The 144,179-nt window shown below is 37.4% G+C and overlaps 2 protein-coding genes, 1 long non-coding RNA gene and 1 pseudogene across 3 annotated transcripts; 2 read left to right on the plus strand and 2 right to left on the minus strand.

The window, feature by feature from the left end:
- Positions 1-430: 430 nt before the first annotated feature.
- DUSP19 (dual specificity phosphatase 19) lies at positions 431-19,402 on the plus strand. Its single transcript, XM_053597767.1, has 4 exons — positions 431-839; positions 5,626-5,672; positions 13,452-13,604; positions 18,932-19,402. The coding sequence occupies exons 1-4, from the start codon at positions 614-616 to the stop codon at positions 19,142-19,144; spliced, it is 639 nt and encodes a 212-aa protein (XP_053453742.1). The 5' UTR covers positions 431-613; the 3' UTR covers positions 19,145-19,402.
- LOC128590445 (uncharacterized) lies at positions 18,961-39,114 on the minus strand. Its single transcript, XR_008381277.1, has 3 exons — positions 39,083-39,114; positions 32,107-32,212; positions 18,961-19,093 (listed from the first exon to the last, which is right to left on the minus strand). It is a non-coding gene; the product is annotated as an uncharacterized LOC128590445 (long non-coding RNA).
- A 69-nt stretch (positions 39,115-39,183) lies between these two features.
- Positions 39,184-75,229, plus strand: NUP35 (nucleoporin 35). The gene is made up of 9 exons (XM_053597768.1): positions 39,184-39,319; positions 42,541-42,711; positions 45,412-45,539; positions 48,279-48,339; positions 68,778-68,919; positions 70,889-70,958; positions 72,271-72,399; positions 73,455-73,619; positions 74,565-75,229. Exons 1-9 carry the CDS (start codon positions 39,280-39,282, stop codon positions 74,640-74,642), a joined length of 984 nt encoding a protein of 327 aa, XP_053453743.1. The 5' UTR covers positions 39,184-39,279; the 3' UTR covers positions 74,643-75,229.
- An 11,398-nt stretch (positions 75,230-86,627) lies between these two features.
- LOC128589736 (PRELI domain-containing protein 1, mitochondrial-like) lies at positions 86,628-87,389 on the minus strand (annotated as a pseudogene).
- Between the last annotated feature and the right edge of the window lie 56,790 nt (positions 87,390-144,179).

Here is a 144,179-nt window from a genome sequence, read left to right on the forward strand (position 1 = left end):
AATACCTTTTAACGTCTGCTGTATCCTCCACCCTGGGACTAGCCCATAAGCAGGCGGGAGGGAAAGGCTCTGCACCGTGGCGAGGTTTGCCCTGTGACTCGCCCGGCCTCGCTAAAGCAGGAGCCAAACGCAGCAGCAGCTACCCTTCGTCATCACCCCCATAAGTGACACCAATTGAACAGATCCAGAAAAATCACTTCTATTAAATAGGCAGTAAATACCAGTTCTCCCTAATTTGGTTGTATATTTTGCTAATCTGCATGTATAATAAAACTACATTTAAACAACAATAAGAAAGCCCTCCGGCCGACCCGCGGAGCGTACAGGGAAAACACAAGGATTTGGCCAACAGGAAGAAGAAACAACATCCAATCAGCGCCCGGTTCTCAACGACCAATCACACCTCTCCTTGCATTGCAGCGCTGGGAAAAACCAAGCTGTAGCTGTGGGTTTTCTGTCGTTTGGGTGGCTGCTCCGGTCCGCGCCTGTTGTCACCTGGAGAGACGAGCACTCCCGAGGTTGTGTTTGTTACCTGAGCAATAAGGGACGAGTAGTTAGTCCCTCTCTGTTTTTGCTGGATTTGCTTGTATTTGTTCCAGCTGCTGCTCATGTAATGCACTCCCTTAACCAGGAAATTAAAGCATTCTCCCGGAATAATCTCAGGAAGCAATGCACAAGGGTGACAACGCTAAGTGGAAAAAAAATTATAGAAACATGGAAAGATGCCAGAATTCATGTGGTGGAAGAAGTAGGATCGAGCAGTGGGGGTGGTTGTGGTTATGTGCAGGATCTTAGCTTGGACCTGCAAGTTGGCGTTATTAAGCCATGGTTGCTCCTGGGTGAGTATATCGACTTGCCACTAAGTCTGTTAAGTCCTTTTATCCACATTGCTGTCTTATTTTCCACCCTTATGTAACAGTCTTTATTATCAGCTATCCTGCCAAAACAGTTAAAGTGTTTCCTGTTTGGAATATGGAACGTCCGTTAACCAGCTATGGACCTTTCTGCCCCACATATACCCATATATTCTAGTGGCACTTGGCAGCTGGTATTTGAATTTTACCACGTAGTAAAGCTTTCTTCCTGTTTTTCTAACTTCTTTGAAGGATAACATATTGACATTGTGTTTTTCTGGATTATAAAAGATACAGATTTTTTTAAAACAAATTACAAAGAATGTTTTTATCAGGATAAAAGAGACAAGGGTTACACTTACAGAAAACTTAATACTTGAAATAGTCGTAGGCTTGTTTGTCTACTCAGTTGTTACAAACTATATGGAATACCTGCCTCTGTGGTCACATCTGTTCATGGTTTCTGTTTTTGGAGCTTTTAGAAGGGATTTCATTTTATAGCTATTAATCTGATGGTTTTAGGATTTTATTTTATTTTATTATGCAAATACGGAGTCCCTATACCAGCCTAGTCCACAAACAGCAAATGAAACAAAGTTATAAAGTACGGATTTGTTAATTTTGAAAGAATATGGTATTGTGTTCTTAAAAAACTACTCAACAATGTTTTTAGGTAAGTCTGAATTATTTTTCATTTATGAATAGAGAAATTAAGACTTGGAAAGATTAAATGACTTGTCAATATTTATGCAGCCAAGGAACACATTACCAGATAGAACTGAGAGTCAGAAATAGCTAGATACCATGTGAAGTACACGCAGAATCTCATTCCTTTGATAAACCCTGAGAAGCAGGGATCATCAGCTGCATTTTATAAATGGGAGCTGGGATTTAAGGTTGATTATGTAATTTGCATATGGTAACATACCTAGTAAATAACAGAGCTGAGTATTAAGCACAAGTCTGATTCCTGCTCTCCATCATTTTACTAGACTGCTTCATGTAGACCAAATTTTCAACTTTGCTGTGCCTCTAATTTAGCAGATAGCTAGTACAAGTCATTTATCCTCTTTGGTCTTTCAAAACGCTATCTGTAAAGCTCAAGTAACAGTATCTATCTCAGGATTGTCCTGAAGTTGTTGAAAAAGGTTTCTGATACAAATCAATTACTGTATACATAAAAGTTATTATTGTATTATGTATTTTATGAATTATTATATAGGCTATCTTTAAATTCACCAAATAAATATCTCCAAGTGGTTTCTGCCGCCCAGTGAAAAATTATACCATATTCTTGTCAAATTAACAATGACAAATTAAGTGAGTCATTTAGCTAATCTGGAAAGTTTACTTAGGTCTTGCCTACCATTTCTAGAAAAGAAAATGCGTTTAGGTATATTTTTCAGTTACTTGGCTTCCATTATAGTAATACTGGCTTAAAATAATTATGGTAGAACTTTAATCATTTACCAATTCAGAGTTTTCATGTCATTTTTTAATGTGGTTTTATCCAAAGTGTTCTCAGATTAGGGTTGGAATCCTCCCTAGGATCCTGGCAGAGGTCCTGAGAGGGACTTCTGAAACTAGTCCTAATAAGGTCTCTCTCTGGACCATGAAATGGGAGGAGGACTTGAGGTCAAAAGTTCAAGACCAGCCTGGGCAACATAGCAAGACCCTATCTCTATGAAAAATACAAAAATTAGCCAGACATGATGGCAAGTACCTGTAGTCCAAGCTATTTAGGAGGCTGAGTTAGAAAGCTCACTTGAGACCAACCTGGGTGACAAAGCAAGACCCTGTCTCTAAAAACACAAATAAAACCCGAAAGTTTAACACAGACTGCCACATAAACCATCCATTTAAAATTAGAGAAAAGCTGATGGTTATATCTAAACTTCAAAGAGAATTAACTTGAACTGAATACTACTAAGTATTAGGTGAAAAACACAAGCTGATTACCTGAAGTCCATTTGTTCTGACTTAAATTGTTCCTTGAACAACCAACACTCATTTAATTTTCTTATTGTTGGAAAAGGCAGAGCATACACACTGCTTTTCTTTTTTCTTTTTCTTTAAATTTTGAGACAGAGTCTCACTCTGTTGTCTGGGCTAAAGTGCAGTGGCCTTATCATAGTTCACCGTAACCTCACACTCCTAAGCTCAAGCAACCCTCCTACTTCAGCCTTTTCAGTAGCTGGGACTACAGGCATGTGCTGCCATGCAGAGCTAATTTAAAAAAATTTTTTTGTAGGGATGGGGTCTTGCTGTTGCCCAGGCTGGTCTCAAACTCTTGGCCTCAAGCAAACCTGCTGCTTTCCTAAGATTATGGGTGTGAGCTATGGGTTCGGCCTACAAGTTGCATTTTTCTGTCTCAAGAATACTAAATTACAGCAATATAGACGTATTCTGGAACTCACTTTCAAAATAGGGCAGCTAACTCTGAAATATAATTGACTTGTGTTTGGGGGATGTGTGTGTGTATAAAGGAAATGATCAAAACATCCTGTGTTGATAAATACTTATAATACTGACAGTATTGGGTAAAAGAAGGGACAGAATTTCATTTAGGTCATGCTTTAATCTTTGGTATTTTAAGAAATAGATTAAAGTTATTATTTAAAAGATGGCACACATATTAAAATTTCAGTTAACCTGTGAGAACCTGTTTTTCTCTAAAGATGGTGAGAGCTACCTACAGTAGAAAACTGAGACTTAAAAAAAAATTATGAAGTATTTAGAATGTATAGAAAATTACAGAAAATAATATAACAATTAAGTATCCACTATCCAGCTTTAACAAATGTTAATATTTTGATAGGCTAACTTTGAAGTAGAATAAAGTTGAATGTGGGCTCAGTAAGGAGCCTGTCAACTTAGTATTATCAAGACGATACTGGCCAACACCATGCTTGCTGTCCTTACAACTACCTGAAAACACGTAATTACAGTTGGCTGATTTTTCCCAGATAGGTTAAGGTAAAAAAATACCATTTATGAAATGGAACCAAATTCAGGAGAGTAAAATGCCTGAAATCCTTCAGTATAAATGCCCTGTTTTTTTAATTGTGAAACTAGCTTTACTTGAACTAGTTATTCTCCCATACAAACTTGCTGATTAACTAGAGCCAGTTTCTAGGTGCGAGAGATCTAGGAAGCTGACTATGACAGGAAGGGACTGTAGAAGGGCACAACAGCATTTGCTCTAACCTTTTGGGTGTTCCCAAATCAGCTAGCACTAAGTCATCTTGTGGGTATCCCTTTTTTAAGTTACAAAAGAAAGAGATGTTTATTATTAAAAAAAATGCAAATGAGCATAAAGGAGAAAAAATTACCTGCAACCCCACTCTTAACATTTTGTTCCATATATTTCCTGTCCATTTTAAGCATATAGATATTTTTTGTTCTTATAAAAATAAATGACGGTGTTTTGTAACCTGTTTTCATCTAATATATTGAGAACATGTTTTCATGCCATAGATACTCTTTTTCTTTCTTTCTCTCCCTTTTTTTTTTCTTTTTTGACAGAATCTCACTTTGTCCCCCTGGGTTGAGTGCTGTGATATCATAGCACACAGCAACCTCAAACTCTTGGGTTCAAGCGATCCTCTTGCCTCAGCCTCCTGAGTAGCGGGCACCATAGACACTTGCCACAAGGCCCTGTAGTTTTTCTTTTCTTTTTTTTTTTTTAGTAGAGACAGGGTATTGCTCTTGCTCAGGCTGGTCTTGAACTCCTGAGCTCAGGCAGTCCACCAGCCTCAGCCTCCCAGAGTGTAAGGATTATAGGTGTGGGCCACTGCACCCAGCCCATAGATATTCTTAAACATTTCTTATTTTTAATTGTGCTGATGATTGTATATATTTAACTATATGACGTATGGTCCTTTAACCCAACTTCTATTATTAAGCTTTTTGTTGTTTTTGTTTGAGTGGTGTTTTTTTTTTTTTTTCTTTTTGTTTGAGATAGAGCCTCAAGCTGTCACCCTGGGTAGAGTGCTGTAGCATCACAGCTCACAGCAACATCCAACTCCTGGGCTTAAGTGATTCTCCTGCCTCCGCCTCCAAAATAGCTGGGACTATAGGTGCCCACCACAACACCTGGCTATTTTTTGATTGCAGCCTTCATTGTTGTTTGGCAGGCCCGGGCTGGATTGGAACCCGCCAGCTCAGGTGTATGTGGCTGGCACCTTAGCCACTCGAGCCACAGGTGCTGAGCCTGGTGTTTTTCTTTTATTATAAACAATCCTATGATGAACCTCTTTATGGCAAATCTTTGCAACATCTATAACTGTTAGGACAAATTCTTTTTTTTTTTTTTTTTTTTTTGTAGAGACAGAGTCTCACGGTACCGCCCTCGGGTAGAGTGCCGTGGCGTCCCACAGCTCACAGCAACCTCTAACTCTTGGGCTTACGCGATTCTCTTGACTCAGCCTCCCCAGCAGCTGGGACTACAGGTGCCCGCCACAACACCCGGCTATTTTTCTGTTGCAGTTTGGCCAGGGCTGGGTCCGAACCCGCCACTCTCGGCATATGGGGCCGGCGCCCTACTCACTGAGCCACAGGCGCCGCCCCAGGACAAATTCTTAGAAGTGGGATTTCAGAGTCTAAGAGTAAATATAATATGAATATTTTTTGAAGAATTTTACTGAATTATCCTTCAGAAAGTTGAACTGAGGTCCTCCTAAGTTGTTTTTTAACAAATGTTGCATACATTTATATAAAAAGTCAGGATGATTATATTTATGATCCATGTGATATAATTTACTTCTTATAGGGTCACAAGATGCTGCTCATGATCTGGATACACTGAAAAAACATAAGGTAAAAAAATGCTTTATGTCTGATACTTCATATAGGAAGCATTTTGTTACATTTATTTAGGAAAAACTGTATTGATCCATCTTTGGTACATTTCAGAGTTTTTATTTTTTATTTTTTTTGAGATAGAGTCTCACTATGTCACTCTCCCTATAGAGTGCTATGGCATCACAGCTCATAGCAACCTCAAACTCTTGAGCTTAAGAGATTCTGTTGCCTCAGCCTCTCAAGTAGCTGGGATTACAGGCGCCTGCCACAACACCCAGCTATTTTTCTGTTGCAGTTGCAGTTGTTTAGTGGCCCAGGCCAGGTTCGAACGTGCCACCCTCACTATGTGGATAGCGCTGTAACCACTGTGTTATGGGTGCCAAGCCACATTTCAGAGTTTAAATGGTAATGTTTGGGCTATCAAATTAATAAAGTTGCAAAAATGATTGCACCTAATTCATATTTGTGGATCTATAATCCATCTTTCCAATTTTATTTTCTTCTCAATCTCCTTCATGTACCCTCATGAACCTGACCTTGGAGGCATATCTTTCTTGCTTCTGCTTATACAATTTGTCTGTGTGGGACAGACTTGTCCTGCTTGTCAAAGACCTACTCATTTCTTTAGCTCCAACTCATGTACCACCTCTTGTCTGATGCTGTTTCTTCCCACCCTCCTCCATACAACTGATACGGTTTGTTATTTTGATATTTACTCAAAACAATTTTTAGGCATCTACCATTTTGTCAAGCATTGTTTCAGGTCATGGAATTGCTATGGTTGGAATAGAGCAAGAGATTCTTGTTCACTTGAAGCTTATGATCTGAGGGACAGAGAAAAGAGAGAAAAAAAGCAACTACAGCACAGTGTATTGTGTGCTTTGAAGGGAAAGTGCAGGGTGTTATAGGAGGGCACAAGAGATGATGCCCTTACTCCATGTTTGTTTTGTTTTGTTCTGTTTGGGGATAGGAGGATCAGGTCAAGGAATGCTTCCTGGAGGCAGTGATATTAAAGTTTGGGTCTGAAGGAGATGGGGAGGGAGCAGATAGAAGAGTGTTCAGATTGAAAAAAAAAAGTATGTGTGAAGGCTCAAAAGTAAGAAAAAGGCTGCTGCTTTCAAGGACAGAAAAGAAGTTCTGTAACCCCGGAGTAGAGAGTATAAAAAAGAAGATAGTACCAAGAGAAAGCCCAGAGAGGTCAGCATGAGCCAGATCACAAAAGGCCAAAGGCCGTGTAAGCCAAGGAAGTTGTTTGGACTCACTCTAAAAGTGACAAGCCCTTGAGAGAGGTTTGCCTAGGTAAATAATAGGATCAAATTTGCATTTAAATTGGAAGGTTGCTCCAGTTAGAGATGGAACTGTTCCTAACTGAAAGCTATTGCAGTAATCTTAAAAAGTGGGATGGATGTGTTTATCAGTTCAATGTAAGCATTTCACATTGTATATCAAATCTGTACACTGAACCCCATAAATGCATCCATGTACACAGTTATGATTTAATAAAAAAAAAATTTAAAACCTTAAAAAATGATGATGGTGGCTTAGTTGGGGATGCAGTAGGGAGACAGAAAAGTGGATGATGGATTTGAGGGTTTTTTGTAGAGGGTAGAATTATTACGATTTAGAGATTGATTACTTATGAGGCAGGAAGGAAAGAGGCTGAGGAGGAGGAGTAATCAAAGCTGATACCTAGTTTTCTATGGTAACCAGGTAGGGTTTGTGTTATTACATGAGATAGGGAACCAAATAGAAGGAACAGTTTTTGGAGGAAAAACAACTTTCTTTTTTTTTTGAGACAGAGCCTCAAGCTGTCGCCCTGGGTAGAGTGCTGTGGCATCACAGCTCACAGCAACCTCCAACTCCTGGGCTCACGTGATTCTCCTGCCTCTGCCTTCCAAGTGGCTGGGACTGTAGGTGCCGCCACAACACCTGGCTGTATTTTGGTTGCAGTCATCATTGTTGTTTGGCAGGCCGGGCTGGATTTGAACCCGCCAGCTCAGGTGTATGTTCAAACAGCATCTTAGCCGCTTGAGCCACAGGTGCTAAGCCAATGAGCTCACTTTGGAACTTTTTTAACTTTAGGTGCCATGGATCATCGCAACAAAGTTGTTTAGTAGTGTGATATGTGGGGTCCGAAGTTCAGAAAAGAGAGAAAAATACAGATTTAGTAATCTTCAGCTTCTGAGCAGTGATTGAAATCATTGGAGTAGATAAAATCACCTGGGGAAAGGTAGAAGGTAAGTAGGGAAGAGGGCCTAAAACAGAACTGTATACCAAACTCTAAAGAACGGTCAAAGGAAGGAGAATCTGCAGTGGGAGAGGAGATCATAAGGTCAAAACATGTGTCATGGAAACCATGGCGGGAAGAGTGGTTTAAGGAGGAGAAAGTCAGGAGTATTGGATGCTGTGAAAGTTTCTGTACAGTTAGGACTAAATTATGCCTGTTGGACTTTGTGACAAATAGATTGTTAGTGCTCTTGCTGGGAACAGAAGCCAAAGCCAATGTGAAGGCCAAAGCCATATTTCAGAACATTGAGAATGCAGGGGCAGTGGAGAAGTGATGGCAGCCAAAGAAAAGAGAAAAGATGGATATGATCTATAGATGATATTGAGGTCAGGGGAGGAAGATGGGAGAGTTTTGAGCATGTTTTAAGGTTGATTGTAGAGAAAAGAATTGAGGATAAACAAAAGAATTATGGACCAAACACAGAACTAGAATGAGCCTTATGAATAGAAAAGGAAGTTGTTGACAATGGACAATAAGCTCAATAGGTAATAAGTGATGACAAGAGGGGGCTAATAGATTAAAAGAAAGTAGAACAGTGGAATTGATGTTTCTTGTGAGGTCTAGTGTGAATAACTGAATGGAAGAAAGAGCTGTTAAGATAAGACTGGTATGCCTAAATTGGTTGAATCAGAGCTAGAGAAGCTCTAGCACTGGCCTCAAAGGAGGATGATTGAAGTAATGATGAGAGTTGCTGGATATAAGGTGGGTAGGGGCTGTGGTGTGCGTCACACTTTATGGGGGCAAGACATGATTGCAAGAGGGACTTTACCTAACAATTGCAATCAGTGTAACCTGGCTTATTGTACCCTCAATGAATCCCCAACAATAAAAAAAAAAAGAAAGAAATTGATGTCAGCCAGGATTATGGTAGGACTTGGGGTAGGATTCAGCAGGTTGAGAGGTACCCAAGGGAGAGGGGGGTGGAAGATGGAAGGATCAGTTTGTAAGAACTCCAGTGAGCAAGGATTTTTACTGCAGGGTGGAAAAGGTGTGATTTTACAGACGCAAGGAATAGCCAGAAAGACTGCAGCCCTGACTGTCACCCACAGAACAGATGGGGTATGTGAGAATGAAGAGTCTTTACTTGAAGGAGTGTGGTAGTATAGCATTGTATACTTACTCCTTTGTCTTTTCAGAAAATATTAAGCACCTACTTTATGCCGATCGTCTAAGTATAGAAAATAGGGAAATAAATAAGCAATAAAGTCCCTGCTGTTCAAATATGATACTTTCAGAGGAGAATATATTCTCTATCTAAACTAAAGCATTAAAACAAGGCAGTGAGAGGAGTGGCAGGGGCGAGGGTGTATCACGAGTTAGACGAGGCCTCTCTGAGGGGGATATTTCCACTGGGGCCTGTAGATGGGGAAAGAGCACTGCAGGCTAAGAGAATAGCAAATTTGTGGAGGCCCAGGGCCTGGAGGGGGCAAGTTCAGCTTTCCATTCCTCCTTTTGGCCTCACACCGCTTTGTTCTTCTCCTAGCTCTTAACCTTTTCTGTCTTATTACCATCAGTGAACATGTTTTCCCCTCCTGTATTTTTTTTTTAGCAAGCTTTTAGAGGTTAAAGTCTTTGTCCTATTTATCTTTGTCATGTACAGCTCTGAGAAAAAAATTTGATTGACTTGAGGATAAAAAATTTTATGTGGTAAACACAATCATTTTTTGTAAGAAAATAACTGTACTAACCAATTCACTAACTAGTTTGATATTTTTACTTGCTAAATTACTGACTTGTGTTTAAACTGGACTCTCCTTCATTTGTTATAATAATTACTGTCTGACGACAAGAAATAATGGCCTAGAATTGCATAAGGATATTAGAATCACTGTATTTCCTAACAGGAACCCACTTACATCTATATTTTAACGAAAGTAAAATAAGTTTCAAAGTCCTTACTTACACAAAATTAATATTGCTCAGGATAAAAATGACAAATGGAACTCAGGAGAATTTGCAGTGGCAAGTGTTTTCAATTAGGTCTCCTCTTTTATGATACATAAGTTCAAATTGAGCTTCCTGGTGATATGAAATGAGTAGCTGTTTAAAATATCCTGCTATCTCCATACACACAGACCCTGTTAATAATGCCTGGAGGAAGCAAAGCTAAACTAAACTACCGATAGGGGGTTCCTAGAAAAATTGAAGATGCTGCAAAACAAAATCATTGATTTAAATACATGGCACATTTCAAAATGATACCCTTGAATTTAAATAAAATAACATGACCAGGAGAAATTTGTTTGTGAAAGACCATTTTAGAAATTGCTATTGAAATTTAATTTTAATGTTTAGAGTTGGTAATAATGGTTTCTTTACAAATAAATGTTCCTTAAGTGCCTGGTGTGTGGCTAATAAAGTGCTATGGAGACTAGAAAACTTAAGTGTAACATATTAAATGTTCCAAGTTATTTTTTGTAGCATTGTTCTTTATAGCAAATTGTTGAAAACAACCCACCTATTCATCAACAGAGAACGGCTAAATAAGCAGTGGTACACCCACACCATAGAATACCGTACAGAATACAAACACAAAGAAGGGTCTCCATATATTGATATGAAGAGATCTCCAGGACATATTTTAATCGAGAAAAAACCCCAAGAATGCTGCCTTTGTGTAAGAAAGTCAATAAATAGAATATTTGCATGAAGAAATTTTCTTCTTTTTTTTTTTTTTGGCCGGGGCTGGGTTTGAACCCACCACCTCCGGCATATGGGACCGATGCCCTACTCCTTGAGCCACAGGTGCCGCCCAAGCATGAAGAAATTTTCAAAGATTATGTAAGAAACCCACAAAGGTGGTTATTATTAGGGTGGGAGATAGTAGACAGAGAGCAAGACTTTTTAATGTTTTCTTTTTATAATGTTTTGATTTTTGAACCAATTAATAAAATTTATTATAATAATGCCTAAATATGAGAATTAAGTGAGATAATCTGTATGCTTGGCACATACCGAGTACTCAATAAAGAGGTTATTCTCACTATCCCTATTATGAAGGGCACCCCATACAAGGGCAATCATTGTTAGGAGCTCCATAACTAAGTTTTAGAAGTATAATTGTAAGAAAGGTTTTCTTTTTTCTTTTCTTTTTCTTTTTGAGACAGTCTCATTTTGTTGCCCTCCATAGAGTGCTGTGGCGTCATAGCTCTTGGCCTCAAGCGATTCTCTTGGCACACCCTCCTGAGTATCTGGGACTACAGGTGCCCTCCACAGTGCCCATCTATTGTTAGAAACAGGGTCTTGTTCTAACTCAGGCTAGTCTTAACTCGTGAGCTCAGGCTATTCACCCACCTTGGCCTCCCAGAGTGCTAGGATTACAGGCATGAGCCACTGTGCCTGGCCTCAGAAGGGTTTTTAGGCTGGGTCCTCCATCACCACCAGTTTTGTTTTTTGTTGTTGTTGTTGTTTGTTTGTTTGTTTTGCAGTTTTTGGCCAGGGCTGGGTTTGAACCTGCCACCTCCAGTATATGGGGCCAGCACCCTACTCCATTGAGCCACAGGCACTGCCCTATCACCACCACCTTTGACTTAGTACAGTCCTTGTCAATCAGGACCATTCAGTCAATACACATCTAAATTGCATTTCCAAACAGTTAAACCACCTAGACCTTGGGTAGTTTAATAATCCACAGTATTTGTAAAGCACTCTTATCTTTCAACATGTTTCCCCAAGACTCTCATTTGAACTTCTCCATAATCCTGTGATACATAGGGAAATATATAAGGCTATTAATAATACACATAAATTCTATAGTATAAGCTTTCATTTCTGATCTTTTTGGAACCTAGAATATACCTAGAATATAAAGACAAAGCAAACATATCAATATTACAGAACATTGGAAGATACTATGTAATTAAGAGCAGAATCTTAACAATCTTAGCTAGGAGAGCACTAGGTTGAGAGAGTGATGGGGTGTCAGATTAGACTTCATTGGAGAAAGCAGAAGGACGTTTGAGACTTTATCATTTGAAAATATTCTCCCTTCTTTCTAGTTGCTCCTATCTCCTCTCTTTTTAAGAGTCTTTTCCAAGTAGACATGTGAGGTTTTTTGGTCATTTTTCTTAATACAAAGTAGGAAGGCTCATAAATGGCTCATGGCTCTGTCCTTATGAAGTCTGGGTCCAGGAGTGTCTCAGTCAATATGCATTTGGTTCTGAGCCCAAGAAACCAATTTGAGCAACCAGTGCCAGGAACAAGAATGTGTATAAAGACACAGAGGATGTCTGGATCCAAAGGCAGGGACTGGCTGTGTCTCACCTGACACTGGAGCCAGAGAGTAGAAGGTCATCTGAGATAGCCTGGCTTCCTCTAGCAGCACCACAGCCCTCATCTCTCTTGGTAGCAGGAATTGTTCAGATTCCCTGAACACATGATAGGAAATGGCCATTATAAAGCTCTCAAGTTTATAGATTACTCTGTCTTTTAAACCTATTTTTTAAAGTTTCTAAAGGTAACCCGATTGACATAGTTTAAGTCAAGTGTCCACCCTGATTTAGCCAATGGTGTGTGGGAGGAAGAATGGAAGGCGAGCCATACTTGTGAGGGTGGTGGGGTCAAGGGAGGCAGGGCTGGGCGGATACTCTAGAAATGTGTGAAATGCATGGAAATACTGAAGTTAGGCAAAATTGAAGACTCATAGCAAGAAAAGAGAATAAGTACAGTAAGAAGCATTGGCATGACAGTGCTTTTTCTGATCTAGTTGGCCTTTGGATTCTCTACATGGCTCGCTTCTACATGCTTGGTGAACTCCAGGAAAGGGGCTCCCATGCACAGATGGAGTAGGAGGCTGCTTCAGTGTACTGTCTGAAGGAAAATTTTGCAGCCATCCCCCCTCTTGCCTTTCTTCTAGGCCAATTCGTCAGAATCTCTGGATGTGAGGCCCTGTGGCATTGCTAGTTCTTGAAAGTTCACCAGGTGAGCTTTTAAACTTGAGAACCATTTTGTTAGTAAAGTGTATAAAGGAAAATAGGGAAATAACTGAAAAGGAAGTTGTGGGCTGCTAATAATACTCCTATTGAAGTTTTTCTTGGGGTTTTTTTTTTGCAGTTTTTGGCCAGGGCTGGGTTTGAACCCGCCACCTCCGGCATGTGGGGCTGGCGCCCTACTCCGTTGAGCCATAGGCGCCACCAAAGTTTTTTATACTATATGGACAGTCTCTGATTTATTCAGCGAAGATTTTAAACACTTTCTGCTAAGCTTACTGCTCACTTCCACGTGTTCTCTACACTCGTGAAGTTTCTAGTACAGTGAGGGAGACAAATAGTCTCTAAGTGGTGTGAACTATAACATGGCAAGGGCTATGAGAATATATTGAAAGAGCTCTTCTGGTGAGGGGTGTGGCAGTCAGAGAACACTTCCTGAAGAAAGTATTCACGTGAGTCATATTTAAATTTTTATTATTCTTGGTACAGATAACAATATCTCAGTCTCTTCTTAGATAGCTGCTTCAATCATGGGACTTATCAAAAAATTAAAAATATCATGTTCTTTTTCTCTTTAAGGTGACTCATATTCTCAATGTTGCATATGGAGTAGAAAATGCTTTCCTAAGTGACTTTACATATAAGAGCGTTTCTATATTGGATCTTCCTGAAACAAATATCTTGTCTTATTTTCCAGAATGTTTTGAATTTATTGAACAAGCAAAAATGAAGGTAGGTTCTTTTTTAGTGTCTGTGTTTTATTATTTTATTTTATTTTCCCCATTTTTTAATTTGTAGTATTCATAAGGTATAAGTACAATTTTGCTATATCAATGTATTGCACTGTCGTAGACTTAGGGGAGTTAAAAAGTATTTTTTTAATTTATAGGCACATAGTAATTGTATGGTAAGTTTTCTTTTGATCCACAGTTCTTTAAAAGCAGAAATTTGAGAGCATGGATCTATTAATCAATCTTAACCTTTTTTGTAATGAATCTCTAAAACAACAGTATGAAATGTCTCCTTTAACAACATTTCATTAATTCCTACAGTTATTCAGTTTTCTAATTTCTCTTTTCTCAATGAGATATTAACTTTTAACATTAATTCAACTTCTCATCTTTGTAGGCCTTATGTAAAAAATTTAGGAGATAAAATTATCCACTTGCTAAATTTTCCTATGTAAATATGTAGTTAGATTTCCTCAGAGGGTTTAGAAACAACCGTCTAAGGGTTAGTCCTCTGACCTATTTGCAGGGTAATCAGAACTATAGCACACAAACTACTCTAGACTTATTAGTATATTTATGATTAATTTATATTCATTTTAACGACTGAGATAATGAGTGTAAATCTATGTATTTTCAGCAATAAAATTTTAAGGCATTCTAAGGACTAAGCATGAACTGCTTTACCAAGGTTGCATGAAACTGCTGATCTGAAGCTATCTATTGGTTTTCTGACTTTAGAAGACTAACAGACATAATATTATTATATTATTATATATATAGTGCTTCAATCTTGGTACTATATCCAAGTCTCCATTTTGACAGGAAGGGCATCTGGCTTGTCTATTATTGATAATTATACCTTGAAATGACATAATTTTTAGTCATTAAATATTCTTAAGATATTTATGTAACATCAATAGAAGGTAAAGTAGAAGCATTTACAGAGAGAAGTAACGCTCCTGGAATACCTAACAATGACATTAGGATTAGAATCAAGTTTAATTGAATTCTGGTCTAGTGATATACCTTCTACCATCTCTCTTCTTTCCCATCCCTTTTTCATTTATTAATATTTACCGAGTGCTTTAATATACCTAGCACTATTCTAAGCGCCTTCCTGTTAGGCTGCCTGGAAAATATAAAACTATTCAACTCTATTCATCAACTCTATTTAATAACAGATATACTTATTTACCACATGATGACATTTTGGTCAATGATGGACCACATACACAATGGTGGGCCCATAAGACTATAATACTGTATTTTTACTGTATCCTTTCTATATTTAGGTATACAAATAATACTGTTGCCTACAGTATTTAGTACAGTAACTAAGAGCAGTAGGCTGTGCCATCCATACAGCTTAGGTGTGTAGTAAGCTTTACTATCAGGGTTTGTGTAGTACACTCTATGATGTTCACACAACAGTGAAATTGCCTGACAACGGATTTCTCAGAACATATCTTCATCGTAAAGAGAAGCATGACTGTGTTTGGATGTAAGCAAAGGAAGAGGTTTCTAATTCATAGTCTAATATTGACCATTCTGTTCTCTTGTGAAAATTTTATAGGCTGTAGATTGTAACATTTTAGTATCATAATAGTATCATAAATAAGAATGGTATGTTTCCATATTGGCTGCTTCTCTAAGGAGATGTATAGTGTGCCTTTGAGGCTAAAATATAGATATCATCCATAAGCCTATTAAAATTAGAAGATATGTACATACAGTGAGTAAAAATTGGAGAGGGTACTAGTATCTAGAAAGAAAACCAAGAGAGTATTCTAATAAGGTTTGTATTAAAAAAAAAAAATGAAACCTTGCTTTAATTTGGGCCAGTAGTTAATTAGAAAGAATCTTAGCTTGGGTTTCCTAAAAACAGAGCCTGAGACAAGGATTAGGAGCTGATATTTAATTTGAGAGCTACAGTCTCTAGATAAAGTGAGAGGGAAGGTAAGTGATTTAAGGCAGGATAAGAGGCAGTGCAAGATGATGTATTTACCCTGCTGAGCTCATCTCACAATTAACTGACAGGGAAATAGCTGCATGCTCAGAATGTACAGCTGTTCTATCACCTAGCACATCTCTGGACAAGCAGTACAAAGAAACTGTACCTCATTACAGACCTTAGGAGGGAGGAGAGAGAGATTTGTCTGCCTAGCTATCTGTCAGCACCTGTTTCCCATTGGTCAGAGTTTGCTACACAGATGTAAGTAACCCCACAATTCCTGGTTACAATATTGTCTTCTGTACAGAGATGTAAGTAACCCCGTAATTCCTGGTTACAATATTTTCTTCTGGGCTTACCAAATCCAATGCCCTGTGGTGTAACTTTACATCCAAATTCAGAAGAAGCAAGAGAATCCAGAGCTCAGGGTATGCCTGGCTATGCACATGGACACCACGAGGGAAGAGCCTAGGCCTTAGGGCAGCAGCCGGCCATAGAATGGCCAGGTGAGGTGGAGTGGACTGAGATTACCTGAGATGGTGGCACCATGAGAATCTGAGGAGTTGCATAAGATGTTTCTGACAAGATGTACTAGAATTCCACAATATGTTCCACCTTCTCAAGTCTTACATTTTATATTGGGATCCTAACCTCAGACAATATTTCCTTGTCTTAAAAACTATTCGATAGACTGGTAGATACATATTTAGTTTTAACAATAGAATTCTTTAATTTTCTTCACTGATTTTTTTTTTTTTTAGAAGAGATTGCTTCATGACTTTATTCTTAGAAATATTGCTGCCCTCAAGGAGCTTGCAGTCTGGTTGAAAAATGTATTCAGAATAGCATAAAAAAATAAAATTCTATAAAATGGAAATATATAGCATAATTACTATCTGCTTGTAGCCTATTATCCACTCAGAGCAAAATGGTGATTTGAATTTTTGAGAAAATACTTTCCTCTTAGAAATGTAGAACAAATTAATTTATTCACTTAGCAAACGTACTAGGAATACTTAAAATGTGCCAAAATTTACACAAAGATTGCTAATACATTTCTCTTGCCTTCATCTCACTTGGAGATGAACAGTCTTCTTAGAACAGAAGTCAGAGTTAGCTGACCAAAGAAGAGCAAAGGTGTCCCAGGCAGGAGACACCAGCAAGTAAAAAGGAAAAAAGAAAATTGCTTAATATATTTATAATTTTTTTTTTTTTTTTTTTGTGGTTTTTGGCCGGGGCTGGGTTTGAACCCGCCACCGCCAGCATATGGGGCCGGGACCCTACTCCTTTGAGCCACAGGCATCACCCTGCTTAATATATTATTTGTCACTATTTTGAGTTCTGGAAAAGGGATATAAAGCCAGTAATTTTTCTGGAAATACTTTCAAGGATAATGATAATATGATACCTAAAGAATAATAAAAAAGGTATATTAATTCAAAAGCTGTAGAAAAGTGGCTGTTCTTTTTTTGAGACAGAGCCTTAAGCTGTTGCCCTGGGTAGAGTGCTGTGGCATCACAGCTCACAGCAACCTCCAACTCCTGGGCTTAAGCGATTCTCTTGCCTCAGCCTCTCGAGTAGCTGCTACTATAGACACCTGCCACAATGCCCAGTTTTTTTTTGGTTGTAGTTGTCATTGTTGTTTGGCAGGCCCAGGTTGGATTTGAATCCACCAGCTCTGGTGTATGTGGCTGGCACCTTAGCTGCTTGAGCTATAGGCGCCGAGCCAAAAAGTGGCTGTTCTATAAGCAAAGTGATAAGAAGAAAATATTATTTGTATTTTAAAACAATAGCTAATGCTGGATGCACATTATAAGACTGAAAATAAAATTGGTTTCATTTTCATGTATGGCTGATAAAATAAAGATGACTAGTATATAATTAGGAAGTAGTTTAAAAGGACATTGAAGGGCATCTGTTGCTTATTATGCTAATGATTGCAAACTTTTTTCAAATATCTAATGAATTTATTTTGAGTTAAATGAATTTTCACCAGTGACTATAATTTTTAAGAATCTTAAGTTTCATAAAAAGAAGCTATTGCTACAAAGTAAGAGGTTACTGACATATATAGTGAATATTTGTGTTTTGTTTTTCTTAAGCAGAAGCAGTTTGGAAATAAATCATAAATATCTATAAGAGAGCAACTAAAATGTCTTTTTTGATATAATTTTCAAAATATTAACTGATTTTGTTGTTAATCATTTGCCTCTCTTGAAAAAGAGACTTGCAAATTTGTTACAACACATTGAGGAAAGTAATTTTGCAACAGGTATATGAATCTGAGACAAATGTCTTGCAAAAGCAAAATAATCCAATGAGTCGTAATATTAATATTGTTAATGTTGCCCTTAAGAAGAGGATTTCTGGTAGTATCTTTATTTTCCTTCCCCCATTCCCACCTTTTGTGTGTGTGTTGTACCAAATGAAGAATTAGGGAACGAAGTAACTAAAATGTCTCATTGTGTAGGATGTGCTCACAGTTCCTTACATTTTGTTAAGATCAGCGGTTCTCAACCTGTGGGTCGTGACCCACAGGAACTGTATTAAAGGGCCATGGCATTAGAGAAGGTTGAGAATCACTGGTTTAGATCATTAATTTTTTAAAAGCCTAAGAGGCCACACAATATCAATGCTGTACATCAGCTCTATCACGTTCATTATTGATGTATTACCTCCATCAGCATTGGTGTTGCACTGTGTCCCTTTTCACTTGGAAGGTATCATTTGCAAGTTACCTGAAACGATTTTTTCATTTATTGACCTCATCCTGGTATCTGATTACCTTTTCCACTTTACCTTGTTATGAGCTATTAAGATTTGTGTCATCATTTTCCTACCTCAGAAGTATTTTTAAATTACTTCCTTACAAAATAAAATATGTCCAAAGGTAGACGTTTCCTTGCTGATGATTTTACATATAGATTTCTGAGCCAGTGACACTAGTTTCTTTACCTGCAATGCCTCTAGCTTTCTGTTTAGTGTATGATTATGGTTTTATTTATGTTTCCATGTATATTACCTGTGATTTTTCTTTTATTTATACGTATCTGGCTACTAAGTTACTAGGCTTTTTCATGTGTACTTTACTGGATTACTTAGTCTAATATGACATACTGTTTTAGAATTCCAAACATATCATCAAAACATTTCAATCCTGGGGAGTGGGGGTGGGGAACAAAGATGTAGGTTAATTGATTTGTTTAATAGATTGATTTCTCATTCATGGCTTGTGATGAATTGTATGTTAATAACCACACAATTGAATCAAATTGCAAAACTGAATATTTATAATTATAAGTAGTATAAAAATGTGCACTTTATTTAATAACATTTCTCAAATTAATAATGAAGTTTTTTGTTTGATTTTATTGCAGGATGGCGTGGTTCTTGTTCATTGTAATGCAGGAGTTTCCAGGGCTGCTGCAGTTGTAATAGGCTTCGTAATGAATTCTGAAGAAACTTCATTTACCAATGCTTTTTCTTTGGTGAAAAATGCAAGGCCTTCCATATGTCCAAATTCTGGCTTCATGGAGCAGCTTCGTACATATCAAGAGGGCAAGGAAAGCAATAAGTGTGACAAAATGTAGGAATTAGGAAAAGACAACAGTTCATGAGTTGCGTTGTAGCAGATGGTGGACAACTAATTTCTGAATTGGCCTCTGGAGCTACTGTCTTTTCCTTTTTTGGAGAATAGACTAACAAAAACTTTCTTTTCTCATCTATTTTTCAAGTATAGACAGAAGTCAGTTTGATCTTCCTGAGCTAGTTTACCAAAACATTTTAAAATTATTTTCTTTCTGTTTATAAGGTGTGATTAAATGCATCTTTTAATTGTTAAGGGAAAATAACAACGTATTACTAGTCATTGATTTTTATAGAAGAAAATGGTTCACATTTAAAATCTATTATTAGAGCATGGAAAGAAGGAATACATTTAACAGTTTTTTAGTATTTTTCGACTCCAGCAATTGTTTTCATGAAGGAAAATCCTGAAATGCTACTTAATTGACTGTTTCAGAGGGAGGCAAATTTCTTTGTAAACAAAGAGTCTTTTTTTTTTGCAGTTTTTGGCCGGGTCTGGGTTTGAACCCGACACCTCCAGCATATGGGACCAGCACCCTACTCCTTTGAGCCACAGGTGCCACCCAGGAATCTTTTTAAGATTAAAAATGAATACCTGATATCTAAAAGAAGTAACCAGAATCTGAAAGTTCATACAATATTTATATAATGGTTACAGTAGTCACACAATTTTTATATTCTCTTGTAAAAACATACATACACCTTCTAATTTTTAAATATAACTCTATTACCTGTATTTCTCTTTTTAAATTTTATAAATGTATGCATGGACATTCTCTTACATTATTATAAGATTTTGGCTCTTAGATTAGGTGGTACATTCTCTTATATTTTGTTTTTATCTTGGGTGCCTAGCATTCTATTTTTGTGTCCTATGTCATAAGTTTTTGAGCTCCTTGGATATATGGGAAAATGTTTTATGATGAAAAATCATTTTTAAGATGTGATTTGTTCAGTGATCTGTTTTCTGGTTCAGTATTCTATTAGAGAACATATTTTTAAGGGAAGAAGAGTTATGGTTTTGTAAGAAATTTTAACTATATTAGGAGACCTAAATTATTCACAATTTTATCTTTGAACAGAGGCTTCAAATAGGTCTTTTTTTTCTTTCCCCACATTAAAAAAAATATTTATTTAATTTAATTTTATTATTAAATCATAACTGTGTACATTAATGCGATCATGGGGCACCATACACTGGTTTTATAGACCATTTGACATATTTTCATCACACTGGTTAACATAGCCTTCCTGGCATTTTCTTAGTTACTGTGTTAAGACATTTATATTCTACATTTACTATTTTCCCCCTTTTTTCTTTAATGTCTCCATATTGGCTAGAATGATTTCTGTACATTATAACTTTGCTTAAAAATTTTTAATTTTTTTTCCCGCAGAATAAAGTATAGTTTATTTCATTGCTTTCCAGGTAGTATTTTGTGATTTATAAAATATTGCCAGGTGGATTTTTAAAAAGTCCTGAGCTCTTCTTAAATATGCATTATAAAGAGCAGCATAAGTTGGAAAGTGCACACTGAGCACATCTGTGCATTTGAGAAGGGCGGCTTTTTTATGCTGACATGAATAGATAGATGTGATAAATGCAAGTTATGTTTTGAGATTGCTTATAGATGACAAGATGTCATCACATGTAATACTATCAACTCTGCTTCTGTTAAGAAGCTGCCTCAATATAATCAACCTGCAAGTGAGCTGTTGAAGATAACCAAGGCAGACAGAACCCTCTTGAGACTAAGACTAATGTATAATGTTATCTCTATGGTCAGTATTGCTCCAGGTTTGCTGGGTGAACCTTCTTCATTCACATGAAAGCATTTATTTAAACATGTTTTGTTTTGCTGAGTGCTGTTTAGTTTTCAGCCATTAAATATCACATGAAGCCCTGATAGAACCTGTTCATCTTTATGTCTATAGTTTGCATGCTTGTATGATGTATTAGAGTGCTTAGAGCATCACTTTTGTTTTAAATCTTAAATGATAGCAGTTTGCTGTAAATCAATTTATATAATTTTGGTGTTTCAAATTAGGAGTACTGGGCCAGGCGGGGTGGCTCACACCTGTTAATCCTAGCACTCTGGGAGGCTGTGGCAGGTGTATTGCCTGAGCTCATGAGTTTGAGACCAGCCTGAGCCAGAGCGAGACTCGTCTCTTAAATATAGCCAGGCATTGTGGCAGGTGCCTGTATAGTCTCAGCTGTTTGGGAGGCTGAGACAAGAGAATTGCTTGAGCTCTATATACCAAAGCATAGGTCTGTTCTGAAGGAGAAGAAAAATATTTCAAGGACTTTTTGCCTCCATTTTTTTTCCAGCATTATGTGAGAATCTTTATTTTGACAAGTGCAGTATAAAAAATATGTCCTGAAAAGTAAAAAAAGCAAGTAAAAATAAATGTTTACAAGTTATTGTAGAAATAATACAAAAGAGGATTAAAATTCTCAATGAGGAAAAACCAAAATGTGTCCAGTTGTATATAGGCTCTTCCCTTGCAAGAAACAGGGATAAAGCTGAAGACCCAGTTTGGTTTTGCTCTGAAAAATGTACAAAATAACTTAGTAAAAGCAGTTGAGGTCAAACCTTGTGAGCTCACTCACTACCTGTACCTGCCTACTTTTGAGCTGAGGAAAGTTGACCACAGTGCAAGGCAGAGCTGATGGTAGGACAGCCAGGAGTTCTCCACCCAGTGTCCATCATCCTACATTAACCTTCAAGTAAAAGCTGAAGAAAAACAAGCCCTTAGTGAGGTTGGAGCTCTGCAGTTGGCTGCCAGATTTCCTCCATGGTAGTGCTCAAAATTGTTTACTTCTTGGCTAGTAGAGCTGCCTTTAGTAAATGCCTGCTGCCTCCCAGCCTTCATGGGTTGGGTCTGATGGCAGCCAACAGTCTTAAAAGCAACTCCAGGTCTGTATGATGTTGTTGGGTTTTTTGTTGTTGTTTGAGACAGTCCCACCCTATGCCCTGAGAGGAGTGCAGTGGTGTCATAGCTCACTGCATCCTCAGACTTGGGCTGTGAACATCCTGCTGCTTCAGCCTCCCCAAGCTACTGGGACTACAGGTGCTCTCCTCAGTGCCTGGCTGGGTTTTTCGATTTTTTAATGAGTCAGGGTCTCACTCTCAGACAAGTTTCAAACTCCTGAGCTCAAGCAATCCTCCTGCCTCCCAAAGTACTTGGATTACAGGGATGAGTCACTTTGCTTAGCCCCAAATATTCTTAACTGTAGCAAGTATAAATCAGAATATCATCTTCTGATATTATCAGAATATAATCAGAATATCATCTTCTGATACTATCATCTACCTGGTGAGTTAATGAATTAATACCTTTATAAGCAAAACCATAACACATTTAAAAACAAACATGTAGCACAATGATTTGTTTTTGCCAGGTATCTAAATAGCTGATTTTTCTGCCCAAATAATCCTGAATATATTTTATCATCTTGTAGTTATTTAAGAATTTAAAACAGAAGTTTTTCAAGTTTTATATTCTTCTAATATTTACAATGACATTTACAATCAATAAATTTATGGTTTGTTTTCATTGGTGTACAATTTTTAAAAAATAACTTAGACTTGGCTTGGTGCCTGTAGCTTAGTGGTTAGGGTGCCGGCCATATACACTGGGGCTGGTGGGTCTGAACATGGCCCAGGCCTGCTAAATAACAATAACAACTACAGCAAAAAAATAGTCGGGCGTTGTGGCCGATGCCTGTAATCCCAGCTACTTGGGAGGCTGAGGCAAGAGAATCGCTTAAGCCCAAGAGTTTGAATTTGCTGTGAGCTGTGATGCCACGGCACTCTACGGAGGGTGACATAGTAAGACTCTGTCTCAAAAAAAAAAGTAAACTTTTCTATTTCAAGTAAAGCTTAGAGTTACTTTATGTACATATTTATAATGTATCCTTTATTGGATCTAAGTATTGATAATCAAAAATGATAAGTTTAATATCTTACCCTGTTAGTATCTTTATTTCTTTGAGGCTATTTATTTTAAAAGCTGTAACACTTATTTGCTGTCAAGTTCTATGTTAAAAAATACGTTGGCAAGACACAAAATTTATTTTATTTTAGTTTACTTTTTTTTTTGAAAGAGAGGTGAACCACCTGCCTCGGCCTCCCAGAGTGCTAGGATTAATAGGCGTGAGCCACCACCTGGCTCTAATTTAGTTTTCAGACAGTCTCACTTTGTCTCCCTCAATAGAGTGCTGTGTGGAAGCATAGCTCACAGCAACCTCAGACTCTGGCGCTCAAGAGATTATCTTGCCTCAGCCTCCCAAGTAGCTGGGACTACAGGCAATAGCCACAATGTGGCTATTTTTGCTCAGGCTGGTCTCAAACTCCTGAGCTCAAGCAATCTACTTACCTCGAAAGTTATATATTTTAGAGTGTAAATTAGTTTAGCTCTATGAAGATTACTTTAAGAAATGAAAAGCTAACGTAAGATCTTATAATTGGTATAACCGTAGATAAATTTGCAATGAATATTCATTAGAAAGTCTTAGTACTTTAAGTTAAACAAAGATGCTGAATTACTGTCAGATTAAACTATCAAACATTCTAAATGTGACTGCACTGAGATTGGTTGGACATAGTCTGGCACCCTCGTACCCCACACTCATGCTTGCATGTTACGTCTTTGACTTCATTGCTGAATGATGTCTTCCTCACTTCAGGCACATTGGTCTTTTTGCTATTCCTTGAAAACATATCAAATGAAGACCTCCCTTCATACCCCTGTTCCCTCTGCCTGGAATACTGTCCCCTTAGAGATACCAGGTCTCTGTTCAAGTAAAGCCTTTCTTGTCCTTTCCCTAATACTTCTACCTTCTTTTGCTGTTTCTTCTTTTCTTTTTTTGCTGCATAGCCTAATTTTCACCAACATTTTATTTTATTAATAATTTATTTCTTAATGGAAAGACCATAGAATCGCCAATATTCTACACACTTTATTTTGCTTATTGTTTTTCCCATCACAACATAGGCTCTCTATGATTTTTATTATGTTGTTTAGCTACAGCAGACATGATGTATACCATAGCAGGGATTCAAAAATTGCTTGTTGAAGGGAGCAAGAAAGGAAGGAAAAAAATACATGTCTGCTGTTATGAAAGCCTGGTAATGCCTAGTGCAGGTTAGAGTTCAAGTTCTGGCAGATGACTTACAATGTACACCTATAGCCATGTTCTGACAGTGCAAGGTGACAGTGTGAAACGATAAGTCTAAAGCAGGACCAGCAGAGGACCCTAAGCAGCAAATATGAATGTCTTTTTTTTTTTAAGTCAAGGCTTCTAACAAAATTATTTAAAAATTTAAAAGCTGAAGTCAGACACGTGGCTCATGCCTGTAAGCACAACACTTTGGGAGACTCAGGTGGGAGGATCGCTTGAACCCAGGGGTTCAAAATTAGCCTGGGTAGGGCAGTGCCTATGGCTCAGCAAGTACGGTGCCAGCCCCATATACTGAGGGTAGCGGGTTCAAACCTGGCCCCCACCAAATTGCAACAAAAAAATAGCTGGGCGTTGTGGCAGGTGCCTGTAGTCCCAGCTGCTGGGGAGGCTGAGGCAAAAGAATAGCTCTAAGTCCAAGAGCTGGAGGTTGCTGTGAGCTGTGGTGCCACAGCACTCTACCAAGAGCGACAAAGTGAGACTCTGTCTCTAAAAAAAAACAAAAACAAAAAAGTAGCCTGGGCAATATAGTTAGACTCCTGTCTCTTAAAAATAGAAGAAGAAGAAGAAGGGAAAAAAGTTGATCAAATAACCAGCAAGCGTGTCCAGTTTAATAGTATTTTGCTTTCACTCAAAATATAAAAAAAAAATGGCTTATATGCCAATTATCAATTTACTGTCTCTCAGCTCTAAATCTGCTCCTTATTCCCTACTCTGCAAAAGGAGAGATGAGCCCTTTAAATATATGTATATTTAACAACTAGTATGATATCCCTTTGTCAGTAAAAGATGCTGTGTTGAAAAGACCTGACGGGGGGGCGGCGCCTGTGGCTCAGTGAGTAGGGCGCCGGCCCCATATACCGAGGGTGGCGGGTTCAAACCCAGCCCCGGCTTAACTGCAACCAAAAAATAGCCGGGCGTTGTGGTGGGCGCCTGTAGTCCCGGCTACTCGGGAGGCTGAGGCAAGAGAATCGCTTAAGCCCAGGAGTTGGAGGTTGCTGTGAGCTGTGCGAGGCCACGGCACTCTACTGAGGGCCATAAAGTGAGACTCTGTCTCTACAAAAAAAAAAAAAAAAAAAAAAGAAAAGACCTGACGGGAGGAGGAGCTTTTCTCCCTGGCTTTGGTGTTCCTGCAGTACTTCCTGATGACTTCCTCAAGGTCAGGCTCCTAGAAGGCTCACAGCTTCATTGCTTGGTCTATCGCACAGGTTGGTACCAGCAACAACCACAAGCCAGTAGCTTTTCCAGATAACAGTCTGATAACAGTCTGGGGTGGTTTTGTAGCAGAGTGCCTCTGGGAAGACAGCTCTCTGTCAACAACTTCATCTGGTGTTCACTGTTCACTAGGTGGCTAAGCTGTGTGATCAAAGTCAAAAGGCAAAATGAATGTTACCCAGTGATGAGACCAATGTATAATTGGAGTCACTGAGAATCGACAATAACCATGCCAGACTGAAGTGGTACAGTGTTCATGTACAGCAAGATGAGAGAAAGAATGGATCCATTCTAAGCCAACACAGACCATGAAGCTGCACACATCTTACTTCCTGCTGTAGTAGGACTCTGACCCTTTTCCCAGAGATGTGAAAAACAGAAATCTGAGAGTGTGCCTGAGGGCCACTGATACATGTGCTTAAGCAGAACAAAGAAATAGATGTAATGTTTAAAACAGAGAAAGACAATCTCATTGAAGGCAATAAGGGGTAAATGAAACAGCTCAAATCAATATTCTAAGCTCTACTTCGAGAACCTAGGATAAGAAAAGCAAAATAAACCCAACTCAAACAGAAGAAGAGCAGAAATCAATGAAATTAAAAACACAAAACAGTGAAAATCCATAAAACAAAAAGCTGCCTTTTGAAAAGACCAGTAAAATTAAACAACCTCTTGTGAGATTAATAAAGAAAAAGAAGACACAGATTAACAATATCAGGAATAAAACAGGGGATATTAAACTGCAGACCTCAAAAGGATAGTAAGGAGATATTAGAAACAACTATATACAAAGTTGACAATTTAGACAAAAGGGACCTCTTTCTTTAAAAAACTATCACAACTAATCTACTATGAATAAATAATTTGAACAGCTCTAGAACTATTAAGTTTAATTAAGTGACTTAAAAGTTCCTTAAAAAGAAATCTCCAGGCTCATATTTTCCTAGAAACTTTACTGGAGAATTCTACCTAATTTTTAAAAGGCATAAGGACCAATTCTAAACAATATCTTCCAGAAAACAGAAGAGAGAACACGTCTCACTTTATTTTATAAGGCTGGTATTAGCCTGATACCCAAAACAAAGATAATGTAAAAGAGAATGCAGCCAATATTATTCCTGAATATAAAGGTAAAAGATTTTACCAAAATATTAGCAAAAAGAATTCAGCTATATATAAAAAGAAGTACATATCATAACCAAGTGAAGTTTATTTCAGGGGTGTAAGGCTGACTCAACATTTGAAAATCAATGTAATCAATCATGTTATCAGGCAAAAGAAGAAAAATCATGATTGTGATAATACCATAAAAAGCATTTGACAAGCTCCCATACCTATTTAACACCTTCTCAGACAAACAAGAACAGAGGGGAAACTTTGTAAACCTGATAACAAGCATTTACAAATAACCCTACAGCTAACATTATACTTTATGTTGAAAGACTGAATGCTTTCCTCCTAAGATCAGAAACAGATCTGCAATGTATAGCCAGTGAAATAAATCAAGGAAGAAATAAAAGGCATACAAATCAAAGAGGAAGAAATGAGTTCCTTTTGCAGACTGCCTCATTGTTTACATAGAAAATCCCAAGGAATCTACCAAAAACTAAATCAAATTGTATTTTACATATGCACCAGCAATAAGCATACAGTCACTAAAACTAAAAATACAATACTATTATGCCATTTACAATCCATCAAAAAAGATGAAGAAATATGTAGGTGAAATTTAAGAAAACATAATACAGGATTTATATGCCAAAAATTATGGAATGCTAATGAAAGAAATCAAAGGAGATCTAAATAAATGGAGAGACTTGTGTATTTAAAAGACAAAATATACTAACGGTCTCTCTCAGTTCTCCTCAAATTGATGTACATATTTAATCCAATTCCTCTCAAAATCTTAGTGAGATTTTTATTGTCATAGACAAGGTTATTCTGTGGCTCAGTGAGTAGGGCACCGGCCCCATATACCAGGGTGGCGGGTTCAAACCCAGCCCCGGCTAAACTGCAACCAAAAAATAGCTGGGCGTTGTGGCGGGCGCCTGTAGTCCCAGCTGCTCGGGAGGCTGAGGCAGGAGAATCGCTGAAGCCCAAGAGCTAGAGGTTGCTGTGAGTCCTGTGAAATCACGGCACTCTACTGAAGGCGGTAAAGTGAGACTCTGTCTCTACAAAAACTAACTAACTAACTAACTAAATAAATAAATAAATAAATAAGAAAAAAAAAAGAAATAGACCCATACAAGTATGCTCAATTGATTTTTGACAAAGGTAGAAAAGCAATTCAACTGAGGAAAGATGGCCGGAGAAACTGGACATCTGGACTTTCACGGGCAACAACAACAACAAAAGAATTTCTATGTAGTATCCAATCTTCAACAGAAACTAACTCCCGAATGGAGCACAGACTTATATATAAAACTATAAACCTTTTAGGAAAAAAGAAACAAGAAAATCTTTGGGATCTAAGGCCAGGCAAAAAATTCTTAGACTTGCCACCAAATTCATTGTCTATGAAAGCAAAAATTTATAAATTTCACTTCATAAAAATGGAATATTTTTCACTATAAAAAAACCTTATTAAGAGGATGAAAAGACAAGCCAGAGAGTGGAAGAAAATATTTATGAACCATATATCTGAAAAATGATTAGCATCTACAATATATTAAAAACCCTCAAAAGTCAACAGTAATAAAAATGCAGCTGATTAGAAAATGGATAAAAACCATGAAGAGGCATTTTACTGAAGAGGACATACAGATTAAAATAAGCACATGCCTAAATGCAGAACACAAATGCCTACATACAGTAACTAAGAAAATGCCATGAAGGCTACGTTGAACAGTTTGATGAGAATATTTCAGATTGTATATGAAACCAGCACATTGTACCCCTTGATTGCACTAATGTACACAGTTATGATTTCACAATAAAAATAAATAATAAAAAAAAAAAGAAAAGAAGCACATGATCAAATGCTCAACATTATAGCTACTGGGGGAGTGCAAATTAAAACCACAAGGAGATATGAGCCCTACCAGAATAGCTAAAAGAAAGACAGTAACACCACCAAATGTTGGCAAGGATGTAGAGGAAGTCAATCACTCACATGTTGCTGGTGGGAATGTAAAATGGTACAGTCTGGAAAAGACTTTGGCAGTTTCTTTAAAAATTAGAACTAAACATGTAGTTAACATATGACCCAGCAACTACACATATGAGCATTTTCCCCAGACAAATGATGTTTAGTAATATAAAAAATTGCACATGAATATTCATAGACACTTTATTTGTAACACCCCATCCTGAAGACACCCAGATGTTCTTTAACAGGAGAATGGTTGATGAAACTGATACATCACACCACAGAACACTACTCGGCAATAAAAAGAACTACTGACTCCATGCATCAAGCTAGGTGAACTTACAGAGAATTTTGCTGAAAAAAGACAATTCCCTAAATGACACATATTGTATGATTTCACTGATACAACATTCTTTTTTTTTTTTTTTTTTAGTAGTTTTTGGCCAGGGTTGGGTGTGAACCCGCCACCTCTGGCATATGGGGCCGGTACCCTACCCCTTTGAGCCACAGGCACCACCCCACAACATTCTTAAAATGACAAAATTGTAGAAATGGAGGACAGATTACAGGTTGGCAGGGATTAAGGCAGTGGCGGCAGTAGAAGGAAGTGGATATGATTACAAAAAGGCAACATGAGAGGTTATGGAAATGTAAAGTCCTTTATCTTGATGTATATTAGATGTATATTAATGTTCAATATCCCAATTGTAACATTGTACTGTAGTTTTGCAAGATGTTAGTACTGGGAGAAATTAGGTAAAGAGCACATGAGATCTTTCTGCATTATTAATTATTATTATTAGAGACAGAGTCTCACTTTGTCGCCCTTGGTAGAGTGCCGTGGCATTATAGCACACAGCAACCTCCATCTCTTCGGCTCAAGCTATTCTCTTGCCTCAGCCTCCTGAGTAGCTGGGACTACAGGCGCCGGCCACAATGCCCGGCTATTTTTAGAGACCAGGTCTTGCTCTGGTTCAGGCTGGTTTCCAACCTGTGACCTCAGGCAATCCACTCACCTCAGCCTCTCAAATGCTGGGATTACAGGCGTGAGCCACGGTGCCTGTCTCTGCATTATTATTATTTTTTTTTACAACTGCTTGTGAATCTATAAGTATAAATACTTCAAAATAAAAAAATTAAAAAAAGCCTAAACAGAAAACCAAGTACCTGACTTCTGGGAACTTACAATCCAGCTGAGGGGGAAAATATGTATTATTTTTAAAAGTACAGAAGTATGTAACTCAGTCTGTAACCTTGTCTAGTTATGAGGGAAAGCTTTCTTGACTTCTGAGTGACATTTGCAATTAGTTCTGAGAGATAGGTAGGAGCTGACTTAGTGATGGGAGTGGGTTGTTAAAAATCTTCCAGAACTGAAGGAATAACACATATAAAAACCCAGGCTGGGCAGGAGCTTGACACATCAAAGTAATGGAAAGAAGGGCTGGCTGGCTGCAGCAGTGAACCAGAGAGGCTGAGATGGTGTCAGATGAAGTTGGCCTGCTAGGCCAAATCAATCAAGCAGTGGTGTGTGGGCAGCTTTGGGATTTTGCTCTCCAGGAACAGTGGAAGAAATTGAAAAGTTTTAAGCAGCAGAGAAACTTTCTCAGGATATTATTTTTGAAAGTTCCCTCAAGCTGCAGCCTGAGGGAGTGAAAACTTGACCAACAAGGAAACAAGGTCCAGGTATTAGATGATGAAGCTGGGGTTTGGTTAAAACAGTAAAAAATGGAAACAAGTGAATGCATTTGAATGGTATTTAGGAAGCAGAATTCACAGGACTTAGTATTGAGCGGTGTTGGAAAAAAGAGGTTTTTAAGGCCATTCCAAGGTTTCATGCTCTAGTAACTGGATAGCTTGCAGTGCCATTCTCTTAGATAAATATTCATGTTTTCTAGGAAAGCCCACAAGTTTGGTTTTTTAATTTTATTCTGAAGTGCCTTTGAGATATTCAAGTCAAGTGGGTATGTCAAATTGATAAATGAATACCACAGAGAATGATCTGGGCTGCCGACTGGAATTCAGAGTCATTGTAGGCAATGGGGCATGGATAACATCATATAAAGTAATACCTGAATATAAGATAAAAAGTTGTAGAAAAACAACCTTGAATGAGTTGGTAGAGGACAATGAATCAACAAAAAGATTAAGTTATATAATCATAGAGAGGTAGGAGGGAAACCATTATAGTATAGAGTCAAAGAAACTATGCAGAGCTTCAAAGAGTGTTCAACAGACCTTATATTGAAAAGTTACATAAAATGAGGACTGAAAATGTCTTACATTTAGCCTCATGGAGGTCAATGGTGACCTTGGAAAGACATTATTTGGTAAATTAATGAGGTAAGAAGTCCAATTAATTTACTAAAGGCTATATAACATGCAGGATGACAGATAAGACCATTAGGCTAAAATTTAGTTATTGAGTACACATTATATAAAATACATATGCATCACTGGGTGAATAAGTGAATATGTTATATATGAATTAGATACAATTATTCCCACTACATTTTAGATTAAAAAAAAAAACACAAGTCCTAGATACGTTAATGCCACATAAGTATTAAGTATTTAAAGTCAAGATTTGTACCCATCCTCAACACAATTCTACTTCTCTAAACAAAGATATTATCAAGCAAGGAATGATTCATTTGTCAATTTTTCACTCTCATTTTTCACATAAGCTGAGGCAGAATGTACAACTTTTGAACATCCTAGAATTTAGGCTTATTGATATTTTAAAAATATTAAGAAATATGTCATGCAGGTTCAGAGACTGAAGATATTACACTTTAAACCAGTAAAAAAGAACCAAATGTAAATCAAGAAGACACTGAATCAGGAAAGCCTGGGATTCACCTGGGCCGACACCCAACCAAACCAAGCCCTGTTGTGCTCACTGGTGCAAAGAGAAGATCAGAGCAGTTTAAGTGGTCTAAGAACCCTTCAGACATTCATTAAAGAGACAAAGGATATTGCTGAGTTTGTGTGTTTCATGCTCTGGGTATTTTTTTTTTTTTTTTTCCCTTCTCTGGGTTTAAGAGATTTTTTTGAAATAGCGAGGAAGTGACCATTCTACCATATGCCTTCGCTGGCTTCTCGTGCAATAATATGTTGTTCTGAGTGTGCAAACAAGAGCTGGCAACTGAATGATGACTAATAGTGCATATTTGCCAGCTTAGAAATAGAAAGGAATTCAACAATATACTGATTACTTTCCTTCCTACCTTTTCTCTTTTTAAAAAAAGTTTGATTTGACTCTGGTTACAGTGCCATAAACCTTATTACATATGTATATCAGAATGTAAAAAAAATAGACAAAAATTTAAAAATATTTTTCGCAAAAAAAAGAAAAAGAAATATGTCAAACATACAAAAAATTATAGAGAATAGCATATTATCATCATTTACTAACTCACAGCTTTCCTTGTTTAATGTGTACCCCAGCTGTCAGCCCTCCTCCTCTCATGTGCCCTTCCTACCTGAGAAGATTATTCCAAAGCAAATCCCAGATAAAGTTCTTTCTGAGATTAATTTCAAAGTTGTCCATTTTGTCTGGTATAAAACTTCCTCTTTCAAATATCAAACCTGATAGTTCAAACGGAAGAAATAATATTACACGTTTTAAAGTTACTTTTTCACTTCCAACATGTGAAAAGAATTATTATTATTGTTATTGAGACAGTCTCAAGCTGTTGCCCTGGGTAGAGGGCCATGGCATTACAGCTCACAGCAACCTCCAACTCTTGGGCTTAAGCGATTCTCTTGCCTCAGCTTCCCGAGTAGGTGGTACTATAAGCGCCTGCTATGACACCCAGCTATTTTTGTTGTTCTTGTTGCAGTAGTCCTTGTTTTAGCTGGCCTGGGCTGGCATTGAACCTGCAGCCTCAGTGTATGTGGCCGGTGCCCTTACCCACTGAGCTACAGGCACTGCCTAAAAAGAATTATTTTTAAATTTATTTAAAGACAACAGGTAAATCAGATAAATTGGCGTTTCTTTTCATGTTTGGCTGCCTTCTTTCTGCCATTTGTTTACTGTAATAAAATGATTAGAAAAACTTCATAAATATCTACATGTAATGGTTTATTCATTTATTTATTTTTGAGACAGAGATTCACTTTGTTGCCCCTGGTACAGTGCCATGGCATCATAGCTTATAGCAAGTGATTCTCTTGCCTCAGCCTCCGCAGTAACTGGGATTACAGGCCTCTGCCACAATGCCCATGTATTTTCATAAGGCGGGGGTCTGGCTCTAGCTTAGGCTGGCCTCAAATTCATGAGCTCAGGCGATCTGCCCACTTTGGCCTCCCAGAGTGCTGGGATTACAGGTGTGAGCGACCGTGCCTGGCCTGTAATAGTTTATTTTTAAATTTATGAAGACATACTTTGATCATTATTATTTAAGAGGATAATGCAAATAACAACTAATGGGTTTGTATATCTGAAGATGATACATCTTTTGGAGCTCACTTGTCTCTGGTCCTACAAAATCATGGTTCCTCTGTGTGCTTTATGTGATGTCACAGTCTAAGTGAACGACAGTCCCTGCTACAGCAGCAGCTGAAGGCTGAGATGATGGGAACATAAGTGATAAGGTGCTCTCTCCCCTTGCTCTCTCTCTGAATACTACAAACGCCATCTTTTCTCTAAAATCTTACTAAAGGTGGATATCTTTTTTCTTTGCTTCAATTTAAAAAAGTTCTTTGTTTTTATTCTATAGAATGGATAGAGTGGGCTTTTAAAAGCAACAGTTGATTTTATATATTTACATAAAGATTGTATATTAATAAACATTTATAAATAGGTTGATGAATATTCAATATATATGCTAGATATACAAGCAATTTGGCTGTGAATATATCCACATTATTGAACAAAAAAGAATTCTGAAATAATTTGAGATCATTTTTAAGTTGAGCTCTCTTGTAGTCCAAGGTCCTCCATCCAAGTATTTCAAGATAACCTGGAGCTATGATAGCCAGAAGACCGTTTAGAGGCAAGAACCCTGAGTTCGTGGGGCAAGTACTCTTCCTAATTTTTTTTTTTTTGAGACAGTCTCACTTTGTCCCCATTGGTAGAGTACCGTGGCATCACAGCTCACAGCAACCTTAAACTCTTAGGCTCCAGTGATGCTCTTGCCCCAGCCTCCCAAACAGCTAGGACTACAGGCGCCTACAACAAAGCCCAGCTACTTTTACAGGTGAGGTCTTGCTCTGGCTCAGGCTGGTCTTGAACTTGTGAGCTCAGACAATCCACCTGCTTTGGCCTTCCAGGGTGCTAGAATTACAGGCATGAGCCACTGCAGCCTACTCTTTCTGATTTTTGTTTTTCTAACCAGAGTAGTTCTGTTGTGTTTCTTAAGAATATGCAGTATACTTTGTTTAGAGAAAGGCTTCCCCACCTAAGTTTGAAAATCAATGCTCTATAAAAAATAGCACTTTGATGAAATACTATGCCCTGGGAGGAGACATTCAGGGAATCATGAATTCAGAACAGAAATAGGGAAGAGGTTACACTTTAGATGACCTTTTATTCGATATGTTCAGAACAGAAAGTAGGAAAACCAATATTGCAATTAGATAATTATTTATAACATCTTAACGTCTTATAATATTAAGATAATGCATTCATGTACAGAGGAATTCAGTCAACATACAATATTTCTGAAGACTGTAGTTGAACAAGAAATATAAAAAAGTAGAATGGTATAAGTGTTTCTCATTCAAGATAATCTCAATTTTGAAAATCTTACTTTCTAAAGAATGGGATGATTACTACTATAAATGAGTCTTCATTTTACGGTAATAAGCACTTCTAGTGGAATTTATGTGCAAAGTTATGATTTTAAAATCTGCAAATATGCAAAATTGCATCAAATAAGTTATGTTAATTACCCTTCGTGTTTCTTTTAGAGCTTGTCATTAATTTATTCATTCACTTTTTTTCAACGTATATTAATTGAAAGTGATGTAAGTATAAGAAAGAAAAAGTTTATGGTCTCTGCCCTCAAGAAAATCCATCTAGTGGAGCTGAAAAGAAACCTTACACTACAAGTATATTATTGTGAATGAGTTGCTGAGATAATACACTGGGTATTTTGAAATGGAATGATGATTCAGGACTGCGTGGCTGGAACAGGCTTCATTGTGGGAGCTCGAGCTGCTACTTGAAGGAAGACCAGGACTGTAAATGGAGGTGGGAAGGGAAGTAATGCTATGGAGGGGTATTGCTGGGAGCAAAGAATACAATGTAAAGACCTATTCAGGAGACAATGAAAGTTTGCAAAGCAGAATAATGAAAGACTTGATAGAAGCAAAAGATTAGGGTGAGAAGGGAAAGGGATTTTAATTTTGAAGCCCACGTTCTCAGGTACTCAAAGATGAAAATAGGGTGGCAATGTATATTGTTTTTAGGGGTGCCTATTGAAATCTCTAAAAGAGATGCTTGTATCCTCCCACCTTGACAGATTCTGATTTTTCCGCTCCCTTGTGCCCAGGTGAAAATTTATATAGTATAATGAGGAATGTTACCATCTGGCGTGTGCTGCACTCCTGAGCCTTATGAAAGCTGAAGAAAAGGAGGCTAAAGGAAAGGGGGCTACTGCAGAAAGATAGGAAGGCAGTGAAGGTGTTTGGACGGTTGGATGATGTGTACCGAGAAGAAAGTCTGGGCTACGGTGTGTTAGGGTTGTGAGAGCAAGGGAAGGCAAGCAGATGTGAAGAGTTGAGTGCAATTGTCTACAAATTGAGAAGGCAAAGGGAATATCTGAATGTTTGATGGCAGAGAAGGTGGATGCCAAAACAGCCACAGGCACGGTCCCAAAGTAGATATTTTTCTATTTTACAAAAAATAAAATCTAGAAATGAAATACAAATCTGAGCTATACAGGTTTTGGTGGGAAAGGTGGCTCTGAATTCAGGTCTGACTCCAAATTCTGCTCTCTTAACACACCATGATTTTAATTTTGGATTTCTAAGCAACCAGCAGAAAAAGGAACAACTGGAATAAGGCTGACTTTGGGGGTAAGATAAGCTTGTTTTTGACGTTTGTTGTACTGGTAGGTTGTCATGTAGCATGCTTCTGAAAAAGTGGCATTTCACTTTAGAGAGAGGTTGAGCACACAGTGCTGACATCTATTTACATAGATGTAACAACTGATAAGGATTCCAAGGGAGACAATTAAGAGTTGAAAAAGAAAAGAGAACAAAGGCTTGACCAACAATATTTTCAGGTTAGAAAAAATGGGATGGAATCAGTTATTGAGTGGCCAAGGAAGGAATCGAAAGTTATGAGGAGAAATAGGAAGTGTAGTATCACCAAAAAATAAGGAAAACACTTGCACTTTGTAAGAGATTGTCAAAGCTGTTAAATACCATAGATGTCAAGGGGACAGGTCTAATTTGGCAATTGGAAAAAAAAAATAGTTGGGCTCAGTAGTTTCATTTCAGAATAGCATTTTCACAAGAGTTAGTGTGTAATGAATGAAAAATTGAGATGGTGAAGACAGGGAAACAGATCATCTACTAAAAAGTCTGCAGACCTTTCTTCTGAGATTTTGAAAAAAAAAAGTTAGAAATTAGCATATGACAGCTAGAAGGAGGAGAAAGGTCTAGGGAAGGTTTTTTTTTTTTTGTGGTTTTTGGCCGGGGCTAGGTTTGAACTCGCCACCTCTGGCATATGGGACCGGCGCCCTACTCCTTGAGCCACAGGTGGCGCCCTACTCCTTGAGCCACAGGTGCCGCCCAGTCTAGGGAAGGTTTTAAGACTAGTTATTCTTAAAGCTTGGTAAGGAAAGAGCCAGCTAAAAGGGTAAACGATTGAAATGCAGATGAAGAAAGGGAAATTTTCTTTCTTAAATGCAAAAAAATTTAATTTCAAAAATACTGAAAACACTAATAACACCTCTAATGAACTCCAAAAAATCATAAAATACGGGGTGGTGCCTGTGGCTCAAAGGGGTAGGACGCTGGCCCCATATGCCAGAGGTGGCGAGTTCAAACCCAGCCCCGGCCAAAAACTGCAAAAAATCATAAAATAAGTTAAAGGCTCTTTTTAAATCCTCCAATTTACAAACCCTCTTCTTAATGCCATCTCTCCTGTTAATAGGTTGGTACAAATCTTTTCCAATGTTTTCCTTTATTTAAACAAATATTTCTCTTTCTTTTCTGTTTCACAACCCAAATATACCCTACCTTCTTCTTAAATAAAAAGGAAATGGTACATACTCTTTCTATATCCATATACATTTGTTTCCAAATTACTTTTTTCATTGTTCTTTCTAGGTCAGTACACTTTTAAACATATCAAATCCATCTTATTCTTTTAACAGGTGCATAGTATTTTTTTGTTTAGCTAGATTATAAGTTGCTTAGGAAATTTCTTCATTAGTAAACATTTCTTGATAGCTTAATTCTAAAAAGTGGATTGCTGTGTTGTGGGCTGACAGTCTTTGCTAGTCTGCAAAGATATCCACAAATTAAGCTTTTAAAACTGCGAATGTTACATTATATGGTAAAAAGTATTTTGCAGATGTTATTATTAACTTAATCACCTCAACTGGATAATGAAATAGGAAGATTATCCTTGATTCGGGGTGATCCCTGAAGGTAATCCCAGAGTCAAGTGATGACAGAAACTGAGCCAAGCAGTGCCAGATAGGCAGAAGTTGCTACAAGGCAAGCTTTGAAAGAGTAGGAAGATAGTACAAACTGAGGGACACAGGTAGCTTCCAGAAAAAAAAAGGAAGGAAACTTTCTCCCCAGGAGCCTCCAGAAGAGATCAATCCTGATAACATGTTAGTTTTAGTCCCATAATGCTCATTTTGGATGACATGTAGAAGACATAAATTTGGGTTGTTTTATGTTACCAATTTGTGGTAATCCAGTATGACCTTATCTGAACTTTATTGTATCTGTAAAGACTATTTCCATAGCTGGGCGTTGTGGCGGGCGCCTGTAGTCCCAGCTACTCGGGAGGCTGAGGCAAGAGAATCGCTTAAGCCCAGGAGTTGGAGATTGCTGTGAGCTATGTGAGGCCACGGCACTCTACCAAGGGCCATAAAGTGAGACCCTGTCTCTACAAAAAAAAAAAAAAAAAAAGACTATTTCCAAATAAAGTCACATTTATGAGATTAGGATTTGAACATAACCTTTTGGGGGGGCAATTCAACTCACATCTTCATTAAAAAAAAAATCTCATCTGTGAGTGATTTTAACATTTGATTTCTAGGAACCTACTGTTTAATTATGACCTTGTTATTGCCACATCCCAATGATAAAATTATTACTTTTTTTTTGAGACAAAGTCTCACTGTGCCGCCCTTGGTAGAGTTCTGTGATGTCACAGCTCACAGCAACCTTTGATTCTCTTGCCTCATCCTCCCAAGTAGCTGGGACTATCAGCGCCCCCCACAATGTCTTGGTATTTTTTTGTTGTTGTTGCAGTTGTCTTTTTTTTTTTAGAGACAGAGTTTCACTTTATTGCCCTCGGTAGAGTGCCGTGAAGTCATAGTTCACAGCAACCTCCAACTCCTGGGCTTAGATGATTCTCATGCCTCAGCCTCCTGAGTAGCTGGGTCTATAGGCGTCCTCCACAATGCCCAGCTATTTTTTTTTTTATTTCCCCCCAACCCCCGGCTATTTTTTTTGTTGTTGCAATTTGGCCGGGGCTGAGTTAGAACTTGCCACCCCCCGTATACAGGGCCGGCCTCGGTGTATGTGGCCAGCGCCCTAACAGCTGAGTTATGGGCGCCGAACCAAAATTCTTGTTGGAGTTGAGATTTTATAAGTCCCAAAGGAAATAGCTGATCATAGGCGGATATTTTGGGATGACTTAAGCGTACAACAAAAAGCACCCCAGATTATACACATGTAGCCCATTTTCGAAAGAAATAAAGATAGTAAACAAGCAAAACTAAGCAATGTTTTTACACACATATACACAGAGTGTATGTGGTCTATTTATGAATATACCTTAAAAGCAGCTAAGTGAAGGAAAGGGTAAGGAATGGCATAAGCAGGAGGACACGGTGGGTGTGTATTAACTTCCATTACTTACACATGTGTCCATTAATACTCTTTTGTATGCAATATGTAATAAAACAGCGTCCTAGATATGCTTTAATGTAAACTTGTTTCAAAATAACACAAACTTTAAAATAAACGGCTTATAAACGGTCGAAAATATGCTTTGAGAAAAGAGCGTCAAGTGATGAATTCAGAAATCAACACTGGAAAGAAGTACCAACTGTTTTACCAAACTAACTTTTCCAGGTGTTAATTGAAAAAGCTCACAGATAACGAAGCACCGGGTAAACCCAAACTAATTATGAAACAGTAAAATAATCTGTGCTTCTATGAAATTCAAGTACTAACAAATTAGGAGGCTCACAGAGTGACCAAAAGCATTTTCTGAACAACAGCTCTCACGCTACTTCGCCACCTTCCCGGTGAAAATACCTTTTCTTGGAGATCCCAGTCCAAGCAGAGACACTTGCCCTATTCTAACATGGCTCCGACAGCCACAACTTAAATATAGCGCATGTCCGGAAGTTACGTAACCCCCCCATAAGGTAGCACGCCCCTCCCCGTGGGGAGAGTTTCCGCCATTTTTGAAAATCGGGAAGGTGCCTGGGATAAGTGTAATTGCCGCCACCATGGCAGCCTTTGCCGTGGAACCTCAGGCGCCCTTATTGGGTGAGTGAAAAACTGTTCTTTTGCTGGCAGTGCAAAGACTGAAAGGCAGTAGTCAGGCGCTTGCTTGCCTTCTGGTTTTAGTCGTGGAGGGGGAGTCCTGGGTCTCCCCAAGTTCCTAGTCGCTCCCTTCCCTGGTTCGAGTCGTCGCCACCTTACTGCTACCGAGGTGGCTGCGGGAAGCTATGCGTCCAGGGAGGGCGAAGAAGCGGCCGTCCGGCTGTATTTGTGCTCCCTCACACTATACCCACACTAGACTGGCCCATACCTGAGAATCCCCTAAATGCCTGAGAAGCGACGCTTGGTTGCTGGGTTCCCGGAACCTCGGAAGCGTCTTAGGGAAGGAACTGACCGGTGTGCACGTGGGTGGGCGGTGCCGGGTAGTGTTTGGTACAGTCCACTGCTCCTTGTCATCTATGCTGCCAGTTCCTGTTTTGACTCCTTTATACTCTCTCGGGCTTTGCAAAAGGAATCTGTTATTGGAAGATTGAATCGTGCGACATTTAATCAACCAGGTGATGGTAGTCATTGAAATATTGGTCTTTATAGCAGGCTAGGCGTTTGAACGATTTTTTCCCGCCTTTATCTAGGGACAGTGCCTCTAAGTATTGAGGGAATTGTTCGTTTCTTTTAATAAGTCATGATCAAATTTTTAAAGATTCTCATTGTTTGTTGGGAAGCCTTGTTGAAATATGTCGTCTTTGAAAAAATTCTGCCAAGTTAACGGCTTGTTGATTTCTTCCCCCCCCCTTGCTGGGTTTTGTGATTTTTAGAATAGAAAAACAGTCTGTTATACTTACCCGATAGAGATCGGGAAGCTCTTAATTTTCAGTTAGAAAGTTTTCTATTCAACAAAACATTTTGTAGTGTATATTTGTTACAGATGGGAATAAACCCATCCCTGTATAGTGTCTGGTCAGAAATCTGACATTACTTCCACATATTCCAGGTACTTGCTAGTATATTAAAACTTCAACAAACTGTGCCACCTGAGTACTTACCATTAGGAGTACAGACTGTGAAATGGAATTTAGGACCCCGCCGCGCAGCATCCATTGGTTAATTTCTCTCTTTAAGTGAAATTTAGCCCAGAGGGATGGTTAGTGACTCTCCAGATTAAGAGCCTGCTGTGCCCTCCTCACTCTCTTGAGCTTTCTGTTTTGTCAGTGTAGGTCCAGATATATCAGAACTTTCCTTAATCTAATTCTTATCTTGTCATATATGCATTTTTTTTCTTCTGGGGTATGGGAGAGTGAAGGTAGCTGGTGGTGTTATCAAAAACTGTTTTTGTTGCTGTTGTTTTGTAAATGTTCACAATATGCTTTTAGTTTAGGCTTTTGGTTTGATTTTCGTTTTTGTTCTTTGGAAATATTTAGTGTCATGTAACATAGTAACCAGGACTTTATAAAATAATTACAATGTAATTATAGTTTTTCATACCTTATTTCAGAGTTACTTGGCCTTTTTTCCTTTTTTATACACTTGTGTTAATATCTAGGTTACTTATAATAGGAAATAAGAGGAAAAAATAGGTAACTGACAGTTTGGTATAGGAGGAAACAAATTTTTGAGGCTATTTAGAAGTTCATTAATAGTTAATAAAAACCATATAAGTAACATATTAAACATCTGACCTTTGAGTAATCATATTCAGGCTTGTTACTTAGTTTTTATAAGAGATTTCACATTCTACATTTACACATAAATCATTCAGTTTTTGCTATTATAAGATACTGGTAGAGGGCAGCGCCTGTGGCTCAAGGAGTAGGGCGCCAGTCCCATATGCCAGAGGTGGTGGGTTCAAACCTAGCCCCGGCCAAAAACCACACACACACACAAAAGATACTGGTAGAATAATAATAATTAATGTTTATTGAGCACTTACTGTATATCAAGTACCAGGTCAAGTGCTTTACTTGCTGTAATTCTAGATGTTCTGAAGATGTTGTGCTTATGCTGATTTTGCTCAGAGAACTTGAACCCACATTTCAGGCTCCCTTCTGTTTTCCTTACTATGCTATTTTCTTCTGAAATTAGAATGGTATATCTTGCTCATCTTCATAAAGGGAATAATAATGCCTACCCCCTGTAAATTGTGAAGATTGATTTTTTTTTTTTTTTGTAGAGACAGAGTCCCACTGTACCGCCCTCGGTAGAGTGCCGTGGCGTCACACGGCTCACAGCATTGATTTTTGAATTGACAGTTGTGAGGTATCAGTTCTCTCTTTAAATTTACTTTATGTTAGGGAGATTTTTATTGATTATTAACTTTAAAACTAATGATTTAAAAAGTGATTAAAGAATAAATTTTCCAGCTCAGTGCCCATAGCTCAATGGTTAGGGCGCCAGCCACATACACTGAAGCTGTCGGGTTTGAGCCCAGCCTGGGCCTGTTAAACAACAATGACAACTGCAACCAAAACAAAAAAAATAGCTGGGTAATGTGGTGGGCACCTGTAGTCCCAGCTACTTGGGAGGCTGAGGCAAGAGAATTGCTTAAGCCCAAGAGTTTGAGGTTGCTGTGAGCTGTTACACTAGGCACTCTACCGAGGGCAACGTAGTGAGACTCTGTCTCAAAAAAAAAAAAAAAAAAAAAATGAAAAATAAAATAAATTTTCCAACTCTCCTTCATGTGTTTCCGAGTTAAAATGCTAGTTATCACTTGTTTTGCAAGTGGTCTGATGTGTGCATGATTACACTTACATCCCCCAAAATGGTTCACTGTATTATAAATGGGGAAGAAGAAATAAGACACTTAGCAAGCTAAACTATGTCTGACTTACTAAGACTTTGTGTAATTAACTAGTGCATCCTGCCCTTGTGTTTGGTTGCTACATAGTAGAAACTAACCCAGAAATGGAGAGAAGTTATTCTGTTTATTTAGGGATTTTTTAGAGATAATGTTTTAAATTTAAAAATAAGTATGTGTATGCCAAGCATATATGTATTAAAACAGGAAATAAAAATAAATGTTCATTTTTTTAAACTTGTGAAAATACTGTAAACAAAAACAGCTGTTAAAGATTATTAACATTGTGAATACAGGTAATTTTACATTTTTATAGAAATAGTTTCTTTGGCTTTGAAAATAATTCAACTATAGTTCTATATTATTAAGTTTTTACTACATTCTCAAAATTGTACTGGATTCTTCTAGAATTGTACATCTTCTTGCTAGATATTATAACGGTAAAGTCCTTAAGTTTTATTTTTTTGTCATTTAGGATCTGAACCAATGATGCTGGGTTCACCAACATCTCCAAAGCCAGGAGTTAATGCCCAGTTCTTACCTGGATTTTTAATGGGTGATTTACCAGCTCCAGTGACTCCACAACCTCGATCAATTAGTGGTCCTTCTGTAGGGGTAATGGAAATGAGATCACCTTTACTTACAGGTAGGTGAATTGGTTTATAGTAGCACGAATACACATTTTACAATTTTAAAGAGTGGTGTATCATTCACCCTCATTGACACATTTATTACTTAAAAAAATTAATACTTTACAGTTAAGCAAAGGTTTTATTTTAAGGCTTTGGGAATGGGAGGGTAAGCAGTATAAGCAACTATAATTTCAAGAACCATTCATTAAAAAATGTGTTCTGTGGGCAGCGCCTGTGGCTCAGTGGGTAGGGCACCGGCCCCATATACTGAGGGTAGTGGGTTCAAACCTGGCCCCTGCCAAACTACAACAAAAAGCCGGGTGTTGTGGCAGGTGCCTGTAGTCCCAGCTACCTGGGAGGCTGAGGCAAGAGAATCGCCTAAGCCCAGGAGTTGGATGTTGCTGTGAGCTGTATGATGGCATGATACTCTACCGAGGGCCATAAAGTGAGACTCTCTCTACCAAAAAAAAAAAAAGTGTGTTCTGTATTTCATTTGTTCTAAGATGCCTTCGATTTGTAAAATTTATCATTATTTTAAGTAACACTAAAAACACTAAATATGACTCAATGCCAAGATTCCATTTTTGGTAAAATATATTCTTATTTTAGAGCTGTTAAAGTGTGCATGTGAGTGAGGGAGAGTGCCTCTTAGAATTGATGAAATGTGGGTTAGCTTCAACTAAATTCATTCTTAATAATTCATCTTAAAAATACAAGAATAGCAAATATTGAGTCAAAAGAAATGTAATATGAAAATTTGTAAATATGAATTCTATTTCTAGTCATAGTGAATTAAGATTTTCACATATAGCATGATTAGTGAAAGAGCTTTGCAAGCTAGGCGGAGTTTTTTTTCTTTTGACACAGAATATGCACTTGTCAACAAAGGTAACCTGTATTTATGATAGGACTCCCTTAGGTAAAAGAAAAATATTTTTAAAACTGGAATTTTAACTATTTTAAATTATATTTGAAGGCTGAGGAGGGAGAATCGCTTGAGCTCAGGAGTTCGAGACTCGCCTGAGCGACAGTGAGACCCCGACTCATGAAAAAAATGGAAAAACCCAGCCGGGCGCTACGGAGAGCGCCTGTAATCCCAGCGGCTTCTGGAGGCTGAGGCAGTGGGGTGCCCTCAGCCCGGGTCTGATGTTGCGGTGAGCTACCACGCCCACTGCACTCTGCTCAGGGACATAGGGTGGGACCCTGTCTCAACAAAAAAAATAAAATAAAATGAAGTAATTCACTTAACATTATTTTCTGGACAGATTTTTTATTTGAAATGTATTTTATTGCAGCTACCATATATTGAGCATTTATGAGGCAGGCATATGTTAATTATATTTTGTATATATTATTTCACTTATCAACCTTAAAGGGTAGGTGATATCCTCATTTTTCTAAAGAGGAAACTGTGGATAAACACAATAAATAATTTGCTAGAGCTCACTTGTTAAAAAGTGATAGAGTACTTTAAAGCCTATGTCAGACTCATTCTATAGCCTATGCTCTAAATAGTGTGTGCATTACTTGCTGGCCAAACTCAGACATTAGTCTTAAGGAGGGCCTGGGCTGCATGGTTATTCGGCATTATGTGCCTATTCAAAGAGCCTTAAGATAAAACCTTTGCTTTATTTATAAAAACATCTTTATGTCACAGAGGTTGGTTTTTATGTGTCTTTATTATGTATCTAAATATATTTCTAATGTGAGAAATATGAATGGGATCTATTTAATCTTGACAGGCAAATTCTACACTAAGGAATTACACATATTCAGATATCCACAGTCTGGAGCTGTTTTAATATACTTCCTATGAGAAATGGGATCAAGTTTTGTGTTGAAATGTTAAGCATTTTGTAGAGAAAGCAAAAGTTATATGTGTTTTCTAAAAACTGAAATTTCTATTAACTACTTATTTTTTTTTAGAGACAGTCTCACTTTGTTGCCCTCGGTAGAGTATCGTGGCATCACAGCTCACAGCAACCTCCAGCTCTTGGGCTTAGGTGATTCTCTTGCCTCAGCCTCCTGAGTAGCTGGGACAACAGGTGCCTGCCACAATGCCTGGCTATTTTTTTGTTGCAATTTGGCCGGGGCCAGGTTCAAACCCGCCACCCTCTGTATATGGGGCTGGTGCCCTACTGACTGAGCCACAGGCACCATCCTAACTTCTTATTTTGAAACCTTTTATTCAAAGTGTAGTCTGCACATCAGCAGCATTGACATCACCTGTTAGAACTGCATAATCTCACACTTCACCCAACACCTTTTGAATCAGAGTCTGAATTTTAAGATTCCCCAGGTGACTCTTCAGCATGTTAAAATTTGAAAAGAACTAGGAAGCAAGAGTTTAAGTCTCGATGCCTGTAGCACAGTGGTTACAGTGCCAGCCACATACACCAAGGGTGGTGGGTTCCATCCCAGCCTGGGCCAACTAAACAACTGCAACAAAAAAATAGCCAGGTGTTCTGGCGGGTACTTGTAGTCCCAGCTACCTGGGAGGATGATGCAACAGAATCGCTTAAGCCCAAGAGCTGGAGGTTGCTGTGAGCTGTGGTTGCACGGAGGTTGCACGGCACTCTACTGAGGACGACATTATGAGACTCTGTCTCAAAAAAAATTTTAAATAAATATTTCAAAAATGTTAAAAAAAAATTTTACGAGAAAGAGTCTGCTTTTGTTTTCTCACGTGATTATATATTTTTTGTGTCTTGTAGGAGGATCACCACCACAACCAGTTGTACCAGCTCATAAAGATAAAAGTGGAGCTCCACCAGTTAGAAGTATATATGATGACATTTCTAGCCCAGGACTTGGATCAACGCCTTTATCTTCAAGAAGACAGGTGATATATGTACCTTCATGATCCATAATGCATAACTTCATGTTTTTATGTGGCTATACAGTGAGGATCAGTAATTTGAAATGTTTCCTTGAGGTCTATCTTGGTGTAACTGTGTTGCATAGAGTAAGTATTAAACACATTTATCATGGAATCTACTTAAATTGTGTACATCATGGAATGTACTTAAAAATGTAGAACCTTCAGATTGTTTTCTTGTGTAAGTTTTCTGTGGTTTTTACAAGTATGCCTTTATCCACCTGCCCGTGTTCTCAGCCTACTTAACAAAACATGTAGAATATGATTATGGTTTAAGAAGTTTAATATTTAGAGCGGTGCCTATAGTTCAGTGGGTTGGGTACCAGACACATACACCGAGGCTGGAGGGTTCGAACCTCGCCTGGGCCAGCTAAAACAACAATGACAACTGCAATAACAACAACAACAAAAATAGCCGGGCGTTGTGGATGGTAGCCCAGCTATTTGGGAGGCTATTTGGGAGGCTGAGGCAAGAGAATCGCTTGAGTCCAAGAGTTTGGGGTTGCTGAGAGCTGTGACAGCTTTTTTTTTTTTAAAGTTTAATATTTATAAATTTGTGAAAGAACAAATGAGGATTCAGGTTTTATACAAATGTAGGGTTTTATCCAGATTTTAGGCACTTAGTAGTGATTTGGGCTCTTAGTTTTAAGAGTGATTTTATAGGCAGTTCATGAGTTATAAACATCTGAGTTACAACTTGCACTTACAAATGGAGGCTCTTCTAGGTAGAAGGTAAATGTACCTGTTCCAGCGTACATACAAATTTAACATAAGAATAAACTTATGGAACCCATCCCTTTTGTAACCTGGGGACTGTTTTGATATACATATAAGACTTGTATCTTTTTAGAGGCATATTAACTGGTTACTTATTTTGCTAAAAAATGCTGCCTCCTGGGCGGCGCCTGTGGCTCAGTGAGTAGGGCGCCGGCCCCATATACCGAGGGTGGCGGGTTCAAACCCAGCCCCGGCCAAACTGCAACAAAAAAATAGCCGGGCGTTGTGGCGGGCGCCTGTAGTCCCAGCTGCTCGGGAGGCTGAGGCAAAAGGATCGCGTAAGCCCAGGAGCTAGAGGTTGCTATGAGCCGTGTGACACCACGGCACTCTACTGAGGGTGGTACAATGAGACTCTGTCTCTACAAAAAAAAAAAAAAAAAAAATGCTGCCTCCTGAATATTTATGAGCTCATTGTTCAGTATGTTTCTGGTATATAGTGTTCCAATGGTGGTAAGTTTAGCATGCTTCTGGGATATATGGTGTTCTGATGGTGGTAACTTTTGGTTGGTGTAGGTGTTCTAATGGTATTGTTTTCGGTCATAGGGTATATTTAAGGTAGACGTTCTCTGTTTTGATGGGACTGACAGCTAGAAAAAAATGTGTGATACTTAATGAAATACTTACTATGTGCAGGCCCCGATTTTACAATTTCTTTTCTTTTTTTTTTTTGAGACAGAGTCCTGTTATGTCACCTGCGGTAGAGTGCTGTAATGTCACAGCTCACAGCAACATCTAACTCTTGGGCTTAAGCGATTCTCTTGCCTCAGCCTCCCATGTAGTTTGGAACTACAGACACCTGCCACAATGCCCACCTATTTTTTTGTTGCAGTTGTCATTGTTGTTTGGGAGGTCTAGGTCAGTTTGAACCTTCCTGCCTCCGTATATGTGGCTGGCGTCCTAACCACTGAGCTATGGGCACCAAGCCATGATTTTTTTTTTTACAGTTTTTGGCCGGGGCTGGGTTTGAATCCACCACCTCCGGCATATGGGTCCAGCGCCCTAGTCCTTTGAGCCACAAGCACCACCCAACCATGCCATGATCTTATAATTTCTAATGTATCATTTAATCCTTACAGTGAATCTGAGGTAGCTGTTATGAACTTCATTTGTCCCTGGTAAAACTAGGACACAGAAAGGTTAAGGAATTTTTCAAGGGGAAACACAGCTAGTCTGTAGCAGAGCCAGGCTGTAAACACTGGTAGTCTTAAATCTAAACCCAGTATCTTGATTGGATATTTTTGTTAATAGAAGAGTTTTTACCTACTTTAATCTTCAATATTTTCATATTTAAAGGGATTAGTATTGCTAATTTTCTACCTTTGTTACTTTCTATTGGTAGTGGTAGGAGTATTCCGTCTTATTGTGGTTTGAATCTATAGTATTTCGTAGTTTGTGTCTGTTTAAAAATTCTATCACTTTTCTGTTTTTCTGTGTGAACTTGGTGATTTGAAGAACATCATTTTCTGTGTTATTTTATTTATTTTTTTTTTGCCGGGGCTGAGTTTGAACCCGCCACCTCTGGCATATGGGACCGGCGCCCTACTTTCTGTGTTGTTATAAAAATTGGAAATGAGGATCTAAAAACAAATAGCTATCATGTTACTTTCTATAAGGTATTTTTTGAACAATGTAACTTTTGTTTTAAATAACATGTTAAAGAGTCTAGCACAGTGGTTCTCAACCTTCCTAATGCTGCATTGTGTTTTCATTGTTAAAAAGGGGTTGCAACCCACAGGTTGAGAACCGCTGGCCTAGCATGTTTCAGGTTACTACTGTTTAATTAGAGTACCTTTGGGCTGTGAGCAAGAGGCCTCTCTAGTACTTGATGAAATTCAATTACATATTGAACAAAGCTTTTTAATATTTACTTTGTTTATGTTTTGGTCATGCAGTTTTACCTTAACACTTTCTTCTGTTTTTGTGTAGCCAAACATTTCAGTAATGCAAAGTCCTGTTGTTGGAATTACAACTACTACCCCTGGAACAGGTAAGCAACTCTTTAAACACCAAAGATTAGTCTGTTCTTTGAATGATGGTAATATACGACTTCTGTTGATAATTGCCAAAATTTTTTCTTTTCTATTTTAAACTTGTAAATTTTCTCAAAAGGTATGATGAGATATTCTCAAAATATTAAGAATTTAATGTATATGTACATACTTAATAGATATTTGAAGTGTTTTCTGAGTTATTAAAAATTGTGTAATTTAAAAAAGCTGTTGGAATTGGAAAGAAAAGTAATATTGAGGAAACTAAATAATAAAGGTGTTTTGAGAAATATTAAAGCATAGCTGTAAATCTAAATGTGATTACATATAAGCAATATAAGCAACCACTGATCATATCTATTTTTTTCTTCAAGAGTAATGATATTTTTATTATCATCAGCATTGGATAATCCCATGTATTCAGAAATCTACAATCCTATCAAATGTTTATTGAATACATACTTTGGTCACCTAACCACATACCACACTCTGGGAAATAGTAAACAAGTAGATAATCTCTGTCTTTGACCTTAGGTTTATTTGCACAATTTATATATAAACAAAATAGATAAATTATAAAGTTTGTAAGAAGGTAATGTTTTTTGGAGGAGAGAAGCAACAATGGAGAGTAGGAGGTGGAGGCTTATAGTTTTATTTAATTTTTGTTTTTGAGACAAAGTCTCACTATGTCACCCTCAGTAGATGCCCTGGCATCACAGGGCACCTGAGCAACCTCATTGAGCAACCTCAAACTCCTGGGCTCAAGTGATTGTCTTGCCTCAGCCTCCCTCGTAGCTGGGACTACAGGTGCCTGCCACAACACCCAGCTGTTCTTAGAGACAGAGTCTCACTCTTCCTCAGGCTGGTCTCGAACCCATGAGCTCCAGCAATCCATCTGCCTTGCCCTCACAGAAGGCTGGGATTATAGACCTGAGCCACTGCGTCCAGCCTTATATTTTTAAATAGGATAATGTATTAATTCCCTATTGTTGCCATAACAAATTACCACAAACTTAAAAGTGGGTTAAATAGTACAAATGTGTAATCTTTTGGCTCTGGATGTCATAAGTTTGAAATGGGTGTCAGTGGGCTAAAAGTAAAATATGGGAAAGGTACGGAGTCTTTGGGGATACCCTCTTTTCTTGCCTTTCTACTTGTAGAGGCTGCTCACATTGCTTGGCTTGTGGTCCTCTTCCTTTATTTTCAAAGCCAACAATTTTGCAGCTCTCTTGGTCTTATTTCCCTCTTTTGTCTTTTAAGGACCTTTGCTAAATATGTTGGGCCCTTGTGGATAATCTCCCTATTGTAAGTCAGCTGATTAGCAGCATTAATTCTATCTGCAACCTTAATTTATCTTTGCCAGATAAAACCACATATTCACAGGTTCTAGGGATTTGTCATGGACATCTTTTGGGGGGGAAGGGGAGGGTCATTATTCTACCTACCACAGATAGTTAGGAAATAAGTAACATTTGCCTGGACTAAGTGAGGGAAGTAGGGGAAAAATGTTCTCCAGGGGTCCTCACACTTTTTAAACAGGGGGCCATTTCACTGTCCTTCAGACGGTTGGAGGGCTGGACTATACTTAAAAAAAAAAAAAACAAAAAAAAACTATGAACAAATTCCTATGCACACTGCACATATCTTATTTTGAAGTAAAAAAACAAAACAGGAACAAATACAATCACACCGCCTCATGTGGCCCATGGGCCGCAGTTTGAGGACCCCTGTAAGGAACAGCAAGTATAAAAGTCTTGAGGTCGGAGTATGTCTGGTGTGTTTAAGGAAGAATAAGAGGCCGGTACAACTAAAATGGAATAAGTGAGGGAAAGAATAGTAGAAAATGAGATCAGGGAGGTAGTGGCAGGGCCTTGAATGTAGGTCATTATAACAATTTGTCTTTACTTAGAAAAGGTAGAAAACAATTTAGGATGAGACTGCTTTTGTGATGAGAATAGTTGAGGGGTAAGAGATTTGGGTAGAAGCAAAGAGACCAATTAGGAGGTTACCACTAATCCGGATGAGAGGTGGTGGTGACATAAGAAGAAGGCAGGAAAGCAGGAAAAGAAGAGCAAGCACAATTAAAAAAAAAAGATGCAGCATAAGAACCAATAGGCAAGATAGTAGATTTGGACTTAACCAGATCAACAGTTACATAAAATGAAATGTGCTAAACACTTCCTTTAGAAGGCAGAGATTGAGCCGGGCGTTGTGGCGGGCGCCTGTCATCCCAGCTACTCGGGAGGCTGAGGCAAGAGAATCGCTTAAGCCCAGGAGTTGGAGGTTGCTGTGAGCTGTGTGAGGCCACGGCACTCCACCGAGGGCCATAAAGTGAGACTCTGTCTCTACAAAAAAAAAAAAGAAGGCAGAGATTGTTAGAATGGATAACAAAAGCAATGTCCAACTATAAGTTGGATCCTTCAATTCACCAAGTCTAGATTTCTTCAGTCTATGAGCCCTCATTGGCAGTGTCCTTAGTTTAGATTTCTTTTAACAATTTGCTGAAGGCAGTTTCGGGTTTTTTAACATGCTCCTTATAATTCTTGCAGCTTCTACTCATTGTCTGATTCTAAAGCCACTTCCCCATTTTTAGGTGCATACCAGTCGCACCTGACGTGTACCAAAATCTGTATTAGTTTTCTATTGCGGCTGTAACAAATTACCACAAACTGTGGCTTAAGACACCCCAGTTATTTTGTTATCTCATAGTTCCTATAGGTCAGATGTCTGGGCACTGCTTAGTTTTTTGCTTAGAGCTCAGGTATCACCAGGGCTGTGTTTCTTTCTGTAGTGTCTGGGGATGAACATGGTTCCATCCTTAGTTTAATTGTTGGCAGAATTGAGTTTCATGTGTATGTGAGAGGGATGAGGCCTCTGTTTACTTGCGGCTGTCACTTTGAGGTTGTTCCTAGCTTCTAGAGGCTGCAGAACTAACTCATTTGTTAGTTCATTGGTCTCTTTCTTACATTTTCACATACAGTAATGACACATGAAGACCTTTTTTATGCTTCATGCCTTCTGCTGTTGCTGAGTGCTCATTTGATTATCTTGGCCCCAACAGAGATAATCTAGGGTAATTTCTTACTTTAAGATCAGCTGATTATTAACCTTAATTTGATTTGTAGAGTTCCTTCACAGCAATACCCAGATTAGTATTTGAGTGAATTACCAGTCAGACCTGGGGACAGATACCTTGGGAACATCTTTAGAAGTCTGTCTGCCATGTGTATCAAGGTCAAAAAGCAAGTATGTTACTCCATTCTTTTCAGCTACGTAAGTGAGGTGAAGTGTTTTAGTGAAATTGGTTCTAGTTTTAACAAACTTAACCTGATCAAACTCCTGTAACATGCAGATGACAAGGCTTTGTTACACACACAGATAGTGACTATTCAGTTGTTTGAGTCAGTAAGGGATCTGAGGGATATTGAAAATGCAAAAACATGTAAAGTAATGTATTTTATGTTTTAGAGGCTCTCAGTTGACTGAAAAGCATAGATTTTGTTATTGTGATCAAGTAGAAAAGCACAGGATTGAAGTTGATGAAATACCCTTTGGTAACTATTTTTTTTTTCTAATACAAAGGGTAACTTTTTTTTCTAATAGAGTAACTTCTATGAGGTTTAATAATTGTAGAAATCATATATAATACTATAAAAACTGTGATAGGAAAAATACACCTACCATGAATTGGCCACTGGGAGCCACTGCTGCTTCTGTTTTGAATGTAAAGAGTTTAGAAAGTCTTAATGGCACGTAAGTGAGAAAGAATATTTTTGAAAAGATATGATTGTGGAGACCTATCATGCATTGCCAGTAATAATCAAGAGATAGAAAAGGGGAGCTGACAAGAAAATTGAGGGGGGAACTTAGACTTTTCACTTTCTAACAATTTTTTCAGCTTCTATAAATATAGAAGGGTTTGGGGGCTATAATTTGTAAATTTGAGCTGAGATTGGTAACTTTTATAAAGTGATGCTATGGGATATAATAGCATGAGTGCAATTTTTTGGTTAGGTGCTTTTTTTTTTTTTTTGCCCATTAAGGAAGTTTTTGCTTTGGTTTTAGTTCTGTAACTGATGTTAAGATCTCTTTTTGGAATCTCATTTCTGGTGCAGGACAACCTTAGTCATAAGACAAGTAGGAAATCTGTACTGAAGAATATCAGAAACTCTTTCAACCGTGCTATCTTATTGCCCCTGGTAAAGAACATTGAATGTGTGTGCTCTGTCTTTTTTCATTCTCATTCTTCAGTTTTCTTCTGTTGCTGTTTAACATTTTCTCTAATTTTTTTCCTCTTTTATTTTTAAATTTTTTCTTTCACTTATAATATCAACTCCCTAACAGATGTTAAGCTACTTATTAATGAACTAGAATCCTTGTTTGTGTTAGTATATTGTTAACAGGTTAAAGGTGATATACTGTAAGATAGGGGTGTTTAACCTGTAGCCTATGGGGTGCCTGCTGATTTTGTGAGGACTATTTTTGGTTATCTGTGGTGGTGGATATCATGAAAAGTATGCACACTAACCTTTTTTTTTTTTTTTTGCTAATCAGCTTTTCTTAGTGTTTGTGCATTTAACGTATAGCCTAAGACCACTCTTATTCTTCTAGTGTGTGGCAGAGGAAAAACAAAAATGGTTGGACACCCCTGCAAATGTAGCACATTTGATGCATTTTATTGATGCAGGGAACTTAGGGTCCTGATAGTGTTCCTAGAAAGGGAGAAAAAGGACTCTTCTTTTTCTGATCTGGGTTAGCATCTTATTATATCAGCTCCTTTTAAAGCTCTCTCTGCTTGGCTCTTACCTTTTCTCATTACTGGATTATCAACTCTTTCAGGACAGATTTTTTTTCTTCTGTATATTGATTGTTTACCCATCACAGAGCTGGGTCCAAAGGGCCTTAGTAAATGTTTGTTGATTGAACGTGTTGATGTATGAAAGTTGTAGTGAATTGAGTGGTGGCCCCCAAAACAATATGTCCACATCCAAATCCCTGGAACCATGATTGGCCTTATTTGACTTCCAAATCTGATTAAGTTAGGATCTTCAGAGGAGGCTCTCTCAAAACAATGGAGAGTTAAAGAGGGCACAGGTGGGGGGTCAGTCATCCTAGATTACCTGGATGGTCCCTAAGTCCAATTACAAGTGTCCTTATAAAAGAGGCAGAAAGACATTTGACACAGAAAAGGAGGAGAAACACAGAGTAGGTGGTGATGTGGTTAGAGGTAGAAGCAGGGGTGGGGAGCTTGAAGTCGTAAGGCTGTGAGTGGCCCTCCACATCCTCAGGTATAGCCCCTTTGACCGAATCCAAACTTCACAGAATAAAACCCTTTATTAAAAGAATTCAGATTCAGTCAAAAAGCTGCATTCAGGGATCCGGAAGTCCACATGTGGTCCTATGGCTGCAGGTTCTGTTGTTACCAAAGCAGACCAGCAGTCACTAGAAGGTGGGGGAGGCAAGCAGTAGATTCTTACCTAGAGTCTTCATTGTGCATGTGGCCTTGCCAACAACTTGATCTTGGACTTGCTGGCTTCTAGAACTGTGGGAACAAATTTATGTTTTAAGCCATACAGTTTGTGGTAATTTGCTATGCAGCCGCAGGAAACAGATATATGTATATAGATTTTTGAGGCAATGAAAATCCCAACATTAATATCTACTACTAAGTAAGAGGATTGGTGTGTGTACAATTTGGCAAGGCATGATTTTTCTTAATAATACAAAGTAAAAACTGAACTTATTCTAGACTGTATTAATTTCTTATTACTGCTGAACTGTATTATCACAAATTAGTGACTTAAAGCCACTCATACTTATTATAACTCTGGAGGTCAGAATTCTGAAATAGGTCTCACTATGCCAGTATAGGCTTTGGCAGAGCTACATTTCTTCTGGAAGTGGGGGAAATTTTCTCCCCTTTTTCAGCTTCTAGGGGCTGCTTATATTCTTTGGCTCCCTACCATTTTCAGAGCCAGTAATGGCAAGTGATTCTTACTTAACTTCACTGTTTTTCCTCCTCCTTCCCATTTAAGGACCCTTGTGATTATATTGGGCCCATCTGGATAATCTAGGGTAATTCTATTTTTAATCTGTCACCAAGCATTTATTTAATCTCATGTCAAATTAGTTATGGTACCATTGAGTGGTCTCCAGTTATGGTGGGGGTAATACTTTATGTTTTAGTCAAAATAATTCATTCAGATAGTTTAAAACAATTAAGTAGTACTATATTTTTGCCATGTATAATGCATACTTTTTTCCCCCAAACTTTTGAGGGAAAAATAAGGGTGCACATTTTACACGAGTAGTACAAATTCTCTATCTGTATAAAGGTTTTTAATTCTTTTATTTATGTTTATGCATTAAAAGTGTAACTATAGAAAGCAGTAATGATACTCATAGGCAAAACAATACCCTGCAATATGGTAATTTTGCCTCTAATGCGCTAGTTCCCTCCCTGGCCATCCTGTCACCAGGCAGGCACCTCATCTGCAGGAGCCTCCAGCCCACTCAGCCAATAGCTCTGGACACGGCCATTGCCACCATCTTGGAAGTGGGTACTCTGCCTATGGAAATGTGACAGTTCAAGACCTCTGTGAAAGGAGGGTGGAAGTGGCTGTGCAGTGGTGCCTCCTTCCCCCATGAGAGGCATGAGGTGGGGGGGGCCAGCTGCTGTGGAGAATCTGAGAGCAAGCTCAGGTGGCAGGTGGGAGTGGTCAAGTCGACCTGAGGGTCTGACCTCCTCCAACTGTCCCCTCCTAGCCCACCATTGTTCCCACATCCTCTCTTTTTCTGTTCCCACCCATGTCCCTTGGTGGGAATGTGGCCATAGCTGCTCTGCTGAGAACCCCTGGCTTACTTATTTCCCAGGAGGCTGGTGTGAGGGGGCCAGAGCTGGCCCTGCTGGCCCTGGGCTCCCAATGGCAGATCTTTCCCTTTCTGGGTTGCCTTGTCTCTTGTACAGCTGGCACTATTCTGTGGCCCTCAGGATACTGCACTAACAAGAAAAAGATTTGTTCTGTAAAGACATCTTTTTTTTGTTTGTTTATTTTTATTTATTTATTTTTTATTGTTGGGGATTCATTGAGGGTACAATAAGTCAGGTTACACTGATTGTAAAGACATTTTTTAAGACTCAATTTCTTTTTTTTTTATTGTTGGGGATTCATTGAGGGTACAATAAGCCAGTTACACTGATTGCAATTGTTAGGTAAAGTCCCTCTTGCAATCATGTCTTGCCCCCATAAAGTGTGACACACACTAAGGCCCCACCCCCCTCCCTCCCTCCCTCTTTCTGCTTCCCCCCCATAACCTTAATTGTCATTAATTGTCCTCATATCAAAATTGAGTACATAGGATTCATGCTTCTCCATTCTTGTGATGCTTTACTAAGAATAATGTCTTCCACTTCCATCCAGGTTAATACGAAGGATGTAAAGTCTCCATTTTTTTTTAATGGCTGAATAGTATTCCATGGTATACATATACCACAGCTTGTTAATCCATTCCTGGGTTGGTGGGCATTTAGGCTGTTTCCACATTTTGGCGATTGTAAATTGAGCTGCAATAAACAGTCTAGTATAAGTGTCCTTATGATAAAAGGATTTTTTTCCTTCTGGGTAGATGTCCAGTAATGGGATTGCAGGATCGAATGGGAGGTTAAGACTCAATTTCAAAACACATTTTCCTTTGTTTTAAATTGTGAACTTCTCTGTCTTAGCCTCTCCCCTGTTTTCTGTTTTAGTATAGTGTATAATGACTGTCATCTTAGGATTTGCTTTAGCAAGTTTCTAGTGTTGGGCTCTTTTTCTTAGATACCATGTCCTCTTCTTTTTTTATGTTCTCATTTTGATGAAGAACATATTTTAGTAGCTTTCTGAGAAAGCTTGCATGGGAAGTAAAATTTGAGACCTATGTCAGAAGTGCTTATTTCTGTCTTCACAGAAATTGCACAGTTTGGCTAAGTATGCTATTTCAGGTTGGAATTACTGTGGCGTCATTCCATTGTTTTCTACATTCCAGTGTTCCATGGAAGTTATTTTAGTGATCATTCCTGAGTATTTGTATGTGGCCTGTTTTGAAAAATTTATGATCTGTGGTTGGTATTCTCAATTTCATAAGTGTACCTTAGGGTGGGACTTTTTCATTTGTTTTGCTGGGGAATTGATGAATCTGTGAGGATGCTTGTAACCTTTAGTTCTGAGAAACTTCCTTGTATTATTTGTTTAATAATTGCTTCCCCTGTTCCTTCCTTCTGGGAATTCCTTCTGTTTATGTATTACATTACTGAAGAGATTTCTCCCCTACATTATTGTATATATTTCTGTTCTGCTTTTCGAGAGACTTTTTCAATCATTTTCTAAATGTTGTCTTTCATTTTGATTTCTAAGAACCTTTTTTATGGGTTGTGTTTTGAATGTATTTATAAATGTGGTGCTCTGTCCTTTCATGGTTGGGAAGTCTTGGCAGTGAGTTTAATAATGAATGGTCTTTTCCCTGTTATTGTCTGGTTCTCATTTTTTCTGATTTTTCTATCCCTTCTATCATTGTAGAAGCAAATTATTGAATGAGCTGTTGGAATCAGCATGTATTTGGGGTTCAACATTGGTAGGAAGGTGGAATTGGTGGAGAGAAGCTCTTCTGTCTCTTACTGGGCTTCATTGTAATGGTATTGGATGGTAAGCTGTCATTTTATTGGGAGAATCTAATTTCAGTGTCTGTGGGGTTTTTTTGTTTTATTTATTTTTGGTTAAGTTTTACCAAAGGATAATCCTCAGCCTTAACATCTTAAGTTGTTCTGACTTTGATGGGGGAAGTCTCCTTTTCAATATGCTGATTTTTTTCTTTTCTTTTTTTTTTTTGGTTGCAGTTTTTGGCTGGGGCCAGGTTTGAACCCGCCACCTCTGGTGAGCCACAGTTGCCACCCATCAATACGCTGATTTTCATTTAATCTCCTTACCTTTGTTCTCGCCTGTGTCTGGACTCTTTGAATCTTGAACTGTTCAGGTTCTGTATCTTCAGAGACAAAAATCCTTGGCTCTGGGGTTGGATGGAGAGAGAGATGATTATCTGACTGCCTAGGATGAGAAGAGCTTGGGATCTAAGCTATACTTTAGCTGTCTTTGATTTCAGTTGAAAGCCTTTCACAATACTAGTGGTCTCTAGAACCTGAGATTTTCTAGAATGACTATCATTAGGTGTCTGAGAGAGGTTTAATAAACCATACTTAATTGGATGTCATATCCGTTGTTCAGTTTGCTTTTTGGGTACAATGAGTGTGCCAAACTTCAAAGTCTCCAAACTTCAGACTCCAGCTAGCTATAAATTTGAGGGTTCCTATGACTGCTGTAATGTTTGATAATTTACTAGAAAGACTCAGACAACCCAGTGAAACTGTTATATTTATGGTAGGTTTATTACAGCAAAAAGTACAAATTAGAGCAAGCCCAAGGAAGAGACACCTAGGGTGAAGTTTGGGGAGGTTCCAAATGTGAGGCTTTCCTATTCTGAGAGGCATGTGCATTGATGGCTGACAGTACATAAGGAAAATTAGCAACTAGGGAAGCTCACGTAGTTTCATTATGTAAGCATGATTGAATTTTTGATCGAGTAATTGAACTCAATCTCTAGTCCTCTTCCTCTTCCCAGAGGTGGGATGATATTATGTGACTGAAACCTCCAACCTTTACATGGTTGGTCTTTATGGAGTAACCATTCCCCACCATGAGTCACCCTGTTAGCTTAATCAGGTGCAGTCTTCTGGGGAAATTCCTGGTGGTTAGAGGTTACCTATTACTGCAAGGGAACTGAATGAAGGCCTGACCTCCCATTGAGCTGAGACCAAGTTCTTTATTATATGTTGTCCTACTTTGTTTCATGATAAGAAGGTAACATGACACTGCCTGGAGCCTCTTTTGTCCAAGTTTACTTTGCCATCTATTTTTTTTTTTATTTGCTATTCTTTTATCTCTTGTTTTTATTTGTTAGTGATCTATTTTGAAATAATTGCATCTGTTCTTTAATTGAAGAGTTTTTTATAAAGGGTAATAACGTCTTTTGCCTTCTGCTTTAATTTGACCTTATGAAGAATGTTAGAACAGTGATTTACCAAGGGAGATATATTACAGTCCAATTTGATGTGGTTTGATAGGCACACTTTATTCTCATGTTATAAAGCATACCATGTGGGTACCAGAAGGCTGATTGAAAGGAAGTAAAATCAGTGGAGCAATTAAACATTAACTAGGTGGGGGGCAATTATGCTAAAGTTATGTAAATAGTTTTAGATTATGTATTAGTAATTATATTTTTCAGAGTAGTTGACAGGGCAAAAATTAGATTGCTTGTTGGTTTGAGACTTAATTCTGATTTGTTTTATTTTTAAAGGTCATAATGGTTGTCTGAATTTGAGCTTTCATTTAATTTCTTGCTTGAAGGTTATTACATGATGTACATAATTAAATTTTACCTTTTTAATGGAAACAACATAGAAAATTTGAATTGGCTTCAGATTTTATATTAAAATTCCTTTTACTGTCTTTGGTTTGTTAGGGACATGTTTTTGCAGTAAGAACTAAATTTATTTAAAAGTATCTTTTATATAAATGTGTACTTCTGTTTACTTCCTAAAGGGATGGTTGCTCAGTTGGTGGATAAGCAGATTTTTAAAAATATATAGCATTTGTCAAAGTGGGATATTCACTTTTTTGTTCCTTTTTTTTTTTTTTTAGGAGACAGAGTCTTAAGCTGTTGCCCTGGGTAGAGTTCTGTGGCATCATAGCTCACAGCAGCCTCTAACTCTTTGGGCTGAAGTGATCCTCCTGCTTCAGTTTTTGTAATTTTTTTTTTTTTTTTTTTAGACCGAGTCTTACTATGTTGCCCTCGGTAGAGTGCTGTGATGTCACAGCTCACAGCAACCTCAAACTCTTGGGTCAAGTGATTCTCCTACCTCAGCCTCCCAAGTAGCTGGGACTATAGGTGCCCGCCACAATGCTCAGCTATTTTTTTTTTTTTTTTTTTTTTGCAATTGTCATTGTTGTTTAGCAGGCCTGGGCCGGGTTTGAACTGGCTGGCGCCATAACCACTGGGCTATGGGTGCTGAGCCAGTTTTTCTATTTTTAGTAGTGATGGGGTCTCGCTTTTGCTCAGGCTGGTGTCGAACTCATGAGCTCAAGCTATCCACCTGCCTCAGCTTCCCAGAGCACTAGGATTACAGGGGTGAGCCACTGAACCTGGCCCAGTGGGGGTATTCACTAAATTAGATTTCTTTCATAAACATGTTGAAAAGGTTGAGTATCCCTCATCAGAAATGCTTGAGACCAGAAGAGTTTTGAACTTTGAACTTTTTTAGATTTGGGAATATTTGCATATACTTAGCACTTGAGCATCAAAAATCCAAAATCTGAAATTTCTTTTGAGTGTTGTCTTGGTGCTCAAAAGGTTATAGATTTTAGGCTGTTTAGGATTTTGGATTTTCAGATTTGGAATGCCCAGCCTTTATCTATTAAATGCCTCTAGAGATTAGGAGGAAGAATAATTTGTTAAAATGTATCATAGGATGTATGTGGTTTAGCATTCCTAAAAAGTATTATTGTTATCATAAACTGTTTTAAATGTCAGATAGTTGCACAAGACTGAGCCATTGTAGTGAGCTGGAATTTCATTCTCTTTTATATACTTTGTTTTCTCTAGAGTTAATAATTGTTCCATATCTTCATTTCCTTGATAGCTTTTATAAAAATATTTGAATATTTGTGATGAGTTATTAGTGTGTTACTGTGACTGAATTGAATATAACTTTTTTTTTTTTTTGAGACAGAGTTTCAATTTATCACCCTCAGCAGAGTGCTGTGGCATCACAGCTCACAGCAACCTTCAACTCCTGGGCTTAGGTGATTCTCTTGCCCCAGCCTCATAAGTAGCTGGGACTACAGGTGCCCACCACAAAGCCTGGCTACTTTTTTGTTGCAGTTTGGCTGGGGCCGGGTTTGAACCTGCCACCCTTGGTATTTATATGGGGCTGGCGCCGTGCTCACTGAGCCACAGGTGCTGCCCAATATAGCTTGTTTGTTAAGAGAACTTCTTTCTATATATCTCTGAGGAAATCATTCTAGATTCATGAATAGGAAATTAAAACTCAGGTTGGTAACCCTTTTTGGATCTTGGCTTTGGCTTTGAATAGTTGTTTTATTGTTTATTTTCTAATAGGTTGATCCCTGTAAATTTTTTGTTAAGGTATTTGTAAGACATGTAAGAGGTACTTGACACAAGATCAGCTATCAACCAAAAAGAACCCAAACTCTTACTTTTGAATACGTCTTACTTTTAAAGGTTTATTCTGAATTGGGTATGTGTGACTGCCACCTGGTTGGAGGTCATGCCCAGAAAGCCTTGAGCAAGTGGTTCCACTCCATTTAGGTTACAGTTTGATTTTACACATTTTAAGAAGATAGGAATTGCTGGGCTCAGTGGCTCATGCCTGTAATCCCAGCACTCTGGGAGGTAGAGGGGGTTGATCACCTGAGCTTAGGGGTTGGAGACCAGCTTGAGCAAGATTGAGACCACATCTCTGAAAAATAGCCAGGTATTGTGGCAGGCATCTGTAGTCCCACATACGTGTGAGCTGAGGCAAGAGGATTGTTGAGCCCAAGAGTTTGAGGTTGCTGTGAGCTACAGTGCCATAGCAATCTACGAAGAGTGACAAAGTGAGACTCTATCTCAAAAAAAAAAAAAAAAAGAAGACAAGAATCACATATAAAGTCATAAATCAATACACAGAAGGGTTACATTGGTTTGGCCCTAAAAGGTAGGACATCTAAAAGCAAAGCATTACAGGTTATAGGTGGATTTAAAGATTCTTTGATGTATAATTGGGTAAAGAAATGATGCTTTGTCTAAAGGCTTAGTTTTAAGGAAGTCTTTTAATTAGGGACTGAGACTCCTGTGATCTGTCAAGTAAATTGGTGGCCTGTAGGTATGGTTTAAACCAGGGGTCCTCAAACTTTTTAAACAGGGGCCAGTTCACTGTCCCTCAGACTGTTGGAGGGCCAGACTATAGTTAAAAAAATAAAAACTATGAATAAATTCCTATGAACACTGCACATATCTTATTTTGAAGTAAAAAAACAAAACGGGAACAAATACAATATTTAAAATGAAGAACAAGTAAAGTTAAATCAACAAACTTACTAGTATTTCAATGGGAACTATGGGCCTGCTTTTGGCTAATGAGATGGTCAATGTCTGGTTCCATATTTGTCACTGCTAGTCGTAACAAGTAATGCAAGTGTGCATCAGTTAGTCTAGATCTGGTTGGAGATTTCAGATGTTTCATTCTGGAAAAAGTCTGTTCACAGACATAAGTGCTGCCAAAGATGGTTGTCATTTTGAGTGCATGGTTCCTGAGCATGGATTCCTGAGGATATATCTCAGAGGGGAGAGATGCATAGAAATTAGGAAGGCTGCTTGACTTAAATACATCTTTCAGAGAGTCACAATTCTGCAGTTCAGCCAGTTCCATTTGGTAAATCATATCCACATTTTCAATGTCAATAGAAAATGGGTTACAGAAAAGCTGTATGTCCTGTTCATGGAGATGAAGCTCTTTAAATCTAAATTGGAACTCCTTTTGCAGCTTTTCCAGTGAATCCACACGTTTTATTTGGGAATGCAACCAATGGATTTTCCACTAACAGATTTTGAGTTGTGGTGAGAAGGCAGAAATTTTCCTCCTTCACTTGTTTGATGAGGAGGCCTAAATTTACTTCAAATGCTTTCACATGTCATTGAATATCATAGATGAGCTTCCCCTTTCCTTGAAGTTGCACATTCAAACTATTGAGTAGCTCTGTTACATCTGTGAGAAAGGCAAGGTGCCATTTCCATTCTGCATCATCGAGCTCTGGTACTTTTTTGTTTTTTGAAAGCAAAAAAGCTGTAATCTGTGGAAGTAAGTCATAGAAATGTTTCAAAACTCTCCCTCGACTCAGCCAACAGACTTCTGTGTGGTACGGAACATCTTCACAGGCAACATTTAGCTCAGACAGAAATTCCTGAAATTGTCTGTGATTTAGTGCATTATCTCTAATGAAGTTAACACAAGATACCACAGTTGGCATAACAGAGTCCCATTTCAGTAATTTACTACACAGCGCTTGTTGGTGGATGAGGCAGTGTATGGCTATTGGATGAGAATGGTTATGTTTGTCCATCTCTTGGTTAATGCTAGCAATTACTCCTTTCTTAGACCCCACCATGCTAGGAGCACCATCAGTTGTCACACTGGCTAGTTTTCCCCAGTCCAGCTCCAAACTATTCAGTTTGGCAAACCTTTTCATAAATATCCTCTCCTGTAGTTATTCCTTTGATGCTTTGCAGTGCAGGAAGCTCTTCTGCACCTTCGAAATAATCATTCGTCCCACAAATAAAAATTAGAAGTTGTGCAGAATCACAAACATCATTATTTTCGTTGAGTGCCAAGGAAAAATAGGAAAGTTTTTTTGCGGAGTTTTGCAAATGCTGATGCAAATTGTCTCCCATTTCTTCAGTCTTTTGTGTAATTGAGGGTCCTGAAAGACTCACTGTACTAAATAAATCAGCCTTCTCTGGACACATCTCTTTGGCAACAGAAAGAAGGCATTCTTTAACAAATTCTCCCTCCACTAATGGTCTGCCGGTGCACGCTATTAGCTTGGCAACTTGAAAACTTGCTTGCAGTGATGAAGTATTTAGCTGTTTCTGCGTCACAAAAGTATTTTGCTGAGTTATCAATGTATATTTCAGTTTTAATATTTTATCTTTTCTCACTTCTCCCACCAAACAATCATATTTGTCTTTATGTTGAGTTTGATAGTGTTGACGCAAATTGTATTCTTTGAACACAGACACTATATTCTGGCATATCAAACACACCACTCTTGTAGTGCATGAAAAAGTAATCATAAGTCCACTGTTCTTTGAATATCCTACACTCTTGAGTTAATTTTTCTCTTTCTTGATATCATTGTTTCCTAGGGACTCCAAATTGCTATTAGTAAAATACATATATATATATATATATATATATATATATATATATATATATATGTATGTATACAGCACTTTAAAAACAATATGCCAGTAATAACTTTGCCCACCCAGAGACATATAGACTACACTGCCCAACAATGCAGTCTGATCAGTGTCCATCAATGCAGCCTTGCCAGTCCACACCATTTCAGCCTTTCTAGTGCCCCTATGGTGGAACTCCACTTTTACCTCAGGCTCACACTGCTGCGGTGCGGGACAGGCACGATTACAGAGCCAGTTTCTCCACCACCTTTCCAGTTCACGCTACCCTGTGCAAACCACACTGTGATCTGTGAACTGCAGGAAAAAAGAAGACACGTATGCCTTTTTTCTTCCGAATCTAATGCGAGTTCAGCCATACAGGTATATGGCTGAACTCGCACTACTCAGAGATCACAACAGTGTGAACCAGGGCTTACACAGCACACAACAAACATCATACACAACTGAATAGCAATCAGAATATAAATGCACTTACTGTCAACTAAATTGGGTTTCCTACTCCTCAGCTGTCTGTAGAGCCGGATTAAGTTCCCATGGGGCCCTAGGCAGTTTACCAGTTTGGGGCCCCCATGCGATAACACTGAGCACTGACCATTTGCGATAACACTGAGCACTGACCATTTGCCATAACACTGACTGCTGACAATTTGCACTAATACTGAGTGCTAACAATTTGCATTAACACTGAGCACTTACAATTATCATTACCACTGAGCATTACCTCTGAGCACTGACAATTTGCATTAGCACTGAGCACTGACTATTTGCATTATCACTGTGATGCAACCCCCCTAGAAACCACCCCCAACCAACTAACCAACTTAAAAAAAAAAGGCTCTCCTAACTTCAAAAAAAAGGCTCTTTTAACTTCAAAAAAAATAGGCACCCCCATCTGCAAAAAAAAAAAAGACCCCCTAACTTCAGAAAAAAAAGGCCCCCCTTAACTGCAAAAAAGGGCCCTACTAACTGCAAAATAAAAAAAAAATATATACCTCCTAACTTAAAAAAAAAAAAATAAGTCCTAACTTGTTCTTACCTCTGTCCTTAGGCAGCAGCAGGCTCTGCACAGGCAACCTGGTGACTCCTCAAATTACACCAGAGACTGAGAGGAGGAGGGGAGTCGGAGAGTAGGAGGGGAGTAGGGAGTGTGGGGACACATTCCACACATGTGCACTGTGGACTGGGACTGTGGACCAGGATGAGTGGGATGCTAAGCAGAAAGGCAAAAACACCCCGTGGGGAGAGACAGAAGGAGCACAGTTGGAGAGTGTGGGGCACATTCCACACATGCGCACTACGGTCTGGGATGAGTCGGTCTGGGATGAGTCGGCTGCTAAGCAGGACAGGCAGCTGTGGCAAAAACAGCTGGCGGGCCGGGGTGGATAAATGTCTTCAGCGGGCCGCAGTTTGAGGACCCCTGGTTTAAACCTTTGTCCTACAAGGCCTTAGGCTTGTTAATGATCTTACTGATGCACGAAGTAACTCCAAAAGGTACAAGGCATAAACTGGGTGTGTCTGACCTCCCTTCTCTGGTCAGCAACTCAGCTTTAAGGTTTTTATTTATTCTGAGGGGTCTCCTTGGCCAAGGTGGGGCAGGTGGTCCATTCTGTTGGCTGTGAGGTATAAGATTTTATTTTAGTTTATATAGCATTATCAAAATTTTTTAAATGAGGGTAAAGTGTGGTTAATTACTGTAGAAAATTTTAATTTGAAGTTATAAAAATTTCCTTATTGAATAACCTCTTTAAGTCTCTATCAGGATAAAATAGCTTTTTATAAACTTATCACAGTAGTTTTTATTTTTCTTCTGTAGATAATCATTTTTTTTTTTTTTTTTTTTGAGAAAGCGCTTCAAGCTGTCACCCTGGGTAGAGCGTCCTGGCATCACAGCTTACAGCAACTTCCAACTCCTGGGCTCAAGCGATTCTCTTGCCTCAGTTTCCCAAGTAGCTGGGAATACAGGCGCCCACCATAGCGCCCAGTCATTTTTGGTTGTAGCTGTCGTTGTTTGGCAGGCCCAGGCTAGATTCGAACCCGCCAGCTCTGGTGTATGTGGCTGGTGCCTTAGCCACTTGGGCTACAGGCTTGAAACCCAATCGTTGGTTCTTAAGAACATTCTTTGAGAAATCCATTTGACTATAAATATTTTGGAATGACTTTGGGTGATAGTAATGAAAATGTGTTGAGCAAGTAGTCTCTAAAAATCCGTAGAAATAGAGTGTGACTCACACACATATTATTCTGTAAAACTGTGGTTTTCAAACTTCATACTTTCAGGACCCTCTTTTCACTGTTAAAAATTGAAGACCAAAGAATTTTGTTTATATAAATTATAGTTATTGATATTTACTCCATTAGATATTAAAACTCAGAAAACTTTAAAAATTTTTTTCAAAATACTAATGTTTCATTGAACTATAAATAACTTTTGAAGTGAAAACCATTTCCTAAAAGAAAAGGTTTTCATGAGAAGATTGACATTGTTTTGTATTTTTCTTTTTCTTTTTCTTTTTTTTTTTTTTTGAGACAGAGTCTCACTATGTCACCCTCAGTAGAGTGCTATGGTGTCATAGCTCACAGCAACCTCAAACTCTTGGGCTTAAGCAATTCTCTTGCCTCAGCCTCCCAAGTAGCTGGAACTATAATGCCCAGGTATTTTTTTTTTTTTGTTGTTGTAGTTGTCTAGTTGGCCCGGGCTGGGTCCAAACCCGCCACCCTTGTTGTATGTGGCTGGTGCCATAACCATTGTGCTATGGGCGCTGAGTCTGTTTTATATTTTTCAAACATGACAAAATATAGCTGAATTCTCATAAGTCTGTTTCTGCATTTCACCTGAATTTAGTAGCTTCTGGAAAAGTTCATTGTACGCTCTTGAGAGAATAAGAATGAAAAAGGCAAATGAAACTTTGTATTTTCATGAAAATAATTTTGGCTTGGCTAAACTCAGGAGAAGGTCTTGGGCAGCAAAGGTCTGCAGACCACACTTGTAGACCTGCTGTAGTAAATACAGGTGTTAACTAGATTACTGACAAAGAGTTCATGCTTTGGATTCTGATTGCCTAGATTGTAATTGCAGCATCCCTCTGGATATAATTTAATATTGCCCTGTTTCCTAATTTGTTAAATAGAGCTTCTAATAGGATCTTTATTATACGGTTGTTAGAATTAAATAAAATTATACATGTGCAGAATGGTGTAATAATTAGCATTTAATAAAAGGCTACCTCTATTGTCATTTCAAAATTTTAGTCTTCTTATCGTACCTTTGCTCAGAATTTTCTATTGATTTTCTACTTCACTTTGAGTTAAAACCAAAGCCTTTACAGTAGTTTCCCTGATTTGTATGATATGACATGTTGTTACCTCTCTGTTCTCATCTCCTTGCTTTACCTGCTATCTTCCTCCCTTACTGTGCAAAAAGTGGTCTTTTTGCTGTTCCTCTAACACCAGTCATGTTTTTTCTTAGAACCTTTGCTCTTATTTTTTTCACCTAATATTTACTTTCTTAAGATATGGACATGTTTTGTCTCCCTCCCCTTTCTGGTTTTTGCACCTCAGTAAAATCTTTTTTTCATTTACCCTTCTACACAAATGATCCTTATCACCCTTCTCTGCATTATTATTTTTGTCTCTATAGCATCCTCTGTTTTCTTACATACTAAGTACTTATTTGTCTGTTTGTCTCTTTTCCTCAGAATTTAGACTCTATTAGTTATAGGGTTTTCTTTTTTGTTTTTGTTTTTGTCTTGTTTGCTATTGTGTCTTCAATACTTAAAATCATGTTTAGTGCATATTTAAGTGCTAAAAAAAAATCTTGAATGAGCGTATCATTATTGCTATTACAAAGATGAAAACAGCCTCTGCTGCTCCAGAATTTGTAATCTTAATTGCATGGTGCCTCTGAGATAAAACAAACTTGCATGGCGCGTAGAACACATAGACATACTCGTTAATCAGTAGCCATTGGAAATGACCTGAATAACAGAGAACCACATTCACATTTTATGAAATAGGGCAGACACTATTTAATGGCATACCAGAAAAATAAGATTGCAGCCGTACTGTGGGGGCCAAGGCATTTGGATTTTGTTATGTGGGTTTTTGAGTATTTTTAAAGGCAGAAGTGCTGTGTTGAAAGTGATAGGTTTGGAATAAGAATTTTACAGAAGTCTTTGAGGTTGACTGGGAGATCTTCTGGTGTAGGTCAACCAGAAATTAATTAAACATTTAGCAAATTTATATTAATAAAATAAAACTGCAGGAAGAATACGGACCCCATCTTGGCAAGGGAAATCATCCCCAGAAAAAAGAGGAAAATTAAAAAGTTCGCTAAGTGAGTCGAACAAAGAAAAGTCAACTAATTTACATTTCATCTAGCCACTGCTTGCAAGCTTCCTTCCTTTTCTGAAATTCTAGCCTGTTGGGGATATAGTTTACAAACACCCCTGCTGGGTCTGTGAGCACTCTGAGGAAAAATGGCCTTAGAAGAGACTATGGCAAAGACCTAGAAAGATACATTAACTGGGTCGTTTCCTGCCTAGTAAATAGGCAAAGCAGATACCCATTGTGGAGATTTGCATTTGTCTGGGGTAGAGATCAAGGGAGTAGCTCCAGCCCTGAGATGTGGACAGAAGTGCTTATATCCCTTATCTCAGAAGGTCCTCTGTGGTAGTAATGGGAGGAAAATTCCTCCCTCCCACCAATTCCTCTGGGGAGATTAATGCCAGTGGCGGGTGTACTTCACAAAGAACTAGCGGAGTTTAACACCTCCCAGAAATCTGTGTGTTTTTATTCTCCAGTAGTAGGCTCTCCCAATACAAGGCCCAGATTTTAGATTTCTCAATGCTAGTCAAACCCTTAAGTAATAACGATAGGAGCTGATAAGCTTACTCAGAGAAACTGCTGGTGTCTTTGTTCCCTCCCTCATCTTACCCTGTGGGGAAATAGACTTCAATAAAATAAGATTGGAGCAAACACTTAGGGCCATTGCTGGACAGAATCCCACAGAGGGGCAATGGAACCCTGAGTTCCCACCTTTAATTCTATTCTGTGCCTCATGTCTCTTTCTTTGCCGTCCTTTCTAACTTTGTATTTCTTCACTTGCCGCCAGTTCCATAGGACTTAGGGGACCCTGCCCCTGGGGTGGTATATCGGCATTAAACATTTACAAAATCATAAATGATGCCTAATTATTATTTCTTCTAATTGTCTGGTAGGATGAAATTGTCATTTGATCACTTGTATTTTTTCAATTATTTATATAATTGCCAACTTTTATTATACTTTATCATTTAAAATTTAAGATCTTTGATTTAAAATAAATCAAGGTGTTTGCACTGGTAACTAACCAAATATACTAATACAGGGCAAAGTATGTTTAGTCCAGCAAATATTGGTCAGCCACGAAAGACAACATTATCTCCTGCCCAGCTGGATCCTTTTTATACTCAAGGAGATTCTCTTACTTCAGATGATCATCTTGATGACACTTGGGTGACTGTGTTTGGGTAAGGTTTGGATCATTTTCCATCTTAAAAAAAAATATCCCCACCCTAATTTTATAATGAATATTCTCAAACATACAAAAAAAATGTTTCTGTTTAGATAAAAAGCAGGGTCATTGCATTCCCCTTTTCTTCAGAAAGACCTGTACTCAGCCCTGTATCCATAGCAATTGGGCTGGCTTCTTCATTCTGTTTTTTAGATTTTTATTTCTCTAATAAGATGGCTGCATGTTTTTGCACATTTATGTCCAGTCTTTATTTTATTTATTTATTTTTTTTTTGAGACGAGTCTTACTGTGTTGCCACAGGCTAGAGTGCCATAGCAACCTCAGAGGTCATAGCAACCTCATACTCCTGGGTAATCCTACTGTCTTAGCCTCCAGAGTAGTTGGGACTTTGGGCACCTATCATAATACCTGGCTAATTTTTTCTTTTTTTTTTTGTGGTTTTTGGCTGGGGCTGGGTTTGAACCTGCCACCTCCGGCATATGGGGCCGGCATCCTACTCCTTTGAGCCACAGGCGCCGGGGTCTCCCTCTTGCTCAGGCTCAGAGATGGGGTCTCACACTTGGCTGACCCTCCCAGAGTGCTAGGATTGCAGGTATGAGCCACCACACCAGGCCTGTATATCCATTCTTAGGCCTGTTTTCAGGCTGAGTAAGGTTCACAGTTATTAGAGAAATTACTTGAAATACTTCTGGCCTTTTTTTTTTTTTTTTTCCATATTTTAAGGGACAACTTTTCCAGCTTTTTGTTAATTTTATGTTTTAATAACCCTCTTTATGAAATTAATTGCAAAGACTGAAGCATTTTTCTTTAAGGGATAAAACATTTTATTTTGATCATTTATGGCAAGAATGCATTATAAATGTTTCTTCCTTTTGTGGTTTAACTTTCTCCTGGTGAGTTAAGGTCGTCATGAAATATCACTCATCTGTTTTGGGTGATTCTTTCATAGAGCATTGGAATAAAAATGGCCAAAGAGCCCTAGAATTATATTGTTTTTGCTTAATATTTTCCTCACAGCCATTATTTTTCCTTTTCATTTTTATTTTCTTCATATTTGGTCTGTACATCGCCCATTTCCTTTCTTGTTTTTCTCTGGGGTTAGAAATCTCATATCCAGAGTTATATACGTAAAATAAAATAAAATTCTAATTCTGAATGTAGTAAATATTTTACTCAGATTTAATGTGTTTAGTTTTTGAGATACTAAGATATTTTTCTTTAGGGTTCAGATTTTTTTTTAGGGTTCTAATCCAAGCTCCAGATAACTGAAATTAGTGGTTAAAGAACGTCCAGATAGATGTTTCCTCACACTATTGATAGTAGTTATTTCGAATTGGATATACCTTTGTTGTTAGGAATATTAAAATAATAATGTCTCACAGTAAAAAATTCAGACCATACAGAATTTTATAAAGAAGTCAGTTAGAATTTTCTCATATAGTGATACAGGTAATAAATATTTTGGCAACCATCCTTTTAAATGATTCTAAACCATTGATATTGGTACTAAGTTTTATTTTCGTTTCAGGGCTAAATTTCAATGTTTTTAGGTAATGGCTTGATGCATGATGATATGTCTCTACAGTTTAAAATATTCTCTTTTAATGACCATAGTATATCTAAAATTGCATGCAAACACACATACTATAAAATACATACAGAACTGCAACTCAACGGCTCTTTTCTATGAGCTGTGGTAATGGCAGTGAGAGTGGAATTTTTAGAGATGTCTGGTAGAATCTGAGGCTAGAGAATAGCTGAGTCAAAACTAACATTAAGGTATTTGCTTTTGAATGACTGGACGTTAACAGAGTTACCTGTTGTAGGGGAAAACGGGATGTTCAGGAATCTATTAATGTTCTAGATAGTTGAAGGGAATTATCTTGAAACTCTTGTAAATATGGTAATTTGCATTTGTCTTGATAGTGGAAGTTGACTGTTTTGTTTGGACAACTCTTTTTCAGGTTTCCTCAAGCATCTGCTTCCTATATATTATTACAATTTGCACAATATGGGAATATCTTAAAACATGTGGTAAGGCTTAATTTTTTTCCAATTCAAGATTTTGGCTAAGGAAAGATAAGCTGTGAATAGAAAAAAATTGCCTATTTTTTTCTAAACTTAACAGTTTTTTTCTTAAAGTTTTGGTAAACCGTGTCTTTTGTAATCTAGAAGACTAGAAGTTGCATAATGTTTGATAAAAAGAAAAAGAGAGGAGATAAGGAAAAGAGTGAGAGTTTCAGGATCCATCCCCACTTTCTTAAATAGTTTATAGTCTCTTTAAAAAGATAGATTATGCTAAATATTGTGTGTGTGTGTATATGTGTGTGTATATATATACATATATTGTATGTATATGTATATATGTATATGTATTTTGTATATGTATATATGTATATATACATATACAAAATGTATATATACATATACATTTTGTTTGTTTGTTTGAGACAGAGTCTTACTCTGTCGCTCTGGTCTACCTAGAGTGCCCTGGGTCAGCCAAGCTTACAGCAACCTTAAACTCTTGGGTTCAAGAGATTATCATATTACTGCTTTCCAAGTTAAGCTTGTTTTATTGGGGATAAAGAAAGGGGAGAAAGTTCCTTACTTCATAGAATTTTTAGTTTAAAGCTTTTAAAAATGGTCTTATCTTACACAAGTTATAAACAACAAATCTTTTTTCTATTATTAGAGATTGATTTAATTCCTACACAAAATCAGATTGAATACAGTTTTAAAAAATTTTATAGCAAGTGTTGATATGATCTCTTTACAATAGATAATTCTTTTGAGAATTTCTTTACTTTCAGAGTATTTGCCACATCTTTATTTTAGAGAATTGAGAACTACATACAGATTATTGAAACTGTTTCCATAGGATTTTTGTTGAACCCTATATACAGCTTTTTATAGGGCATCAAAAAATGGAAGTAAATTCATCTTCACGTATTTCTATTTTCTTTCTTTCTCCCCTCCCCTATCCCCCACAAGGACTGGCTCTATTGCCCAGGCTATAGTGCAGTGACCTCATCATAGTTTACTGCAGCCTCAGACTCCTGGGCTCAAGCAATCCTCTTATTTTAGCCTCCTGAGTAGCAGGGACTACAGGAGCACACCACCATGCCTGGCTAATTTTTAAATTTTTTTTTGTAGAGCTGGGCTCTCCTATATTGCCCAGGCTGGTTCCCAACTTCTGGCCTCAAGTGATCCTCCCACCTTGGCCTCCAAAAGTGCTGGGATTACAGGCATGACCCACTGCACCTGGCTCTGTTTCTCTTTTCTGATAGAGTTAGGTGTAGATTTTATATATATTTCAGTTTTTAAGAGACAACTTCATTTTTTGCAGATGTCTAACACAGGAAACTGGATGCATATTCGTTATCAATCTAAACTGCAGGCCCGGAAAGCCTTAAGCAAAGATGGGAGGATTTTTGGAGAATCCATCATGATTGGTGTAAAACCCTGTATCGATAAAGTAAGTGATTGGTGATGTAAGAAAAATAACTTAATCTCATATAGATTGGCTTTCCTTGATCTCTCTTTCTTAGTTTGCAATATATGGTGATGTTTACTCTTCGTGGTAAACCAAAGGTATTTCATCATAAGGCTTTAGAATTTAGAGGTAATCTGCCCAACCCCTTCATTATTCAGACAAAGGAAAAAGGCAAGAGGGCTTAGGTAACCTGCGCAGAGTTGTTGAAGGTGAGGCCTAGATGTTAGGCCTTTTTGGCTATAAGCCCATTGTACAAAGCAATATCAGATTCTTTTAAGTTCTCAGAAGAAATGATGCTATTTTAGAATGAATTAGTTCACGTGAAGGGTAACTGTTAATTAACTTTTGAATGGTTGAAACTTTTTGTTATTTTTATTTTAAGATATTAAAAAAATTTTCCATGTTTATGTGCTTTTTAAATCATCCTGAGTGCAGTTTAAACTTTGTAGTTGGTAAAATCATTGTGAGCATTCTTTAGGTAACTATATGTGAACTTGTACTACATTCCAGGAACTGCTTAGTGATGGTGTACACACATTAGTGAACAAAGCAGATGTGGCTCCTGGTCTTATAATCTATTACGAGTGCGTAGTTGTATAATTATTGTTCTGTGTTGTAACAGATGTTTGCATGAGCTACGGGAATATTTAGGGTTACTGAGTTCTAAATAGCTTTGAACTTTGATTCTCTCCTCTAATTCAGGTTTCTTCAACAATTCTCTTTTTGTCCTTGCAAATTGTATATAGTGTTTGTTAGAAGATTCTTATTCTTGAAGTCTATAATTGTATTGAGGTTGTTTGAGGTCACTGAAGTGAGATTTCTTAGTGTTAGATCTCAGATGCTAGCTAGCTAAGAAGCATATAGTACTATCTTAGAACACCTAAAGAAATAACTGTTTGAAGGTTAGTTCAATTAAAGTATGTCTTTTTTGGTGAAATTTTTATTGTAAGAAGAATGTAATACTGGGTAATATATATTATTATTATTTTTTTATGTATTATGTTTAAATCAGATGAGTTGTTTCTTTGTTTCTCCAGAGTGTTATGGAAAACGGTGACAGATGTGCTTTATCGTCTCCATCTCTAGCCTTTACACCACCAATCAAAACGTTAGGCACACCAACACAACCTGGAAGTACTCCTAGGATTTCTACCATGAGACCTCTTGCTACAGCATACAAAGCTTCTACTAGTGACTATCAGGTATTTTAAGAATTGGATTAAAAAAAATGTACTTTGGGGCGGCGCCTGTGGCTCAAGGAGTAGGGCGCCTGTCCCATATGCTGGAGGTGGCGGGTTCAAACCCAGCCCTGGCCGAAAAAAAAAAAAATGTACTTTGAAGGCTGCATGCATGTTTAACTTTTTCATTGGATTGGTTTGTATGCCATTAAATATTTCATGCTGAGATGATTGCTTTGATGAATGCTTAAACTTTTAGTTTAATTCTGTATTTTCAAGTTAGAATCTTGATCAATTGGAAAGTTATCTTCAAGTTTAAAAGAATTTCTTTGCTATTCCTTAAAACATTTTGAGAGTTTATTGTTTAGTTTTTTTCTAAGTTATTTGCATACATACAAAGTATTTCCTGTACAAATTTTTGGCATGAAGGAACATTAAAACCCCATTAAATTGATGACTGAATTTGATGGTATTGTAAGTAGGTTGGAGTAGCTTTGGTTATCAAAAGAAGACACTGACCATTTCCCATTCTAAGAGAAAAAATTTCTCATTTCAAAAAAGCTTAAAAGTTCATGATATTCTTTAAAAAATGCTAGTATTGTGACCCCCATTCAGTATTTGTATTATTGTCTTCTTGTGAGCCAACTACTCTCAGCTTACTCAGCTATGGATACAGGTCCTGAAACAGTCACTTTAGTTTCTATTACTGATATTTAAAATTTCTCATTTCTTGCTTTCTGTGTTATTTGTTCAGTTTTCTAATTTAAGAAACAGATATTATTTACTTTGCCAAAGGAGTAAAATTTTGCCATTCTTCCAAGGATAAAGATATTCTGAGCCCATATTTTAATTTCTAAATAATGCTATAAAGGCATTTTAATTTTTTTTTAATTAGCTATTGTAGAATTGACTGTGACATTAAAAAAATAATAACCTGACAGTTTTTTTTTTGTATATGTTTTTTAATAGGTTATTTCTGACAGACAAACACCAAAAAAAGATGAAAGTCTTGTATCCAGAGCAATGGAGTACATGTTTGGCTGGTAGTATAAGTATAGGAAGAGCTGAGAACTCAACTACCAAGGAGGCGGTTGTGACACTAAAACAGAGTTGGCAGAATACTGCTGGTTTCCTTCATTCGGTTAGTTATATAACCACTCCTAGCAGTATTGGGATTGCTATCTCACACTTCTTTTAAAAAGAAGCTTTTGTCTTTAAGGATACAGCCTATTTGTAGCTCGCACTTTTAAAAGATGCTTGAGTTACATTTTAAAGAAAACTAAAAATCCTGATAAATAGGATTTTGTGCTTTCTGTTTTAGTGCATGCTTAAGCATAAAAAACTCAGCATTGATTACTGTAAATTAAATAACTGAATTTGTGGTGAGGCTTTGTTGTATTCATGAAAAGCTGGGGTGAATTTCATGAAGGGGAACTATAGCTGCTTCTACCAAGACATAAAGATTATAATTAGCATTTGAATTATGGTCTTTTAATTTAGATAGTATTTAATATTTTAATTATCCTTGTTTGTATATGTCTTGTTGTGGATTATCTTTTAGTATTGGAAAACAAGAACATTCTTTTTAAAAACCTACTAAAGTTTCTTGATAATAAACGTTTTTGTCAATTATATGTATTAAACATTTTTTGAAAGGGTGTTTTATTATTACAGTCATAAAAAGTTTAACTTACTAAAATAGAGCAAATATGTCATTGTCATGAACCTGGAATCCAGCTTTAATTGCCATTACATTTGCCATACTATTTCTTAACTTCCCCTTTTATTTTGTTTATAACACATCCCAGATGTAATGTCATTTTAATCTAAATATTTGTGGCTATATTACTAAAGAACATTTCCATATGTAATTATAATGTTAGTATTTCACCCAACAAAATTACTATCTAAAATCCAGCCCATTTAAAAAATTCATAATTGTCTTTAAACATAATATTTGTGGTCAGCTTGTTCAAAATCTTGATCTAAACTAGGTCTACCCAATACATGTTTTTTGTCTCTTAAATTTCTTAAAATCTAATTTCCTTCCCCCTCTTCTCCCTGTCCAACACACACGGACTTGTTGAAGAAACCATGTGCATTGCTCAGTTTCCTAAGGTTCACATTTACTCATTGCTTTCTTGTTCAGCTTGTTCATCATTTATTCTATATCTTGGATCTAGAGAAGATAAAATTAGATTCCTGATTTTTTTTTCAAGAATACTTGATAGTCATTTGGTACAGTTTATATGAATGAAGAGGCATTTGATTCTGTTTGCCTCATTTTGAAAATTATGCTCAGATTGTTCATTGGACACATTGGCAGAAGCCTGATACCTTCATTGGGAAAGTTCTCCATAATCATTTTACACAATTAAAAAAAATTTTTTTCTTGAGAGCGTCTTACCCTGATTTGAGTGCAGTGGTGCGTGCAATCAAAGCTTGTTATAACCTCAAACTCCTGCCTCAGGTGATCCTCCTGCCTTACCCTCCCAAGTAGTTATGACTACCGGTGTGCATCTCTGTGCCTGGCTAATTTTTTCACTTGGGGTGGGGTTGAGATGGAGGAGGGTCACACTGTGTTGCCCATTCTGGTCTTGAACTCTTTGCCTCAAGTGAATCGTTCCACCTTGGCTTCCTAGAGTGCTGGAATTCACTGTGCTGAATCTAAAAAGGAAGATTTTAACTGTTGTGACCTGAATTGTAAAAACATGTCCTGTAACTGGACCCCAACCCCTTCCTGAGGACCCACACCAGTCTGTAGTGTGTCAAGAACCTGGCTTTAAAGCATCACTGCTTGAGATCTGTCTCCAGTCCCACCCTCTCCCCCATCTTCCCTGCCACGGAAAAATTATCTTCCATAAAACTGGTCCCTGGTGCCAAAATGATTGGGGACCTCTGACCTATAACATTAACATATGCATGTACCTAGGTAATCTGCACTTTTCTTATCTTTAATACATTTTTATAAATAACATTGCTTGGAAGATTTTGATAATGCATTTTAAATCTTAGCAAACCAATGTTGAAGACTTGTTGAGTTCTCTGAGATGAAATGATACTAAGGAATTTACTGGTATGGATAAAAATCTATTTATCATTATATTTATAGAATAATTTTCACCCAAAAACTTTCACACTGAAGTCCTTCTCTTCCAACTTTATTAAATAGGACTGTATTTTTATATTCCATTTCATTATATGCAGAATTCAATTATTCAAGATAGAACTTTTTAAATTTCATTAAAGAAGTTTTGTATTTGAGTTATACTCTTTTTTTTTTAATGGTTCCCCCACACACACCTTTTCAATTTACTGGAGGGGACATTTTATTTTCATAGGCCTTCATTGAGTATGAAGTTTTTTTTTTTTTTTTTATTGAGACAAAAGTCTCACTTTGTCACCCTCAGTTGAGTGCTGTGGCATCATAGCTCACAGCAACCTCAAACTTGCCTCACCCTTCCTAGTAGCTGGGACTACGGGAGCCCGCCGCAATGCCTGGCTATTTTCTTTTTTTGTTTGTTTAGCAGGCCTGGGTGGGGTTTAAACCCATCAGCCTTGGAGCATGTGGCCAGCGCCCTAACCACTGCACTGTGGGCACCCAGCCAAAAGTTTGCTTTCTTGCTAGAAGTACTTGCTTGCTGTAATTTGGGTTTGTTTTTTCCTCTAACATATCTTACACATCTTTGTATCTATTATATTATTTTAAAAGATACAGGGAACTCTTAGGAAGCAAGCTGACTTCTGAACACTATACAAAAACAAGAGGGATATCTGTGAAGTTAGAAAGTTACCCTGAACCAAACTTTGTTTTGTAAGTTTAGAAAAGTCAACTTCCCACAAAAATAAGTAACATAAAATTATAGTTATGCAAACTTGTTACAAAAAAGGATAAGGAGCAAAAATAATATCCCCATAGACATCGAAACACACCAGAAAGGCCAGCTCATGAAAATGGATATCTGTGACCTATTACTTAAAATTGAGTTATAAGATGTTTAGAAGTTGGATGCAAAATGTGAAAGAAAGACAAAACTCAAACAACTTGGAAAATATTGGAAACTAAGGAAAACAATCACTCAGAAATGAAAACTGAGCTAGAGTAAACAAGCAGATGAACAGGTGATGCCCTAAGGGAAATAGGAGATTTCCTATTTCAGGAAAAATTGCAGGACAGCTGTAGAAATCAGAAAACAGATAAAAGAGATTAGTGGGGATATGTCAAATTTTAGGTAGAAAAGGGAAAGATACATAACAAAATCAAATGGGATACTTTGCTGGATTAAAAAAAAAATTTGGAACTACATATTGGAAAAGCACCCTGGTTTACCTGATCAGATAATCTTGGAACAACCAATAATAGCAAGATACAAACTTTGGGATTGGCTGTCTAGACAAAAATAGGAAGACTTAAAACAACAGCACTATACCAAGAGAAAAAGACATGATCCCCCTTTAAGATATTTGTGGAAAGAAAGCATGAAAAAATTTTGTATCTAGCAAAACTGATTTTTTAGGTATAAAAATCACTGCACAGACATGCTTATGAATGTGCAGAAAGTCCCCCTTGAGTGAGGAATGAACTAAAGAATGTCCTTCAACCTAAATAACTGGAGAGATGTTAACATAGAGTCTGTGGTGAACTTTTTTTTTGTTTTGTTTGTTTTTTTAATCGGGGATTCATTGAGGGTACAATAAGCCAGGTTACACTGATTGCATTTGTTAGGTAAAGTCCCTCTTGCAATCATGTCTTGCCCCCAGAAGGTATGGCACACACCAAGGCCCTGCCCCACTCCCTCCTTCCCTGTCTCTGCTTTTCCTTTCCCCCCCCATAACCTTGATTGTCATTAATTGTCTTCATATCAAAATTGAGTACATAGGATTCATGCTTCTCCATTCTTGTGATGCTTTACTAAGAGTAATGTCTTCCACTTCCATCCAGGTTAATACGAAGGATGTAAAGTCTCCATTTTTTTTAATGGCTGAATAGTATTCCATGGTATACATATACCACAGCTTGTTAATCCATTCCTGGGTTGGTGGGCATTTAGGCTGTTTCCACATTTTGGCGATTGTCAATTGAGCTGCAATAAACAGTCTAGTACAAGTGTCCTTATGATAAAAGGATTTTTTTCCTTCTGGGTAGATGCCCAGTAATGGGATTGCAGGATCAAATGGGAGGTCTAGCTTGAGTGCTTTGAGGTTTCTCCATATTTCCTTCCAGAAAGGTTGTACTAGTTTGCAGTCCCACCAGCAGTGTAAAAGTGTTCCCTTCTCTCCACATCCACGCCAGCATCTGCAGTTTTGAGATTTTGTGATGTGGGCCATTCTCACTGGGGTTAGATGATATCTCAGGGTGGTTTTGATTTGCATTTCTCTAATATATAGGGATGATGAACATTTTTTCATGTGTTTGTTAGCCATTCGTCTGTCATCTTTAGAGAAGGTTCTATTCATGTCTCTTGCCCATTGATATGTGGAATTGTTGGCTTTTTTCATGTGGATTAATTTGAGTTCTCTCTAGATCCTAGTTATCAAGCTTTTGTCTGATTGAAAATATGCAAATATCCTTTCCCATTGTGTAGGTTGTCTCTTTGCTTTGGTTGTTGTCTCCTTAGCTGTACAGAAGCTTTTCAGTTTAATGAAGTCCCATTTGTTTATTTTTGTTGTTGTTGCAATTGCCATGGCAGTCTTCTTCATGAAGTCTTTCCCCAGGCCAGTATCTTCCAGTGTTTTTCCTATGCTTTTTTGGAGGATTTTTATTGTTTCATGCCTTAAATTTAAGTCCTTTATCCATCTTGAATCAATTTTTGTGAGTGGGGAGAAGTGTGGGTCCAGTTTCAGTCTTTTACATGTAGATATCCAGTTCTCCCACCACCATTTATTGAATAGGGAGTCTTTCCTCCAAGGTATGTTCTTGTTTGGTTTATCGAAGATTAGGTGGTTGTAAGATGTTAGTTTCATTTCTTCGAGGAAGAAGGAATCTTTCCCAACACATTCTATGAAGCAAACATCACCGTGATACCAAAACCAGGAAAAGACCGAACCAAAAAGGAGAATTTCAGACCAATCTCACTCATGAATATAGATGTAAAAATTCTCAACAAAATCCTAGCCAATAGATTACAGCTTATCATCAAAAAAGTCATACATCATGATCAAGTAGGTTTCATCCCAGGGATGCAAGGCTGGTTTAACATACGCAAGTCCATAAACATATACCCACCATATTAACAGAGGCAAAAATAAAGATGATATGATCCTCTCAATAGATGCAGAAAAGCATTTGATAAAATCCAGCATCCTTTTCTAATTAGAACACTGAAGAGTATAGGCATAGGTGGCACATTTCTAAAACTCATTGAAGCCATCTATGACAAACCCACAGCTAATATTTTACTAAATGGAGTAAAACTGAAAGCTTTTCCTCTTAGAAATGGAACCAGACAAGGTTGTCGTCTGTCACCTTTACTATTCAACATAGTGCTGGAAGTTCTAGCCAATACAATTAGGCAAGACAAGGAAATAAAGGGAATCCAAATGGGAGCAGAGGAGGTCAAACTCTCCCTCTTTGCTGACGACATGATCCTATACTTAGAGAATCCCAAAGACTCAACCACAAGACTCCTAGAAGTCATCAAAACATACAGTAATGTTTCAGGATATAAAATCCATGTCCACAAGTCAGTAGCCTTTGTATACGCCAATAACAGTCAAGATGAGAAGCTAATTAAGGACACAACTCCCTTCACCATAGTTTCAAAGAAAATGAAATACCTAGGAATATACGTAACGAAGGAGGTGAAGGACCTCTATAAAGAAAATTATGAAATCCTCAGAAAGGAAATAGCAGAGGATATTAACAAATGGAAGAACATACCATGCTCATGGATGGAAAGAATCAACATTGTTAAAATGTCTATACTTCCCAAAGCAATCTACCTATTCAATGCCATTCCTATCAAAATAGCAACATCGTATTTTCAAGATTTGGAAAAAATGATTCTGCATTTTGTACGGAACCAGAAAAAACCCCGTATAGCTAAGGCAGTTCTTAGTAATAAAAATAAAGCTGGGGGCATCAGCATACCAGATTTTAGTCTGTACTACAAAGCCATAGTGGTCAAGACAGCATGGTACTGTGGTGAATTTTTAATTTGACTTCCTATCACTAGACCAAAGTGCTGACCAAGTTAATCCTTGAAGCTCATCCCACTGGGTAGATTTTCTTCTGTCACTGTCTTATAGGCCTACTCTGAGTCTAGCTAAAGTGGCAGCAATTATTTTAGTACAAATATCAAGCTTATTAATCTAGAAACCAAGCCTGGGTATTTTTCCTTTATCAGTTGATGGTGGTTAACCACCCACTGAATCCATAAAGCTGAGGGAGAGGTGCTAATGTCTTGGATGTTATTGATATGGACTACCTTTGAAGTTTGGAGCCTCACGAGCTGCTTGGGCTCCATAATGCATGTGCCATGGTTATGTTGGTCTGGTCATGGCATGGTGTATGTGATAACATCCGGTTTATGGGTGGCTCTGATGACAGTTAAGGAGCTGCAACGTGCCAGGATCTTCTACTCTTTAAACAGTGACTATCTGCTGTGGAAAGGTTTATGTTGTGATTTCTGCAATCAGGGCTTGCCAGAGATTCCATGTACCATACTTATCTACCAAGGATAGCTCTACCATCATGAGTTTTGTCAGGTGATGTGGCCTAAGTGGCAGGGTTATTTATATGAATACTACAGCCCAAACTTCCTGCTGAGCCTCCTCAGTCTGGGCCCCACTAAAATCTAAGTCACCTGAAAATTGTGTTGAAGTTCTCCCATCTATATTTTGTGTTGTTTCTAAAATCCAGAAGCCTACCAAATGCTTTATCGTCTTTAGTGGTAGGAGGATCAAGGTGAAATGACTTATGCTTTAGGGATAGGCTGTATCAACATGCTCTAGACCAGTGGTTCTCAACCTTCCTAATGCTGCTTCCCTTTCATACAGTTCCTCGTGTTGTGGTGACCCCCAACCATAAAATTATTTTTGTTGCGATTTTATGGTTGGGGGTCACCACAACATGAAGAACTATATTAAAGGGTCACGGCATTAGGAAGGTTGAGAACCACTGCTCTAGACCAATGGTTCCCCTCATAACTTCACCAAGGTGGTACTATTCTAAATTTTTATTGTTTATCTCCTGTTGCGTGATTCAGAGCCACAGAGGAAGAAATCTGCACTGAAACGTTTGAAAGGGGGAGGCTGTTGCTGGCTCCAGCATACAGTGATCTCAGTTTATTTCTTACAAGCCTATATACTCTTAACAATCTTAAGCTCTGCACGTAGACATTCTAATAATAATACTAATTGGCAGCCAATGGTTAATATGATAAGAGTACAAAGAAGCCACGCAGAGTGACCACAAAAACTTATTCAGCTGTTTGAGAAAACTGGTGCATCATGTAACTGAAATGTTCACCAACTTATCTTGTTTTCTGCTTCCAAGGTCCTTTCCAGGACATTCCACAGACAGCCAGACTCTGTTTGCAGAGTCTGCCTCCCATTTGACTAGTTTGCTAATCAGCTCAGAGGGTCTTAAAGGAACATCCCTTCATATGGACTCTAAGAAAGCTTCTTTAAACATAAGTTAATGGCACTTGAAGTTACATTGAGGCTACAGTCTCACACTATGTAACTGACCACAGTGTCCAGGAGATTTGCCATTTATTTCTTTAAAAACAATTTTAGCCACTATGCCTGGCCCCGTTTTTGTTTTATAATGAAATTGCTTTTTAAAAAGTAGAAAGGGCCTGAGTGCTGTGGCTCACACCTGTAATTCTAGCATTTTGGGAGGCCGAAGGAGGAGGATTGCTTGAGGCCAGCCTGAGCAACATGGTTAGACATCCCCCCACTCATTTCTCATAAAATACAAAAAATTAGCTGGATGTGATGGTACACATCTATAATCTCAGCTACTAGGGAGTTGAGGCAGGAGGATTGTTTGAGGCTGCAAAGTATGGTGAAGCCACTACACTTTAGCCTGGATAACGGGGAGACCCAGGTTTGCCAAAAAACGAAACCAAAATACAAAATGAAAGCATAGTTTAATAAATTATAAGGTAATTATAATTTAATAAATTATAAGGTAAACAACTTTGTAACTACCACCCCAGCAAGAAACAGTATTTATATGTTGTCTCAGTGTGCACCATTGCCCACAAAATTAAATATTACTTTAAACTTTAATAGCTTTTTTCTTGTTTTTTCATCGCCAGAGTCTTTCTGATTTTAAGTTTTATTTCTGATTTTAAATTTTATTGCCCAAACGTGCATTCCTAGACACTAGCTTAGTTTGCCTCTTAAAAAGAAAATCAGTGGGGCAGCGCCTGTGGCTCAGTGAGCAGGGTGCCGGCCCCATATGCCGAGGGTGGCAGGTTCAAGCCCAGCCCTGGCCAAATTGCAACAAAAAAATAGCCGGGCGTTGTGGCGGGCGCCTGTAGTCCCAGCTGCTCGGGAGGCTGAGGCAGGAGAATCATGTAAGCCCAAGAGCTGGAGGTTGCTGTGAGCCGTGTGATGCCACGGCACTCTACCAAGGGCAGTAAAGTGACACTCTGTCTCTACAAAAAAAAAAAAAAAAAAAAAGAAAATCAGTGTCTTTTAAGTATTTTTAATGTACAGGTTCTTCCTGCTTCTTTTTTTTCCCTTTATAATTTGTTGACAAATCAGTGTTATTTTTGAGGTATGGCGTTTCCCACGTTCAGGATTTGCAGATTGTGTATTCTTGGCCCAGTTCTGCATTCTTTTGTCCTCTGTATCTTGCAAAGTGGCAGCTAAATCCAGAGACTTGATCAGATTTAGTGCGCCATCTTGGGAAGACAATAGCTAGTGTTTTGTTCCTTCATCAAAGATTAATTAATTCATGATGGGTTATAAAAATGTGATATTCTAATTTTATTTTTGTTTAATAAAATATTTTGATAAATTGACACTTTTTCTTCTCTGGTATTTTATTATCAAATGGTATAATTCATAGAGAAAAAGCAGCTTACTTGCCAGTTTTTAAATTAATGAATTGGTTCTCTAAAATCCTCTGAAGGAAACGAATAACTATTTCTTTATGAACTCTTCTAATTAAATGTATTTGATGATTTCAGTCCATTATAATAAACAAACACATTGAAGCTCAAATTGCCACATCTCTGGGAACCTCTTGGTTGGTTCTAGTTGGCTCCGGAGTCCTTTTAAGTTGACTGTATTAGTTTTTCATAGTTTCTTCATTATTTATCACAAATTGTTCTTTTACATTTTGTTAGATTTTCTGCCCCATGCCTAGAATCAGCCATTTCTTCATTAAACCCTAGTGCTCTTTTTAGGGAAAATGCTTTTTCAATACCATAATCTGGGAGTTTGGAGTTGCATGTTACTGCCAAACTGGTTTCTATATGTGATAAATCATTTGATGAACTTAACAGAATTCAAATTCAGAACTCCAGTTATCTTTTGCAAACTTAAATTTATTCTGTATTACAGTTGTGTCTTCTAGAATTCTGTTTTTTAAAGCAATAGTTAATAACAGAATTGGAATGTCCCATTATTGTTTATCTCATGGTACATATATGTCAGTCTCAGAGTAACTGCTAATATTATTTGCCATTGATGTAATTGTTTAGAATGGTTGAAAACTTGTTTGTTTTTTTTTTGCATCTGCTCTTCTCATTCTCATTGCCACTTCCTCATCAAGCATTTGGCCATTAGAAAACTATATTCTCTATTTTAACTTTATCTGTTCTTAGTTGTACAGTTACCATATATTTAATGCTTATGCTTATGTGAATATCTTCCTATTCATTTTGGTTGTTGAAACTCATCTTCAGGATGTAGTCATGAAAACATGAACACTGAATTATTTTTGAATTACGTGTGGATAAATTTTTGCCCACTTAAATATCATTGTTGCTGTATGTAAAATTCTTGGTTCATATTTCCGTATATAATTCCATTTTCTTCTAGCATATAATGTTACCATCAAAGCATCTGATGAGTTAATTTTCCTTAAACATCATATGTGTTTTGCCTAAATGCATAAAGTATTTTTTAAATTTGAAATTTAGTAATTTTACTAGAATATGACTTGGTTATTCTGTTTTAGAGTCAATATTCTCATATACACAGTAAAATAGCCAATAATTTTTACCTTGAACCTTTAATATTGTATCCAATATTGAGTCTAGAAGCTTTCGCATGTAGTTTCAAATTTATTTTTTTAATTAATATTTCTCTTCTATGCTATTTATATAATACATGCACTAATCTTTAAATTGTTTTGTGATTTGTAAATAGTGGTGTTTGTTAACATTAATAAGGATTCTTAATTTACTATAAAATTTGAATAATTAGAGAGTAATGGGGTAGCACTAGGAAAAATTATATTTTTATAAATATTTTTCTTTTCTTTTTTTTTTTTTGAGACAGAGTCTCACTTTATTGCCCTCGGTAGAGTGCTGTGGCATCACAGCTCACAGCAATCTCCAGCTCTATGGTCTTAGGCGATTCTCTTGCCTCAGCCTCCCAAGTAGCTGGGACTACAGGTGCCCACCACAATGCCCAGCTATTTTTTTGTTGCAGTTTGGCTGGGGCCGGGTTTGAACCCGACACTCTCGGTATATGGGGACGGCGTTCTACTCACTGAGCCACAGGTGCCGCCCATAAATATTTTTCTTATGAAAAGCATGTGAATGTCTAGGAGAATCTGGACGAATAAATACTTTGTCCCCAGTTTGAGTTTTTCTTTTCAAAGAAAGTTTCATAAAGAAATCAGTAATGGAGCGGCGCCTGTGGCTCAGTCGGTAAGGCGCCGGCCCCATATACCAAGGGTGGCGGGTTCAAACCCCGCCCTGGCTGAACTGCAACCAAAAAATAGCTGGGTGTTGTGGCGGGCGCCTGTAGTCCCAGCTACTTGGGAGGCTGAGGCAAGAGAATCGCTTAGGCCCAGGAGTTGGAGGTTGCTGTGAGCTGAGGGATGCCATGGCACTCTACCGAGGGCCATAAAGTGAGACTCTGTCTCTACAAAAACAAACAAACAAACAAAAAAAAGAAATCAGTAATGTATTTCAGCTTGATTATTTGGTCATCAGTGTTTGGACAGCACTGAAGTGTTTGGAAGTGGAAATGCATTTTATTATTTATAAATTATAAAACAAAGTAATGTCCTGGACATTCTTGGAGTATGTAATCTTGTCTACTTAAGTAAGAAGGGAGAAAATTAGGAAAAAGAATATGGTAGGAAGTGAGTTAAATAGTTTTTATGTATTTTTTCTTATTCAGTTTTCCAACGTTTTTTCTTTTGTACTCTCTTTCTTTAAAGGGCTTATATTTATTCATTCTTGTGTCGTCTTTGGTTGGTCTTCATTTTAAAATAATTTTTTCTTTAATTTTTTATTCTTTACTAGATTCCTTACCTCATTTAAATTTTTTTCTAATTCTGAGTTTTGTCTTTCTTTTATGTTTGTATCATTTTCTTTTATGTTGTATACATTTTCTACTTCTGTTTGAAATAGAAAGTTGCAGTTTTGTTCTTTCCAGGGGCGTTTCTTTCCAGCATGCTTTCATTTTCTATATGGATATTGCTCTCTTTTTCTCTTTGCTGATTGAGTTCAACAAGTACTGAGTGCCTATTATGTGCTAATTATTGTTCTAGGGACTTGGCACACATAACAAACAAAGCCCTGCCTTTATGGAACTTACAGTCTAGTGTTTATTTTATTTTATTATTTTGAGACAGAGTCTCAGTTTGTCTCCCTCAGTAGAGTGCTGTCGCCTTCATATTCTTGCAGCAACCTCAAACTTCTGGGCTCAAGTGATCTTTTTGCCTCAGCCTCCCTAATGGCTGGGTCTACAGGCCCGGGCCAGCATGGCCCGGCTCTTTTAGAGATGCAATCTAGCTCTTGCTCCGCTGTCTTGAACTCCTGAGCTCAGGCAATACACCAGCCTCGGCCTCCCGGAGTGTATTACAGGGGTGAGCCACCTAGCACAGCCTACAGTCTAAGTGTTTATTGCCACTTCACCTAAATATGGTCTGTGTACAGGGGCAAATCTCCTCACTTCTGTCCTCAGCTGCCCAATATGGGGATAACAGGCCTGGCTCAGACATGGAAACCGTGCATGATGTGCTGCAGATGCCAAAGTGGACACCCAACCCACCACCCAGGCAGTGGATAGGGCTAGAAGTGGATTTTTAATAATAAGGACAATGGGGAGGGGGCAGAGGCAGCTGAGCCCCATAGTCTGCTGTGGTGTGGTTGTGGAAGGCTGGCTGCTGGGTCCCCGGCCCTTTTCTGTAGCCGCCAGGGCTGTTTCCTTTGCCTTCTCCTTGGCTTCCTTGGCTGTCTCAAATGTTCTCGAAGAGGCCGCACCCTGCAGCTTGGCCAAGATGGCATTCAAACCTTTCGTAGTCTTGGTCATGTTGCTTTTTGCACCAGACGAGACCAAATTTGGGTCTGGAGACGCCGAATATGCTAGAGGAGACCCAGGCATCCCGACGGATTTCGGTCTAGCAGCTGTTGTCAGAGTTCACCTGGTAAACACCGCGTTCCTTCACCAGCAGCCTGCGTGATTGCTGCTCCAGGTGAAGGTGGTCATGGTCTGATTCTGTGGGTCCACATATGCTCCAGGATGTACACCGAGCGAGCAACACTGGCAGGGAACAGTGGCTTGGGCTAGCGAGGCAGACTGTGGGTCTTGGGCAGGAGTCACTGACAAGAGGTCAGGGGTCATCTCCTGGTGTACAGTCTTCCATCCAGGCATATTTGCTATAGAGAGATTCGTGTACCGCTGCCATAAGGTAGTGAACACTTGGTCTCATGCACTGCTCTGCTCCCTAGCTCCATAGTCGCGGTCAGGTGGGCTCAGCACCTGCACAGCATTAGGGGTCGGGAGCCCGGGGTGGTTGTGGGCGCCCGGCTCGGCGCACGCGCAGTCAGGCCGAAGGATCGCTCACCGCGGCGGGGCCCTCTGGTTATTTGAGTTGTTCGGCTGCTCCTTCTTTTTTATCACGATAATGTTGTCTGTGCTTTGATCTCAATAGTTTGATCTTGCTCATTTTTCTGTGAAATTCATTTTTCTGAACTTCTAGAAAAGGTAAGATTCAGGAAAGCCCTTTTAACTTTATGATGGCTTCTTTTCTGTTGTTTTCTTTCCGTTCTGTTCAAAAATCTGGCAGCCTGCTTTTTTCTATTCCCTGACTGTTTCGTTCTCTCACTTTCATCTTTTTTTATACGTTATATTTGTACATGTTTATGGGGTACATGCATACACTGTGTAATGATCAATTCAGGGGATTTAGGCGACACGTTTCCCCCGAGTATTTGTCGTTTCTCTGTGTTGAGTATGTTTCAAGTCCTTTCAGCTGTTGTGGAAAATACCATACATTGGTGTTGACTATAGTCACTGTACTCTTCATCAAACATGAGAACTCGTTCCTTCTTTCTCACTGTGTGTTTGTACCTATTAACCAGCCTCTCTTTATCCCTTTCTCCTCATCCATCTTGCTCAGTCTCTGGTATTTATCCTTCTACTCCCTAGCTCCATGTGATCAACTTTTTTAGCTCCTGCTTATGAGTGAGAACGTGTATTCATCTTTTTGTGCCTGTGTTTCTTTACTTAACATAATGACCTCTGGTTCTTTCCAGATTGTTACAAATGATATGATTTCATTTTGGTTATATGGCTAGATAGTATTTCATTATTCCTATAAACCACATTTTCTTTATCCATTCATCCCTTGAAGGACACTTAGGTTATTACATAACTTTGCTATTGTAAATAGTGCTGCAGTAAACATGGGAGTGTGTGATATATTGATTCTGATATATTGATTTCTTTTCCTTTGGATAAATCCACAGTAGTGCAATTGCTGTATGGTAGTTTAGAACAGCAAGTTCTAAATCTTGCTGTTTTTCAATGTGGCTATCCTAATTTACATTCCCACCAACAGTATATAAAAGTTACTTTTTCTCCACGGCCTGGCCAACTTCTGTTATTTTTTTGTCTTTTTAGTAATAGCCATTATGACTTGGGTAAGATATCTCATTGTGGTTTTGATTTACATTTCCCTAGTTATTAGTGTTAATGAGCATTTTTCATATACCTATTGGCGATTTGTATGTTCTCTTTTGAAAGCTATCTGCTCATGTCCTTTGTTAATTTGTTTTTTCGGCAGTTTTGGCTGGGGCCGGGCTTGAACCCGCCACCCCCAATATTTGGGGCCGGTGCCCTACTCCTTGAGCCACAGGCGCTGCCCCTTCACTAATTTTTTGATGGAATTATTATTATTTTTTTGTTTGTTTGGTTTTTGCTTTTATTTTTTTACTTTTGAGTATCCCGTATATTCTGGATATTAGTCCACTGTCAGATAAATGGTTTGCAAATATTTTCTTCCATTCAAGAGGTTGTTTCTTCCCTCTGTGGACTATTTCTTTTGCTGAGCAGAGCTTTTTTGTTTAATATAGTTCCATCGGTCTGCTTTTGTTTTTGTTGCTTATGCTTTTAGGTGTTATCCATGAAATATTTGCCTAGACTAATGTCTTGAAGAGTTGTTTCTATATTTCCTTCTAGCATTTTATGGTTTGGGGTCTTTCAGGAGGGCCCAGCCTTTTTTCTTCTCTGTTGCACATTGGAAAAAGACGCATTGTCTTGGGCCACACATTAAATACACAAACACTAATGAAAGCTGATAGACAAAAAAAGAAAAAAAAAAGGTCCATATATAATTTTGACATTATGTGGCACCACAGATATGCAAAACAGTCCTTATATAATCTGCATGTGCCCCATGGGCCAATGGTTGGATACCCCTGGATTGTGACTCCATCCTGAGTTGATTTTTGTATGTGGTGGTAGACAGGTGTCCAGTTTCAGTGTTCTGTATAAGGTTATCCAGTTTCCCATTTATTCAAGAGGATATCCTTTCCTCGGTGTATATTCTTGATGGTTTTGTCAAAGATCAGATGGCTATAAATATGTGGCTTTATTCCTGGGTATTTTTATTTTCTTGACCTTTAAAGGGATCATCTCTTTTCTTTATTTCTGTTGTCATTTTCCTGTTCAATTTTGATTTTACTCCTAGACATGTTGAAAACAGACCTCTAAAAGAAGAAATGGTCCCTTTTTCCTTTTTTATTTTGCAGTGCTTTTGTTGCACTTTAAGTTGGCAGAGTCCAATATTAAACTAGCTAAAAAGGAGACGTGTAGTCTGAAGAACCTAGTTTCAGTATTGTAAAGAAGGTGGATTTAGAGCTGAGAGGAAATAAGTAATGAGCACATCACGCACACCAAGGTGCTGCTTTTAAGTGTTTTCAGACTGTTACCTCAAATCAGTTTCTTTCAGATTTTAAAGACAGCCTCACCTCTACTTCCATTCCTACTCATGTGCTCTTAGGACTCAGACCTGAATTCATGAGGGATGGGGTTCAATAAATGTGAGTGGCGATATTATATTGTACTCAAAATTGCCTTTGATAAAGGGTCAAATTCATCTACTTGACCAAATCTTCGCTTAATATACATTATTTCTTAACAGACTATCATTGAAATTTTGATACTGTGAATGCACGGAGGAACATTGAAATAGCTAGCATTTGAAACCAGGATGGATTTTTGAGGGGAGGGTATATAATGAAGTTTTGGTCTTAGGGCCCTCTATTCACTCACTTGTAGTTCAGCAAGAGAGAGGGTAGAATGAATGACTGTGTACGTTTGTCTGTGTCTGTGCATTTGTGCACAGTTCTATGTTTTCACACATGGAAAACCATGGTTTTTGTTCCCATCTATACTTTTTAGCTATTAGAATGGAAAAATATAGGACTGTATGTAGGAGCTGAAGTTCCTCAAATAACCTGTTTTTTGCCTGAAAATATAGTAATTTGCAGTTTGAAAGCTTGCACTTAAATCCCCTCAATCCTTTTTTTTTGTATTTGTCACTTTATTTTTTATTTCTTTTTACTTTTTTTTTGTTTTAGTCATAAACACATAGATCATGTATACATTAATGCATTTATGGGGTACAGTGTGCTGATTTTAAACACAATTTGGAATGCTTACATCAAACTAGTTAATATTTTGCCTTTCCTCCAAAATATCTTAGTCATGTCTTCATAGATTGTTGGCAATTTTAAAAGCTCTTTCTCTTCGGGTTTTTTTTTTTTTTTTTTTGGTTACCTGGTCTCAACTTTTTAAAAATCCTAATCATTCATTTGTCAAACATTTATCAAATATTTATTGTCTTACTATGCTAGGTGCTGGAGATTGAGGAGACACAAAACACACAGCTTTCATCTTTTTTTCTGAGACTCAAGATGATTCATTTACTTAGTGTCTTCCTACTTTTCCCCTACCAATTTTTTTACCTATTCACCTTTTAGTTTCTCAACCCTTCTTAGTTTTCCATTTCCAGTGTTTTTCCATATGATAAGAATAATAAAAAGGGCAGTGTCTGTGGCTCAGTGAATAGGGCGCCAGCCCCATATACTGGAGTTGGCGGGTACAAACCTGGCCCCGGCCAAAAACAGCAACCCCCCCCCCCCAAAACCCAGAGAACTATAAAGTTTATTGCATTGTGATTTTTAAAACAAAGATTAACTTTTGAAATATATGAATTTTACACCATGCTCATGGCTGGGAAGAATCAACATTGTTAAAATATCCATACTACTCAAAGCAATTACAGATTTAATGCAATCCCTATAAAAGCACCATTGTAATACTTTAAAGAACTTGAAAAAATAGTACTTCTTTTTATATGGAATCAGAAAAAAACCTCGAATAGCAAATAGATTACTCAGAAACAAGAACAAATCAGGAGGTATCACGTTACCAGACTAAAGGCTATACTATCAATCTATAGTGATCAAAACAGCATGGTACTGGCACAAAAACAAAGCGTTAGTTTATGCAACAGAATGGAGAACCAAAAGATGAACCCAGCTACTTATCATCATTTGATCTTTTTTTTTTTTTTTTTTTTATTGTTGGGGATTCATTGAGGGTACAATAAGCCAGGTTACACTGATTGCAATTGTTACGTAAGGTCCCTCTTGCAATCATGTTTTGCCCCCATAAAGTGTGACACACACCAAGGCCCCACCCCACCCCCGTCCCTCTTTCTGCTTTTCCTCTCCCCCCATAACCTTAATTGTCCTCATATCAAAATTGAGTACATAGGATTCATGCTTCTCCATTCTTGTGATGCTTTACTAAGAATAATGTCTTCCACTTCCATCCAGGTTAATACGAAGGATGTAAAGTCTCCATTTTTTTTAATGGCTGAATAGTATTCCATGGTATACATATACCACAGCTTGTTAATCCATTCCTGGGTTGGTGGGCATTTAGGCTCTTTCCACATTTTGGCGATTGTAAATTGTGCTGCAATAAACAATCTAGTACAAGTTCCTTATGATAAAAGGATTTCTTTCCTTCTGGGTAGATGCCCAGTAGTGGGATTGCAGGATCAAATGGGAGGTCTAGCTTGAGTGCTTTGAGGTTTCTCCATACTTCCTTCCAGAAAGGTTGTACTAGTTTGCAGTCCCACCAGCAGTGTAAAAGTGTTCCCTTCTCTCCACATCCACGGCACCATCTGCAGTTTTGAGATTCTGTGATGTGGGCCATTCTCACTGGGGTTAGATGATATCTCAGGGTTGTTTTGATTTGCATTTCTCTAATATATAGGGATGTTTCATATGTTTGTTAGCCATTCGTCTGTCATCTTTAGAGAAGGTTCTATTCATGTCTCTTGCCCATTGATGTATGGGATTGTTGGCTTTTTTCATGTGGATTAATTTGAGTTCTCTCTAGATCCTAGTTATCAAGCTTTTGTCTGATTGAAAATATGCAAATATCCTTTCCCATTGTGTAGGTTGTCTCTTTGCTTTGGTTGTTGTCTCCTTAGCTGTACAGAAGCTTTTCAGTTTAATGAAGTCCCATTTGTTTATTTTTGTTGTTGTTGCAATTGCCATGGCAGTCTTCTTCATGAAGTCTTTCCCCAGGCCAATATCTTCCAGTGTTTTTCCTATGCTTTCTTGGAGGATTTTTATTGTTTCATGCCTTAAATTTGAGTCCTTTATCCATCTTGAATCAATTTTTGTAAGTGGGGAAAGATGTGGGTCCAGTTTCAGTCTTTTACATGTAGACACCTAGTTCTCCCAACACCATTTATTGAATAGGGAGTCTTTCCCCCAAGGTATGTTCTTGTTTGGTTTATTGAAGATTAGGTGGTTGTAAGATGTTAGTTTCATTTCTTGGTTTTCAATTCAATTCCAAGTGTCTATGTCTCTGTTTTTGTGCCAGTACCATGCTGTCTTGAGCACTATGGCTTTGTAGTACAGACTAAAATCTGGTATGCTGATGCCCCCAGCTTTATTTTTATTACTAAGAACTGCCTTAGCTATACGAGGTTTTTTCCGGTTCCATACAAAATGCAGAATCATTTTCTCCAAATCTTGAAAGTACGACGTTGGTATTTTGATAGGAATGGCATTGAATAGGTAGATTGCTTTGGGAAGTATAGACATTTTAACAATGTTGATTCTTCCCATCCATGAGCATGGTATGTTCTTCCATTTGTTAATATCCTATGCTATTTCCTTTCTGAGGATTTCATAATTTTCTTTATAGAGGTCCTTCACCTCCTTCGTTAGGTATATTCCTAGGTATTTCATTTTCTTTGAAACTATGGTGAAGGGAGTTGTGTCCTTAATTAGCTTCTCATCTTGACTGTTATTGGCGTATACAAAGGCTACTGACTTGTGGACATGGATTTTATATCCTGAAACATTACTGTATGTTTTGATGACTTCTAGGAGTCTTGTGGTTGAGTCTTTGGGGTTCTCTAAGTATAAGATCATGTCGTCAGCAAAGAGGGAGAGTTTGACCTCCTCTGCTCCCATTTGGATTCCCTTTATTTCCTTGTCTTGCCTAATTGTATTGGCTAGAACTTCCAGTACTATGTTGAATAGTAAAGGTGACAGAGGACAACCTTGTCTGGTTCCATTTCTAAGAGGAAAAGCTTTCAGTTTTACTCCATTTAGTAAAATATTAGCTGTGGGTTTGTCATAGATAGCTTCAATGAGTTTTAGAAATGTGCCACCTATGCCTATACTCTTCAGTGTTCTAATTAGAAAAGGATGCTGGATTTTATCAAACGCTTTCTCTGCATCTATTGAGAGGATCATGTGATCTTTATTTTTGCCTCTGTTAATATGGTGGATAACGTTTATGGACTTGCGTATGTTAAACCAGCCTTGCATCCCTGGGATGAAGCCTACTTGATCATGATGTATGACTTTTTTGATGATAAGCTGTACTCTATTGGCTAGGATTTTGTTGAGAGTTTTTGCATCTATATTCATGAGTGAGATTGGTCTGAAATTCTCCTTTTTGTTTGAGTCTTTTCCTGGTTTTGGTATCAGGGTGATGTTTGCTTCATAGAATGTGTTGGGGAGGATTCCTTCTTCCTCAATTTTTTGGAATAATTTCTGTAGTACAGGAATAAGCTCTTCCTTGAAGGTTTGATAGAATTGTGGAGTGAAGCCATCTGGACCAGGGCATTTTTTGGTTGGAAGCTTTTTTATTGTTTCTTTGATCTCAGTGCTTGAAATTGTTCTGTTCAGGAGCTCTATTTTTTCCCGGGTAAGTCTAGGGAGAGGGTGTGATTCTAAATATTGATCCATTTCCTTCACATTGTCAAATTTCTGGGCATAGAGTTTCTGGTAGTATTCAGAGATGATCTCTTGTATCTCTGTGGGATCAGTTGTTATTTCCCCTTTATCATTTCTGATTGAGGTTACTAGAGATTTTACTTTTCTATTTCTCATTCGTCTGGCCAATGGTTTATCTATTTTATTTATTTTTTCAAAAAACCAACTTCTTGTTTCATTAATTTTCTTTTCTTTTTGGCCAGGGCTGGATCTGAACCAGCCACCTACAGCATATGGGACAAGCGTCCTACCCCTTTGAGCCACAGGCGCCGCCCTTGTTTCATTAATTTTCTGAATGATTCTTTTGTTTTCAATTTCATTGATCTCTGATTTGATTTTGGGGATTTCTTTCCTTCTACTGAGTTTAGGCTTAGATTGTTCTTCTTTTTCCAATTCCATAAGATGGCTTGTGAGATTGTAGATGCGCTCTCTTTCTGTTTTTTGAATGTAGGCATCTAAAGCGATGAATTTTCCTCTCAAAACTGCTTTTGCAGTATCCCACAGGTTTTGGTAGCCTGTGTCTTCATTGTTGTTATGCTCAAGGAAGTTAATGATTTCCTGTTTTATTTCTTCCTTCACCCATCTGTTATTCAACAGAAGATTGTTTAGTTTCCATGCCTTTGGGTTGGGTCGAGTATTTTTGTTAGAGTTGAGTTCCACCTTTAGTGCCTTATGGTCTGAGAAGATACAAGGTAAAATTTCAATTCTTTTGATTCTGTTGATATTTGTTTTGTGTCCCAGGATATGATCAATTTTGGAGAATGTTCCATGGGGTGATGAGAAGAATGTATATTCTTTATCTTTGGGATGGAGTGTTCTATATGCGTCTATCAAGCACAGTTGTTCTAGGGTCTCATTTAAATCTCTTATATCCTTGTTTAATTTCTGTTTAGAGGATCTGTCCAGCTCTGTAAGAGGAGTGTTAAAGTCCCCTGTCATTATGGTATTGTCAGATACCATATTGCTCAGACTGAGTAAGGTCTGTTTCAAGAATCTGGGAGCATTTAAATTGGGTGCATGAATATTTAGAATTGAAACGTCTTCTTGTTGTATTTTTCCCTTGACCAATGTAAAGTGACCATCTTTGTCTTTTTTGACTTTAGTTGCTTTAAATCCACATGAATCTGAAAATAAGATTGCAACTCCTCTTTTCTTCTGAATGCCATTTGCCTGAAAAAGTGTCTTGACTCGGAGCTTTAATTTGTGTATTGAAGCCAGGTGTGTTTCTTGCAGACAGCAAATGGATGGCTTGTGTTTTTTAATCCAGTCAGCCAATCTATGTCTCTTCAGTGGGGAATTCAAGCCATTAACATTTATTGAGATAATTGATAAGTGTGGTAGTAGTCTATTCATCTTATTTTGTGAGAGTCCATTGCTTAGTTTTATCTTTTGCATCAGTGTGGAGGTTTGGTTCTGTCCTTTAATTTCTGAGTTCTTACTTTGCTGCTGATCCATTGTGGTGGTCAGTGTGCAGAACAGGTTGAAGTATTTCCTGTAGAACTGGTCTTGTTGTGGCGAATTTCGTCAATGTTTGTATATCCGTAAATGATTTGATTTCTCCCTCAATTTTGAAGCTTAGCTTAGCAGGGTACAGAATTCTGGGCTGGAAATTGTTCTGTTTAAGTAGATTAAAGGTAGATGACCATTGTCTTCTTGCTTGGAAAGTTTCATTAGTGAAGTCTGTGGTCACTCTGATGGATTTGCCCCTGTAAGTCAACTGACGCTTACTCCTGGCAGCTTGCAGAATCTTTTCTTTTGTCTTGACTTGTGTCAAAGTACCCTACTGTACATGTATATTGCTCTGTCTCCCTCTTTCTGTGCTTCTCTTCTTTTTGTGAATTTTTTTTTTAATGTAATGATTAAGAGTACGGAATTTGGAGTCAGACTTTTCAAATCTTGTCTTTGTCTGTTAGCTACTAACCTTGGGTAAATTACTTAACTTTTTTGTGCCTCATTTTTATCTTTTTCATAGGATTGCTAGGACTAAATGAATTAATACATGTAAGTCATTTCGAATGATGCCTGGCATGTACTAAACACCCATTAAACTTTAACTATCATTATTAAATAATTAGTAAGGCTAGTTAATGTGTTTGCCATTATTATTTTAAATAAAGAATTAATGGAGAAGACCCCAAAAGCAATCACAGCAGCAACAAAAATAAGCAAATAGGACTGGATCATATTAAAAAGTTTCTGCACAGCCAAGAACACAAACCATAGAGTAAATAACCTACAGAGTGGGAGAAAATATTTGCATGCTATACATCTGTATACATCTGAATACATCTGATTAAGGGATGATAACCATATTCTACAATGAACTCAAGCAAATCAGCAAGAAAACATCAAACAACCTCATTAAGAAATGGACAAAAGATATGAACAGCAACTTTTCAAATAAAGATAGTCTAATGGCCAACAAACACATGAGAAATGCTCAATATCTCTAATCATCAGGGAAATGCAAATCAAAACCACCATGAGGTAACACCTAACTCCAATGAGAATGGCTCTTATCAAAAAGTCTCCAAACTAACAAGTGTTGGCCTGGATACAGAGAGAAAGGAACACTTTTATACTTCTGGTAGGACTGCAAACTAGGACAACCTCTATGGAGAGTAGTATGGAAATACCTTAAAGAACTAAAATTAGACCTACATTGATCCAGCGAAACCACTTCTACCTAGAAGTGGTTTTTACTCACAGAAAAAAAAAAAAAAATTATCAAAAAGACACTTGCACTTGAATGCTTATAGCAGCATAATTCACAATTGTAAATATATGAAAACAATCCAAGTGCCCATCAATACATTAGTGGATGAATAAAATGTGGTAGATGTATACCATGGAGTACAAACTCAGCCATAAAAAGATGATGGTCTAATATCTTTTGTAACAATCTTGATGAAACTGGAGACCTTTCTTTTAAGTGAAATGTTACAAAAAATGGAAAAAGAAACACCATATGTACTCAATACTAAATTGTAACTAGTTGATCTCAACACTTATGTGCATATATTGGAAATAAAACTCAATGAGAATTAAGTAGGTGGGAAGGGGGAGGAGGGTTTGGGTTTACACCTAACTGGTACAAATGCATACACTTCTGGGTTAAGTGTGCACTTACAACTTTGACTTAAAATGTACAAAAGCAAATTATGTAGCCAAAATATAATATTCTGGGGCGCGGGGAAGAGAATATGATGGACTAAAGATGGCTACAGATTTTTCACATTCCTCCTCTTCAGACACAAGGTCTGTTTCTTTTTTCCCTGGTATTTTATTTTATTTTATTTTATTTTTTGTCGGGGGACCACTATCACACCTTGGAAGTGGACTGGCAGCTTCCACTTTGGTTTCTGAAAGCCCTCATCTCTCATATAAAAATAACCTGTTACTCTGTGGGAGAGATGACATGGAAAGGGCTTGAGACTACATATAGTGGGAGACGGGCTCCAATAAGCCTAGTCTTCCAATTGACCAGGGTACCAAGTCTTTTGTAAATTCCTCATTCACAAGATTATGAGATATAATAAAATGGTTATTCTAAACTACTAAGTTTGAGAGTAGTAGCTTATATGGCAACCGGAACAGAGGGTGAGAACACAGAAGACATAAATGTCTAAGAATATATATTTGTGCGTGTGTGTGTGTGTATATATATATGTATAATACTGACAGCAATAAGACAGAGACTCAAATCCTTTACTCAAGAATGCAGTGTTGTGGAACTATACTGTTTTTTTTTTTATATTTAGGTTATTTGATTTTTAAACCACATGAATTTAAAGTGAACTCGAGAAGTATTTTAAATGAATCTGGGTTCTAATCATACTTAAAGAATACTTGAAAAGAAAATATTTTAAGCCAAACATAAAGCCAAATAAATGAATTATTCTTAGCCATATAGAATAAAGTTTATTTAAAACTTTACAATAGGGTGGCTCCCATAGCTCAGTGGGTAGGGTGCCAGCCACATACACCGAAGCTGGTGCTTTCAAGTCTGGCCTGGGCCTGCTAAACAACAATGATAACTGCACCCCCCCAAAATAGCGCGGTGTTGTAGCGGATGCCTGTGATCCCAGCTACTTAGGAGGCTGAGCCAAGAGAATTGCTTAAGCCCAAGAGTTTGATGTTGCTGTGAGCTGTGATGCCAGAGCACTCATTTGAGGGAGACATAGTGTCTCAAAAAAAAAAAAAATAAAACTTTACAATGGACAAAGGATTGTCTCAACATAAATCACTGGACACATTTATTAGTTGTGAGTATTTAAATATTAATGTTTGCTGAATTCGTTATATATCAGTATTTTGTTTGAGCTAGCACTTACTATCCAGATTGAGGCATAGGGACATTCTTGAGACAAAAAAGACTTCTTTGACCCAGAGGATATGCATCCTCTAGGTTCAAGTTTGGGCAAACTGGTAGTAACCTCAGGGCAATATGTGCAGGGGGAGGGGTGGTAACACTTTGAAGGGACCTGAGATATTTTTCTAAGAGGTGGGTCAGCAGTTTTCTTTGGAGCCTTTGAGTCATGTCTTAAATTGTCAGATTATTTCCTGGTTAATTAGTAGAAGATATTTTATAAACTTAAGCCATCTATGTTTTCCTGGTTGTCTCTTATAAGAAGTCATTAAGTGTTGCAGCAGTTTTTTGAAACATAATTTCAAAAGGAATTTAAATAGTTTGTATTACCTAAAAGGACATTCATGTTCTCAATAATTCAGAAACACACCCAACTCCAACTACAGATGTACTTCTATCTTGTAGTGACTTGTCAGAAATGTCCAAAATGGAAAAGGTTTCGAGTAAACTTTAAAAACAGAAGCTGGAAAATCTGATATAAAAATCAGTTACAGTATTTAAGATTATGGAAAGATTGACAACTTTTTTGATATCTTTGTTCCTTTCTGCCTTAAATCTTGGTGTAAGTCTTATTGTACATATTTACTCTTAACATAAAGAATCAAAAAATGTTTTTGAGGGACATGAAGAGGTGTAAATAAGTAATTTTTCTTTTTCAAACTTTTTTCTCTTGAGCCAGAATAAAACGAATGTCAACCTTGATGAGTTGAAATGTGGCAACATGGATTTATGTCATTGATTTAAGAAGTAGAAATGAGTAAGAATCAAGGAGATACAATTAGGTGTTTCAAGCAGTTCTTCTGCAATATGTATGACCTAACAAAAGATCATAGATGGCTACCCCTGTAATTCTGTCAGTCAGCATTTGGAGAACCTCATTCAACAACCAATTCAAGCAGTATTTATTGAGCTCCTAATACGTAGGGCCTTTGGATACATCAGAGGAAAAAAGTTTCCCATTCTTGTCAACTTAATATTATAGTAGAAAGAAACTGCAAGAAAGAATCATAGTAAATAAGGTACAGAGTAAGTTATAGAGTGATAGGTACTTTGGAAAAAAAATAATCAAAAATGCTGGAGTTTTACCAGGATGCTCCTAGTAGGCCTCTTTGAGAAAGTGAGACTTGAGGAAAGATTTGAAGAGAATGAGGTGATAGCAGACAGAATCTGGGGAAGGCAGATGGCATTTAAGGACAAAGGCAGTAGTTTGCTTGGTGTGTTGAAGGAATACCTTGAAGGAGGCTAGAGTTGAATGAACAAGGGGAAAAGTAGCAGGAAGAGTGATCAGAGATAGTGGGAGCTTAGATTACAGACCTTTATAAGCACTTTGACTTTTTACTTTTCACAGTAGGGAGAATAATGGCTCCAAAGATGTCAGCATCCTAATCCTTAGAACCGGTGATTATGTTCCATATATTATTCCAGTGGGTTTAATCTAATCACATCAGTCTTGAAAAGTGAAGGAAAACTACTCCCCTCCCCCCACAGGCCACACTTTCACCCATCCCCCTTCCCAAACTTGCCCTAACAGAGATAAAACTTATAGACTCTGAGAATGTCTCTCTATTGAGAGAACCAAGACATCTGTCCTACAATTGCAAGAAACTGCATTCTGTCAATAACCTAAATGGAAACAGATTTTCCCTTAGAACCTCCAAAAATGAACATAGTCCTGGCTCAGTTCTTGGTTTTGGCTTTGTAAGACTTTAAACAGAGACTTAATTGGAGTTAAACTGACTTCTGATCTATGGGAACTACAAAATAGTTAATTTGCATTTTCTAAGCTACAAAATTTGCCACAATTTGTTATGGCAGAAATAGAAAACTAATACACTGAATAAAATGGAACCACTGAATACTTCTGAGAAGAGGAGTATCATGATATGGCCCATATCTTTTTTTTATATAAATTTCTGTGACCTCTTAACAATACTATAGTTTTCTTAGAATTAATCTCTCACAAATTTTTAGCTTTCATAGAAGAAACCTGAGTAATTTATATCCTCAATATTAGTATTAGGTATTACATTTTGACAGTTTAAAAGGCTTAGATTTCAGCATTAATATATATTTCTTTTCCAAGAAATCCAGATTAATATGATCTGGAATAATTAAATGAATTTAAAGGTATTTAATTCGTTTAGGGAAAAATGACATTTATTGTCTGTAGCAAAGGCAAACCTGATTTATCTCTGAAGCTGATCCTAATTTTTCACTTTTTTTTTTCATTTTCCTTCATACCAATTAAGTCCTTGTTAAAACTAAAGTTGAAAATTAAGTGAGGAATGAAAGGATATTGTCTTCAAGCTCATGTCTCATGTAGTGAGTATATTTTGTATATATGTAGTGAGCATGCCATTTTGGTTGTTTCAAGAAGTAGCAGCATATGAGTTTTACAGTCCAATCTTCTGTAAATAATAGTATTCTAAATCTATATAGAAGAGTAGTTCAGTAACAACAGAACTTCTCTAATTACCTATGGGTTAAGAAATTATAGTTGTAGGAAAATATGACAAAGGAAAATCCTGAGCCAACATGCAGGAAGAACTAAGGTAGGACTTAGCAGTCACTAATGAATGTTCTTAAAAAAAAACTTTCCTCAGGGGCGGCGCCTGTGGCTCAGTGAGTAGGGCGCCGGCCCCATATGCCGAGGGTGGCGGGTTCAAACCCGGCCCCGGCCAAACTGCAACAACAAAAAAAAATAGCCCCGGCCAAACTGCAACAAAAAAATAAAAATAGCCGGGCGTTGTGGCGGGCGCCTGTAGTCCCAGCTACTCGGGAGGCTGAGGCAAGAGAATCGCTTAAGCCCAGGAGTTGGAGGTTGCTGTGAGCTGTGTGAGGCCACGGCACTCTACTGAGGGCCATAAAGTGAGACTCTGTCTCTACAAAAAAAAAAAAAAAAAAAAAAAAAATAGCCGGGTGTTGTGGCGGGCACCTGTAGTCCCAGCTACTCGGGAGGCTGAGGCAAGAGAATTGCGTAAGCCCGAGAGTTAGAGGTTGCTGTGAGCCGTGTGACGCCACGGCACTCTACCTGAGGGCGGTACAGTCAGACTCTGTCTCTACAAAAAAAAAAAAAAAAAAAAAAAAAACTTTCCTTAAAGCAATCTGTATTCAGTAAAGCACACATATTGATGGAAGCTAATCCTCTCTTGTGCTTTTGCATTTCAAAATAAGTTGACCTAACTCTGTACACTAGAAGGCCACTAGCTTAAAAAATCACTTTTAAGTGGTACAACTACAATATATAAGCATTCTTAGGGAGAAACTCCCATTCCACTACGGAGAAAAAAATTTAATCCTCTCTCTTTGTCATAAAATACTGGGCACAATAAATACTGCTTCCACACCCTTGTGAAACTGAAAAACCTAAGGTTACTTAACCTAAGATTAAATTCACGTATGCATTGTGAGTTCACTTATGCACCAAACATTAAGGCAACTGGTTCTCTAAGGGTCAAATAAAGGCTGTTTACACTTAACATAATGCAGTTTCTTATAGCTGCAAGTTCTCATTTCCCTGAACTCCCAGCCCATATATAACATTGCCAGATTTAAGTTAAAACTTTTGAAGTGTTAGTCATTAATATTATTATTAATTTAGTAAAGAAAAAGTTACTACTATGCAGTATAGAAAACCAAGGGCACTGAGGGCTTATAAAATTCAATGTAAACTAACTCAAAATGCTCTGGGAATTTGTTGAGTGACCCAGATTCTTATGGTGATTCAAGTCACCTAGAAAATTCAACTCTACAAAGCAAGTAAGACTTTAATTCAGTTCTAGGGTCATCATGATCAATTACCTATGTCCAAAATACAGTAAAACTTTCATAGTTGACCACTGGCCTACGTTGACCATCTCCTTAAGTTGACTTCATTTTCATAGACTTTTCAGTACTGTAGGCCTAATTCCTTACATTGACTACCAGGGTCATATCCAGGGTCCCCAGGCAATATTTTTGAGACTCTGAAGAGGAAGATATCCTCTTCATCCATACCTTCATATGTTGACCACTTCATTACAGTCCCTTGGGTGGTCACCTTACAGAGATTCTACTGTATATGTGTCAACAAGTTTGATTAATACTTCCACTCTGCTACCCATGGGATAGCACATTGACCTTGGCTTTGGCAATTAAGTGTCTTTGAAACTTGATCCCCATCACCTCGCCATTATCCTCATTGGATTCAAGGAGTTTGGATGGCAGCAGTTTCCTGTCTTTCCTGACCTTCAGAGTACAGGCACCAGAGAGCTTGAAGGATGCTGGAACTCCCCTCATGAAAGCATATCTCACAGCCTTGGTGTCTTAATCCGTGTAGTGTTGCCATAAAGATGTACCTGAGACTGGGTAATTTATAAAAAGAGGTTTATTTCACTCACGGCTCTGAAGACCGTAAGAAGCATGGAGTCAGCATCTGCTTCTGGTAAGAGCTTCAGGCTGCTTCCACTCATGGAAAAAAGTGAAACAGAACCAGTGTGTGCAGAGATCACATGATGAGATAGGGAGCAAGAGAAAGAGGGAGGAGGCCTGTCTTTTATTTATTTATTTTTAACAAATTGACTTGTGGGAAACTCACAGAGTGAGAACTCACTTCCAACTCACTCCTCCTCTCCCACAGAGAGCATTAATCTGTTCATGAGGGAGCTGCCCCCATGACCCAAATACCACTCATGGGGATCAAATTTCAACATGTGGTTGCAGAGGGGTTGGCCAGACAAACATCCAGACTTGTAGTGCCTGGTAAAAGCAGTGTCCTCTGGACACTCACAGGGGTTATATTATACTTAGGGTGTAAATGAATAAATCTTATTCAATAAGTTCACGCTATCATTTCATTTTAACTATGCCTTTGGGTATCTTCCTCTTCAGAGTCTCAAAAATATTGCCTGGGGCCCCTGGATACTGCTGATAAAACTTTCAGGGTGTCCATGAGATCAGATTTTTATTTTCCCCCATAATAATCAGACATTATTTGTCTTTCTCACTCTTACATGAGTTTTTCAGAGGCTACACAACATGTGATAATATCTCTATTATGACTAATGAGATATGCTTGTGTATTATTGGGTTTTAAATTTGGGGAGAATCTCAATTAGTTTTAATAGTATAAAGGGGTCCTGAGATTTAAAATATGAGAACCAATGCCCAGCTTAAGGAAGTTCTGGCATTTTGACATCATTTAAAGTAAGCTGTCGTTGGTTTCAGAGATGTTTGAAATTGTTTCTTTCCAATTTCACTAATTTCTGCTCTAGTATTTATCATATGATTCTTTCTATTTAGGTTTAAGTTGTTCTTTTTTGAATTTTTTTTTCTTTTGTTGTAAGAATACTTAATATGTGATCTATCGTCTCAAATTTGAGGTATATATAATACTATTATTGACTATAAATATAATAGAGCTTATTCATCTTAAATGTTGTGTCTGGTGATAAGTAATTCTCCATTCCCCCCTCTTCTTAGCCCCTGCTAACCACTCTTCCATTCTTTGATTTTATGAATCTATTTTAGATACATCATGTAACTGGAATCATGTAGTACTTGTCTTTGTATGTGTGGCTTATTTTACTTAGCATAATGTTTTTGAGGTCCATCCATGCTGCCACATATTTTAGAATTTCTTTTTTAAAAAATTTGAATAGTATTCTGTTGTTTGTATATATCACATTTTTCTTTATCCATTTATCTCTCAATGGACATTTCAGTTTTTTATAGCTAGTGACTTAGTGCTGCAATGAGTGAGAGAGTGCTAATACCTCTTCAATATCCCCATTTCAATTCTTTTGACTTTATTCTCAGAAGTGGGATTGCTGGATCATACGGTAGTTCTAATTTTTAAACTTTTGAGGAACCTCTGTACTTCTTTCCATTGTGGCTCACCATTTTGCATTCCCATCAACAGTGGGCAAGGATTTTAATTTTTTCACATCCTCAACAATGTTACTGTCTTTTATTTTTTTGGACAATTGGTATGAGATGTGAGGTATGAGATGATATCTCTTTGTGGTTTTGATATGCATTTCTCTGATGATTAGTGATAATGAACATTTTTAAATATACCTGTTGGCCGTTTATGTGTTTTCGTAGCCCATGTTTAAGTTGGGTTGTTCAGTTTTATTGCTTTTGAGTTGTGTGAGTTCCTTATGTATTTTGCAGATTAATCCCTTATCAGATACATTATTTGCACAAATATTTTCTCCTAGTCCATAGGTTGCCTTTCACTCTGTTAATTGTTTCCTTTGCTGTACAGAAGTTTTTTAGTTTGATTTAGCCCTACTTGCTAATTTTTTTTATTATTAAATAATAGCTGTGTACATTAATGCGATCATGGGGCACCACACACTGGTTTTCCATTTGACACATTTTCATCACACTGGTTAACATAGCCTTCCTGGGATTTTCTTAGTTATTGTGTTAAGACATTTACATTCTACATTTACTAAGTTTCACTTACTTTGTTTTTGTTGTCTGTGCTTTTCATGTTATTTCCATAAAATCATCGCCAAGGCCAATATCAAGGAGCTCTTCTTCCATGTGTTCTTGTAGGAGCTTTATATTTTCAGATTTTATGTTTAATTTTAAATATTTAATCCATTTCTCGTTGAGTTTGAGTCTACCCTTCCAAGCAGTTTTGGAACTCTTTTTCTGGAATGTCCATTAGCTATTGTTTATATTCTGAATGTCATCAAAATATCTTCCTTTCAAGGAGGAAGAAAGAAAAAGTCACTGGGGATCAAATCAGGTGAGTAGGAAGGGTATTCCAATACAGTTATTTGTGTTTTCTTTTTTTGAGACAGAGTCTCACTTTGTCACCCTCGGTACAGTGCTGTGGCGTCATGGCTTACAGCAACTTCTAACTGTCGGGTTCACGCGATTCTTTTGCTTCAGCCTCCCGAGTAGCTGGGACTACAGGCGCCCACCACTGTGCCTGGCTATTTTTAGAGGTGGGGGTCTCGTTCTGGCTCAGGCTGGTCTTGAACCTGTGAGCTCAGGGAATCCACCCACTTCAGCCTCCCATAGTGCTAGGATTACAGGCATGAGACACCGCATGCGGCCTCCAATACAGTTATTTCTTTACTAGCTAAAAACTCCCTACAGACAGTGCCATGTGAGCTGGTGCATAGTCGTGATTCAAGAGTCATTAGTTGGTGAAAAGTGCAGGTGGTTTTCCTCTAACTTTTTCACAGAGCTTTTTCAGCACTTCCAAATGGTAAATTTGGTTAACTGTACAATTGGTATAAATTCATAATGAACAATCCCCCTGACATCAGAAAAGTTAGCAACATTGTTTCTTGATTTGAACTGATGGAACTTTCTTGGTTGTGGAGAATTGGCTGACTTCCACTGTGCACTTCGATGCTTTGTTTCAGGTTATAGTGGTACAGTTATGTTTCATCATCAGAGATAACATGGCCCAAAACATGATCTTGCTTCTCCAAAAGGTCGAACTTCGACTCTCCTTTGCTTTTGTTCATCAGTGAGCTCCTTCAGAACCATTTCTGCACACACCTTTCTCATGCCAGGATTTTCACTTAAGATTTTCTTTTCTTTTTTTTTTTTGTAGAGACAGAGTTTCACTGTACCGCCCTCGGGTAGCTGTGGCGTCACACAGCTCACAGCAACCTCTAACTCTTGGGCTTATGTGATTCTCTTGCCTCATTAAGAGTTTCTTAACTGTTTCTCTATCTATGTTTACTTAGTCTACTAAACTTCTCACAGTCAGCTGGCGATTTTGATGTACAATTTGATGAACTTTTGCAATGTTTTACAAGTGTTGCTTATTACTGGCTGCCCTGACTTCTCTTCATCAGTGACACTTTCTTTCCCTTCAGAAAAATGTTTGATCCATTTGTATACTGCTGTTTTTTTCATGGCATTATCTCTGTAAATTTGGACTAACAGGTCCTTTATTTCATTTCCACTCTTGCCAACTTTAATAAGAAATTTAATGTTTGTTCATTGCGCAAATTCAAGGTCTGACCTTCTTGTGACAGCACATAAAAACACGAAACTCAGCAAGACACCTCCACACATCAGCACAAACACAGCTGTAAGACACTGATATACCCAGATTATGAAACCTTACCAAGCTGTTTGTGTAGTGCTGCCAACAGAAGTGCAGGTGACAAGTTCTTGAACTTAATTGTGAGACCTTAGATCTGTCTTTATGTTGGTACCATACTGTTGCAATTGCTGTAGTTTCATAATATATTTTGAAATTGGGATGTATAATGCTTCTAATTTTGTTCTTTTTTGATTTGGCTGTTTGCAATCTTTCATGGTTCTATATAAATTGTAGAATTATTTTTTTCTATTTTTGTAAAACACGTCTTTGGAATTTTAAGGGATTGCATGGAATCTATAAGTGCTTTGAGTAGTAGGGACTTTATTTATTTATTTATTTATTTTATTGAGACAGAATCTCAGTATAGTGCCTTCAGTAGAGTGCAGTGGTGTCACAGCTCACAGCAACCTCAAACACTTGGGCTTAAGTGATTTTTCTAGCCTCTAGTGTATTTTTCTCCTATTTTTGTGTTGATATCTATTTCTCCCTTCATTTCTGTCAATGTTTGCATGTATATTTAGGTGCTGTGATGTTGGGTGCATATAGAGTGGTTCTTTCTTAACAGCTATTTTATTTTTCATGCTTTCAGTTACTTATAGTACAGAGTACAGTACAATATTTTGAGAGAAAAAAGAGAGCTAGATGGGTGAGAGAAAGGCCACATTCACATAACTTTTATTAAAGTATAATTTTATAATTGTTCTATTGTTAGTTATTGTTGATCTCTTACTGTGCCTAATTTGTAAATTAAACTTTATTGTAAGTAAGTATGTATAGGAAAAAACAGTGTATATAGGGCTTGGTACTATTTGTGATTTTATGCATCCACTGAGGGCAGGATAGACACCAGTCCTCTGTAGACCCCCTAGGAGAAAGGTGAGGCACTGGATGCCCAAATGAACTCTTTCCCTCCCCTAAGAGTAGCCAGGGGTTAGAAAGTCTCTTTCTGATCATATGGCATGTGCCACTTTCTTTCTGGTGAGAGTGTGCCCTAAATCTCTCCAACAGTTTCCATGAGTTTGATTTTGCAGTAGCCCAGAGTGCAGGAGCATTTATTTCATTTAGTTTATGGATTTCTAACCAAGGGAATTTGTCAGAAAATTGTTGTTGAATTAGTGAATTTGTAGCGGGGAGAATGGTTCATAACTTCCTACTCTGCCGTCTTGCTGATGTTAGTCTCTCTAGTTCCTTAAGGTAAGTGAGTCAGTTATTGATTTTAGATCTTTTTTTTAATATACTCATTTAATGATACAAAATTTTTCTGAAGCATTGCATTAGTTGTATTCTACAATTTAAAAATTTTTAATATTAGTTTAGAGTATTTTAAAAATATCCCTTGAGACTTTTTTTGACCTATGCATTATTTAGAAATATACTGTTTATTGTGTTGATATCTATTTCTAGATAGATATAACTAGAAATTATAGATTTCTAGTTAGCTCTGTTATGGTGTGTAAATATCGTTTTATTATTTCTACTGTTTAATTAAGATTTGTTTTATGGCCTTGAACATGATCTTGTTTTATAATCTATTATAGTCAATTTGGTTGCATATTCTAAAACATATTCTATTAAGATTGTTTTAGAATGATACAAAATGAGATGGTGAGTGAATGGTAGAGAGATCACAAAAAGACCTTAATTATTCATCTTGCATCCATGCAATGAGACTTTATAGCTTCTTGCATCACGAAATGGAGTTCATTTCCCTACCTCTTATATGTTGGCAAGCATTATGAATTGCTTTGGTCAATAGCATGGATGAAAATTGTAATGTAAAGTCCCAAGTCTAGGCTTCATGAAGCCTTGCACATTTCTTTTCCCTCATGAGAGCTTGCCATCCCTCTAAGACTATAGGGAGGAGTCTAATGGAGGATGAGACGGTAGCTAGAATAAAGCTGTGTCATTCCAGGTATTTTGATCAACCAAATCTTGCTCAGATCAGCAGACCTGTTTGCTTGCCCAGGCTGACTATAGAAGCAAGAATCAGGTTAGCTGAGAGCAGAAGAACTGTCCAGCAGACTGATATACTCATGAGGAATAATAAATGCTTGTAATTTAAAGAAACTAAGTTTTGGGAAAGCTTATTATGCACCAATTTATGTGGCAATTGATAATTGATACATGGTTCAAGCCTAAATTTAGTTACCCAAAGAATGTTTACATTGAAACATACGTAGACACTAAAAAAGAGCTACAAAGACTTTCGGGTAATTAAATTCAAGTTATCACAAATTATGTAGTGATAAAATTTGTTTTCTCCCAAAGACACATCTCCTCCTCATCCTACCTTGTATTACCTAGGCATCCTATTCAGCAGTGCTTCCAAAAATAATGTTTCTCAAACACAGATAAACGAAAGACAGTTTAGTTCAAGAATTAAGCCTGTGGATTATGAAGGCTGACTTTCCCTTTCGCCCACGAGCTGTTTGATCCTGAGAGATGGTATTAATGTCTTCTATGCAGGACTGTTAAACAGTCTAACTAAGTTAATGTACATAAGGAGTGCGTGGCATGTAATAAATATTATGTAAATAAATTTTAATTAAGTTATTGCTATTATTAAACGCAGACTTCTCATTTTTAGTGAGAAATTACGGAACTTATGTACTTTAAAAAATTACTTCATAAAGAGGGCCAGTCTTCAGGAAATAATTTTATTAGTGGGTTGGTTAAATCTTAATAGGTTTAAATATTTTATTCTATTTTCAATCACTACGCTCAAAAGTGCTACTTAGAGTTACCTGCTAAGTACCTGGGGGCGTGTGGCAAGCAAGCAGTAGAGTAATAATAGCACTTGCAGATCAGTTTAAGTAGCGAGTGTATATTCTGTTAAATTTTATAAAGCAACATTTTCTGAGTGTTTTTAGAGCTATAAAAGTTTGAGGCTAGAATTTTTGTGCCTATTCAAAAAATATGAGCCCTTATCAGCTTAAACATATTCTTAAAGTTTTAACCTTGATTCTTTGCTAGGCATAATACTAAATCATATTACTTTTCAGCTGTAAGGTACTTTGCATTTTGCTGAAGATAATGATATTGGAGGCTCCTAAAGTAGTTATTTATAGTTTTATTAAGCGAGATGCCTATATCTTAAATTTTTTTTGAAAACCATAGTCTGTGTGAAAGAGAGGTGTCTTTCAAGACAAGAAAAAATATTTTTATAGGGATTAAAATGTAGAGGGTCAGAAGGGGATATAATGTAGCCATATGATATAAGTATGTATGTCTCTATTTGTACTCTTGTACTCTTATCCTTTCCAAAAAACATTTGAAATAGTTTATAAAAATATGCACGCTATATAACAGGATGAATTTATTTTTTTTTTTTGGAGACAGAGTGTCACTACGTCATCCTCCATAGAGGACTGTGGCATCACAGCTCACAGCAACCTCAAACTCTTGGACTTAAGCAATTCTCTTGCCTCAGCCTCCCAAGTAGCTAGGACTACAGGCGCCTGCCACAACGCCCAGCTATTTTTTTGTTGTACTTGTCATTGTTGTTTAGCTGGCCCAGGCCAGGTTCGAACCCACCAGCCTTGGTGCATGTGGCTGGTGCTGTAACCACTGTGTTATGGGCGCTGAGCCCAGGATGAAATTTTTTTTAAAGGAAACATCAGTTGAAGAGCATAACTTCGAGATTGTTTATTCCTTTTGTCTCCTTTTTGTTTTTCTCTTTGAGAATTTTTGTATCGAATGGAAAATTAGTTGTTATGGGAAAGCTGATATCACCAAATTAATAATAATGTGATCTATACTAGTTCTGAGAATTGGTTGACCCATGTGGGGATTGAAGTACCACCACAAAGAAGAATTTTTCAGAAAACAAGTCACCACAGTTGGGTGTGGTTGCTCCTAGCTACTTGGAAGATTGAGGCAATAGAATCTATTGAGGGAGAAGTTTAAGACCAGCTTGGGCAACACAGCAAGACATCATCTCAAAAACAAAGTCACCACGCCTATATCTTTCTATATGTCTGATTACTCTTGAGGTCAAATTGAATCAGAGCAGAAGACTGGGAAATTCTATGATCTCTTTAATATTAACTGTGTAGAGCCCCTTGATAGGTTGTATGCTTTTAGTTACAAGGTTCAGTCGTGTCTTCCAAATACAAAGTCTCGTGGAGCAATGCTTACAGAGATGGCTGTAATTATTCTCATGTTGTTGAGCAACAGAGGCAAAAAAAGATATTTGTTTTGAGTTTAATCATGAACAGGTTTTAATTTTTTCTTTCCATAAATCCTGTATAAATGGTTTCACAGTAAATAATATTTTAGAAAATTAAAAAATGATTATGGTAAGCCTCACAAGGTATAAAAAGATGATTTTGGGTAAAAGAAGTCCTAACCTGTTTGAATGTGCCTAGCTCCTGAAGAAGTCAAAGTCTGTCTTGGAAGGATTTTTGAAGTGATGAAATTGGGTCTAAGGTTCATAGAAAGAAAGCACTTGCAGGTGAATAAAACACACACAGAAGGACGTATGCAAATAGACTGTAGCAATAACGACAGTGGTTCAGATACCACAGAGCATCTCAGATTTAGAAACTTCAGGCTGCTTCCTGATTCAAGAGAGTGCATCTGGTATTATAGACTGAGGAGGTACAGAAGGACCCAGGGCGTTTGAATAAGATGGCTTGTGAGACAGCACTCAGGATGGGGAGCAGAAGACGTATGAACCAGTTGGGATGTATGATTAATAAACCTTAATTTGGAAATTAGAGATGAATTTTATTTGGCAGAATAGATGGGTAGAGTAGATTTGGCAGAGTAGATGGGTCTCTTAAAAAAAGAAGGTATTCTGGGGGTACAAAACTCATATCCCAAAAGGCTGGTAAGATGGGTCATAATTTGAAAACATCCAGAAACTGGTGAAGAAAGTTTAATAATAGCTATATGTGTGATACTTTTAGAGGAGGGAGAAATGTCAAGAGGTGTTTTAGAGAATTTTCTGTGTGATGTGCTAGGTAAAGCTTACCCTGTATTGAACCTATCAGGAAAAGTACAGTAAATATCTGTCATTTTTCAAGACTTCTGAATTATTATTATTTTTTGTGGATAAGAGGAAATTGGCTTCATAGGAACATACTGATACAATGTGTATGTCTCCACTTACCTAGGGTATCTAGTATATTTCCTTTTAAAAGAAATATTTTTCCCTTTAAACACTGTATATATACACCATGAATTCTTTGGGAGGTTGAAGGTTATTTTTCCAGGTCTGGATATGAAAATGTAAAATATAATTACTTATTTAAAAAGAGAATATACTATTTATTTTATAGACACCTACTGCTTAACCTCCACATCTAACTTCTCTTTATGCACACAATGTTTATCTTATTGAGATAAAATGCACTTTTTACATAAGCCAAATTCTTCTTATAGTGCTCTAGATTATTTGAATCAACACTTCTTTTCCTCTTTTTAAAAATTGGGATCTATTATCTTATATTACTAGTGTAGTAAAATACTTTCTTTTTTATTACTTATTTATTTTTTATTAAATCATAGCTGTGTACATTAATCTAATCATGGGGCACCATACACTGGTTTTATACACCATTTGACATATTTTCATCACACTGATTAACATAGCCTTCCTGGCATTTTCTTAGTTATTGTGTTAAGACATTTATATTCTACATTTAGTAAATTTCACATGTACCCTTGTTACCAATCACACTCCCTCTGCCCATCCTTCCCCCTCCCTCCCCTCCCTATCCCCCTTCCCTATATTCTTAGGTTATAACTGGGTTATAGCTTTCATATGATATGAAAATATCATAAATTAGTTTCATAGTAGGGCTGAGTACATTAGATACTTTTTCTTCCATTCTTGAGATACTTTACTAAGAAGAATATGTTCCAGCTTCATCCATGTAAACATGAAAGAGGTAAAGTTTCCATCTTTCTTTAAGGCTGCATAATATTCCATGGTATACATATACCACAATTTATTAATACATTTGTGGATTGATGGGCACTTGGGCTTTTTCCATGACTTAGCAATTATGAATTGAGCTACAATAAACATTCTGGTACAAATATCTTTGTTATAATGTGATTTTTGGTCTTCTGGGAATAGGCCTAGTAGAGGAATTATAGGATTGAATGGCAGGTCTATTTTTAGATCTCTAAGTGTTCTCCAAACATCTTTCCAAAAGGAATGTATTAATTTGCATTCCCACCATCAATGTAGAAGTGTTCCCTTTTTTCCACATCCATGCCAGAATCTCTGGTCTTGGGATTATGTGATATGGGCTAATCTTACTGGAGTTAGGTGATATCTCAAAGTAGTTTTGATTTACATTTCTCTGATGATTAAGGATGATGAGCATTTTTTCATATGTCTGTAGGCCATGCACCTGTCTTCTTCAGAGAAGTTTCTCTTCAAGTTCCTTGCCCAGCCTGCGATGGGATCACTTGTTCTTTTCTTGCTTATGCATTTGAGTTCTCTGTGGATTCTGGTTATTAAACCTTTGTTGGAGACATAACCTGCAAATATCTTCTCCCATTCTGAGGGCTGTTTACTTGCTTTACTTACTGTGTTCTTGGCTGCGCAGAAGCTTTTTAGTTTGATTAGGTCCCAGTAGTGTATTTTTGAAGCTGCTTCAACTGCCCGGGGGGTCCTCCTCATAAAATACTCACCCAGACCGATTTCTTCAAAGGTTTTCCCTGTACTCTCTTATAGTATTTTTATAGTTTCATGTCTTAAGTTTAAATCTTTAATCCAGTGAGAGTCTGTCTTAGTTAATGGTGAAAGGTTTGGGTCCAGTTTCAGTCTTCTACAGGTTGCCAGCCAGTTCACCGAGCACCATTTGTTAAATAGGGAATCTTTTCCCCACTGAATGTTTTTAATTGGCTTATCAAAGATCAAATAATGGTCAGTAGCTGGATTCATCTCTTGGTTCTCTATTCTGTTCCATACATCTACCTCTCTGTTTTTGTGCCACTATCATGCTATTTTGATCACTATCGATTTATAGTATAGTCTGAGGTCTGGTAGTGTGATTCCTCCTGCTTTGTTTTTATTTCTGAGTAATGTCTTGGCTATTCGAGGTTTTCTCTGATTCCATATAAAATGAAGTATTATTTTTTCAAGATCTTTAAAGTATGACAGTGGAGCTTTAATAGGGATTGTATTAAAATTGTATATTGGTTTCGGTAGTATGGACGTTTTAACAATGTTGATTCTTTTTAGCCATGAGCATGGTATGTTTTTCCATTTGTTAACATTTTCAGCTATTTCTTTTCATAGAGTTTCATATTTCTCTTTATAGAGATCTTTCACATCCTTTGTTAGATACACTCCCAAATATTTCATCTTCTTTGGCACTACTGTGAACGGAATAGAGTCCTTGACAATTTTTTCAGCTTGACTATTATTGATATATAAAGGCTGCTGATTTATGGATATTGATTTTGTAACCTGAGATGCTGCTGTATTCCTCTATCACTTCTAAGAGTTTTGTAGTAGAATCTCTGGTGTTTTCCAGATATACAATCATATGATCTGTGAAGTGCAAAAGTTTGATCTCTTCTGATCTTATATGGATACCCTTGATCACTTTTTTCCCCCTAATTGCGATGACTAAAACTTCTATTACAATGTTAAAGAGCAGTGGAGATAATGGGTAGCCTTGTCTGGTTCCTGGTCTGAGTGGAAATGATTTCAATTTAACTCCATTCACTACGATATTGGCTGTGGGTTTGCTGTAGATGGCCTCTATCAGTTTAAGAAACGTCCCTTCTATACCAATTGTCTTAAGTCTTCTGATCATGAAGGGATGCTGGATATTATCAAAAGCTTTTTTGCATCAATTGAGAGAGTCATATGGTCTTTGTTTTTTAATTTGTTTATGTGCTGAATTATACTTATAGATTTACGTATATGGAATCAGCATTGAGACCCCGGGATAAAACCAACTTGGTCATGATATATAATTTGTTTGATGTGTTGCTGGATTCTGTTTGTTAGGATCTTGTTGAATATTTTTTCAGCTATATTCATTAGTGATATTGGTCTATAATTTTCTTATCTTGTTGGATCTTTTCCTGGTTTGGGGATCAGGGTGATGTTTGCTTCATAGAACGTGTTGGGTAGTCTTCCTTCTTTTTCTACATTTTGGAACAGGTTGAGTAATATAGGTATTAGTTCTTCTTTAAAGGTTTGGTAGAATTGTAACGCGAAGCCATCTGAAGTCTCTGCTGTGGACAGATACCAGCAATTAAGTCACCCCGCCCCCCACAGGCAACAATCAGAAAGGAAAATCAAACCTTCCTACAACCACAAACCCAAGGCACTACGTGGATAGTCCCTGGATAAGTGGCTCAGTTCGGAAGGTCCAAATCAATTGTCTCAGTCAGCACCTGTCTCAGGTGGGAGATTTTAAAAGGTCTCTGGCAACTAGATTTCAGGGGTCTGGTGACAACTCAAATATGACTTGCTCTCATGCTCAGTGAGGTCAGGAGGACCCACCCAACAAATAGATTAGTCTGGGAAGGTTGATGTCTCCTTCCCCACCTTGCACCTCTGTCACACCCAGTCACTGATAACCCCCAGGGCTGTGACCCAGTTGCCTCCAATGAGCAGATACTCCAGGGGTTTGCACCTGCCTGAATCACAAGGAGATCTGTGTTTCCTCAGCCAGGCCACTAGTCTATGCCACTATCTGGCAGGGGGAAATGAGGCCTTACAACTTTGGGCGCTTGATGGAGGCTGGGTTTGTTCACTCAGTTCCAGCCCTGCCCCTGATTGATGTTACCGACACACAGAACAACTTTGTGGAATTTGTTTCTGTCCCAGCTAAATTCCCCTGCAGAAGAGAAGCTGTTTTGAGTTCATGGAACCTGTGCCTCAGGCCCTGTCTTTGCTGCCACCCAGTAGTTTGTATTCATAGCACAGTTAGCTGTCAGTTCTAGCCTCCTGCCTTCCTTTGTCTATAGGCTGATGATCTCCTGAGGGCCGGGTGTGTCTTAGGCTCAGTAAAGCGGTCCTCTGGGTCAGCCCTGCCCTGGGAATCTTCCGGCTCTGCGTGTGCATTTTTGAGTCCCCACGCTCCACCAGGCCGGTACCACCTCAGGCAAACCCTTTACTCATGGGTCCTTTGTTTCCATCCCAGATCTGTTCTGGCGGTGGTTGCCACCTGAGAAGATGCCCAGTCTCCTCTGGTTGCCCAGAGAGGCAGGTGGTGTGACTCCGGAATATCCAGGGGTGAGCCCTATTGTTGCCTATCCAGGGGTGAGCCCTATTGTTGCCAAAAAATGGGTGCTGCTGTGTGCCTCGGGGCACTGCTGCTCCAGTGTGGTTCCCTCTCACCCGGCCATCCTCTCCTCACTCCCATGCCACAGAATCAGCACTGATCAGCAGCAGTTCAGGCCCTGTCTACACCTCTCAAGAGAACACCCAAGAATCTGGACTTCTGGGGGACAGGCCTCCAGACCTCAGAGTGAGAGTGGAGGGGAGTGCTGGGAGCTCAGAATTGCAGATAGAGAATATATACAGTGTTACACATTTTTATGCCTGGCAGGAGAGTGCCATGGCATCCTAGTAGGGGAAGTAGGTCCAGTTTTTAGAGAATTTCTCCTGTGGAGTATAAGGGGAGGACTATTGAACTCTGCTCGTTTGTTTATGGGGTACTCAGAGCTGTTCTCATGGGGCAGGGGACTCCCGTCCTCTTGGTGATGTATTTTGTACCTTTTGTTTGTATCCTTGTGGTCGCAGCTCGCCTCAGCAGGGTTGCTGTGAGTTCTTTAACCTTCTCTCTTGGTGCAGCAATAATCTGCCAGGTTGCTTGCTAAATTTCTGTCCTTTAACTCTCCTTCTGGACAGGAGCCCCTGTGGAAAGCTGGCTTCAGTCAGCCATCTTCCCAGTGGTAGCTTTTAAATTGGTTTTGCAGGACCCTCTGAGGTAGCTGCTTAACCAAAGCATAACTGTCTTTCTTTCTGAGATAGGGTCTTGCTTGCTGTGTTGCTAAGGACTGCAGTGGTGCAATCACTGCTCACTGAAATCTACAATTCCTGGGTGCAACAATCCTTCCATTTCAGCATGGCTAATGAAAAAAAAGAAATGTTTTATGTTTTTTGTAGAGACAGGGTCCTATGTTTCCCAGCCTGGTCTTGAACTTCCTAGCTCAAGCGATCCTTGAGCCTCCCAAAGTGGTGGGATTATAGGCTTGAGGCTATAGGCTATTATAGGCTCATCACACCTGGAGGCCTGTTTGGTTTTTTGTTTACACACTGGGGTTTCCCACATGGTCACTTTTAAATACAGATTAAATACTTAAAATTTTTTGCTGTTAAGTGTTAACAGGGCTGACAACCAGGAGGTCTGATGTTAAGGCCAGGAGAAAATACTCATAGATGTGCCTGCTCAAGGCAGGGAATGAGAGAGAGGGCACTCAAATTGAAATCCATTTAGTTAGGTTATTATTTAACTGTTAAACATGTTTGGGCTTCTCTGCAGCTGGGTCATTAGTTTCTTTTCTTTTTTTTTTTTTTTTTTTGAGATAGAGCCTCAAGCTGTTGCCCTAGGTAAAGTGCTGTGGCATCACAGCTCACAGTAATCACCAAGTCCTGGGCTCAAGGAATTCTCTTGCCTCAGCCTCCCAAGTAGCTGGGACTACAGGCACCCACCACAACGCCTGGCTATTTTTTGGTTGCAGCTGTCGTTGTTGTTTGGCAGGCCCAGGCTGGATTTGAACTCGCCAGGTCAGGTATATGTGGCTGGTGCCTTAGCTGCTTGAGCGGCATCATAACTTTCTTAAAGATCAAAAAGGAATTTAGGGCGACACCTTTGGTGCAGTGGCTAGGGTGCCAGCCCCATATATTAAGGATGAAGTGTTCAAACCTGGCCCCAGCCAGCTAAAACAGTAGTGGCAACTGCAACAGAAATAGCTGGGCATTGTGGCGGGTGTCTGTATTCCCCAGTACTCAGGAGGCTGAAGCAAGAGAATCACTTCCAGGGGTCCTCAAACTATGGCCTGCAGGCCACATGCGGCGGTGTGATTGTATTTGTTCTCGTTTTCTTTTTTTACTTCAAAATAAGATATGTGCAGTTTGTATAGGAATCTGTTCATAGTTGTTTTTTTTTTTTAAACTATAGTCTGGCCCTCCAGCGGTCTGAGGGACAGTGTACTGGCCCCCTGTTTAAAAAGTTTGAGGACCCCTGGAGCCTTAAGCCCAAGAGTTTGAGGTTGCTGTGAGCTGTGATGCCACAGCAGTCTAACAGGTTGAGACTCTGTCTCAAAAAAAAAAAAAAAAAAAAGGAATTTAACAAAACCAAAACCATTTATCACCTGGTTTAGTAAGTAGTACTTGCATTTTGTAGTTGTTCATTGAATATATGCTCAAATCACATAGAATCCAGGACAGCGAAAGGTGTACATCATTGAGTAGGAATGACTGGTTCCAGAAAAGTAGCAATTGTGAGTATCTGAGGCCAAACACCATCAATTATTATTATTTTGGAGGCCTGGGGGGTGGGGGGGAAGGCAGAGGGATTTATTCCTCCCTGTCTCCCACCATCAGTTATTTTTAATGGTTCTTAGAGCATCTGAAAGAAGATGAGAATTTAATAAATATAAACAATTTTAATTGTTACATGTTTTTCACAATTAGCTAGATTGGAAAATGTTTCCCAAAATCTTTTCTATATTCAACATGAAATAAAATAAGACAAAATATTAATTGAAAAATTCTGTCCATATAACATAAAAGTATAAAAGATAAAATTTGAGGATGTAATGGACTCGGTATCATTAAGTTTCTACTGCTATGGAATTTAATACTTGTTTGTCCAATATAAAACATGACTATTACTACCTTACAATTTTATGTAATCCCCAAATTATTAACAGTTTAGCCCAAAAAGTCTATGTTCTCACATCACAAAAAATTTTAAGCTCAAATAAATTGACTGCTTCTATTATAAACAACTCCATATGATTAAGAAATTAATCCACTAAACCTTAAGGAGGAACAATCAATAAAGTAAACACTTTTCATCCATTGGATACAATGATAACACTCAGCCTCTTTGGGGAAGCTATACTTTCATGTAATACTTTCAATGCATTTGGCAAGTAGAAAAGCTCTTAGTAAGATTGTGGTGGAGAAGTATTCATGAACATTGAAGGTCTAACAGCATTAGCTGTCAAACCTGTGTGTATTAATGTGAATTAATGAGATTTTCTTCTCCCAAGAGGAAAATAGATTGTTACAAGTTAAATAATGAAGAGAAAAACACAGGTAATGTCAGTTTGATAGAAAGCCTTCAATTTAGAGGAGTGACCTTTAAAAGGGAATGCATAAATAACTTCAGCATAATCACTTGGTGTAATATTTTGGGTTTATAGTTTAGATAGCAGTAAAGCATGCTTATATTGATTGTTTGATTTTTAAAAATTGTGCCCTTTGGGAAATCATCTCAGTACAGAATTAAAGTAAAAAGACTGATAACAATAAAACAATCATAGCGTGAAATACTGCTTTGAAAAAGTCATCCTTTTAATGCCATACTATTGTAGAAAGTTAGGTGTTTTCAACTGAGCTCCAAATTAGTGAGAGCAAGTTGAAAGCACTGATTAAATTCATAGCTGGCCTAGCCCACTACTGCATGGAAGTGCAGAACGGATAATGGAAGGGATAATACCTTAGGAATATTAAACGAATAAATTTTCATCTTTAGTAGTCCTTAGTTCCAAGTTGACCCAAGACTTCAATGTTTTAGAATCATTTCAAGAGGATTCAGATCACCTATTTTCTTCTATAGGCAGAGCATATAGTACTAAAAAGAAAAGGATTTGATACGCAGGATAACCTTGGAAGAAGAAAAGGGGAAGAGCCTATTGCTTGTGCTTCTAGATTATGTAGGAAAGAACTAGTCAGACCTAAGTTTCTGACTTCCCTTCTCTAGGCTGATAAATTTGCAAAAAACCCAAAATAGAGCAGTTTTTGTTCCATTTTCCTTTTGGGATGTTGGTGTTAGGCTGCCACTTCGTGTCACTCTGTGTCAACATGAGAGGCAATAGTGCAGGAATGGTAGAGGAAAGTGGCTGTAAAGATAAGTCCGAGGCAATGTGCCTGGCTCCCAGAGTCAAGTCGTTTTACAAGGGATGTTACTGGGAACTTGCCCAAAGAGGTTTGCTGTGGTGGTGGGCGAGGCCGGACACCCAATGGGAGTGACTTCCAGACTCCAGCTTCTGCACAATAAGCAAGTCTTGATTGTGGGTTGAGTCAGTGAGGGTTGAGTGGAATGGTGGTGGAGTCTCGGCAGGTCATCACTGAGCAAAGATAGCAGATCCTGTATTTCTCAGTCGAACAATTAGGCACACCCAAGGGTCATACCAGCCATCGCACAGTGATGCCAGTACAAGAATAGCAGGCTACGTGGAGGGGTAATCCCCTGAATTCTGGAAGCTCTCTACTATACCCAAAGGCCATTTTAGGAAGAGAGGTGCGAGAAAAACAGTTCTGATAGGAAGATAAACTTCGTGTTGATTGAGTATTTTACATTAATTGCTAGATTTGAGGTGTGTGTAAAGTCCTTATCATCTCACTTTTTTCAACATGGGAGGGAGTAGTAATGGGAATATTAAATGAGTTAATGTGTACATTAATGTGATCATGGGGCACCAATACACTGGTTTCATAGACCGTTTGTACTTTTTTTTTGAGACAGAGTCTCACTTTGTTTCCCTTGATAGAGTGCTATGGCATCACAGCTCACAGCAACCTCTAACTCTTCGGGTTAAGCAATTCTCTTGCCTCAGCCTTCCTAGTAGCTGGGACTACAGGTGCCTGTCACAAGGCCTGGCGATTTGTGTGTATGTGTGTTTAGCAGGCCCGGGCTGGGTTTGAACCCACCACCCCTGATGCATGTGGCTGGCACCCTAACCACTGATCTACGGGTGCCAAGCCAACATACAATACTTTGTAGGTAAAATCTTTAAATAAATGCATAGACAACTGAGAAAATGGGCGCAAACGTTTTTTGTGCATTTTGTAGCCACTTGAAAAAGAATACCATTGGGTTTAGTGTTTATTGTGTACATAAAATATTCTGATATTAATATTTTAAAAAATTGATAGATCCTTTATTAACTATTTTATTGAAAGCCATATTGTCTGCTTGACTGTCATATTGCTTTAGGAGTCCAGTCTTAGCTCTCTAGCGATCCTAAATGAAGGATAAATAGCATGCAATCTTAATGTTTTCTAGTGAATTGAATTCAGATTGAATTCACCTGTTTAAAAATAAAAGTAAAAGTAACACTTTCATAAATACCTGTCTTAGCATTTTAAGAAAAACTTTTTATTTTGGAAGAATTTTCGATTTATAGAAATGTTGCAAAGATGGTATAGAGTTATCTTTTTCTCTTATTTTTCCTTTATTTGATTGATAAATAACAATTAAATACATTTATGGGGTACAATGTTTTGTTGTATGTATCCACTGTGGAATGCTTTCTCTTATGTCCCTTACTCAGTTCCTCTAATGTTAGCATTTTATACAGGGTGGCCATAAAGTTTGTGTGCAATTTAAAGTTCGTGTATTACCACAGTAAATTTTTTAAAACTAAGAAAACAACATTGGTGCATTATTATTAACTAACCTCCAGACTTTATTTGGATGTCATTTGTTTTCCCACTAATATCTTTTTGCTCTTCCAGGATCCAACCTGTAATATTATTTAGTCTTTAGTCTTTATGTGGGCTTTATGTATATGTAAAGTTGCTATGTAGGCTATTCATCGCACTACTCTAGGGGGTGCAATTTACACCACTGTGCCAGGCACTCACTACTTGTTTAATTGCCACAACAGGCTTAGGGAGTAGACAATATAATTATCCCTATTTTATAAATGTGGGCATTGAGGACAAAGAGATTAAGTAATCTTGTAAGATCACCAAGGTAATAAGTGGAAAAATTGAGATTCTAGTTACAAAGACTATTTTCTCTCTCATTTTTTTTTGAGACAGTGTCTCCCTCCATAGACTGCTGTGGCATCAGAGCTCATAGCAACCTCTAACTCTTGTGCTTAAGTGATTCTCTTGCTTCAGCCTCCCAAGTAGCTGGGACTATAGTCACCCACCACAAGGTCCAGCTATCTTTTTTTCTTGTTGCAGTTGTCATTGTTTAGCAGGCCGGGGCCGGGTTCGAACCCACCTGCCTCAGTGTATATAGCTGGCACCCTAACCACTGAGTTATGGGTGATGAACTGAGCCTATTCTCTGTAGACATTTCAAATCTCCAGGCTTCCTATCCTACCCAATCAGTAGGAGAGCATACTTCTTATCCCCATGAACTAGCTGATTGACCTTAAGCAAGTCACTCGATCTCTCTGGACCTCTGTTTGCTCATACATGAAATCACAGATGTGAATTACATAATCTATACAATTTTCCTACCTTAACAGACAAATTGGACTGTGCATTTTAAAATTTGATGTCTAGCTCGAACACCTAGTTCATTTCCATATTCTTAACAATTTTTTAAAAAGAAAATGCGTGTTAAAATGAGTTATTATTTGAATACTAAATAATACTATTAATATTAAAAGTATTATAATAATAGTAGTATTATTAATAGTATTAATATAGTAGTATTATTAATAGTATAATGCTATTAATACTATTAATAATACTACTATAGAATATTAAAATTCCAATTGTGTTTTTAATGTGTTTATGATATATATATGAATCTATATATCATGATCAGATACACATTATTTTTACTTAAGGTGGTTAACTTGTTCATTTTGAATTTTACTTTATGCTTTTGAATACTACTCCATTTTACATATTCCTTTGTTCTACAATAACACTAACCTAAATGTATGTAACTTCTTATGTAGGAATGCACAAGCAAATAAACTGTATGCAGCCACATATTTCAGTAGATTAAATTGAATTGAAATTATCCCTCATGCTGGCACTGTAATAGGCTATTGATTGAAGACTGCATTTTCTGTTTGTTTATAATTGAATTTTGTTCCCAAATAAAAGAACATGTTCATTTTCAGGTTGTGTTTAGTGAAATAAAAACTGCATCTGGGATCAGTTTTATCATGAGTTCAATGGAGAACTAAGCCTTTCTTAGAATTAAGTATGGAATACTGTGAATATTAAAATGAGAAAGAGAAGTGCACTACTTTATTGGAAGATCTTTCCCCCCCAGAATGCTAAAGTATAGATTTTAATTTTTTTTTTTTTTTTTTGTGGTTTTTGGCCAGGGCTGGGTTTGAACCCACCACCTCCGGCATATGGGACTAGTGCCCTACTCACTGAGCCACAGGCGCCGCCCTATAGATTTTAATTGTTGAAAAAAAATTCTGCCTGAGTATATCCACAAACCAAAATACACATAAAACTATAGAACTTTCCTCTGTAGATGGCAACCAGTGGAAGATGTGCTGCAATTACATAAATCAATTCATCTGTAGGGACTACAAGACATTAAGATGAAAGGAAGAAAGATAGAGGCCTTAAAAATAAAACAAAAAGATCTTTAAACAGGAAATAGTCTGCCAAAATTAGACTTTCCTTCTTATGCCAGACCCCCCATTGATTCTTTTCAATTGCAATGAGATGGAAATTTTAGGACACTAAAGGAGACAGAGTATTCTAAGGCTTTTCCATGCCCTTTGTTTTCTTTCAAATACAATGCTCCCAATAATACTCAGATATTAATCATACTGCTTTTAGCCATATATCTGAAGGTGACAGTCTTCAACTGTCCAGAAGGTCCTGGCTCCTAAAGCTCTTGTTTCTCACTGGTTATTGAGCACAACTGAGAGCGTGTAGTTTTCATCTAACAGCCAGCATTTGGTACAAGTTTACTGCTGCAACAAGGTGATGCGTTTATGATCCTTTTTCTTACTGGCCTTTGAAGGTGGAGGGGAAAGATAAAGTGCCTACAGTGTAATTCTCTCACAGCATATTCACTCTTATGACTCATTTTTCAGGCCCCAGGGAAAACATCTCTATCTGTCTTGCTTTAAGTCCTTGAAACAAATTGCAACTGCATCCTTATGCCATGAGGATTGTGTGTTGTGGTGTCGCTCATATTGGAGAAGGTCACTGCTTCAAAGCATATGGAGAATGTGAGTTGAGGAAACACTTAAGCAAGAAGCAAGGGAAAAAAACAAATTAAGCAAACCCTTCCTTTCAGATGGCATGAACACAGTAGATCCCTACAGTTGCTAGTGTCATTTTCTTGTTTCACTTTGTGTCCCAAATGTGGTTTTGGACACACTTACGTATTAGAAAGGTATTCTCAGTGGCTGCACATAGTTGATGAGGAATATTTTGCAGTGGTAAGCAAATCTAAATTTGTGTAAGTGTATTATATGATTTGCATGTATTCATTCTTGAAATTAATGTTTGAGATAATGTTTTACGCATGATCATGAGATGATCATTAAATGTTAGAATTATGAATAGTTTTATTTTTCTGAAGTTTTTAATAATGTCAGTTTTCAAAAAGTTAAGCAAAAAATTGACTTGAAAGAATTTCAAATTAAAAATTGTATCTATTAATACTTGTGCCTTTTAATTTTAAGAGAATAATAAACTACTTATCAATGAGGAATAATTTAATTTTTTAGCATTTAGTTTAATTTACATTATTGGTACAAATAGTATATCTGTGTTTGAACATTTAGAAAGTAATTTATATTTTAATTCTTTAAGTCATAGGGGTAAGTACAAGTCAAAGTTGTGATAAAAGTAAATAGAATAAAAATAGAAAAAAAACGGTGGTGTGCACCTGTGCTTCCCAGCTAGTGGGAGGCTGAGGTGGGAGGATGGCTGAGGCCTAGGGATGAGGACTAGCATGTGCTGCTCTGATCACGCCTGTGAATAGCCACCACATCTGAGCCTTGGCATCTATTAAAAAAAGAAGAAGATAAGAAAAAAATGGAATCTCACTTTGTAAGCACTTTCCTACTTCCTTCGAAAGTGAAGCTCAGGAAAGAAGAAAATTAAGGAAGAAAGGAAAATAGAAAATTTACAGGGAAATAGAAATTTGCGTTTAATAAATAGATCAAGGGAAAAGGGGCAGCGTGCATCTTCTGAGGCCTGGGTTATAAGAGACATTCTTTACTTTCTTTCTTTTGTATCACTTGCTTTGGTGCAAACTAGCTGCCACTCTTTAAGAACACTTAGGCAATCCTGTGGAAAGACAAGCGTGGCAAAGAACTGAAGCCTCTTGCCAACATCTACGTGGGTCTGCCATCTAAGCAGCGAGTCCTCAGGCCCCAGTTGAGTTTTGAGATGCCTGCAAGCTCAGTTGACATCTCTCCTGTGACCTCAAGAGAGACCCTGAACCAGAACGACACAGCTTAGCTGCTTTCAAATTCCTAACTCACAGGAACTAAGAAATAATAAATGTTTATTGCTTTATTCTGCTACATTTTGGGAAGTTTAGGTTACACAGACATTGATAACACAGCTATGTAATATGGTTACAAGTGTCAGGTCATGTCACTCCTCACAACTGCCCAACAGCTTGCCATATTCTTGAGAGTAAAATGTAAAGTCTATAATACCCTACGAGAGCCTGTATGATTTGGCTGTTTCTCTCATGGTTTCCTCACTGACCTCATCTCTTACTTTGGCTTACTCAGCTCCAGTCACCTTACACTCTTGATATTCCTCACACATTCCAGGAATTGTTCTGTCTTTATAGGCTTTGGGCTGCTGGTTCCTGCCTACTGAAAAGCCTTGAATCCACACAGCTAACACCCAATTTCCTTCTTGTCTGCACAGATGTTGCTGTTCTAGAGTTGTACTTCTGCCAATCTATTTAGTTAAAATCACACCCCTATCTCTAGCTTTGGGAATCCCATGCCCTTTGTCCTGCTTTAACTCACTCTAATGTATTATATAATTTATTTTTTAAGGTTTATGTTATGTATGTTACGTAATACTCATTGTTAACTATCTCCTTCTGCCAAATAGCAGAAATAATTGTCTATTTTGTTTATTGATATATCCCAAAGTACATAAAATATTTCATGCTAGATAATAAATGATTAATGTACATTTGTTGACTGATTTTCTCATTTTTAGCAAGCTCACTTTTTTTTACTTAAAGAAAAACTTTATTAGAGATATTTTTAAAATTGTCCCTTCCATGGGGCAAAAGACCTGTGATCAAACTAACCCCTGATACCTTGCAATTGTGTGATTTTGAGAATGTTCCTTAACTTCTATGAGCTTCTATTTTCTCAAAAAAAAATTTTTTTTAATTGTTTGGGATTCATTGAGGGTACAAAGAATTAGGTTACACTGATTGCATTTGTATAAAGTCTTTCTTATACTTGTTCCCTGCCCCCAAGAAATATGCCATATACCATATCCTCCATTCTGCTCCCTCCTCACCTCTCCCACAACCTCATCCCCTGCCCCACCCCTTGTATTAGCTCATCTATTGCCTTCATATTAGAATTGAGTACATTGGATTTTTACTTCTCTCTCTCTTTTTTGAAATAGATTCTCCCTTGTTGTCTTCAGTACAGTGCCATGAGGCACAGCTCACAGCAACCTCAAACTCTTGGGCTCAAGTGATTCTCTTGCCTCAGCTTCCTGAGCAGCTGGGACTATAAGGTACCCACCACAATTCCCAGCTATTTATTTATTTTTTTAAAGACAGGGTCTCACTCTTGCTCAGGCTGACCACAAAACTGTGAGCTCAGGCAATCCACCTGCCTTGGCCTCCCAAAGTGCTAGGATTACAGTCATGAGCCACTGTGCCTGGCCTCGTGCTTCTCCATTCTTGTAATACTTTACTAAGAAGAATATGTTCTAACTCCATCCAGGTTAATACAAAAGATGTAAAGTCTCCATCTTTTTAAATCACTGATAGCATTCCATGGTATACATATACCACAGCTTGTTAATCCATTCCTAGGTTGGTGGGCATTTAGGCTGTTCCTGCATTTTGGCAATTGTAAATTGAGCTGCAATAAACAGTCTAGTGCAAATGTCCTTATGAGAAATGAATTTTTTTTCTTCTGGGTAGATGCCTAATAATGGGATTGCAGGATCAATGGGAGGCAATGAGTTCTCTGAGGATTCTCTATACTTCCTTCCAAAAAGGTTGTATTTATTTGCAGTCCTACCAGCAGTATAAAAGTGTTATCTTCTCTCCACATCCATACCACCATCTGAAGCTTTGAGTCTTTGTGATGTGGGCCCTTCTCACTGAGGTTAGGTGACATTTCAGGGTAGTTTTGATTTGCATTTCTCTGATGATTAGTGACAATGAGCATTTTTTCAAATGTTAGCCATTTGTCTATCTTCTTTAGAGAAGGTTTTATTCACATCTCTTGCTAGTGATACATGTGAAATTGTGGGGTCTTTTTTTGTTGACAAATTTGAGCATACCACAAGGCAATAAAGGTAGAACACAACTCCAACAAAAACGTTCACCCCCACACAAAGACATGGAAATTAAACAACTTTATGCTGAATGATAGTTGGGTTCAGGAAGAGATAAAAGAAGAAATTGTTAAATTCCTCAAACATAACAACAATGAAGACATAAATTACCAAAACCTGTGGGATACAGCAAAGTTGTCTGAAGAGGGAAATTTATTGCATTAGATGCCTACATTTGAAAACTTAAAAGAGTACATCAGCAAACTCATGAACCATCTTATGGAATTGGAAAAAAAAATATAATCTCAAAGAAGAAAAGAAATAACCAAAATTAAATCAGAGATTAATGAAATTGAAAACAAAAGAATTGTTCAGAAAATTAACAAAACAAAGTTGGTTTTCAAAAAAATAAATAAAATTGATAAACCTTAGGCCAGATTAATGTGAAATAGAAAAGCAAAATCTCTAATAACCTCAATTAGAAATGATAAAGGGGAAATGACAATAGATGCCAAAGAGGAGAGATCATCTCTGAGTACTATAAGAAACTCTATAGTTTCTGATTGGATTAAAAAACACAAGCTATCTATTTGCTGTCTGCAGGAAATACACCTCACATCAAAAGACAAAACTCAGAGTTAAAGGTTGGGAGTCAATTTTTCAGGCAAATGGAATTCAGAAGAAAAGAGAGGTTGCAATCTTATTTTCAGATAAATGTGGATTTAAAGCAACTAAAGTCAAAAAAGACAATGATGGTTACTTCATATTGGTCAAGGGAAAAATACAACAAGAAGACATTTTAATTATAAATATTTATGCACCCAATTTAAATGCTTCCAGATTATTGAAATAGACCTTGCTTAGTTTGAGCAATATGATATCCTATAACACCATAGTAACAGGGGACTTCAACACCCCTCTCTCAGAGCTGGACCTATCCTGTGAATAGAAATTAAACAAAGATGTTAGAGATTTAAATGAGACCCTAGAACAACTGTGTTTGATAGATGTAATAGAATACTCCATCCCAAAAATAAAGAATATACATTCTTATTGTCCCATGGAACATTCTCCAAAATTGATCATATCCTAGGACACAAAACAAACCTCAACAGAATCAAAAGAATTGAAATTCTACCTTGCATCTTCTCAGACCACAAGTCACTAAAAGTTGAACTCAACTCCAACAAAAATGCTCAACCTCACACAAAGGCATGAAAGTTAACTTTATGCTGAATGACAGTTGGGTGCAGGAAGAAATAAAAAAGGAAATCATTAACATCCTTGAGCATAACAACAATGAAGACACAAGTTTCCAAAACCTATGGGATATAGCAAAAGCAGTCCTGAGAGGAAAATTTATCTCTTTAGAAGCCTACTTTGGAAAAACAGAAAGAGAGCACATCAACAAACTCACAAACCACCTGATGCAATTGGAAAAGAAGAACAATTTAAGCCTAAACCCAGCAGAAAAAAAGAAATAGCCAAAATTAAATCAGAGATTAATGAAATTGAAAACAAAAGAATCATTCAGGAAATTAATGAAATAAGGAGTTGGTTTTTTGAAAAAATTAATAAAATAGGTAAACTTTTGGCTAGACTAACTAGAATAAAAAAATAAAATCTCTAGTAACCTCAATCAGAAATGACAAAGGGGAAGTAACAACTGATGCCACAGAGATACAAGAGATTATCTCTGAATACTACCAGAAACTTTATGCCCAGAAATTTGACAATGTGAAGGAAATGGATCAATATTTGGAATCACAACCTTCCCTAGACATACCCCAGATGAAACAGATCTTCTGAACAGACCAATTTCAAGCACTGACATCAAAGAAACAATAAAAAATCTTCCAACCAAAAAATGCCCTACTCCATGTGGCTTCACACCAGAATTTTATCAAACCTTCAAAGAAGAGCTTATTCCTATGTTGCAGAAATTATTCCAAAAAATTGAGAAGGAAGGAATCTTCCCCAACATGTTCTGTGAAGCAAACATCACCCTGATACCAAAACCAGGAAAAAACCCAACTAAAAAGGAGAATTTCAGACCAATTTCACTAAGGAATATAGATGCAAAAATTCTCAAGAAAATCTTAGCCAATAGATTACAGCTTATTATCAAAAAAGTCATACCTCACGATCAAGTAGGTTTCATCCCAGAGATGCAAGGCTGGCTTAATATATGTAAATCCATAAACATTATTCACCATATCAACAGAAGTAAAACCAAGGACTATATGATCCTCTCGATAGATGCAGAAAAAGCATTTGGTAAAATCCAGCATCCTTTTCTAATTAGAACACTGAGGAGTATAGGCATAGGTGACCCATTTCTGAAACTGATCGAAGTGAATATTTTATTGAATGGGGTAAAACCGAAAGCTTTTCCTCTTAGAACTGGAAATATCAGATAAGGTTGTCCTCTGCCACCATTACTATTCAACATAGTGCTGGAAGTTCTAGCCAATACAATTAGATAAGACAAGAAAATAAAGAGCATTCAAATTGGAGCAGAGGAGGTTAAACTATCCGTCTTTGCTGATGACATGATCTTATACTTAGAAAACCCTAAAGACTAAACCACAAGACTCTTGGAAGTCATTAAAAAATACAGTGATGTTTCAGGATATAAAATCAATGTCCACAAGTCAGTTGCTTTTATATATGCCAACAACAGCCAAGATGAGATGTTAATTAAAGACACCATAGCCCCAAAGAAAATGAGATACTTAGGAATATACTTAACAAAAGGAGGTGGAGGACCTCTATAAAGAAAATTATGTAACCTTAAGAAAGGAAATAGCAGAGGACCTTAACAAATGGAAGAACATACCCATGCTCATGGCTGGGAAGAATCAACATTGTTAAAATGTCTATACTTCCCAGAGCAATTTACTGATTCAACGCCATCCCTATTAAAATACCAACATCCTCTTTTCAAGACTTGCAAAAAATGATTCTGCATTTTGTATGGACCAGAAAAAACCCCATATAGCTAAGGCAGTTCTTAGTAATAAAAACAAAGCCGGGAGTATCACCATACCAGATTTTAGGCTGTATTCAAAGGCCTTAGTGATCAAGACAGCATAGTACTGACACAAAAATAGAGACATAGACACTTGGAATCAAATAGAAAACCAGGAAATGAAATAAAGAAGTTACAGCCACCTAATCTTTGATAAACCAAACAACAGTGTCCACTGGGGGAAAGATTCCCTATTCAATAAATGGTGCTGGGAGAATTGGATATCCACATGTAAAAGACCGAAACTCGACCCACACCTTTTTCCACTCACAAAAATTGATTCAAGATGGATAAAGGACTTAAATTTAAGGTGTGAAACAATAAAAATCCTCAAAGAATGAATAGGAAAAATGCTGGAAGATACCAACCTGGGGAAAGATTTTATGAGGAAGACTGCCATGGCAATAGCAACAACAGCAATAATAAACAAATGGGATTTAATTAAATTGAAAAGTTTCTGTTCAGCCAAGGAGACAACAACCAAAGCAAATGGACCTCCTACCCAATGGGAAAGGATATTTGCATATTTTGAATCTGACAAACAATAACCAGTATCTATACAGAACTTCAATTAATTCACAAGAAAAAAACAATCCCATACATCAATGGGGCAGAGAGATGAATAGAATCTTCTCCAAAGATGACAGACAAATGGCCAGCAATCATATGAAAAAATGCTCATCATTCCTAATTATTAGAGAAATGCAGATTAAAACCACCCTGACATATCACCTAACCCCAGCAAGAATGGCCTATATCACAAAAATCTCAAAACTTCAAATGCTGGTACGGATGTGGAGAGAAAGGAACACTTTTACCCTGCTGGTGGGACTGCAAACTAATACAACCTTTTTGGAAGGAAGTATGGAGAACCTCAAAGAACTCAATCTAGACCTCCCATTTGATCCTGCAATCCCATTACTGGGCATCTATCCAGAAGGAAAAAAATATTTTTATTATAAAGACACCTGTACTAGGCTGTTTATCGCAGCCCAATTTACAATTGCCAAAATGTGGAAACAACCTAAATGTCCTTCAACACAGGAATGGATCAGTAAGCTGTGGTATATATAAAACATGGAATATTATTCAGCCATAAAAAATGGAGATTTTACAGCATTTGAACTAACTTGGATGGAGGTGGAATGCATTATTCTTAGTGAAGCATCACAGGAGTGGAGAAGTATTAATCCTATGTACTCAATTTTGATTTGAAGACAATTAATGACACAGTGGGGCATGGGGGAAGGGGAGAGCAGACAAAGAAGGAGGGAAGGGGTGAGGGAAAGGAAAAGAAGAAGAAAAAGAACAAGAAAAGAAAAGAAAATAGTGACTAATTTTCACATAAATTGGTTTTAATTTTGACCAAAGCATATTACTTAAACATTAATTTTTAACTCAACTTGTTAATATGTTGTTTAGGATATTGTATCCTCATTTATAAGTGACGTATGTTTGTAATTTCTCCCTTATTATAATATATTTTCTCCAATTTTAATATCAGGTGTACCCAGATCAAGTAGAATGATTTTGATGTATTTCTTCTTTTTCTATTGTTTATAAGATTTAGCATGATCTATTTTTTTGAAATTATCTTTTACTTTTATTTATAAATATTAGTTGTCTATTTTTTTACTTAAAAAAATAATAAGAAGTTAACTGATGACTCTAAACTAAATTTCAGAGTCACAGCATTCTATAATAGACATACTCTTATTTGACAAGGTGACTGTTACTTTCTTTGCATTATTATTATTATTATCATCGCTTAATATTTTGATGTAGCAATTGTCTGATTCCTTTTCTGAGTGTATTTATGTTTGTTCATTCTTTACGAGGCTTTTGTTTCTAGTCCTTATCTTAAACATTGTTATTGTTATTAAATTTCAAGTCTTTTTAATTTTGTGAAGGTAAAAAAAATGGAAACCTAATAAACACATTAAACACATGTATATGTAAAAAAAAAAAAAAAAGAAAAGAAACTCTATGCCCAGAAATTTGACAATGTGGTGGAAATGGATCAATACCTACCATCACACCATCTCCCTAGACTTAACCAAGAAGAAATAGATCTTTTGAGCAGACCAATTTCAAGAACTGAGATGGAAGAAACAATTAAAAATCTCCCAACAAAAAAATGCCCTGGTGCAGGTGGCTTCACACCAGCATTCTATCAAAAAAATTCTCAACAAAATCCGAGCCAATAGATTACAGCTTCTCATCAAAAAAGTCGTACATCATGATCAAGTAGGTTTCATCCCAGGGATGCAAGGCTGGTTTAACATATGCAAGTCCATAAACATAATTCACCATACCAGGAGAAGCAGAAACAAAACTATATGAGCCTCTCAATAGACGTAGAAAAAGCATTCTATAAAATTCAGCATCCTTTTCTAATTAGAACATTTAAGAATATAGGCATACGTGGCACATTTCTTAAACCGATTGACGCCATCTATGACAAACCCACAGCTAATATCATACTGAATGGAGTAAAACTAATCACATCATAACAAAGGTATTTGTACCAGAATGTTTATTGTAGCCCTATTCATAATTGCTAAGTCATGGAAAAAGCCCAAGTGCCCACCGATCCACAAATGGATTAATAAATTGTGGTATACGTACACCATGGAATATTATGCAGCCTTAAAGAAAGATGGAGACTTTACCTCTTTCATATTTACGTGGATGGAGCTGGAACATATTCTTCTTAGTAAAGTATCTCAAGAATGGAAGAAAAAGTATCCAATGTACTCAGCCCTACTATGAAACTAATTTATGGCTTTCACATGATAGCTATAACCCAGTTATAACCTAAGAATAGGGGGAAGGGAGAAAGGGAGGGGAGGGAGGGGGGAGGTGGGCAGAGGGAGGGAGATTGGTGGGGTTACACCCTAGATGCATCTTACAAGGGTATATGTGAAACTTAGTAAATGTGGAATGTAAATGTCTTAGCACAATAACTAAGAAAATGCCAGGAAGGCTATGTTAACAGTGTGATGAAAATGTGTCAAACGGTCTGTGAAACCAGTGTATGGTGCCCCATGATCACATTAATGTACATAGCTATGATTTAATAATAATAATAAAAAAAAAGAACTGAAAGCTTTTCCACTTAGAACTGGAACCACACAAGATTGTTCTCTATTACCACTACTATTCAACATAGTACTGGAAGTTCTTGCCAATGTAATCAGGAAAGAGAAGGAAATAAAGGGCATCCAAATGGGGGCAGGGCAGGTCAAATGATATGATCTTATAGTTAGAGAACCCCAAAGACACAACCATAAGACTCCTGGAAGTGCTCAAAAAATACATCAATGTCAACAAATTTTATATAGCCTTTGTATGTGCCAATAATAGTGAAGAGGAGAAGGTAATCAAGGATACAATTCCCTTCACAGTAGCTTCAAAGAAAGTGAAATACCTAGGAATATACCTAACAAAAGAGGTGAAGGACCTCTACAAAGAAAATTACAAAATTCTAAGAAAAGAAATAGTAATAACAAAGGGAAAAACATACTATGCTTATGGCTGGGGAAAATTAACATTGTTAAAATGTCTATACTTCCCAAAACAATCTACAGATTTAATGCAATCTCCATTAAAATACCATCATCATACTTTCCAGATTTGGAAAAAATAGTTTTTCATTTTGTATGGAACTAGAAAAAAGCCCATATAGCCAAGGCAAATCTTAGTAATAAAAACAAAGCCAGGGGTTCCTCCCTACCAGACTTTAGGCTATACTACACGGCCATAGTGATCAAAACAGTATGGTATTGGCAAGCTCACTTTTAAAGCATGGGCCTCAATTGCAATCACCTATTTAATTTAGGGCCCTGAATCCTAAGGCTTGATCAATCTGAGGTTTTTAAGAATACGTGAACACACTATGAGCATTACATTCATCATTCAGTCAAAATATATTTTTTCTTGAGTTCTTTTTAGATTATAGGCATTTTGCTTGGTACTAGGGATAAAATGATAAACAAGATACAGTCATCGTCTTAAAAATGTTATACTTTAATAGGAGAAAAAAGACAGTGTAATAGGTAGTCATCCTTGCCTCCACAGATATGGAGGTATAAAATTGAGAGTGGGGTATATGTAACAGAGGAATGGCCTGAGGGTGGAAAAAGAACTGAAATGTTTTCTGTCTGTAACTGAAATGTTTTCTGTCTCTTGAAAGCTTCCTCCACTGTTTTTGGAAACGGAGGCTTGCATCCTTGCCTCAGACCATCATCAGGAATGGTAGGCAAATGCTTTTTGTTCTTTGTGCTATGGGACGAGATTCAGCTGAATGATGGACATGGACATGGAGGCCTCTGGAGGTCTGAAGCCTGGCTAGCAGAAGCCTGAGGGCCTTCCAAGTGGACTGAGACCATGGCTTTGTCTTCTGCAGAGATGGGAAATTAGAATCTTTAACTATAGTTGAATGACAATAGCCCCTCCCTTTTAAAAGTTCCGCGTTTCAGGAAACTTGGTGTTTTGAGATGGATAGTCTCATTTTCCCGCCTATCCCAGCAAAGTAATAAATTTCCTTCTCCTTCTCATAAACCACTTGTTTTTCTGATGTGGCCTTGAGAACAAGTGCCGAGCTTTTGGAACAACAGCAAACATTTCCTTCCAGGAAATGGGGCAGAGTGAGCAGTGACCAGATAGATTTAGAAATGTCAAGTTACTTTGGGATATTTGTCCATTTGATTTGGATTTTGCAGGCCATTTATGTTTTAGTAAGTTATGAATTATGGGGAAAAAAGTCCTTTTCAGATGGTTAACAACAATTGAAGGAGAAAAAATACAAATCTCGGCTGCAGCAATCTTCTGCAGCCATTTACTTCTCAATCTTCTTTGAAGGGGAACCTTCAAATCTCTCCCCTTCCTCTTTCCTGCTCATCTGGAATGGAAGGACCTCCTTACCTCTCCTTCCTTCCTTCCATTTTGTCTCTGTGGCCTCTATTTAGATTCCATCATAGCTTCCCCCATTCTTTCTCAGCAGAACTTCTTAAAAGAGAAGCATATAATTGCCATCTGCACATTCTCCACTATTATTCACTCCTCAGCCTCCTACAAATTGACTTTTGACCTCATCAATCTACTAAAACAGCTCATGCCAAGGAGAATTTTTATAAAAATCACATATAATTAGTTTTTCTTACTTTCCGCATAAATCTCTTTAATTTTATGTTATTACACAGTGCATGATTATTTGCTGAGCTGTTCATTTTGTATTAGCCGTAGAGAAAATTGAACCTGTCAGTCAAACTAGATAGAATAGAAAATAATATCTTTTTATTAGCAGTAAATAGAAACTTGCACAATAAAAATTTTTTACTTTATTTGAAATATTACCATTGGTTGCAAATTTTACAGCTATGTAATGTGTTTCTCTTACTTTTTTGGTATGGATTTTGGCTTATATTTGAGCACAGATTTAATGAAGCCTTTTTCAATTTGAGGCTTTACTGTAGCAACACAATGGTATTACAAAGATTTTATTTCAGACATTTCCTCAGTTATTCCTCAAACAACTTTTGAAGGGTATTTAATTTCCTTGTATTTATAGATGAAGAAACTGAAACTGAAGAAGATAAATGGCCACCTTCACCCTGCCATAGGCTCTATGTGTCTGCACACTCAAGTCTTGATTTTCTGACTCCCAAATTTAGAGCTTTTTCTACTGTGCCGCAGCTGTTTGGATGCAGCACATGTGTACAAGTGACAGCATACAGTGACTTTTCAAAGAACATCTATTTTTCTAATTGACAATTTGGTTCAAACATTATGGAATTATATATTTCTAACAATTTTAAGCTCGTTTAGGCTTATTAAAAATGCTATATATTGAATAAGTTTGGGTATTAAAAGAGTTTAGATTGGCAATAAGGAGCCACCGTACACTTTTAGGTGTTCTTTCATGCCATTCTGCTCCTTTGTTTTTAATATAGAGGTAGGTGTTTGATACCCTTTGGCAATGGGAAGATATAAAAGGAGTTTGAGTCAAAATAGTGGGAAAAGTAAATGGATATGATTGTTATCTTAAATATAAGTGCCTGTCTGTTGACTTGAGCTTCAGTCAGCCCTAAGTACTCCCAACATTTTCCTAACTACATTTTGTGGGCAACCCTGTCTTGTTTATCAATGCCCATGAACTTATAAAACATGATCTATAAGGTTGGTGTGTATGCAACAAACTAAAATTTAGGTTTTCTGGGTACTTTTTTAAAATTAAAGTAATGAATACATAAACACTCACATTCAAAAATCTGGCTTTGCCTGTCATAGTTCAGTTCATATTAATAAAATCCTCCTCCAAGGCAGCTTCTTTGAAAAGATGCACAGGTTACTGGAAATAGTAAGATTAAGAAGATAAACTGGCTTACTAATGGAGAAAATGAATTCAGGAAATTTGGTTCTGGAAGGAAACTAGAACCAGCAAACAGGATGAACAGCTACTCATAAAATAAAATTTTTAATGCCAGAAGTATTTAAATTTTGGAAAGAGTAATTTTTTCCCCATAGGGTTTAAGAACCTGATCAAAATCCTGGAGCCAAAGGATAGTTAGTACATGTAGGAGACAGTGAGGCCACTTGCCTGATTAGGGCAGTTGGACAGGGGCAGGCCAGGTAATAGAGGTGCTGTCAGTGTTGGACGTGAGGTGAATTTCATAAATGGTGAATTTGGAAGCAAGCAGAGTAAGGGAGATCACCTATACTATTTTGTAGAATTTTGATTTTCATAAAGCAGTAAAGTTCCCCCAAAATTCTTGAGGGCAAACATGTAGTTTGTCAACTATTTTACGAAGAAAGAATATTTTTAAAAACCAACAACAAGGTATAAAGAATAAATTACCACATCCTATTTCTTCTATTTTGTAAATGAATAAAAATTTTACATCAAAGTAGGAAGGAAGCATACCCAGAGTAAAGGACAGGACATTAAGGTGAATAAATTTGATGTTATTACAGACTTTCTGCATTGGCACTTCCTCCTCTACCTGAAACACTCTGTCACACAGCTGCACAGATCCACTGAGTTAAGAGACTATCATAATTATTCAGGCATAAGATGAGGGAAGCTCGGGAAACGAGAAAAAAGAATACGAGAAGAAAGGGAGATGGTGATGGAGGAATGACAGCAATTAGCAACAGATTGAATATAGAAGATGAAGGGAGAAAGGGAAAGTGCCTACAAAATTATGCTGTGACTTAGAACAGTTTTTAATAGTATTGCAAATAATATTGCCCAAATTCATCTCTCAACAAAGTCTATGGGATGTCATATCAACTCATTGATGTTTTGCTGTTTTCTTTTTTAGGACCAGAAACCAGAAATGCAATTTGCCAACATGTGAAGATCATGTTTTTGTTAGTAATTGATGAGTTAAAATATTTCTCCATTGAAAGCTAAACTAATCTTGAGAAATATTTTCAAAGGAGGTAAGAAAGTTCACTTTAACAAACTACCATCATAGTCACATCAAGCTTTCATAGATCTTTTAAAAATAATTACCAGGATTCTTAGAATTTATTACTGATATTTTATGGTTGTAGAGTTTCTGATTTTTTTTCTTTTTCATTAGAATGATATAAGTAGAGATATAGAAGCTGCTATATTTGTAAAAAAAGATGCTTTGTGACTTTGAAAATTGTATTTGAAGGTTAGTTGTTTAGGAAAGACAGTGCATTTTTTTCTTTCAAGCAGACATTTATTCAAAGTTAGTTAATGGTAAATGCGTTCTTTGCTATCTGTTAATATGCAGCTTCAATTTAAGATCTTTTTTAACAAAGTATATTAAGATATTTATCTGTTTCTAGACTTTTTTAAAAATGCTGTACTCTAAAAAGGGTAAACTGATTCACCTCACTGCTAGGTAATAGCTAATATTGTTTTTGCTGCAGGGCATTTTAAAATGAAATTTTGAGGTATATTGAAAAAAGTTACCAGTTCACTTACTATACAATAACTTGGAATGTGAATGTCTGAAAAAAGAAAAATTCAATAAATGACTGTGGTTATTTGGTGGAATTCACAACATAATAAAAAGAAAAGGTTTTCAGCTTTGATCATAAAGGAAATGAGTCATTTAATTTTACCCTTGGTACTAGTACACTGTTTCAGCACCTACTAAGAAGTCTGCATGCATTAAAATGACTTAAGCAATTATTAAAAGCAAGTTGCATTTATGTAAAAAGGAGACTGAGTTCAAACTGCTGGTGCTTTAAAATTTCCATAACAGCAAATTCAAGTTCAGAACAGGATTCAGGACTTAATAACAATAAAGAGGTTTTCAATCCCTTAATCGCTTCTTTGTTATAACTCTATTCACTTAAACATTTTAAAAGGAAAAGAAATAAAAAATGTCAATGTCAATTTCTACTAGCACTTGTGACTGAAAAATTAATTATATATGGTAAATACTTCTGGCTTCGAATACCTGTATGATTCATCATTTTGGTATTTAAAGGTAATGCAATACTTCCTACTATATTTGTAATCACAAGAAGAGTAGTATGAATCACACTTGAAATAAATACTTCTTTTTTCTTAGTCACCCTTCCCAAATATATTTTAAACTCCATGAATGACATTTCCCTTTTGTGTTGTGTCTTCAGACCTTCATTCGTCATCTCAAAGGTAATTAATTTCTAACTTGATCCTAGCCTTGCAATGGAGCTCAATTTAGAGACTTGAATATAGTATTAACTTAGAAAATAAATTTCAAACTATTCATACTGTTTTACCTGACGTTATTACATTATTAAGAGTAAACATCTTATTAAACTCAATAGGGAGCCACAAGATAAATAAGCAAGCTTTCTAAAGGCGATAACTGAGTGTATATAAAATAATAAAAAATGAAAGTTAAGAAAATGGGGCAACTAAATCATATGTCAACAGAATTTATATTGAAAAAATGTTGTAAATTTAGCTTTAATTTTCCTAGATTGCCATATGGAATTGCTATTTTTTGATGATAAAACAAAACATGGGGGATATCTGACATTTTACTTAAACTTAAGTACACTTTTAAGCAAAGTTTGTATATGTTCTGAACCACCTGTAATTTTTGAGGCACTATTCCAAGAACTCATACATATTTCTTAGCTCACTTAATCCTCACAATACCATTAGGTGGAAACTATTGTTTCTGACGGTTTTATAGATGAGGAAGCTCAGCCAAGTACAATCTAGACCTCCAAATAGACAAATACTGCCTAGCAGCTGTGTGGTATCTGGTCTGAGTCCTGTCACTATCTGGAAACTATATTTCGTGATTCCTTCTCATCTCCTATAGTCCTTTTGTCATCAAGTGCTGTAATTCCATGATTTCCTTGAACCGTTCTTTCTTCTTTTCAGGGGTGGGGTGGGTGTGGGTGCCTTCTCTCTATACCTGAATGACCATGTATCACAATCTCTTGGTCAGTTTAATGAGTCTCAGGCATCCATCTGAGGACTTGAGCTAATTCGTGATGAAATTTCAGCACTTCCACTCTTACCCTACTGATTTACTTCTGGGTTTCAAAAAATGGTTTATAGACAGTGGCTGTTATTGATAGAGTGCTTCAGGAACTGCTATTTGCAGCCATTCGTTAGCACTTATAGGGCAACTTTCTAATCTTCTGAATGATCTTCCTGTATCTACTCTGCTTCCCTTAATTTTGCTCTCTATTCTACAGCAGCCAAAACTACTATTTTAGAATGTAAATTGGATTTATGCCTCTTTCTTTCCAAAATTCTTTGAAGCTTTCCAGTGTACTTAGAATAAAATTCCAATTCCCACCCATGTCTACAGGACCCAAAATAAGATTGTTCCTGCCTCCTTCTTTAGTTCCATCTTACATATGCCTTCCCTCTTGTTCTCTCAAACGGGTCACTGCACAGTCATTCTGCTTTACTCTTTTTTCTGTTTAACTCCTCAGCTCCTTTGCATACTTCATGTCTCACCTCTTCAGAGAGATATTATCCGATCTCCCTGGCTAACATCATTCTCCCTGTTATGGAACTCAGCACTTTTCGTTCAGAGTCCTCATCCCAGTTAACAATTCTATATTTATTCAGTTACTTTTCAAAAATGTCTTTTTTTATCCCCAAATTATAAGTTCATTGGGGGCTGTGACCCTGATTCCTTCATTCACTAATTTATTTTGATAACTTAGCAGAGTACATGCATATAGTGGATTTTCAATTAATTTTTGAGGGATATGGTTATATTCTTAAATATTTCGATATGTTTTAGCAATGGAAGCAGAGATGTGAACATAATGAAGATTTATAAGAGTCTAAATTTGAGATGATTAAGAGATAGAGAAGGCAAAAATCTCAAAAATGGTAGAGGTGGGACTATGTCCTTGAGAAGGCTGAACTTTATGTGTCTATCCCATTATATTTCTGTAAAAATTCCTTTAAACAGGGAAGAAATTAAAAATATAAAAGACAAATGATTTCTGCTTATGCAGAAACTGGTATTGATAGCAAAGGGGATCAGAGTATGCCACCTCAAAATATGCCACTTTGGTATAAAAATTATTGTAAGCTAAAGCAATTAAGAAGTAGCAAATACAGAAAGAGCTCTTTGCCTTTCCCATCTGCCTAAAATCAGAGCATAAATTTTCCTTTTTGATGGTCCCTCCCTCTCCCATACTAGGGGAAGGAAAGTCATTATTATCACTGGAGATAGGAATTCCGCACTGAGATGGATCTGCACTAAAATAACCTTTTTCTTCCATCGGTTTCTTCATGTATTTAGCTTCTTACAATTTATTGCATCTGGATGCCAAAGCTATTTTCCTTCTTCTTGCTTCTTTATAAATTTATTTATTGTTTATAATAAGTTTAGTTGTGATATTAAAATGGTGTATAATCTCTAGGTCTAACAACCTCTTTGGGGCCTCATATCTTTTCTGTGAAGGTCTACATGTGTGTAAACATTAAAATCCAGTAAAATTAACTTGCCTTTTTCATGTTAATCTGTCTTTTTGTCAGTTTAATTCTGAGGTCCTAGCGACTGAACCTTGGAGGGGTAGAGAAGTTTTTTCCCTGTCACTAAATAGTTAAGTCTTAGATGAGCTCCTGTGGGTGAATAGCTGGATTTGTGGCTCTTGCTTTGTTATTATTATTAAGGATGTGAAGGCTAGCTACGTCTGGCCTCTTGTTAGGTGGCCACAACTTTGAGACCTTCGTTTCATTGTGCTAAGAACTTCCCAACTCCATTTCTTCCTGTGCTGCACAGCTTCCTGTACCAGGACCTCACAGATTTTCACTTTCTGCTTCTCACTTTTGCCTAATGAGTGCATGTGGCTATTTAAATTTAAATTAATAGAAATTGGCTAGTGGCTACCATATTGGACAGTGCAGATATAGAACGCATCTATCATTGCAGAAAGTTCTATACTAATTCTATATTAATTCTCTATACAAAACATTAAGGAGCAGGAGTTGTTTGGCCTGCTTAAGAAGAGGGAGGAGGTAGCCTTAATGTAGTATTCAGAGGAAAGGGCAGGAAGTTCCAGATCTATCGTATCAGGGTTCAGGTGGTGTATCCTATCTAGGCAGGTTCATTTCTTCCCCTGCCACTCCTGACCTCCCTGGAAGAGATCTCCTCAGTGAAACAGGACAGTTGTTTTGGCAACGTTCTAGAAGTAGTAATAGTATATGAGATTGATTTAGATATTGTGTGATTGACAGTGCCCATTTGTTATGGATTTAAGTGTGAAGATTGTTAGAATCAAAATGGAGTCACTCTGTTAAAAAAAAAAAAAAAATCCCTGACAAATGGAGCTGGGAAAGGCCATGGAGAGAAGAGTTCTCTTGCATAAATGCCTGATAACAAAAATGTTTACAAAAAAACTGCAAAACCCATAATTGACCTTATACAAAACATACTTCTGTGAGAACATCGTCCCAGCAGCTGCCTGTCCAATCTGAGACTGGTGTTATGTTTGTTATTGATCCTTTGGAACCCAATGGAACCATTTTGTAGTCCTCTTCATTTTTTCTTTAAAACATTGTATATTCCTTTACCTCCTTGAACACACATCTGGTTTATTAGGGCACATGTATTCCCCTTGCAATGTCCTATTCCTGAATAAACATTTTCTTTTAGAGAGCTTCTCTCTGTTTATAGTTTTTCAGTATATGAGATTGTTTCAGACATGGTCTGGTTAATATTGCTAGTTGCTATTACTCTGTTCTAAGAAATGGGGTCAAATTGTAGCAAAATGATATATACCTTTTGTTTTGCAGAAGTCTCTTAAAGGCAAGCCATAGTTGAGGTTTAAGAGGTTGAATCTGTGACATTTTCTGTTGTAAAATCTCAGTAAAGATAAACTAAGTAGTTAAATAATCCTAATGGTTAGTTTATACCAACAGTCTAACTTGTTTTAATTAAGCATTTAATAAATTCTTATTAAGTGAATAATCTGTTTTCCACTTGTAACTCTAGTCAGACTTACTCTCTACAATGACTATTCAGTAAATGACTTTTTGCCATAATGACTCTTAAAAACTGATGTTATTTAGGATGACTATTTTATTTTTGTGCTTAACAACTCGTTCACCAAAAAAGTATACTATAAAAAGTGACATTTCACCATCTTCAGGCAAAGATATATTTGACAATTAATTTACTCAGCAAGTTTCAGTCAGAGGTTATCAGGTGGATCACATTCGTACTGCCTGCCACATGTGGACGGATCCAAAGTGTTCTGCTTTGCATGTGTGCACTAAGCCAGAGAGAGGAAGAGGTAGGACCTTCTGGGACTCTTCAGTCTATTATGCCTTCCCATGGTTAGCCTGCATTTTCCCCAAAAGATGATGATTCTGGGATAATTTTGTTTTTAAGTACAGTCTAAGTGCAAAATAATCATGAGCCCCCACATTTGAAAGATTACTGAAAGATTATTCACTCATAGATTGGTAAGAAAAATGTTTCATAAATAAGAAAAAAGAACAAATATAATACTGCACTTCATGTACAAGCCATATTTGTTTATTTTCAAATTGCTGTTTGTTACTAATAAAAACACGTTTTCATTCAACTGATGTATTTTTCTAGCTGTGAAAATTGTTTGGTTATCTTGTGTTGAGATGAAACACATAATTTTCGCATTAAATTTAATGGAAACTTTTTTTTTTTTCCATTTAAAAGCTCTTTGCTTAACGGCGGGGTTTTCAGGTACTAATGAAAGTCATTAGCAAGGGATAGGTATACTTGAAAACAACAGTGATTGGGATACATAATGACGCTAAGCAAGCCCTGGGCAGAGAATCCTGCAGTTTGAGAAGCCATCACTTAAATCAGAAGTCTCAACAATTTTGTTATTGGTTCTTGCCTAATATTTGTCTAGACTGAGTTCTTTTGCCATTTTGCTGTCAAATTTTCTACTCTCCTCTTCTAGCTGCCATTTCTTCTGGGTCTCAGTGAGAGGAACATGTTAGCAACATTAGCTCATTTTGCTAACTTAGCATTATTTCTCATTCCAATTCACTAACATGTATGAAATAATTTAGAGGAATGATATTTTTCTTTTATTCCCCCCATTTCAAATTATTCACCAAAAATCTTTGTTTTTTATTGTTGAATGTTTAATTAGTAACAAATTTTGCCTGGAAGCTATTTTCAATTGTACGTCTTAACTGCTTATCATAGAAGATTGATAAATCAACTAAGTGTTCAAGTTAAGGAGTTAGAAAAAGAGCAATGGAGCAAACCCAAAGAGAATAAAATATAGAAAAAGGTGAAGAAAATAGCTGCACTGGTGGATTAGAAAAAAAACTTATAAAGACGTTCAAAAAGCCAAAAGCTGATCATGTTAAAAGACGAATGAAATACACAACTTCTGGCAAGACTGAATAGGCAGAAGGCATATATATATCAGTGGTTCTCAACCTTCCTAATGCCACGGTCCTTTAATACAGTTCCTGTGGGTCGCAACCCACAGGTTGAGAAGCACTGGCATATATGATATTAGGAACAAAAGTGC

The sequence above is a fragment of the Nycticebus coucang genome, chromosome 7, assembly GCF_027406575.1.
Source record: "Nycticebus coucang isolate mNycCou1 chromosome 7, mNycCou1.pri, whole genome shotgun sequence".
Classification (NCBI taxonomy): Eukaryota; Metazoa; Chordata; class Mammalia; order Primates; family Lorisidae; genus Nycticebus; species Nycticebus coucang.

What these genes read in the sequence shown, in the direction of transcription:
- DUSP19 (XM_053597767.1), top strand. Translation starts at nt 614, where the DNA reads ATGCACTCCCTTAACCAGGAAATTAAAGCATTCTCCCGGAATAATCTC. An exon ending in TAAGCCATGGTTGCTCCTGG is followed by an intron (nt 840 to 5,625) that starts GTGAGTATATCG and finishes TACTTCTTATAG; the next exon opens with GGTCACAAGATGCTGCTCAT. An exon ending in TTGAACAAGCAAAAATGAAG is followed by an intron (nt 13,605 to 18,931) that starts GTAGGTTCTTTT and finishes ATTTTATTGCAG; the next exon opens with GATGGCGTGGTTCTTGTTCA.
- NUP35 (XM_053597768.1), top strand. Translation starts at nt 39,280, where the DNA reads ATGGCAGCCTTTGCCGTGGAACCTCAGGCGCCCTTATTGG. An exon ending in ACCTCAGGCGCCCTTATTGG is followed by an intron (nt 39,320 to 42,540) that starts GTGAGTGAAAAA and finishes TTTGTCATTTAG; the next exon opens with GATCTGAACCAATGATGCTG. An exon ending in GGAATATCTTAAAACATGTG is followed by an intron (nt 70,959 to 72,270) that starts GTAAGGCTTAAT and finishes CATTTTTTGCAG; the next exon opens with ATGTCTAACACAGGAAACTG.